General features: G+C 46.7%; 4 protein-coding genes across 7 annotated transcripts; 3 read left to right on the forward strand and 1 right to left on the reverse strand.

Annotated features, from left to right (window-relative positions):
• The first annotated feature begins 7,976 nt into the window (after positions 1-7,976).
• Positions 7,977-27,450, forward strand: PHC1 (polyhomeotic homolog 1). Of its 4 annotated transcripts, none has more exons than XM_042795249.1 (15): positions 7,977-7,994; positions 12,368-12,524; positions 13,145-13,255; positions 14,545-14,622; positions 15,365-15,514; positions 16,490-16,645; positions 17,769-18,264; positions 18,569-19,329; positions 21,391-21,538; positions 21,648-21,856; positions 22,447-22,561; positions 23,132-23,240; positions 23,907-24,057; positions 24,661-24,892; positions 25,210-27,450. In XM_042795249.1, the coding sequence occupies exons 2-15, from the start codon at positions 12,411-12,413 to the stop codon at positions 25,362-25,364; spliced, it is 2,985 nt and encodes a 994-aa protein (XP_042651183.1). In that variant the 5' UTR covers positions 7,977-7,994; positions 12,368-12,410; the 3' UTR covers positions 25,365-27,450. The 4 variants fall into 4 exon arrangements, with proteins under 4 accessions (XP_042651183.1, XP_042651184.1, XP_042651182.1 ...); XM_042795250.1 differs by lacking the exon at positions 7,977-7,994 and adding an exon at positions 8,160-8,175; XM_042795248.1 differs by lacking the exon at positions 7,977-7,994 and adding an exon at positions 8,296-8,401.
• A 361-nt stretch (positions 27,451-27,811) lies between these two features.
• Positions 27,812-33,449, reverse strand: M6PR (mannose-6-phosphate receptor, cation dependent). The gene is made up of 7 exons (XM_042795253.1): positions 33,227-33,449; positions 31,782-31,955; positions 31,404-31,576; positions 31,208-31,317; positions 30,877-31,007; positions 30,218-30,344; positions 27,812-29,607 (listed from the first exon to the last, which is right to left on the reverse strand). The coding sequence occupies exons 2-7, from the start codon at positions 31,952-31,954 to the stop codon at positions 29,485-29,487; spliced, it is 837 nt and encodes a 278-aa protein (XP_042651187.1). The 5' UTR covers position 31,955; positions 33,227-33,449; the 3' UTR covers positions 27,812-29,484.
• A 418-nt stretch (positions 33,450-33,867) lies between these two features.
• KLRG1 (killer cell lectin like receptor G1) lies at positions 33,868-65,182 on the forward strand. The gene is made up of 6 exons (XM_032984127.2): positions 33,868-34,309; positions 36,939-37,118; positions 60,146-60,242; positions 62,054-62,201; positions 64,152-64,255; positions 65,071-65,182. Exons 2-6 carry the CDS (start codon positions 37,004-37,006, stop codon positions 65,180-65,182), a joined length of 576 nt encoding a protein of 191 aa, XP_032840018.2. The 5' UTR covers positions 33,868-34,309; positions 36,939-37,003.
• Positions 65,183-72,287: 7,105 nt separating this feature from the next.
• On the forward strand, positions 72,288-102,932 carry LOC104367175 (alpha-2-macroglobulin). The gene is made up of 36 exons (XM_042795390.1): positions 72,288-72,536; positions 74,235-74,418; positions 75,473-75,632; positions 76,506-76,558; positions 77,081-77,101; positions 77,457-77,625; positions 78,878-78,962; positions 79,812-79,935; positions 80,299-80,413; positions 80,664-80,773; positions 81,293-81,451; positions 82,888-83,115; positions 83,435-83,498; positions 83,991-84,133; positions 85,989-86,138; positions 86,803-86,973; positions 87,596-87,737; positions 89,500-89,608; positions 89,956-90,184; positions 90,448-90,574; positions 91,235-91,356; positions 92,679-92,730; positions 93,257-93,340; positions 93,725-93,901; positions 94,409-94,493; positions 95,655-95,811; positions 96,110-96,184; positions 96,472-96,637; positions 97,636-97,859; positions 98,424-98,642; positions 98,953-99,080; positions 99,449-99,539; positions 100,268-100,336; positions 100,720-100,822; positions 101,076-101,117; positions 102,754-102,932. Exons 1-36 carry the CDS (start codon positions 72,295-72,297, stop codon positions 102,777-102,779), a joined length of 4,605 nt encoding a protein of 1,534 aa, XP_042651324.1. The 5' UTR covers positions 72,288-72,294; the 3' UTR covers positions 102,780-102,932.
• The last annotated feature ends 862 nt before the right edge of the window (positions 102,933-103,794 follow it).

Consider the following 103,794-nt stretch of genomic DNA (forward strand, 5'->3'; position numbering starts at 1 on the left):
CTCTTCACTTCAATGGTAGGCAAATATGTCTTTCTCTAGTTACCTGTTGTGGTTTGAGCCCAGAGGGAAACTGAGAGCCACACAGCCGTTCACTCACCCCTTCCCCCTCAGGAATGGGAAGGAGAAGATAGAGTAAAAGTCTTGGGAGTCAAGACAAGGGTAGGGAGGGGTGTTTCACCCATTAGTGTCAAGGGCAAAAGACAGACCCCTTAGGGGGATAAAAGAAAACATCACTTTAATTCAAATGCTAACAAAGACAACACTTAACAGACAAGGTGGAACAGTGAGAAGCACCACCACATAGAAAAACACCTTCCCCCCATCCCTCCCTTCTCCCTGGGCTCAGCTCTGCTCCCCACCTTTCCCCCTCCTCCCCCGGCAGCGCAGGGGCAGGGGCTGGGGGTCACAGTCAGCTCCTGCTCCTTCCTCCTCGGGAGGGGGGGTGACCGCCGCACACCCCTCCCCTGCTCCCCGGGGCTCCCCTCTCCCCGCAGACAGGCCTCCGGGAGCCTTCTCCGGCGGGAGTCCTCCCCACGGGATGGAGCCGTTCCCATGCTGATCCGGTGTGGGTCACCCCTGCCTGTTGCGGTCCTCTCAGCGCAGAACCACAACAGCGGGAGCCACTTCTCCCCTCAGAGTCCTGGCTTACTTTAAGCGTGGATGCCTGTCCTGGAGTGGCTTTCTCCTCAGGCTTCAGGTCATCATCTACTCCACTGTGGACCTCCATGTGTGGCAGAGGAAGCTGCCCTGTTGTTCCACCATGGGATACAGGGGTTTCCACTCCAGTGCATCTCCCCCATGTCCTTCTCATTCATTCTACTGACTTCGGTGTTTGTCCTTCTCCCAAGTCTCAGGTTCCCCTTCTTAAATACATTATTGCAGGAGTGCAACCACCATCGCTGATTGGCTTGGCCCTGCCCAGAGGGGGGTCCAACTCGGAGCTGGGGGAGCTTTGAGAAGCTTCTCATGGGGGCCACCTCTGTAGCCCCCTCCCCCACTACCAAAAAACTGCATCACAGAAACCCAACACACTCTACTAAAAAAAATACAACAACCTGAGGAATTTCAGGTTGCAACGCATGCAACAGGAGAGTGGAGAGTATGCAGACGGCTCATCAGGATTTGCAGTGCCATGGGTACTAGTTTTACAGAGTTGGTTACCAAGGGAGAAGTTACCAGGGCAGTCATGTCATAAATATGAAGTAAGGCTATGAAGTCAACAAGCCCAAGACCAATGGAGAAAAAGTGAACAAGGTGGGCTATGTATGTGGGAGGTGATGATGCTTCTAAAGAGTAAGTACCTAGGAGATAGAAAAGGGAGAAAAAGGAATATAAAGTGAAGAGAATCATGTGACCAGGGTTGTTGAGGGGGATCCCTATGTAGCAGCCCTTTACCTGATCAACACAGCTTGCAAGAGGGCAGTAAATCTAATTTTTTTCTGACCATTCAGACTGATCTGTCCATAAAGTAGGCAGAACCAGTCTTTCCTCCCCTTCTCATCATTGTTCTTGGGGCTGTCCAGTAGGGACAGGAAAAAAGGAAAAATAGAACTCTCACAGTAGTGCCTAACAAGCATTTAGGGGAGGTAGAAAACCTGAGGAACCAAATGATTCCGTGGACAACTGATACTAGAAAAGGACAGGACTGAGTTCAAGCAAGCAAAAATATGAAGGAACTGGAGGGGCCCTCCAAGGAGCATTCCCCTAGCATTGCCCCTTCCCAAGACATCATGGGCATCAATAGGTACTGTTCGGTGGTGCTCTGCCAAGGGAGCAAAGCGGGCTCTACAATCCCCAAGCTGCCTTCCTGGCAAGTTTCTTCCTCTAGGTATTTGGGCTGGACTGAAGGAGCTTCAAGAGGAAGGTCCTCTAACCTGGTTGAACTTCAGATAGAGAGGTTATAAATAAAAACTGAAGGCTGTAACCCAGTGCACTCAGAGTACCCATGAGCCAGGCTCTCCTGCCTCTAAATGGACAAGTATCAAGGGTCTATTTTACAGCTTATATCATCAGATGGCCATGAAATTAGATGTAAACAGGAACAGGCCCACCAAGATTCCTCTCTTGATGATAAGAAGACTTGCCATCTTGTATGCAACAGGTAAGTAAGGAAATTAAGTGTATGAAATGTGAATGCAAACAAATGTTTCTGGGCTGTGGTTTCAAATCAGATCAATGTTGTTTGGCTGGATATGAGAGAGGCTGAGGAAGATGGAAAAGCAGAGGGTTGAAAAAGAGCTGCTGTGTGGCAACCTTCCTTAAGATAGGAGTGTACAGTAGAAGCCAGTGAAGTCTTTGCCTCTTGGAGCAAGCATTAGGGAATGAAGTAAGTGGCTAGTCTGTGCTGGGTGGGCAATCCGATGCTTGCTCAGTTCTGCTAACTGCAGAAAAGTGCTCCCTGTCCTTGGTGACATCCATAGGAAACATCTTCCAGTGCAAGATAGGCACCTTTGCTATGTGTTTTTTTGCAAAAAAAAAAAAAGCTACTTGCTGGCAGGTGGCCAGGAGACTTCCTCCCACCACCTCACCACAGCTGCTGTGTGAGTCTTGGTTGTCCAGATGGCCTGGGGGCAACAGGGAAATTTTCTGCAAAGTTTTGCAGCTTCAGCCTGCAAAAAAAGAAGGTCCTGAAGAGCACAGTACAGGAGGAAGCTAGTGCTGGAGGCAGCAGGCAATCTAGTAACTAGCATCTCAGGTAGCAAGGGATTTTTCTGCAAAGAAAAGCTCTTAAAAGGAGTGGGAAGTAGGCCCCTTAAAAGGAGGCCTGTAAACACATGGGATGGCCCCAAATAGATTACAACCTTGTTAGGGTACTATTATAAAAAATAAATAGCATATTTAAAATCTTTACATGAAGAAGATAGTTTGTACAATGACAGGTAGGGATCCGCTGAAGCATTTATAAACATAAAGGTTTGATGTGTATGGCTTATTTGGGCTTTTGTGGTTATTTGCCAGTACTGTGCAAATAGGACTGAAAGACTATACTGCTTCTAGTGGGTACAGAAGAGATCAGTTTCCCTGGTTTCACAGACCCTCTGTAATGGTCATACGGAAAACTGAAAGGAGCCCTCATCCAGAGAGAAGTTAGGACACAGGACAAATGAGTTGTCTGTTATCACTCAGTTGCAAACTCCTGGAAGCTTGGACACATGCCTTCTTTCCTGAGTCATGTATATTAGCGTATGCTCAACTAACACGCTCCAGTTTGGACACAGAGTCCTTATTTCTCTGATCTTCTGCCCTCAAAACAGGAGAGAAATACAAAGCTGCAGATCTGTAGTTTGGAACTGTAAGGCCTGTTACTGGGGACTGTTAACAATATACAGAGTCCAAGGTTTATTCCAAGGTTTTCTTCTCCTTTTTGAGTTAAACAGTTACCTAGATTTTTCTCTTGTAGCTGCAGGACAGTAACAGACTTTTAAAATAGCTACTACTGAGAACCACGTGAGACTCCATGGATCCATCTCATGATCTGTACTGTCTCTGTGCAAGGTAAGCATACCTGTAGACTCACATGTGATGGTTTGCTAATTTTTAATCTTATCCTATAGGTTAGTTTTCTAGCAAGCTCAAATATCCGCATCAAGGTGTTTGTATCAACCCACAAATAAATCCAAGACATGCAATAGATGAATAAGTGTTGTTTCAGTTTAAAGGTGGAGGCTCTGGAATGTGGCTTACCTTTCACATTCAAATAGGCTTCTTTCGTGAGAAAAGTCTAAAACTTGTGGCTTCTTGTGTTGTACAGTTTGCTGCACAGTGGGCTTATTCCCACGATCCCTCTTATGTTGATAAGCAAGGTAGTTGGTACTGTCTTGATGGCCAGGCCCAGTAACATTTGAAAGTAGACTGATATGTATCAACTTTTGTTTGTTGACCTGGTTTTCCTTTCATATAACAGTTTGCATGTTAAAGGTGGCGGTGAGGAGAAGGATGCCTTCAGGGTCCTGCAGGTAACTGACCCCTGGTGCTGGCTCCTCACACACAAAGATTTCTGATCTTCCCTTTATGTGTTCCAACTTCCCACTCCCTGCAGGGAGCAGAAAGGTGGCTTGGCATGCCTTGGTCTGTTTTTTTGAGAGATGGGAAACAAAGCTGAGGAGACATGTGGTTGCAGCCTCTCTACTTTATCAGCTTGCAAACTTGGAGAAGCCTTGTAATGGTAGGAAGCACAGACTCGCACTAGGATCAGTCACGCAGGAAATAACATGTAGGGCAGGGATATGGGAGATGCGGTGGTATATAAAGACTTGTCTGAAATGCAGGGCTGGAGGAGGACTTAGGAACTAGCACAGCCAGATGAGCTTTTGCTCAGAGACAGGACAGAATGGCAATTAGACCCTGCTGTGATCATCTCCTGTCCAGCTTCTTCCTTCTGGAGATGGTGATCAGCCAGACTGGCCAGGGCTGGCAGGAGGTTGTTGAAAAGATCCAGTGATGTGGTGAGGCTGTGGATGGGCTGGTGTCTGTGTGTGGGAAGGTGTGGATACAAAAAGCAAAGATCTGGGCAGCATTTAAGAAGTACATTGCAGTAACTGCAATCTAGATTTATCCCACTTCTATGTCCCAGTAAACTGGGAATAATGTCATCCTCTTCTCTGAGCGGAAAAACATCCCAGGCTTGGAGGCAGGTCTGAATCAGATTTCTGGCTCACTTTGCACTCCTGTGGCATAGATCTAAGGATTAGCTCTTGGTGGCTGGGGCTCCATGCATTACAAGCTGCCATGTTTCCAGACAGCGTGTATGAAAATTCCGGTCTTCCCCACCGCAAAAGAAAGGGTATCTTTCTGAGGTACCTGGAGGTGATGGTCTCACTTTCAGACTGAAGCGAGTAAATGAGTGTGAGCAAGGGACAGAAGGCAAGTGCAGATATGTAGGCCTATGCCTGTACTACACGAATCTGTCCCGCACAGTATGCAGAGTCATCCTGATGCTGTTTACTCACCTATGTATGGAGTTCATTTGCTACGACTGTCTTCCTGATAAATTGGAAAAAAAAAATGTGAACTCAGAAAGTGCACTTTTCCTGCAGGGCCACTGAGCGTCACCATCACTCCGTGCCTTGCTCTGAAAGATGCCGTTTGTCCTATGCTAAAATGGGTTGGAATGGGGAAAAAAAAAAAAAAAAAAAAAAAAAAGTAATTGGAATGAAAATGGGCTGCTTCTTGCTGAGAAGCCAGAAAGCCAGAGCTGGGAAGATCTGCATCTAAAACATGAGCAAGTGATGCTACCTAAGAAATAAATCCTGGCTTATATTTAGGCATAGCGCTTGACAGGTTTCCAGCCAGAGCGTATAAGCTAGTCTCACAAATTGTAGTGGGAGCCTTAGTGACAGTATTATGGGATGGAATAAATGCTTCATCAGGGCACATTAAAAAGGCTGGGACTCCACCATTTGGTGACTAGAATAAGCAGAGTTTAGTGAGCAGATGAGAGACTGAGATTTACAAAAATAATGAAGGTGGTGGATAAAATTAATAGAAAACTGTTCTCCAGGAAACCTTTCCATGGCAGACTGGGGGCATGTGATAAAACTGGTTGGTAATAAATTTAAAACAGACAAAAAAGGTACTTTACACTATTAGAATCGACTGCTACAGCAGTTGTAGGAACCAATATCAGCAGATTCAGAAAGATCCTAGACAAACAGAAAACCAGTTTATAGCAAAGGGAATAGGTTGTGATGTATCCTCCATCACCCCTACTACCATGCTTGGATGTGGGAGTAGAACAAGGGGAATGGACTGTAAATATTGGCCAGGTGCACCTGCTCTCCCTGAAAAGTATTAAGGGCAGCTGAATGTGGTGGACTGAAAGATCCAGAGGCTTCTTTCCTTCCTGGCCCACTAGAGATGAGTGGGAGCTTCTTACTTCTGTGTCAGATCCCACCAGCACCAGGGAGGAGTGCGAGTTGACAACAGACATGCACACACAGGTTAACACTGATGAGAGACATACAGCACTTCAAAGCCACGCATATAAACGCAGAGAGTGTCGGCAACCTGACCCTATTCCTAAGGACCAAAGCTCAGAGAAACGTGCCTTCAGGGGCCTCTTGGGATTCTGACCCCCCAAAAACCTTTCATCCTACTTGCTGGCTAGACAGAGTTAAGTTTGTTATTGGATCACATGCGCGTGCACACAACAGAGAACACACTCACAGAGAAAATAATTCGAATAATTTATTATGAATGAAGTACAGACTGTGGTGATAAGTGCAAAACTTGTCCCGACAAATATACTGATTGGATTCGACCGGCTTAGTTCAATCCCCCTCCCCTCTCCATTTCTCACATTTGTTCATTTCTGATCCACCTTGATCTCTCCACTTCCCTGCCTGTGACTCTCACGCCAAACATACCCGTGTAGCTTTGTAAATCTTCAAATTCTCTTTATCGATTCCAACATTCCTACCCACCCTCCCCCCCCGTCTCCCCCCCCCCCCGTCTCCCCCCTCCCCCCGCCCCGAAGCACTCCCCAGTAAATCCTAAAGCCTCTTTATCGCAGTAGTTCCCCTTCGTTTGCATAGAACCCAGAGAGTTTCCTCCCTTCAATCGACTTCAGCGGGTTTTGCAACAGGGACAAATGGCTTAGTCGTTCAACCAGTCGTTGAGGGTTTTAGGAGTGGTTGATTCACAGGGATTATGTTGGCTGGGTTCCCCGCCTTGTCATTGTTCCTCTGATCATTATCTGACCTTTTATTCTGAATAGCCATAAATATTTCCTATAGTTTTGGGTGTTTTTTTTTTTTTTTTTTTTTCTTTTTTAAAAGGGAATCAGCCAGACAGTTTTCCATCTGAATTAAAAAAGAACGCCCAGCATTTACATGTGTTTACATGTGTCTGGTAACAGCCCAAACGCCCTCCTGCACGGTGCATTTTGCTGCTTTTTTCAGGTAACAGCAAAAGTTATTTTGTGAATCTAAGTCAACTGGACTGGATCTCCTGTGAATTGGTAGTCCAGCACTGAAAATTACTGAGCCAGATGCAATGTTCTTGCAACACAAAGCTCGAACATGTCATCTGCAGAAGCATTTCTGATGCTCATAGGCTCAGCAGTGCATGAACTTCTGCACCTTATATATGTAGATGCAGCATGATTTGTTTCTGCCTGTCTTTCTCTTCTTCCCACCCATCCTTGGTGCGTCCTTAGAGAAAACTCTCTAGCTCTCATCAAGATGAGCCACTGGTCTGACTAGATAGGGCATTTCTCATTTTCTTAGAAACACTCATGCTGACTACACTATTGCCAAAACCGACTAAGTTTACCCTAACTGACCTCTCTTACGCCAGGCCAGGCAACTGGTAGAAGTGATGCTTCTCCGAGACTGAGGGAAGCAGGGCCCAAGTGCTTGCACAGCGCAGGCTTCTCTTCTAAGAGTTGCCAGCAAACTCCAGCACTGTAGTTTCTTTACTCCGTTTCTGCTGTGCACCTCAATGCATGCTCTACCTGACCTGGACAGAAAACCTCCCAGGCACCGTTATTACTGCTGTGTCCTGTTTGTTCATCACAGCTTGCTCCAGGTACCAAGACGAACATTTTACAACCTACACAAAACTACTAACGTTTAATGACGTTAACCAGTCTCCAGATAGACCGATCGCCAAGTGTGTCCCGGCCCAGAGGAAGGACACTGGCTCTGAATGGAAAAGCGCACTCTGCGCCTATAGTGCAGCCAGGCCGTGACGCTTACCAACACCTCGATGCCTTGGTCCCCTTCCCCTGCAGGCCCCGCAGGAGCCCGCCACCGAGTTACCAAGCCCCCCCCTCGCCACCAAAGCCGGGAGGGTGAACGGGGCGGGCCCCGGCAGCCCCCGCCCCAGGCGAGACCCCCGCCCCGGCGTTCCCGCCGGGCCTGAACCCGCGTCCCGCCAGGCCTCGGCTGCCGTCACCAGGGCAACGGCAAGCGGCGCCCGGGGAAGGGGGTCACGTGCCCGGAAGCGCCTCGAGGGAGGAAGTGACGGAGCGGCGGGGAGCCCCACAGGCCAAGGTTTAAAAAAAAAAAAAAAAAAAAAAGGAAGAAGAGAAAAGGAAAAAAAAAAAAAAAAAAAGACTAAAAAGGCGGGGGGGTGGAGCCAACGGGGCGCGGCTCGCGCGTGTGAGCCCCGCCCCCCCTCGGGGCTGCCCCGCCAGGCCTCGGCCGGGCCGGCCCCGCCGGGAGCCGCCGCGAGGTAACACCCCCGGCCCCGCCCTCCCCAACAACGGGGCCCCCGGGCACCGCCCCGCCCCGCCCCGCCGGGGCCCGGCCTGGCTGCCCGCGCGCGGGGGGCGTGTCAGGCGGCGGCGGCGGCGGCCCGGGGGCTCCGGTAACGCCGGCAGCGCGGGTCCCTCGGGCGGGCGCGGGGAGCGGCGCCGCCGCGGCGGGAGCGGAGCGGGGCAGTGCCGCGGCGGCTGCAGGTGAGGCCGGGCCCGGAGCGCGGGCGGCTGCGGCGGGGAGAGTTCCCCGGGGCTGGGGCGGGCTGGAAGTTGACAGTGGCGGTGGAGCAGCCATTGTCTGCCCGGCCCGGCCCCGGGAGCAGCGGCCGGGAACGACCGGCTCTCGCAGCCCCCGCCTCTGCCTCCCGGGGCAGCCGCCGCTCTCCCCGCCGGCGGCCGGGCGTTAAACGCGCGCCTTTCTCTGGCTGCCTGCGGCGGGCATCCTGCGGCGGGTCCCCGCCTCCCGCCGCGGCGGGGCTGCGTGCAGGGTACATACGTGTTGCGAGCGGGCGGGCGAGCTGGGCGCTCGCACGCTCTGTCGGCTTAACTTTGCTGCCGGAGTTGCCGGCGGCCCGGGGAGGGGGGGGACGGGGGGGGGGGGGGGTTGGTGCTGCCGCCGCGCTGTGCCCGGTCCCCGCTCCCGGGCGCCTGCGGCCGCGCCGGCCGGGCCTCGAGGCGCCGGCCGGGGGGCAGGTGGTGCCGGGGTCCCGCCGTGCTCGGGGGTCGCACCTGCGGCTGCTTGCTGAGCATCCCAGCGCGGAATGAGCGGGTCCCGGCAGTTCCACACCTCGGCTTACGTAGCGTGGAGACCGTGTTGGAGAAGGCGACGGTGACAGAGCGAGGGCAGTGCTGTAGTCCTGGCTGCTAATTTTTCTCCCCCCCAAACCTGCGAGCAAATCTTACTTGTTTGCGAACTTAGTTTCTCAAGGATGAAGTAACAAAACCAGTCATAAAGTGAAAAAATGTTCCGCAGGCAGCAGTCACGTGCCAGGGGGAATGGATGGGGTGAGTGAGTAAAACTTTTCTGTCTCCTACCAGTCGTTCAGTGTGTACAGGAGGTGTTTGGCCTGGCTCTTCGGCTCTTGCGCTTGAGAAAGGTCTGGAATTTGTAGATGGGCCACCTGTGGTGGCCTTGGTGTGTGTTGAGATCAGCAGTGCAAGTTAGCTGTCCCGTGTTCTTGTGCTCACACTGCCTCGTGATCCAGTTTTCTCCCTTCTTTCCTTTCTGCTGTGCTCTTTCCTGCCATGGTGTTAGCAAGTCTTTGTATCCTTCCATCTCTCCCTTTTAGAGGTGCAGTTCTAGCTGTGGTTAATTTAGTCATGGCACATTGTTACTCTGGGGGGGGTTTTGTTTGTTTTTTTGTTTGTTTGGTGTTGTTTTGGTTTTTTTTTTTTTTTTTTATTTGCTTGGTAAGTAGTGCAAGGTGAGTTGGTTAACTCAATCTTTCAGAAAACCCATGGTTTAATAATTTTTAATGGGCTATTCATCCCATAGGCATCTAGCTGAGTCAAGTGATCTGATAGCCGGGTGATCGCTGGATTTTTGTAAGAGGAGGGTGCTGGAAGGTGCATGTGGAGAGGGGAGAGGGTGTAATCCATGCTATTTTGTGTGGAAATAGCCTGTGTTTGGATCAGATTACACTAACCTGGAGCTGCATCCTTAGACGAACTTGTCTGGGGAAAGACTGTGCCTTTTCACTTTTGTCTTTGGAAAGGATTTTGCTGGATAACCCTGCTTGCTGTGAGTGACTTAAAATTCTTACTGTCCTTCTGCAAAGGGGAGGTATCCCTTCCCCCAACAGGACTTCTACCTACATAGGGATCAAAATTTTTTGATTCCTCTCATCCCAGAGGTGGGATTTCAGTAGGGTTCTGTTTGTGCTAGGACCTGACTTTAAGAAGATCTAGATCAATGCGAAACTCTCAAAAATGCTGGAAAATGTAAGAATCAATAGTGCTGTTTACTGAGGAAACGCAAATTCGTGGAGCTGAGCACCAAGTCAGAAGCCAGGTTTCTCCTTCTGATGCAGCTGTCGCGGGTAGGGGTATGTGCTACAGCTAAATTGAACCTTAATTACCCTCTTTTCTCTCTCACTGGCACTTGAGGCATCACAAGTGAGCTAATTCAACTCATCCGGCAGAAAATGATGTTTAGGGTAGCTTTTCTGCAAAGGTAACGGGTTCATGTAGTGAGCACCACAAGCGAGGCAGATGCTGGGAGGAACCTGCATGGGGAGGTTGAGTGTGGGCAAGGGAACAGAAATTGTCTCCTAATGGTAGCCAAGCTACTAGATAACTTGGTGTAATGTGTGTAGTTTCACTCTGACTTGCATTTTAACCCCAGTCGAAGTACTTAATTTATCTACCACAGTTTTTCTTCCAAAATTATTCTTTCCCTTCTCTATTTATTTTCAGGCTTCACTTCTTGTGGTGCTGCCCCTGGGGAATATCTTTAAAGCAATTGACTTCTCCAGAGCTTTTATATTCTAGATAGGCACACTGACCAACTGTTTCTAGCTGTAGTAGAGTTGTGCCTGAAGACAGTAGGGGCCAGTTAAGAGGGAGTGTGTCTCAGTTGAGAAGATGACTGCAGGGCAGAATTACAACTGACGGCCACTGCTGAACAGTGAAGGAAGCCAGTGTTGGAATAGCAGGGAGATGCCTGGGCAGGACTTGAGGGTAGAGGTAAAGATATGTGGGGAAGACAGGACTGGAGCAGCAGTTACCTGCTTGTGAATTATAGAATTTTCCAGATTTTGAGGAGCAGGTTTGGAGCAGCAGCTCTCTGATTTAGCCAGGCATTCTCTGCAAAGTTCATGCTGTTGCCCTACTTTAAAGTCATCTGCTGCCCTTAACGCCATTCCCAAACTTAAAAAGTTGTCTGGTTGAGAGTACTGTTGCAGCTCCTTTTCTGTTGTGCTGGTCTGTTTGTTTATGCACCTGGAAAAAGTTGTGTTTGGTACAGGCTGTGAAGTTCAAAATCTCCGGATTTGAAAAGATCTAGATACGGGGGCTGTGCTGGTGCTGTGGGATCCTTGGAGTCCTAGGGATCTCATTTAGAGGCCTCTCAGCTATGTTGCAAGGGAGCCAGCTGGTGTTTTGGAAACAAACAGGCTGTCAGTGATATCGAGACTATCAGAATATTTTATTTTTTTTAATCTTGCATGGAATTATATCCTTGTAAGAAGTTGGTTTGTTTTTTTTTTTTTTAGTGGAATTCTGTTGAATAATAATTTTTGCGCTTTTCCTTTTCTGACTCTAACCTCTCCTGCTGTTACTGTCTCTGTAGCCCTTGTTCCTTGCTGCACAAAACTTCCAGATTATCCCAGTGTGTTACTCTTCTGCTAAGTACTCTCTCTGGTCTCGCTTCTCTTCCTCTTGGCTGATGAAAGCCTTCTCCCGTCCTTTCTCAGTCCAGATTACTGCAACTCATCTTTCTGCTGCTGGAAGATCTCTCTGGCTCTGCATGACCCCTTTAGCAGCTTTCCTCTTACAAGTGTTGCCACTGAACCCTTCATCCACTCTGCTTCTGACTCCTGAACTCCTGAAAGCAACTTGCCACCACAGATACCAGCTTCCAGCCTAATACTCAAGTTAGGATCAAGCAACAAGTAGCTGGATAGAAACAGCCAAGGGCTGGGGGCTAAACTGTGAGAAGGAGGAACCAAGTTGGTATATCCACAGTAGGGCAGCAGAGTTGTGGGATAATTATACCTCTTGTAGGACTGGAGGAAGAGAGGATCAGAAGTTTGCCCAAATGCAGTGGGAGACTGAAGCACAATGCAATTTACTTCAGTGCACTAGCCTCTCTTCAAGGAGAAGTGATCAGGTCTCTAACCAAATGATTGTCTGAATGAGCTGCAGCTGCTCCTTCACTCTTGCTGCCTTTTTAAGAGTTCAGGATGATGTAGCTTCCAACTGTAGCATGGCAATAAAAATATGAGAACATGTGTGTTACATTTCTGACTGGGGTAATAAAAGATTTAAACCATGAGTATAATTTCTGGGTGATTTCAGAACCCCAGCATCCCTGGTACCCTGTGATACAGCAAAGCTGTGCAAGGAGCCTGGTACTGGGATATGCCACTAAAAAAAGATGTGTAACGTAGTGAAATATGGTTTTGTTCTTTCTCTAGTCTGACTTAGTTTCCAATTCTTTCAATGTAGATCTGGAGTCTCTCTCAGACTGAGCTCCTGGGATCCTGTCACCATGGAGACTGAAAGTGAGCAGAACTCCAGCTCCACCAGCGGGAGCTCCAGTTCTGGAGGAAGCACCCGTCCTCAGATATCACAGATGTCTCTCTATGAGCGCCAGGCAGTACAGGTGAGATCCAGTTATGTTCTGGGGTGCCATGTACATCAGTGGAAAGTGGTGCTGAGCCCCTTCATGTTCCTCTGAGTTGTCATGTGTCAAGGTGGGAGCGTGCTCGAAGGACTGTCATGTTTTCAGATTTAGAAATTCTTGTTCTAGGCCTGCTGTTTAGTTCTGGTAGCCTGATACTGTGCTTCATGTTTTATAGGCTACTCTGCCAGTGTCCAGCCTCTTACATTTAATCTGTACTGTGATCCAATAGATTGATTTTAGCCTGCTGTTCTAGAGCAAGTTGTTCGGTTTATCATCCTAGTTCCTCTATATGGTGTATATTCTCCATATACAGACTATACTGGAACGCTTGTCTGTCTGCTTCAACATGCACATCCCAAATTCCTGGAAGTTTATTAAAGTCTTGCAAATGTGCTTCCTGCTGTCCTGGAATACATCTGTGATTCAGTCTGTTACTACATTTGTAGCTGTACTATGTATTTTGATGTGCTAATCTAGTGACTTTAAATTTTTTCTTGGGTTCTGGGGATGGTCTCAGGGCTGTGCTGGTTCCTCATTGTTCTTTCTAATCATTTAAAGGGCACGCTATTTTTGACAGTTGGGTTTTCCTCTTTCTCTAGGCCCTGCAGGCCCTCCAGAGACAGCCCAATGCAGCCCAGTACTTTCACCAGTTCATGCTCCAGCAGCAGCTTAACAGTGCCCAGCTTCACAGCCTGGCTGCAGTTCAGCAGGTGAGTTGCCAAGGGGCAGAAGGGGAGGAATTGGAGCATTCTCTGGAAAAGATCCAGAGATTTTCTCTTTATACAGTGACTTGTGCACTGAGGTCATCCGTATCCATGATGAGACCATGAGTCCCTAAACACGTTGTTTAAAGCTAATAAAAACAGCTAGTAAACTGGAAGCCTCATGCAAAGATTTGTTTGGTTTTCAGGTACAGAGCAGGGGAAGATAAAATTTGCCATCCCCATGGCAACCCCCTATTGCACTTCAGAGGCCTATGACTAGCCCCTGCACCTTTTTTAAATAAAAGATAGGTGGTTAAATCAGCAGTGGATGGAGTAGTGTTTAAAATCTGTATTAAAGTGAACAGTGGATTGTTACTTCTCTGAGAATAAACATGGTCTTAAATGCATGAAATTTCAGGCGGTATCCTCTGAATTTTCTGCCTTAAAAGTTTGTTTCTGAAAGCCCCTATTTTCTTTACCAGTTACTAGCAAGAGGGATCTGGGGTAGATCTTGTCCAGCCAGGAGGTTGTTTATTTAATTGAGATACGTTTATACAAATCAAGGTTGGTTTGGTTTTTAATGCATAATTGAGTGTTTGTTTTTTCTTTTCTTTAGCAAATTTGCTCACCTACCAGACTTTATCATCAGTTGAAGAAGGATTATGTGTGATGTGAATACTGTTCTGTCTGTGTAACAATATCTCCATCAGTAGCTGTGTTTCTTGGCTGTTAGTCCAGGGTTTAGTTGTTCTCAAAATCCCTACGTGCAGTTTTGTAGCATAGAGGGAATAGAATCCTCTCACCAGTTTTGCACAAATCTTAATTATAAAACTAACTAAACTTGTACAGTGGAATTCCTATGGGATCGTAGAAGGGGGGGGAAAAAGTATCTAACAATATTTACATTCCTCCACAAAACATATGTGCTGTAATTTGGAATTGGTTACTTGGAGTGCTATCATTGCATTGTTACTAAACTGCCTGACTACTCAAGAAAATTGTTAATATTGCAGAGAATGTCTGGGTGTCAGCGGTGGATTTGCAGCATCAGGATGAGGGTTGCAATGTGCAGCATGACAGGATGGGGCAACAGTAGGATATATATATATATATATATATATATATGCTGCACCTGATTTGTAGGGCATAGCAGAGATTTGTAGTGGTTAGATGGTGTTCTTCTCTGCAATGGAAGATGATGACGATGGGACTAGGTGTTCTGACAAAGCCAAATATTCGTGCTCGATTGAAAAGTTTGTTCCAGATACTCATTTCTCTGTCAATCTCTCTTGCAGGCTACAATTGCAGCCAGTAGACAGGCCAGCTCCCCCAACACCAGCACCTCGCAACAAACCACCACCACCCAGGCATCTGTAAGTAACCGTTCCCTCACACACATCAAAGCCACGCTCCCACCCCCACCTTGTTCTTTCCCCTCTTTGTCTTTTAGGAAGGTGGTCAGCCAGGGAAACGCAGCTTCTAAGAATGCTGGGAATCCACAAGATGCAGACAACTTTGAGGATTTGGGGTGCTATCATTGGTGGGGGTTCAGGAGACCAGAGAAAGTTTCTGAGTGGGAGAGGCCTCTTAGCTAGAAAGGTAGACAGTGATCTATTTGCTGAGGCTTTGGGGATACGTTGCATGGATTAGAAAATGATCAGGACTTCTTATAAGGAGGAGTCATGAGCAGCTTGAAAGGGAATGCTCTTCTTGGGCAGAGTAGTTGTGGAATGAGAAGTCTGATTTTGTAGTGAGTATTGAGGAACTGGGATTTGTTGAGAGAGTAGATGAGTTGGTAGGGTAGAGGTTACTTTGTGGGTTTTTTTCCTTTACTTGAGAAGCTGGAGAAAATTATGCATTGGTTTTGGATCTCTTAATGTAATTGCATGCTAAAAGTAATACTCAGGCTCAGCGTGCAGATGAGGTTAGCATCCAGGGCTTTGGCTAGTTTAGACTGCATAGCCTCTAAAACAAGAACTTTTTTCTTTTGGTTCCCTGTGGGATACAGGAAAAAACTGTAAAATGTCTGTTCTGACTGTACTCCAGTAAGTGAATTTGTACTTATTTCTTTGCCTCCATCTCTTCATATATGATTTGGGGCTTTTCTCTTTTAAGATCAACCTAGCCACAACATCAGCTGCTCAGCTGATCAGTCGGTCGCAGAGCGTGAGCTCCCCCAGTGCCACAACCCTGACACAGTCTGTGCTCCTTGGAAATACCACCTCACCGCCTCTCAACCAGTCACAGGCCCAGATGTATCTCCGGGTAAGCGATGTGTATGCAAAATGTGTCCTGACCATGAATCCTGCTTCCTAGCCACCTCAGTGTTTCACTGCTTGAGATTACCAGCACCTTTGGACTAACTCTAGCTTTAAGGATGATGCACTCTATTTTAAATTCAGATGGGGAAGCTCTTGTCCCTGAAACCAGAAGCTTGACGCTGGACTCAGCTTCTGAAGGTAGATGAGCTTTGTATTGTGTGGCTCAAGTGAGATTGTTAGAGAACTATGTTTGTCTCTGCTCTGCATAGATGTTAAAGATCCCATGGCACTTCTTACTAGAGCGTAAATGTGAAATATATGTCCTAGACTTGAATATAGTTTACAGAAATAAAGCTACCCTTCTGATTCAGTGTTAGAACAGATATATGGTAAATTACGCTCTTCTACCACTGCTAAGCTCAGGGACATAAGTCAGAATTCAAGTAAGTCTAGAAACATAAATCAACATGAACAAATGTGTCATCCTTTTAATAGCTTTCAAGTGCTGCTAAATAGAAAATGTCAGGCTTGACTATATCGTCAGTCTGGGGTTTGGTTACCTACTTGAAAAATATTTTCTGTGTTTCAGATGACTTTAGATACAGATTGTAATCCCCTTCTTTTCATGCAACCCTGGTCTTGGATGTATGTCTTTTATCACTGTTTCTCAACCAGTCTCAGATACACATCTGAAAAGCCAAGCATAACCCAGTCTTTGAGCCAGCATTGGCCAGTCTGGGAGTTGATCCAGGCCCATGTTTGATCGAAGAGTGTTTGTTTCCATAAGGAAACTTCTCAGTTTTCTGCTCCTGAGGGTTACATTCAGTATTACAATGCAGGGAGGGTTGGGGGTTTTGCGGTGTGTTATATTGGCAGCCCAGTGTTGCTTTTGTAATCTGTTTGCTTGTGGTTCGCTGTCTTTCTTTCTTTCTTCCCCTCCGTTCCTTTCATTCTACGTCACCTGACCCTCCCTCAACAGCCACAGCTGGGGAACTTGTTGCAGGTAAACCGGACCTTGGGCCGCAATGTGCCTCTTGCCTCCCAACTCATCTTGATGCCTAACGGGGCTGTGGCTGCTGTCCAGCAGGAGGTACCACCCACTCAGTCTCCTGGGGTCCATGCAGACACAGACCAGGTCAGTGACACCTCCCTCCCAGAGTCCTGCTCTCTGTCACCCCACACTCTGGTCTTGGTCTCCAGCTATCCTTGTATAGCAGATTAGCTCTATTTTACCCCCAACCTGTGTGTCCCTGTGCAGGCAGGAGATTCTGTTCTCTCTCGCCACTGTTTTTTTTTTTTTTTTTTTTTCATGTTTGCTTTTTGCCTCCAGAGATGGAATTAATTTCTGCTTAAAATTTCTGGGATGAGCCACAGGCTGGATCAATCCCATCTTTACAGTTTCTCAGTTGTCCTTGTGTGAAAACAATCGTTCAACTCTGTGTCCAGTTTTCAGTCACTCTGCAATGAAGAGTCTTTGCCAGCAGTAGTATTCCTTCACCCAGTTGGTTTGTTGTTCTAAAGATGCCAAAGACAGAACAGGCCATAAGGTCTTAGCTCCTGCATTCATCTCTAAGTAACTCCAGGGAGCTGCCATGGCTTCCCATTTCCCTTGTCCTACACCAGTCATTCTTGGGATTTCCAGTTACTTCCTATTTTTGTTGTCTGGAGCACTTTCTTTGAAGGCAAGTCAGCCATGATCAAACTTGGAAGATAACACTGCATTTGGAGGAGGAGTAAATATACAGAGGATGGCAGCATCAGAATGCAGAGGAACTGGTGAAATGATAAGGGCTGCAGGCTGGCAGATCTGTGGACCTGCTGAGTGAAAAACCATGCACAGGGGGAGGAGGCAGGTGGCACAAAAATTGGAAAGGAATGATTGGTCTTTAAAGGGGTATCTCAGCTCTTCTAGAGCCGTGCTAAACTGAGTGCTAACAATGCAAAGGCATGGCAGGCAGGTGTGAAGGCTGTCCCGTGCCTCAGAGAATGGCTGTGTCCTCATGTGCTGTTCAGAAAGTGCCATGAGGTCTTTAACTTCCATCAGAGATGGGGCAGGAGGGAGTTCAGGATCATGTGTTCCCTGGGGAGGGCTGTGCCTGAGCTTTGCCCTGCAGCGTTAGCCAGCTTCCCACATGAGACTTGAAGCATCAACTTCGACTGCATGCCAGTGGAGTGTGTTGCTTATGTGTTCTCTGCGAAACTTTCAGCAAGTAACGTATGTGAAGCAAACTGATTCTGTCCTGTATGTGTGTTTCTAGGTGCAGAACTTGGCTGTGAGGAGCCAGCAGACCTCTGCCGCTAACGCCCAGGTCCAAGGCTCTGCTCAGAAGGCAGCTCTGCCAGGAAGCTCCCAGGCTTCGGGTTTACCGCAGGCCACCGGCACGGGCCAGACCTTGGCAGTGGCTCAGGCTTCCTCTGGCAGTGCGGGCCAGTCCCTTAACTTGAGCCAGGGGGCAGCAGGCAATAACGGTGTCGCTGGGGGTGTGGTGGCGAGTGGTGGGGGCCAGACCTCAACAGGATTGAGCCAGACCTCGGCAGGTGCCGCTGGCAGTTGCCAGAGGAAAGGCACAGGGGTGGTTCAGCCGCTACCGGTGGCAGCTGCCCAGGCCGTGACTGTCAGCCAGGGAAGCCAGACGGAGACAGAGAACGCAGCCACAAAGAAAGGCGAAACGGACGGCGGCGGACAGCAGACGGTGGGCATGAACCTGACCAGGACTGCTACACCAGCACCCAGCCAGACGTTGATCAGCTCAGGTAAGTGCAGACACGCTCTGCGAGCCCACTAGGCCTTCACAAGAGTGCCATTTGAATGCCTGGTGGTGAGAGGTTTTCCTACATGCCTCTAGGCTCCTGGAGGCTTGTCTCTAGGGGTTATCTCTCTCTCTTAGCAAGAGAAAGTTGATTTAGTCCTTCATGTGTCCTCTACCAGTAAGCTGTCAGTCATTTTGGAGCTTAATAGCTCAAACCAGTTCAGTGTCTGCCTGCCTTTTTTGTTGTTCCGAGCTGCACTGTTGCTAACTTTTGTGCTCTCCTCTCTTCCCGCTCTGTGTTTGCATAGCCACATATACACAGATCCAGCCACACTCGCTGATCCAGCAGCAGCAGCAGATCCACCTGCAGAAGCAGGTGGTGATCCAGCAGCAGATTGCCATTCATCACCAGCAGCAGTTTCAGCATCGTCAGTCTCAGCTCCTCCACACGGCCACCCATCTTCAGCTGGCCCAACAGCAGCAACAGCAGCAAGCACCGTCTCTGGCCCAACAGCAGCAGCAAGCTCAACCTCCGCAGCAACAGGCTCCACCTCAAAACCAGCAGCAGGCTCAGACCCTTGTGGTGCAACCTATGTTGCAGTCCCAACCACAGCCTGTGCAGCTCCAGCAGGACAGTCCTTGTCAGCCAGCCACCAAGTCACCTGTTCCAATTCAGTCAAAATCTCTGGTCACCCCTGTCAAGCCACCTCAGCTTGGGCCTGCCAAAATGTCAGCAACGCAGCAGCCTCCACCACACATCCCAGTGCAGGTGGTGGGCACTCGGCAGCAGGGCTCAGGCCAAGCTCAAGCACTGGGTTTGGCTCAGATTGCTGCAGCAGTGCCGACATCCCGGGGAATGCCAGCCGTGGTCCAGCCTGTTTCCCAAGCCCACACTGCTTCCCCATCATCATCTTCAGCTCCAGCATCCTCACAGGAAGCTCCTCCTCTCACCACAGGGGTGAATTTGGCACAGGTTCAAGGCACAGCCCACATGGTGAAGAGCCCAGCCTCCTCTCCAGTTGTGGCTCAGATGCCAGCAGCATTCTACATGCAGTCTGTCCAGTTGCCAGTAAGTGATACCATTGAGAAGGAGAATAGCATATGGATTCTCTTTGTTCATTCCTAGGACACCAATCGCAGTCCAGGCCCAGGTCAGTGGGATGGGATGGGTAAAGGTTTGGGTAAAGGGATGTGGAGGCTTTTTCCTCTTGAAAACACTAATTCCAATCCAACCCTTGGGGTTACTGACTACAAGCATCTCTCTTCAACATTATCATTCAAAGGCTTGCGTGAGGTAAATAGGTGAGACTCAGACCCTGCCCCAAATGGAGTAGGTGTCCACATGGCATAGTAGATATCATCTTGAACAATGTGGCTGGTTGACCTTGCCTGGCTGCCACCAAGCTGCTTTATCACTCCCCCTTCACAACAGGACAGCAGGATTAAAATACAACAAAAAGCTTGGAGGTCAAGATAATGATAGGGAGATCATTTACCAATTACTGCCATGGACAAAATTAGGGAAATTAATTTATTGCCAATTAATCAGAGTAAGATAATGACAAATAAGAACAAATCTAAAAAAACACTACCCCCCCTTCTTCACAGGCTCAACTTAATTCCTGACTCTTCTACATCCTCCCCCTGAGCAGTGCAGGAGGATAGGGAATGGGGGTTGTGGTCAGTTCATAATGTTTTGTCTTTGTGACTCCTTCCTCCTCACACTTGTCCCTTTTGCTCCAGTGTGGGATCCCTCCCGTAGGAGACAGTCCTTCATGACCTGCTCCAGTGGGGTTCCCTTCCATGGGGTGCAGTCCTTCAGGAACTGAGTGCTCCAGCATGGGTCCCCCACAGGGTCTCAGGTCTTGCCAAGACCCTGCTCCAGCATGAGCTGGCTTTCCACGGGGTCACAGCTTCTTTCAGGGTACATCTATCTGCAGGAGGACAGCCTGCCTCACCCCCTGGTCTTCACCACAAGCTGCAGAAGAAGCTCTGCTCTGGTCCCTGGAGCACCTCCTCCCCTTCCTTCACTGACCTTGGTGTCTGCAGAGTTGTTTCTCTCATGTGTTCACATTCCTCTCTCCCAGCTGCTGTTGTGCTGTATTTTTTCCCCTTTCTTAAACGTTATCACAGAGGTGCTACCAACACTGCTGATGGGCTTGGCCTTGGCCAGCAGTGGGTCTGTCCTGGAGCCAGCTGGAACTGGCTTTATCAGACGTGGGGGAAGCTTCTGGCATCTTCTCACAGAAGCCACCCTTGTAGCCTCTCAGCTATTCAAATCTTGCCATGTAAACCCAATACAAAGAATAACTGGCCTCTTTGTTGTCTCTCTCAGAAGAGAGATGAGAGCTGAGTGGGCCGTGAAGACTGAACCTCCCCTCTCCTCACTAAGTGTGGATACCTCTGGGTCAGAGACCCTTTGGTGTGTGGTACCAGCCACTGACTTGAGGCCTCAGAGCATCCCCTAGCAACGGGGTATGCAGAGGGAAACAAAGATGGCTCGTGTCCCGCAGGCCTCATCCATATACTGCTGTGAATTGTCCAGCTAGGGCCTGCCTAACGAACGCCCTGTGACAACAGCGCTTAGCCAGCTCAGATATCCTGAGCCAGTTGCTGAGACCATTTATAAACTCTGGCTGCCTCTTCAGGAAGGTGTCACAGGATTTGTCTGATTTTTTTTTTTTTTTTTTTTTTTTTTTTTAGAATAGCGGGACAATTCTGTTCTTATCCAACATGTGGCCCCTACTCATTTGACTTTCCTTCATTGAAACTGATCTGATTTAGCCAAAAGCCTGTTTGAAGACTGCTGGGTGACTGCCATTCCATTTCTTCCTGGAAGCCTCTAAGGTTCACACAGTGTCTTGATATCAGTATATCAGTGTGAATTAGGATAACGGATCCTAGTCATAGTGGTGTGGTAGTGAGTCTTCTGAAGTTTTGCTTGCTGCTAGGCAAATTTTCAAAGTGGAAATATGTACTGTGAAGGAGCTTGAGGCATTCCCAGGAGAAGGAACCAGTCTGGAAATGAAATATGATGGAGAGGGATGCATCTTCCTTTTGCCTTTGATATGTGGTGTTCTTTGCTTTGGAGCTCCTCTTTCTACTTACGTATTCCTCTTTACTCACACAGGGCAAGTCTCAGACCTTATCGGTAAAACGCAAGGCAGAGTCAGAGGAGGAGAAGGAGGAGTCACCCAGTGTCACTACACTTCTGCCTGCCAGGTCCTCTCCTGTGACAGAGAGCCCCAAAAACACGGAGGAGAAGGGTGGCCTTGGAGGTGAGGTACAAAGGAGAGCTCTGCTTGTGTGTGCTACTTACCTGCTCTCATATTCCAGTTGAAGTAGATGGAGCAAAGGTAACCGACTCTTATGCTGTTAACTTTCCAGATAAACCTGATCCCGCTGCCATTGCAACCCCAAATACTGCCTCAAGTGAAGGAGCATCAGTGACTCCCACCTCTGCTCCCACCCCAAACCTGGCAATGATGTCACGTCAGATGGGAGACTCCAAACCCCCACAAGCCATCGTCAAGCCCCAGATCCTCACGCACATTATTGAAGGCTTTGTCATCCAGGAAGGAGCAGAGCCCTTTCCGGTAGGGATTCTATGCTGTGGGAGGAAGGACATGTAGTACTCTCTTGGGAAGGTGGTGAGCTTCCATCTCTGGACAGGAGTTTCTTGCCCCATATTCCAACTCGGCATTTTCAGCCTGAGACACAGACAGTGAAGAGGAAGGGAAAGGAGGAAGGTGTCATGCATGAAGCAAGGCATTAAAGAGAATGGGTTGGAAAGAATAAAACATGCGTGATGGGAACTGTTTTCTCCAGTAGTCACCAAAGGAATAATTTATGCAGGAATGGTAAGAAGGTTCTTCTCTCTGATTTCTAGCGAGGAAAAGATGTACTGCATTTTGAACAAATGGCAAGTGAAGTTAAAGCAAATAAGGGTAAATGCAGTTACATGGGACTGCGGGATATTTAAGGCAGATAGTACTTGGTGATCTTTGAATGAACTGCCAAGCCTGTGGGTCAGGAAGGAGTAGTAATTTTGTTTAGCAGCTCTCCATCCCTAGTAGGCAGAGGGATTCTTCTGAGCTGTATTAAGATATGAGCGGCATACACCTCGCAGAGGGCAGCAGACACAGAGAATCCTTTACTGATGGCCCACCTCTCTCTTCCTGTCCAGGTTGGTTGTTCGCAGCTGCTGAAAGAATCTGAGAAACCACTGCAGGGGGAGGCTCCTTCTTGCCAGAGTGAAAACCTGTCCAGCAATTCTCCAGGCGGGGACAGTGCTTCTACGGGTGAGTTTCAGCACCAGGAGTCCCAGCTAGTGTCACTGAACGTTTCCGTTCTCTGATAACTGTATTACTAACTTTGTACATTACAGACCTGTATCTCCTCTTGCCTTCTTCCTAACTCCTTAGAGACCCAAGCTATGAACCTAGGATCTCTTGGGTGCCAGAAGACAATATTTTTTTGTTGTTAATATGACCTAACACACCATGTGTCAGTAGTAAGCAGGAGAATCCGATTCTGAAGGCTGTGAAGGATATGTGGACACAGCAGAGTACAGTGATGGAGATTTCCTGCACAGCCTTGCAGGATATGAGTGATATGCTATTTCTTGATTGTCAGTACTGTTTTGCTGAGCAGGGAGAAACAAACTGCTGTGTTCAGTATCCTGGGATCTTAATTAGTGGAGCTTCTACCTCTCTTCCCCCAGCTTCTTCCCCAAGCTAACTGCTTAGTAGATTCAGTAGAGAACAGTGCTTGGAATCTGTCTGCTCAGAAGAGCAGTGGAATGGGGAATCATTGTGTGAACTTCTGCTTCAGTTCAGATGATCAACTGGTGTGTATCTGTATCTCACTAGAGCTTGATAAGAAGGCAAACTTGCTGAAGTGTGAATACTGTGGGAAGTATGCCCCAGCAACCCAGTTCCGTGGCTCCAAGAGGTTTTGTTCCATGACCTGTGCTAAAAGGTAATAGCAAGACATAATCTTCGTTTCTCTGACTATACATTCAATGGAAATGGGCATGTGCCCTTCCTCCAGGTAGCGTATGACTCTTCAGTACATCTTATCCTCCCTCCATGGGATGCACTGGCCACGGAGATCCTTTAGAACTCCAAGTGATTTGTGAATGATTCTAGGTCTGGAGGGGTGGATGAGGTGGTTGAGTGTAAACAGGATTTCTGACTTGCTCAGAAAATGAAGTGGGAAGGGGGAAGTTCTAGGGCCCCAAAGAACCTCTCCAATCAAATGTACATTTGGCTGACTAAACAAATGAGTACTGGTAGCTGCCTGCTGCATCGGTACTAGACAAAGACACAAGGGAGCATTGGAGAAAAACCTGGGGAGAAGTTAGACTAGTCATTGCTGTTTCTTATTGATAGCAGAGTGTATGTTATGGGTCTTTTTTCCCTTAGGGGAATGACTTAATAGACCCTTCAGATGTTAGATCAAGACTTCAGTGTCCAAATATTGCTTGTATCAGAAGTCTGGACTGGTTTCTTCCAAGGGGAAGTCTTAGAAGGAGGAGAAACAGAACTGGATGCTAGAGGAGTTTTAGCCCCATCTAGAGAAAGGAGAAGCAGGTTTTAGGTAGTTGCTGTTTCCTAACTGTTGCTGTGCTTCTACTTATTTAAGGTACAATGTCAGCTGCAGCCATCAGTTTCGGCTGCAGAGAAAGAAGATGAAGGAATTTCAGGAAGCTAACTACGCTCGTGTGCGCCGACGGGGACCACGGCGCAGCAGCTCTGAAATTGCTCGAACGAAGATCCAGGGCAAGCGCCACAGGGTAAGGACACAGTCCTGTCTGCCTCTGTCAAGGCAGGCCTCAGGGTAAAAGTTGTCACTGTTGGATGTGCCACTTTCTCACAGTGGATGTAGTCGTTGTACAGAATATGTCAAGTGCACACTGACACAGTTGTTACACAAGACACGGTGAGCTGTTCTGATCAACTGGAGAAAGTGGATTCACATTTGTATTTGTTCTGTTTACTCTGTGTTCACCCCTGCGTGTGTCTCAGAGGTCTCAGCAAGTGAGATCAGCTGACAGACTTGGTAGAAAACAATCCACTTTTCCCATTTGATTGGCATTGTTCCACATGAATGATTTGAACCAGATTACAGAAGAAGCAAATGAGCTTCAGTGCTGACATGAGGAAGAGAAATGGAGTGGGCGAGGATGGGGAGAAAGAAGAGGGAAGGACATGAGAGTAAAGCCTCTCCTTTCTGGCATCAGGGAGTTCTTGTGTCAGATATGCCTGGACCAACAGCCTGAGACAGCTGTCCCAAACTGTTGGGACAACTGCTGTTCCCAGTGTCTTGTTTTGCACCTAGTAATTGTGAATTTCTTTCAAAACACCTTTTGTTTTCTTTCTTTCCTATGGGCTTGTAGGGCCAGGAAGACTCAAGTCGAGGCTCTGATAACTCCAGCTATGATGAAGCCTTGTCCCCTACATCTCCAGGACCCCTGTCAGTAAGGGCCAGTCATGGAGAGAGGGACCTGGCAAACTCCAGTATGGCCCCACCTACCCCAGATCTACATGGCATCAACCCAGTCTTCCTGTCCAGCAATCCCAGTCGTTGGAGTGTGGAGGAAGTGTACGAGTTCATTGCATCACTGCAAGGTGAAGTTAAGATCCTTTCCTGCACTCATGTGATCCAGGAGCATGGGAAAATTTGTTGTCTCTCTTTCTGGAAAGAAAGTGGTGTCAGTGGTTGCCTAGTGCTTTTATTGTACTTTTGTACGTGGTTCTGAATTGGAGTAGGTCAGAGAGATGACTTGTAAGCCTGTGTCCTCAGACAGACTGTGGACTAGAGCGGGGAGGGGGGTTGGTTAAATTCCTAGCTTGCTTTCTGTACTTGCCAGAGGCCCAAGGGGTTGGGAACAAGGGGAATGGCCAGGGCACATCTGTTTCTCAGTGCTGTTTTTTTGGTTTCACAGGGTGCCAGGAGATTGCTGAGGAGTTTCGATCACAGGAAATTGACGGCCAGGCCCTGTTGCTTCTGAAGGAGGAACACCTCATGAGTGCCATGAACATCAAGCTGGGACCAGCTCTCAAAATCTGTGCCAAGATCAATGTCCTCAAGGAGACCTAACAGCTCTGAAGCTGGAGGTCTCACCTTAGCTCTGACCCCAGGGCAGCTGCCAGCTTTGGAGCATCCTGCTGGAGCAGGGAAGAATAGGACAGTCCCCTGTGGTTTTGCATTCAAGAATGAGATAACTGATTGAAACTGCCATGCACAAACCCATGTCTTGGTCTCTTAATGGTGCTACAAGGGGGAGGAAAACTCCCACCCGGGGCCTTGAAACAACCTTCCTTCTTCCTGATTTGAATAAGCCTCTCCTGTATACCGCACGAAGGGGACCTCTTTCTGTCTTAGCAGACTTCCGAAAGGGAATTCCTCTCGCCCTTTTTTGCTACAGCAGATCTGCTAGATCTGTTTTCAATCTCACTGTGCCAGAACTTGAGGCATAGGAAGAGCCAGCCTCACATGGACATTGGGAATAGGTGTTCTTTGGGTGTTCCAGAAGGGGAACTCGTAAATTCCAAGTGACAGCAGTGGACAAACAAGAGTTTGGGCAAAAGGGGCTGCTACTGTTCCACTCTTAAAAAAAAAATACCTGGGCTGCTTATGAACTGGGTTTAATAGCCATTCCAGCATGCATACCAAACTTGAAGGCCTGTGGCAATAGGAGCTGCCTTAGCTTTACGGTCTCCTGTAGAGATGCAGTCTGAAGACAAAGTGTTGTGGCAGCTATCCACTCCAGATGTTCCTCTCTGAACCAGTTAGAGGAGGATTTATCCTGAGTACTTATGACAAGATGATGGGAAAATTGATGGGGAGGGGGGAATTATCTTACATTAGGGAACCCTGCAGCACTAGGTTTGTCTCCCCATTGTACTAGGGCATAACTTACAGATCCAAAGCAGTCTCCAGAAGCGCCAGGGCTCTTCCTAAAATGGGCTGGGTTGGTTTTCTTTGGTGTGTTTTTGTTTGTTGGTTTGTGGTTGTTTTTTTTTTAGTTGTTGTTGGGTTTTTTGTTTGTTTTTTTTTTTTTTTAGTTCTCTTATCAGTTTGTATTATTTTTGTGTCTGTCTTCATTATCCTCAGGACAGCTGATGGCACAAAGTTTAAGCTGGCAGGGTTGTATTGTCTGCCTCAGGCGCCTTTTTTTTTTGTTGGTATTGTAAAACAAATATTTTTCTTCCTCAGTTAAAAACAAAAAAACAAAACCACACCCTCCAACAACTGAATACTGATCCTTTAATCCTACTTCTTTGAAAGGGGTAGAATTGTGTTATAGGTTGAGTTCCCTCCTTTTCAGCCCCTTCAGGTTTGGTTTTTTTAAGGACCAAATGTGGTATTCTGAAGTTCTGTAACCAAATTGCCAAAGGTGAAAACCTGGACAGAGTTATTCTCTTCCAGAAGCACCTCTGCTTCAAACAAACAAGCAAAAAAACGGAAGAAATTACACAAAGCATGAAGAGGTAAGTGCCCCCTAGAGTCAAATATCTGAAAGCAAGATGATTTTATACACCGTGTGTCTCAGCTTTTCTGTTTTCAGAAGTTTCATGTGTACATTTGAATGAAACCTAAGACAGTTCTGTGTGGAAAGCACCTACTGTTGTAGGAAAGCTAGAGTGGCATGGGAGGAGGCCTAAGAAAACAGAGGCAGGTAAGAAAACATTAGACATCTTTGGAATGGGCTCTTTATTGACCCATGTTAGAAAAAGAAAGGAGGGAAAGTGCTTAGAAGATGGATAACATGTAGCGGCAGCTTCCTAGTCTTACGTGTCTGTTGAATCTCACTTTCATGACATCCTTTGTCCTGTGAGAGACTTCTGAGGCTTCTTGAATTAAAATAGGCCCAAAGGAAGCTGCCCATGCTTGCACCCCGATACCACTCTTTGGTCTGATGTAATCTGGGAGCAGGAAAGGATGGTTTAGAATCTCTAACAGCAATCAGCGGAGGAAGGCTGCCCTTAAGCCATTTTATCCATAGCAGGCTGGGTGTGATAAAACTCCCATTGAGTTTGACCCTTGGCAGGGTAGGCAGGCAGCTAGCCTGCCTATGGTACTAGCTACTTCTGAGGACCAGGTTTTATTTCAGTCAAATCAGAAGGCTTCACTTCTTCATTTCATGTTCAGTGTTCTTAATAAAAAAAATGCTTGTTCAGGCTTTGCAGCTCTGGCTACTTTTTAACCCTTCTCCACAACATTAACGTAGTGTTTGCGAACTACAACCATCAGTTACTGTTGATTTTTATTGTTGCAGAAATACAGAGTGTAAGAAACTTTTCCCATCCATAACTACCTGAGCTTTTAAAGTTTCAGTTTTGAAAGATGTATATACCCTTCCCTCTTAAGCCCTAAGAGAACTGGAGTTATTCAAAGTGGCAGCAAAAATCACGTACTAACAAGAAGAGATCCATTCCTGGCAAGAGTCTTTCAGGCACAAGGCACTACACACACCGAGGATCCTTCACCCTTGGGTATATAAGATGCTGGCACCAAAGAAAGCCCTTGCTACAACAGCACAATGTTTTACCACATTTTTGGGTCACTTTATTTCTGAAAGTTGTGTTTTGTACAAAAAAAAATTACCTTAAACACCACCATGAAAAACTGTAACAACAGACTTGGCGACTTCCTCTTTTTCCCCATGTGATGAGAAAGATCGAGACCATAACAAGTCAAAGCAGGAAATGTTTGCCCACTCTATACCCAGCAAGAAAGCAGGGTCAACTCTTTTCCCTCAGTGTCACTGTTTGGACTGCTTTGGCAGTACTAAAAACACACGAACCTTGTCTGTACTCTGCTGTTAACAGTAGTGGCTTGCTTATTCACAGTTCTGCCCTCAAGACTGAGGACAGTTCTCTGCCAGTCTACACTAGGGCAGAATGGGGTTGCTTAGAGTCTAGACCCTCAAATAAAAAGGAACTAGGAATCAGTGTGCCAAGTTCTGGAAGGTTCCCATTAATTCGTACAACTTGGCTATACCTGCTTTTCAGCAGGGCCTCAGGAGAAAGTCTCTCACTCCCAGCCAGTAGCAGTAAGTACCATCTGCACAGGGCAAGTGTCTTAAGACTGGTCTGCACCATGCTTAAGGGGCAAGTGATTTATGAAAGCTGACCCTGTCAGAGAAGCCTCTTATGCAGTTTTTAGTGTGTTAGCATTCTTATCCCGGGCTTCTATGGTTCCTTTTTTATAAAAATAAATTCTGGTAGCTTTATGGGAAATCCCTCTGCCAAACAAGGAAGTTTTGGAGAGCATGAAATCACAATGCTGACAGTGACTGAGCTGTGTGGGCAGTCACCTCAAGAAGCTTGTAACAACTCAAGTGGCAACTAACTGTCCCATTTTGCCTCAATGTCAGTTCCAGCAGATGTTCCCCTTACTTAGACACACATTATTTCCTTTTGCTTCTCAATGGCTGAGAAGTCTGAGACAATATTTTGACTGAACTGGAAAGCCACAAGACTGTATTTAACTCCTACAGTTTTTAGCATTGCCCTTCTCCAGTCTGAGAGGGTAGCATGCATCCCTTTACATCTGTTGAAGAAAATGGGTGTGCACTCTTCAACATATAGCCATTAGGAAAAGAAAAGACTGCAGAGGTGCTAATGCCTCTTCCACCCTCATGGTATCTGGCACTAGAGCACCCTGTGCAAGTTATGCTAGCAGAAACAGTGCATAACAGTGCAGAAGCTAGAAAAGCTGAAAACGCATTCAAAAAAGAAATCCAGTGTCTTACAGATCCTGTAAACCCTAGGGGAAAAAAAGAAAGAAAAAAAGAGACACAGAAGAGATCCCTCCTACAGTCTCAGCTGTTTTAACCCATGGCCTCCTTTTGCTTCCCTGTTCTGCACCTTTTCGTGGCCCTTTTTTCCTCTCAGTGACTCATCTCCCATTCCTGCTCAGTGCTGAACGCTCATGTTGCTTGCTTTTTTATTTCTACTCAGCTCTCAGCACTTTCCCCTCTTCCAGCTCTGGTGCATTTTTAAAGACCTAGAACAGCATTATATTCACAAGACATACCATCAGGGACCAGTGCTGTTCACACCCAGAGGCATCCATGGGACTTGACACACCAGAGACAGCAAAAAGCAGTGTAAAGAAAATCAGAAGTGAGAGAAGGAGAACTGGCTGGGAGGCACCCGGCTAAACAAGCACTGGGGAGATGGGGAGAAGAAAACTCAGTGCTGAAAGCCTATCACATTGGTAGCAAGTGGTCATCCCGTTCTTCTGACTCCTCACCCAGCTGGTCATCACCCACACCACGGTATGCAGCTGGTGCATTTCGAGGCTTAGATCGGCAGACAAAGTCACAGCCATCCTACAAGCACAGGATATTGCACCGGAATCAGACTATATGCAATTGACTCGGCATCCAAAGCAAAGCAGCTTCTGTGATTTTTGCTATGGGAGTATGCCTGCCCCTGTGCTATCTGGGACAGGTCCCCAAACTTGTCTTGAGGATAGAAACACACACACAAACACCCTACTTAGTCTTGAAAGTTCTGGGCATACTGATATTCAGCAAGATCAGACCGAGATGAGCATGGAGGATAAGCGGCACTGCCTATGGTGACCAAGGAAGGATTTCAGGGAGTCGCACAGGAACATTTCACAGTCCCCAGCTTAACATTCCTACCTGAAAAGTGTTAGCCACTAATGAGCATGTGTTCTAGTTTGTTATGTGGTCCTTGCAGGATAATGGCAGGCAATCAGACCCAGAAAGGATTCCAAAATAGAGTATTCAAGGGAAAAAAAAAAAAAGCAACAACAAAAAAACAAACAGATGGTCACCTTTTCTGCCTCAAGGTACATTACCCCTGTGGTAGGTCTATCCAAGACAGATAGTCCACAAAGACAAGCATATACCATTTTCTCCTGTCCTAATACATATGGGCCAAGCTGGGAATATACAGGGATTTTTCACTCACCGCCACCAAATTGCCCAGATCTTGCCAGAAGGCAAAGTGAGGAAACTGCTCCATGCCTTTTGCTCCCACTACAAGGCGCTGGTAGAGGAACCCACCAATGATGTAGACTGCAATCACTGAAGCAAACCTGGAGGGAAGAATTAAAAATCAAAGCTGAGTAAATCCTATAGACAATCTCTTCTGAGCCAGCTACCTGCCTCAGACTGGTATTGGAGCAACAAGTTGAGCACCACTCATGAACAGAGCTATAAATAGAGACCAGACCAGAAAAGGTCCCCAAAATATTGATCTGCTAGTAGAAATCTTTCAGCAGCATTACATGAAGTAGTGCCTCTAAGCACAAACACCGAAAATGAGTCAAGACTCCTCCTCTGAATTCCAAACTCTGGCAAAGAGCTGTTGTACAATTTTAGGAAATCATGTCTTCCATGTTTCAGTGCACTTGTCTGTACACCACGAAGGAGGACTACAGGTCTACAGGGAACAGAGTTGCTCTGCAGCTTTGAGCTAGAGCTTTTGTCCGAAAAGCTCAGAAGTGTAGTAATATCTAATGGTGTCTGTGAACACTACAATTATCTAATCTAGTACAGCATTTGCTATGTTTCTAAATGGCACTGGAGATTATAGCACAGACATGAACAGCTCTTCCAATGACTCACGTGATCAATAGAATGGAACCAACGCTGAGATGCGAATCCTCAGCTGGACAAGCCACACTGCTGTCCATCTCAAAGAGGTAGAAACAATCCTGCTCCTTTTCCCGCTCTTCTGAAATAATGCTGAATGAACTCTGCAATGTGGGAGAAGTTAAGTCATGTGAAAATAGGCCCAAGCACGCTGAACTTCACCAGAAGACAGTTTTATCACTGTTGATGCAACAGACACTGGAGGACAGAAGAAAATCTTGCTGCCTCCTCAGAGCCCTTCTGCTTATAAACAACTGTTTGTCTGGCAGCCTCCTGCTCCTCTCCCACCTCACGTGTCACTCACCGCTGTAACTCCCCGCTTGCAAGAAATCATTATCACAGCTCTTCTCTTCTCACCACTGCAGTGCCTGCCATATGAATCACCTCCTTTATAAATCAGCATGATCCAGTCACCTGCCAAGAAACAATACAGGCTGCAAATCCAGATCAGGAGCTGAAAGGCAGCCACTGAGTAAGAAAAGTTTTGAGTGGACTCTTACTTCCATTGAAGACCTGGGTTTCATTGATCCTTCCTATCACTGTGGTCTTGCCACTCTGTCTATCTGTTTGCACCAGGCCACCAAAATCATGCAAGGTGCTGTTGATCTCCCTGCATACCCTGAAATGGTAGATGTAGTTTTCTGTTTTGCCTTTCTCCACAGTCACGTTAAACCTGCAGCAGAGTGAGGACAGAACAGATAGACCACAGGATTACAAAGAACAAGACTCGGAGCAGCAGACACTCAAGACCTGGAAGCCAGTCACAGCCCATATTAATGGGGGAACCCATTCTGCAGTCTGGCCCCAAATCTTCCCCTCTCCTTGGCCTAAGAGTAGGCACTGCACAACCCCAAGGCCTGCAGGGTGTTGTACTGTACCTCAATTGACTCAGGGGCTCCAGTTTCTTCAGCAGGGCTCTTTCCATTTGTGACTCGCTGCTTTCATCACCAACCACATCACAGCTCCTCTCTTTCCACTGTTCAGCTCCCAAACCGACAGCAAGGGCCATAAAGACTACCAGCACAGCAGTGGTGTGGCAAGGTGATGACATCCTAGACACACACCAGAGAGAACACAGAGGATTAACCGTTTCAGCCCCCTGCAAACTAACTTCAGGGTCACTGAGTCAACAACTGGCTACTTCCTCATCCTGACTGCAAAAAGGAGAAGTCAAAAATCTAGAAACTTCTCACAGTTCCCAAGATACACTCAATCTAAATCTCTTGCATAGTCAAAGACAATTCATTGGGCTGATTTGGGATTCTTTTCCAAATTCTGCCTCAGCACCACAAAAAGTTTTGCCGCTGAGCACATTAATTAGCACTGGTTCAGCCACAGCAGAGCCCAGCAGGCTGAACGCTGGAGTAAGTTGCAGACATAAGCCATCGTTCATTATTGCATCACTCTGAGAAGCCATTCAGCAGAAAATAATTTACCAGGCCTCTAATCAATCCTCTTTACAGCTCTCTTGTTAAGAGCTTGCAGGGAAGAGCCACTGTGATTAGTCAGGCTCTGTTTGTTCAAGTGCCTTAATCTTAATAATTATAATTATGTTATCTTTCTAATACTGCTTTAGCTGAAAATCTGCAAGTACTTAACAATGCTAAGCTGCAACGTCACAGAACAGTTTTCTTCTGTTTACATGGGGGAAGAAGGGAAGGAGGAAACAGATATCCTATGTAAGATCCAACCGAAGAGGCAGTAATTAAAATAATAACGAAATCTAGAAGATGTGGCTTTCAGGTTCATACAAAAATCACATCTAAAACATTCAGTGATTGCCCCAGCCAGCCACAGTGGCGCAACAGATTCCCCTCTGCTTCTCCCGTTGCAGAAGCCCTGGGGCGTCCATCGTGACAGCCCGTATCTGCCAAGCCAGCTCTTCGATCGCCACGGAGCTCAGATACGCTGAAAGGAGGAAGCCTGTGACACAAGGACTCGTGATTCGTCTCTCACAAGGCTGAAAGCAGAGCCCTGCCCTTCGCGCCGGTCACGGTTTCTCCAGGCAATTTACTGCCAAGCGCTCTGCTCACGCCCAGGCTTAAGCAAAAAGCGCTGCGGCGACGCCGGTGGCTTCCCCGGGGCCGGTGACCGCTCCGGCTGGCAGCCCGGGAGGCGGGCTGCCGCTGCCTCAGCCGCTCGCCCGGGGACAGGCGCAGTTTCACCCCCGCGGCGCCTCCCGGGGCCTACGGTGCCACCCCGCTCCCCCCACCCCGGCCCCCACTCTCCACCTCCCACCCACCGCCCGGGCGCCGCGGCCCCCGCCCCGACAGGCCGAGGCCGAGGCCGAGGCCGGAGCCGAATCCGCCGCCGCCGCACCCACCTGCTCCTACACCGGCCCCGCCCACCGCGCCGCCCGGCCTCCCCCCGCCGGGCACGGGCACCCCTACGGAAGAACGATCCCGCTGCTCACGGGTACCCCATGCTGCGCGCTCGGCGGTGACAGGGCGTCCCGGGAACCGCGGGCGCGGGCGGCGCCGGCCTCCACCCCCGCCCCAGCCGGCTCCCCTCGCCCGCCCCGGGAACCGGAAGTAGGAAGGGCGTGGCGGAACCGTCGCTTTCCGCCAATGGGAACCCAGCAGTCGCGTGGGAGGGAGGGAGAGGGAGATCTCCCCGCCCACTAGCCCTTCCTCAGCGAATAAGAAGCAACGGTGGAAAGGGGCGGCTTCTAGAGCCCGCCGCAGCCTATAACGGCAGCGGTTCCAGAGCCCGCCTCCTTCTTCTCCCTCCAATGGGCAGTGAAAAAAGGCGTGAAAACCCCGCCTCCCCTCTCTTCTCTTCCAATGAACGATGAGAGCCGGCAGACCGGGGTCCCGTAGCGCCCGCCGTCTAACCTCTCCTGCCCGACAGCCACTGCGGCGCGCGGCTCGCGGCGGGAGCCGCTCGCCCAATGGCGGAGAAGCACAGCCCGGCGGGCCGCTCGCCCCGCCCCTCGCCCCGCCCCTCGCCCCGCTGAGGCGGGCAGGGCCAGGCCCGCGGGCTGGGGCTCTCCCGGTGCCGGTGCGGGAGGCAGCGAGCCCGGGCACTCGGTTCTTTCTCCTCCTGGAAGCCGAACTCCCACCTCTGGCCCTCGCCTGCAGGCAGGTGGCCGCCTCAGTGAAGGTGAAAGGCTTCCCCGCGTCGCCGGGCCGCTGCCTGCCTTTCCCCTTGCTCCGTCTGTTGAAGGCAGTGGCGGATCATCGCTGCGCTTGGGCTTTGCCACCCCCCGCCATGTCCCTCCGGGGTGACCCCTTGTTAAACAAGGGAGACGGTTGTTCATAAAACTGCTTTGTGTGGCCTCGATCCTTCGGATTTCGTCCCCGCCTGACTACTGTTCTGTTCCACTTTGGAATAAAGGTTTCTCCTCCAGCTTCTGCAAGCTTTGACCACTGCAGGGGAATTCCAGGTTCAGCTGATCGTGCACAAGGTTTGTGGACTTGCACATCCTGGGTATGATTAATAAACCTATAAATTATTTGTGACTGGCCTATTTTAAGGACATTTCTTAAGTCATGCCCGCACCAGGATGGTAAGAGAGTCCACTTTCCAGGGCTCTGTTATTGGGAGTGACTGATGTTCATTGCCAGAGCTCTGAGGCTTCTGCATCTTTTAGCTAAGAAAGAAATGCTGGATTTAGTGAACTTGTGAACATATTAGAGAAGCCACTTGTTTGAGGGGAGCTTGGGAGGCTTCCCTACAGTATGCCGCTTCAGTAGCGAAGAACTGGGAAGGAGCATTGTTGGCTCCTGGAAAACTCATTTAGTCCTGCTGCGACTTGCGTCCTACTGCTGATTCCACCGGGAGTATGGCACAGATATCGCAGTGCAGAAGTTGGATTTATTTATATTCAGACTTAGTTATTAACTGAGTATTGCCTGCATACCTCCTACGGTGCAATCGCTTCCTCTCGTATTTCCTGTCCAAACTAAGAACTCCATTTATTACTGATAATTTGATAGAAAATGGTAAAACACATCAAAACAGAGCTCTTAATTCTTCCCCGCCAGCCTTTATTTCTCCACTTACTCACAAATAACATCATCTGTGATCATACTGGCTCTGCAGAGAGCCTGCAGTGCCTTTGGCCACAGCCTTTTTCCCTTAGTTTGGGCACTTAAGATGTGTCTGAATCTTGTTGGTTTCTTTCCAGCCACACAGATTTTATTCCCAGCTAAACTCTGATCATGACTATAGCAAATTCTCTGGACTTGATAGGTCTCTCTAGACTACCCTAATATCCATTCAGAGCATTCAGGAGAGGCTTCCCTCCTCTTGTGTTGCTCTGCTGTCTTCTGTCTTCCCCTTCCTTTCAAGTATAGACTCCCTGTCTTGCTGCCTACAGGCCCTACCCAGGATTGGAAGGAATCTTGTGGGTGCAGTATGCCACCTTTAGAGGCAAGTGTATGATGGAGGAATTTGTGGAAATATCCAAACCACGCCTTCCCAGACATGCACGTTGTAACAAGTCAGTCACAACACTCAAACTAAGCATCCTCCCAGGCAATCACTTCTCAGATTTACAGCATGTCACCAGGATGGGGAGCAATCATCCCCCTCCTAGAACTGAAAACCATGACAAGCTCCTTTGTTGAGAATGCCCAAATAATTCTTGTAAATGAACTGTACCAATGATGACACCCCGAGCCTGGCAAACATCTCTAATTTGAGCATGAAATGGAAGGGATCAGAATCTGGATCAAAACAAAAATAAACCAACCATGTAGCTGAGAGGTTTCTCAGGGTGCTAGAACATCAGTACTCCCCACCACAGAATCAGAATCATTTAGGTTGGAAAAGACCTTTAAGATCGTCAAGTCCAACTGTTAACCTCACGCTGCCAAGCCTACCACTAAACCCTAAGTGCCACATCTACACGTCTTTTAAATACCTCCAAGGATGGTCACTCAGCCACTTCCCTGGGGAACCTGTTCCAATGCTTGATAACCCTTTTGGTGAATATATTTTTCCTAATATCCAGTGTACACCTCCCCTGGTGCAACTTGAACCATTCTCACCAATGGTCAATCTTCTCTACTTCAGAAGAAAACTATCCTTTCCTGTTATCGTTGACCACAGAGTCACAGAATGATTGAGTTTGGAAGCGATCTCTCAGGGTCACCTGGTCCAACCCCCTGCTCAAGCCAGTTGCCCAGGACTGTGTCCAGATGACTCTCAGTGGAGGGAGACACCACAATCTCCCTGGCCAACCTCTGCCAGTGTTCAATCACCCTCACAGTAAAAAAGTGTTTCCTAATGTTCAGAGGGAACCTCCTGTGTTTCCGTTTGTGCCCACTGCCTCTTGTCCTGTCACTGGGCATCACTGAAAAGAGCCTGGCTCTTGTACCCTCCAGGTATTTATATACACTAATAAGATCCTCCCCAAGACATCTCTTCTCTAGGCTAAACACTCCCAGTTTTCTCAACCTTTCCTCATAGGAGAGATGCTCCAGTCCTGTTACCATCTTTGTGGTGCTTTGCTAAACTCTCTCCAGTATGTCCGTGCCTCTCCTGTACTGATGCTGTTGAGATCTTGACTCAGAGGGTGTTGAGGGATGCCAGCTCCCAATGCCTGCCTGTGTCTCAGGCACATTGACACTGGGTGTTGGGTGTAGACAGGGTTCCTTGTCGAACTGTGCAAGGCTCACAAGGAATCCTTGTCTGTTTTGACAGCACTTGGGCTGCCAGTTTGCCATAGCCATTGTTTATCCCACTTTTCACCTTGTACTCTCACTATTTAGTTTTTCCACCTTGTGCTCTTGCTATCCACCTGCTTCTGTCCCGAGAGGGAGCTCTTCAGAGCTGCACACATTCTCACAATTACTGCATCGCCGTAATCACAGCAACGGTTAGAGTACCCACGAACATTGTGATTAATTACCTCTTCCACAAACAGCTGTTCTTAAGACATCCCTCATCAGATTAGGAAATGGAAGTTGTTGCACTTCCATTGGTCTCTGTTCTGTTATAAATTTGGTTATTTTGAGCATCTGGAAATGGAGGTTGCAATTTCACATTTATTGTCTTCTGAATGTAGCCTCAGGTTTCTTTTTTCACAGGTGTTGATCCCTGTCACTCAACAGCCTGATTGGAACATCTTGTCATATGTACTCCTTGCTCTGACATGGAGGGAAGCAGATCAGAAACTTCTGCAGCTGAAGTGAGTGAGGAAAGAATTTATACTTCTGTCAAATTCTCCGACTCCTCCGCTGAGGGACAAAGCTGCATGGGGAAAAGAGAGGTAAGGAAGCTGGATGACATAGGTCAACTAAAGATTTGATTTTGACCAAAAGCAAGATCTAACAAAAACTCTCTGAGCTGGCCACTGATTTTGAGTGTCAGCTCACTGTGCTGTTGCTTTGGTTCTAAAATTACCATGAATATTTTAATGTGATAAAAGCTCATGGGTTAGAGACCCAGCATTGTTTCCCTCCCTCTCTCCATCAGAGTCCATTTCGTCTCTACTCCTGGGCATTAAACCCAGGCATCCTTTTTGCTGAAAGAGATTTATGGTTTTAAAGTTGTCTGCTTGTCAGCAATAAGTGATTGTCAGCAATAGTTCTTTGAAGGGAGGGTGAGATGCGAGCACACATAAATTAGAGGCGTATGCTAATAAGAGATGAGAAACAGACGAGGCATATGAGATCATCCAGCCTCTCTCCCCTGGGTCTCTTCAGGATTTTTTTGTGATGCATTTTTTTCCTGTGTTTTCTCTGTTCAAGTTTTAAGTACCTCCCATTGAGCAAATTTTCAGCTTTTGCCTTGAGACATTTCTGCAGGACATTTTACTGTCAGGAAGATTTTCTTAGTGCTTTCCTTAAATTTTCTCTTTCCTTATTTCTGCTCCATCCCCTCTGTTCAGGATTTGCAAATGTCACCCTGAGCAAATTCTTTGGCTGCTTAGTTGAGAAATACCACCTTAGAAGAGTGAGATTTTTCACTGGTGATCATTCTTTGCAAGTGTCTTCTTCCCATGAGCTGATTAATTTTCCTCTAAATGCCTGTGTGCTTTAGACAAGTTGTGCTGCATCAGCTGCAACACTTAATGGTTGACCTTTTTTCAGAGCTGTTACAGCAAAGGGGGCTTTCACTGTGGGATGCGGGGTTTCTGTGCCTGGTCACCACTTGCTGCACTATGGAAACAAAGCCAGCACAAAGACCCCCAAGTTCCTATCTGGTAATCACACTCTACCTGCTTGGAAGCCAGTCTTGGTTTTGCATGTATTTTCATCAGAAATTATGTTTTCCATTGCATCAGAAAACACAGGGACATCCCTTCATTCCCTGCCATTTGTGTTTACTCCCACCCTGTTGCAGGTGGAGATTACCTGATTGAGATGTTTGCAGTTTTGTTTTTTAATATTCCTCCTTTTGAAATGCCTTTATGTACCCTCATCTTTTTTGAGCTAGTCAGAGGGCCGAAAATAAGGAAGCTGATCTTTGAACAAACTTTCTGCGCATATTATTTGATTATTTCCCAGCTCTCTTCTGCGTGCAAGGGGTCTCTAAGGAGCACAGTTTAAGTATTTTTCTTTAGGAGATCATTATTTTCAACTCTGTCCCTGCCTCCATCACTTCTGAGAGATGTACTCTCAGGTATTTCATCTCCCTGTTTCCAAATGCACACCCTTGCTACCAAGTCATCCCCGTGATGCAGTATCACAGGTATATCACAGGTGTATAGATCAGTCCCCTGGTCAAACCAACTGGTTTTGGCTCTCATGGACTACTTGAAAATGAAGAGTTGTCCTGGCTGTCTTCTGGCTTCCAGAGAGCCTTAGATAAGCCACAAAACATCAGTCCAGCAGTCACTTAAGACAGTGCTAGCCTGTGTGGCACACTTGTAGTAACAGCAACAACCAAGTCAGTGCCATAGTCAAGGACAGGATCTTTGTTTCTCAAATCCTCCTCCCTGGCCCCAGGTAGTCATGCTGCTCCCATACTGACGCAGGCAGGAGCTGAGGGGACCTATTTGGGACAGTACAATGACATTCTTTAGATTGCCCTAGAAGACCTGAATTATAAAATGTGAACAGCTTTCAGTTTTTGAACTGAATCTGGACTCCCAAACCTAAAAATATTGAGTCACGTTGCTTGCACATGAATGCAGTGCATCACAGTCATTTCTCCAGAGCACTGAGAGACCTAACAGGGTGTTTTGTATACTAGAAAGTTATAACATTGGATATTTACATTAAATGTCCACCAGTCCTGTTATAGGTAGATTAAGGCCAATCTCATCCAAATATGGATTCATGAATCTTTATTAAGGTAAGAGAGCAAATGCAGCGCTGGGGTGGCCGAGGAGTCGAAGCTCTGTCCAGGCTCACCAAATTGTTTAAGTTTCAAACCCCCTTTTACCCACACACCTGCCGGTTTCAACACCTTTGGCATGTCTCCTGGCTTCTTCTACAATCTTATCTTCTTCTTTATTCAGTCCTGTGGTCACTTACACCTTGTCCTTCAAGTCTGGGCCAAATTGCAGCTCCTCTGTCTTTTATGGCTCAGTAGTTTCAGTTCCTCTCTTACCTCAAGGACAAGAGATACCAGGGATGGCCCATTCTGTTCTTTCTCATTCCATTGCAAAGGAGTTACTGCCCTGTGATATGGACCATTTGGTGAGCATCCCAAGAGGGGGGGCTGTTGGGTTGGTGTTTCCTCAGATCAATTCCCCCCTTTTCCCAGTAGTAAAGTCTTTTACTTTTCTTAAAATTTGGATCATTGTACTAATAATAGCTTTAGCCTAAGAAGTAATTGTTTAATTACTTTTAGCGAAAGCAAAATTATTCTATTATTTATCACAAGTCCCCTTCTCCCTTCCCTGGGGGAGACTCTTCCACAGTTCCTCAGACAACTGCATGGAAATATTTCTGGATGCTCCATTCACATTTACCTCCTCTGTTTCAAACTCATTTCAGGTACTTCTCCCCTCCTTTTCTACAAGAGTTTGACATGTAGTCCAGGGGCTGAGGAACAAACACAAACCCTTGAATTTGTTTTAAAAAGGGGGATCTGCAGGGATTCCCTTTTGCAAGGGGTAAAATCCTGATTTCTGAAATCTTTTATTCCACTTTCCTGGACTGATATTCCAGTTCAAATGAGGCTTAAATTCACCTCAAACACTTCAAAATTACTTTCCCACTTTACTTTCTTTTTCTTCTGCTAAAGTTATCTAATGGCACAATTTTTCATTTTTAAAAACTGAAGTGAACTCTCCCACTGCTCTGGTTTCGACATGCCCAGGGGTTTTGTTTCAATGCTGAGTGGAGTCAATTCCTTTTTTCTGCAATTGATTTGAAACAATAGAGGGTGAACTGCTCTATTCATTGCCAGGAGGCACCAGCTCGGGTTTACAGCATTAACCGTTTCACTGACTGTCATCCCAGTCACCTTGTCCTGGAAGTAGTTATCCCTAAAATCAGGAACAGTGATCTGGAGGATGCAAGAGATAGCTTCTTTGCGAGGCAAGAGAGGAAGGAAAACAGAAGTGCAAATCCTCAGAAACGTGGTCTCAGAACAAAGAATTATGTTTCAACAGCTATTTATCCCTTCTACTTAGTTTTCAGTTGTAATCTGCAGAGAAGCAGCTCCACTTTACCTTTGAACCTCGGGCTGGCTCTATTCTCTTGAGGCTTAATCTGATGGCAAAATCCACATCACCAGAGATACAGAGGTGACTTTACAAGAGGAACTGAGATCAGGCAGAGAGAACAGCTACCCAGGGCAAGTCCTTCAGTTCTCCCATTGTCCTCTTGCATGAAGCTGATGAGTAGGTTGTCACTGAAAAGTCTTTCTCTATTTTGTAACTGAAAAGAGACGTGGTTTTGTTCTTTAATAATAATTAAAAAAAGAAATAAATGTTGCTATTTTTTAACTACAAGTGGGACAGCTATGTTATAAATTGAGACCACAATGGATCATAATCCAATTATAATTTTATTAATTATAGCAAGTAGAATATGAGCAAAGACAGCGCTGGACGACAGGGGAGTCTGCGCTCCGCCAACTGCCGTACTGATCAGTTCAAACAGTTCCTTTTTATACATTTTTACATTCGTGGTTGTCTTTGATCAGTACCCCTTCTGCTTGCACAAGTATCTGGTTTGTGTAAGCAATTGCGGTTATCTTGTCTCACGCGGTCATCTTGTCTCACAGGTTATCTTGTCTCACACAAGCGGTGTCTGGCAGCTATTTGCATAAGCAGTTTTTCTGTCTTTTGCCGCCTAACCTTTACATTGAGCTTAACATAAATTTCAATAAACAATACCCTTAGTTCATAGTTTCTTACAATCCCCCCTTTTTCTTTTATCCTATTATTGTTTATTAGATGCTACTTTCATTTTCGTCACTGCAAACAAACCTTTTTCCACAATTCCAACATTTATCATAACACTCTCAAGATAATACCTTACAATTACAATCATAGTTTTCACGTGGCATAACGCATTCACAACAATCTTTTCCACCAGGAAGCTCCTAATAGATCATCCCACCATTCTGAGTCTAACATTGAGGGTGTTTTCAGAGCACCATAGGTAAAACAGCTCTTATTCTATCTGCTATGTGCAGTTGTCGCCTTAATGTTTTTGCCGTGTGTTATTTATTCCTTGCTTTGTTCAGTTAATCCAACAAGTTGTGACCAACATGCAATTTGCTACTACTGTTTCACCTGTTGGTGTTAAGCAAGTTCGAGCTGTGTGCCGAACTGCACAGTCAACCGTACTATCAGACACTCTGTAAACAATAATCAACAATTTATTAGCAAACAAGAACCTGAAATAATTAACTGTATAACAATCCAGCAAAGTCCCACGCGACACAATCAGAAAGAGAAAAAGTAAGAACCAAAGATATCAGCACTGTCCTTTGGATGTTGTCCTTCGATGTCTTGTTACCCTTACTCACGGGGCGGTAGCGATAGAAAGACAGAGTCCAAGAACAACAGTCACGCGCCGCGCGGTAACTCCTCTGATCAATAACATTTTCTTCTTTGAACTATAAGTCTGTTTCCATCACCTCATCACGGTTTCGAGGGCGTCTTAGTTGTCTTCGTGATCTTGGAGGATTGGGGGGAGGAGGTGATCTCCGACACCAGCCACGAGACATTCCCTCGCATACCGCGATGGCAACGACAGTCACCACCAATATAATGAAAAATCCTAACAGCAGGGCGGCGCACACGGGATCGTCCCCTACTCCCATCTTCCCAAGATTGCAATCCAGCGGGATCAGTAAGATTAGTGGGATAGTCCAGCCCCAGGCTAGCGGCTTGACCGAGGAAGGTCCAAGTGCGCAATGAGCAGAAGTTTCTCTTCCACCCAGAATGCCTGTGCTGCCTAGATCTGGGCGGGCCTGGCAGTTGTTTTTGCCATCCGGGTATAGCCGAACTTTCGAGACCTTCCAACAACACATGCGCTTTGGACTGGGGGCGTGGAAATCCATTTTCCTGCTGCGTACGTGGACCCTGACTCCTGATCCCTACAGACCAGGCAGGTTCACCACTTGCGCTCTCACTCTTGTACCTCCGATACCGCGAAAACAATGGAGCGTGCTTATGCATGGGCAGCAATTTATTGTGCAGCCTTGATGTTGGTAGCCCTCACTTTGTTTGCCTTTTTACTACATATCTTTTGCCCTTGTAAATGTTCCTCTTTCAAGTGCCCATGTAGTTGTATCTGCTTATGTAAACCACCATCTCCTTTGGTTAACCATGTCGAAAATTCTGTTATAGGTCTTTTCGGCGGTTTTGGTACTGGCTGTTTTACTTCTGTCACATCTTTTACTTGGATTCTCTTCTTCCCACTAAAAATATCTCCATCCACCCTTCTGTCTTTGGGAAAGCAAAGCCACTCTGATGTTGGACATAACAGTAAAGCACTTGCTGCACAAATTTGCCACTATTAAAGCAAACCATACCAGGATGATTAGCAGAGGTCCGGTATAACATATACTCCCACCTCTCATGCCTATGGGGTTGCAGCCCACAGCTGAGAAAAAGGTCTTCTTGGTGGCGAGCACAGAGGTTAACCCGGTCTTGCCCTCTACTGTTTAACAAATCCGTGTGTTAAGAGTTAGTCAATTCAAGTGCAGCTCCTTTGTAGCCACTTCCTTTGTTTCTAAGCAAAGCAAAATTTTGGCACTTTCCGATAGTGTCCTCCCATCAACTCTCAGGGACATCACAAATTCTGGGGACTAACCTCTTTTTCCCCGTAAATCAAGGTTACAGTTCATGCCCCTTCCCTATACAGTTATAAGACAATTTTCTCCATCTGCAAGAAATACCACATCCGGTGACACATTTCACATTCACACAAAACCCACGCTTCATGACATCCATGCATACACTCGAGACAAGGTATTACTCAATTAGGTTGATTTTCTAGCAATGCCTAATTGACTCCAAAATGCTCATAATCTCACATGTCTGTCAGTTAATGCTCGGTAAACGCCAGCTTTTCCCTGACAGTTTTTTTGTTTGGTTTTGTCTGTTTTTTTGTTTTTGTTTCCTTATACAGCAAGTAAGTAAATGAATAAGTAAATTTTCACAGTGTTACCTCTGAACCCAGTCAAAAACCCAGTCAAACCACTGGTTAAGAGTCATTCAATCCCCTCCTGATGAATTTACTTAGTCCTTTGAGGGTGACTTGTAGTTGGTCAGTTGATGGTACCACAGTCCACTCCTGAGGCTTTTCCACCGGTCCTTTTCCTCAGGAGGCAAGAGTCCACCCCTTTTCTTTTGTTCAGATCGCTGTCTCGGTGGTCAGCAGCACCTGAAATGGACCTTCCCACTCGGGAGTTAATGATTAATCTTTCCACACTTTTATCAATACCCAATCACCTGGTTTTACATTGTGGATATTAAAAGCCAATGGTGATATTTGAGGCAGAAGTCCTTTCTTTCTCAGTTTCATTAAAGTGTTACCAATGTTTCATTAAAGTGTTACCAATTCTTATTACATACTTTCTTACATACTGATCTCCTACTTCAGGGATGACAATATCCCTGTCATTACTCATACATAGTAATCCAAACATCATTTCATAGGGAGAAATACCCAGGTCTGTTCGTGGCTGAGTATTGATCCTTAATAAGGCCAATGGCAGGCATTTAATCCAAGACATCTGAGTCTCAATCATTAACTTAGTCAAGGTTTGTTTTGAAGTTTGATTCATTCTTTCTCCTCTTCCAGAACTCCGAGGATGCCATGGGGTGTGCCATGCCCATTCGATCCCTAAGGCTTCAGATAGCTGTTGTATATAATTTTTAAAATGAAATGTGTTCCTCCGCCCAAGTCTATTCTTTCTATTAATCCATATCTGGGGATAATGTTTTCCAGTAACACCTTGGATACCATGCTTGCCATTGCCCTTGGTGTGGGGGATTGCTTCCACCCAATGAGTTAAGTGAGCCACTAATACCAACAAATACTTCCACCTTTGTATTTAAGGTAGCTCTGTTAAGTCTACCTGGAGGCTTTGTATGGCTAGCTCCTATTCCCCAGCCACCCTTTTTTTTTTTTTTTTTTTTTTTTTTTTTATCTCATTACCTTTTTGTTCACTTTTTAACAAATCAAACATCGATCAACTAGTTGTTTAGCCACCATATATATATTCCTATACACCCATATTGTCTAAGGAAATGATCACAAAGTGATTGTGTTCCCCAATGTATTTTCTAATGTATTAATGACAGAATTTCTCATGATCTGAATTTCTCATGATCTTGTTTTGTTTAACATCTGCCTTCCATCTGCTAAAGTCCATTTTCCTTCTGAATCTTTTCCCCCCTTATTTTTAAGTATATCCTTTTCTTGTTCTGTGAAATTTGGGGCTAAATTCTCATAATCCCCTGGTATTATTACCAATAAAACTACCAATGATGATTCTGTAGCTGCTTCTCTGGCTACTTAATCTGCTAAATTATTCCCCCTTATTTCCATTGATGCTCCCCTCTGATGTCCTTTCACATGCACAATTGCAATTTCTGTGGGGAGCTTCAGGGCTTCTAAAACTTCTCTGATCAGCCGCTCGTGTACTAGCTCCTTCCCTTTTGTATTTATAAGCCCTCTTTCTTCCCATATTTTTCCAAATGTGTGGACCACTCCAAATGCATATTTTGAGTCTGTGTACACTGTCCCTTCCTTATCTCTCAAATATACCAATGTCTGTTTTAGGGCATAGAGTTCACAGACTTGTGCTGACCACCCAGCAGGTAATTTCCCCTTTTCAAACACTTCCATCTTCTGCCTCTCGATAATTACATAACCCAATATTTTTCCTTCTAGGCATCGAGAGGACCCATCAATAAATAGTTTTTCTCTATAGGGCAAAGGTTTATTTAACAGATCTTCTCTTATTTTCGTTTGATAATTTATAAAATCCAAACAGTTATGCTCTGGTTCCTAAATATCCTCCCCGATTCTCCTCCCATAATTCTAGTAATTTAACCACTAGTTTTCCTTCACCCAGCACCACACCTATTCCTAATTGCACTTGTAAATCTCTACCTAGCAAATTACATCCTACCCCTGGCATTAACAACAAATCATTAACAGCATATTGATCTTCCCCTTGTATTAACACATTCTTTATAACTGGGACCAAAAACCCCTTCACCTTTAGCCCCTACAGCCCAAGTTGTATCTTTTTACATAATCTTCCTCCTGGGGTCTTAATTTCAAATTTATCAAGGGCTCTTCTGTTGGTATATCCCCCAGGAGGTAGAGTCCCTGACACCCCTAGTGATTACCACCCTCATCCTGTTGGGTTACTTCAAACACCAACAGGTCCCGTATTCTCTGGGGGCATTCTTGTTTATAATGCCCCCCCTCCCCACAATAAAAACATTCCCTTGTGATTTCCCTAGCCAGTGGTGCCTCTTGGTTCCACCTTCCCTTTCATTCCCTTGCCTGTTTCAAATTGTGATTTCCCGTCTGAGATTTCTTGTGTTTATTTCTAACAGCTTCTTGTGCAGTTATCATAATTTTAGCTTTAGTTTTAGCCTTTTCTTCATCCTTCCTAATATCTACTTTCTGTGCTTCTCTCAGGAGTTCCTCCAGACACTTATTATAATGACCTAGAGTCACTCATATCTCTCCTCCGCTCTTGTTCATTCTGATTCCACTGCAGAGGGGTTACAGGGAGTTTCCTTTCCCCGGGTATCCCCTGCTGATTTTCTCTCTCCCATATCCACATTCCAACCGTTCTGATCATCTGTCTTTCCTCAGGAAAGAAAAAAAAAAAAAATTCCTGTAATCGACTGCATCTCCTCCCATGTATATATATACTGGGTCCCAAAAATTGATCAATCTTCTCTGACAGCCCCACAGGGTCCTCTAAAAACCTCCTAAATTCATTCTTATACGCCCTCACTTCTACATTAGTGAGCGGCACATCCACAAATCCCATCCCCCCTTGAATTCCTGCCGCTGGGACTTCCCCGCAAGGGATTAACCCTAGCCGCCCCGTGCTCCCTTAAACGATTTCCCTTAAATCATGTATGAGCCGATATTTCCCATTTGGTTTCTTTACAGGCAGAATGGGGGTGTTAAAGGGTGACATACAAGGCTCTAAGATTCCTTGTGCTAATAATCGATCAATTTCTGGTTTTAATCCTCTCCGTCCGTCTAGGGAAATGGGATATTGCTTTACCCTCACAGGTATGTGGGGTTCAGAAACTTGGATTTTAATCGGTGGGATTTCCAGTCTACTAATTGTGTCCGGAGAGTTCCAGACATCGGGGTTAATTTGTTTTTGCTCATCCACGGTCAAAGGATAAGTAGACACTGTTAGCTCTTGATTTTTCACTTTAATTTCTAATTGTAATTCAACAATTAATCTCGTCCTAGCAGATTAAATTCTGCTTCAGGGACGAGCAAGAGTTCACCCATTCCAAATTTATTTTCAGTTTCGAATACCACATTTTTGATTTTGTTTACTTTAAATGGTTCTCCTTTTGCCCCAATTACTTGTACTTTTTCCGGGGAAATTTTACATCCCTCAGGTATTTGTTTAATAGTCGATTTTTCAGCCCCAGTGTCTACTAAAAAGGTGAACTCTTGTTTATGGGGACCTATTTTTAATTTTATCAAGGGCTCATGATGACTCCGGTCCCCTAAGATATAGAGCCCCTGGCTCTCCTATTCCGTTTTCAATATTTCCTCATCCCTGATCCTTTCTCTGCAATTCTTCTTTATATGTCCCTTCTTTCCACAGTAAAAACAACATCTCTGTTCCTTCTTTACTACTACGTTCCCTTGTTTCGTTCCAGCAGATCTGTGTTTACCAGTTCGTCCTTTACGATCCTCTCTGACCGCTGCTACCATCATTTTTACTTGTCGCTTGCTGCTCTCTTTCTCTCACCTTACATAGACTTTCTGAGCTTCTCTCAATAATTCATCCAACCCTCTATTCTGCCAGTCTTCTAACTTTTCAATCTTCTTTCTGATATCTTCCCATGATTTTGCCACAAACTGAGTTTTGAGGAGTGCTTGCCCTAAAGGGTCGTCTGGATTTACCCCAGAATACAGCTGAAGGGCTTTCCTCAGTCGTTCCAGCCACTCAGTAGGGCTCTCATCTTTCTTTTGCATTTCATTAAATGCTTTATTAATATTCTGGCCACAGGGTACTGCTTCTCTAATTCCCTGAATTACTATAGTTCTCAGGTCCTGCATATGAGTTCTATGCACCGGATCCTGATTATCTCTATTAGGTCTTTGGAGTGGCCATTTAATATCCGCTTGAGGTCCCTGGGCATGTTGAGCATCCCACAGTCTCATTCCTGCTCGTCTAATCATATCTCTTTCCTCGGTAGTAAATAATTGACCAAGGATAGATTGCATCTCATCCCAAGTATAAAGGTTTGGTCCAAAAAATTGATTTAATCTTTCTGCCACTCTGAGTGGGTCCTCAATTAAGTTTCCCATCTCGGTTCTTTTAAAATCTCATAGGTCAGCCGAGTTTAGGGGTACGGAAATATATCCGATCACGGGTTGAGGTCCCCCCATGGGTATTTCCCTTAGGGGGTACATCTGAGCTGCCCCTTTTTGGCTTCTAGTTACACGTCTAGGAGGAGGGGGAGACTCTTGTTCCGACTCCGGTGGGGGAGTGGGCGCTCTGGGGACCTCTGGAGGGGCTGTGGGAGCAGGAGGGGAAATGTAAGGAGGGGGGGTTAGAAGGGTTTCGTCTAACCCTTCCTTCTTTTTCTTTTGTTTAGTTTATTTCATTCAGCGGGTAAAGTCTAGCTCCCAGTCTTTTTAGCCACACTCCCGCATACTGACTTTCTTCCGGGTTAAGGGGTTTTTTATTATTAACCCAGAGATTTAATTGTTGCCTTATCCAATCTTCTTCTGACCCGCAGACTGGCCAAAAGACATTTTTAGAAATCTTCTTCCCTCCCCATATCTTAGTACAATATTCTATCATTTTCTGCTTATCTTTCCCTAGTGTTCCAGGGAAATATCTCCAATTGTCTAAGATATATGCCAGAGGGGTATTCTTAGGTACAGTGGGTACCCTTCCCATGGGAGTCGAAGGCTTGCTGCCCTTCGCCCCCATCTTCTGGATTATCCACAAACACACACTCACTTGCTCCCCTTGTTCCTGGCCCAGTCCCTCGCGGGTAATGGGAAACGCAGTACTTAAGGGTCCGCACTCGCTTGGTTCAGTATATCGAACCTCTCATTCGTTATAATCCAGGAAACCCAATCCCGCCCGAACGGTAAACCCGCGAACAAATTCGCAATATACTTACGCATCCTGCGTCTTCGTCCGGACTCCCGTGCACAGAATTTTTATGGGATTTTACCGGTTTCTCCTTTGCTCATTATTCTAGAATTTAGGTTCGTCGGTAAGGATGGGGTGGGCTATCAGTCGCGGGGCCGCGGATTGCCGCGGGGCGCCTCCCCGGAGGACAGAAGCCCACCGTTCCTTATCCGAGTCACGGCACCATGAAATTGTTATAAATTGAGACCACAATGGATCATAATCCAATTATAATTTTATTAATTATAGCAAGTAGAATATGAGCAAAGACAGCGCTGGACGACAGGGGAGTCTGCGCTCCGCCAACTGCCGTACTGATCAGTTCAAACAGTTCCTTTTTATACATTTTTACATTCGTGGTTGTCTTTGATCAGTACCCCTTCTGCTTGCACAAGTATCTGGTTTGTGTAAGCAATTGCGGTTATCTTGTCTCACGCGGTCATCTTGTCTCACAGGTTATCTTGTCTCACACAAGCGGTGTCTGGCAGCTATTTGCATAAGCAGTTTTTCTGTCTTTTGCCGCCTAACCTTTACATTGAGCTTAACATAAATTTCAATAAACAATACCCTTAGTTCATAGTCTTACAGCTAGAAGATCCTGCAAGCTTCAGGAAACACAACAAAACCTTTACCTTAGGAAAGATCTTTCTACCAGAAGAATGATGCTTACAGCAAAGACAGCGCTGGACGACAGGGGAGTCTGCGCTCCGCCAACTGCCGTACTGATCAGTTCAAACAGTTCCTTTTTATACATTTTTACATTCGTGGTTGTCTTTGATCAGTACCCCTTCTGCTTGCACAAGTATCTGGTTTGTGTAAGCAATTGCGGTTATCTTGTCTCACGCGGTCATCTTGTCTCACAGGTTATCTTGTCTCACACAAGCGGTGTCTGGCAGCTATTTGCATAAGCAGTTTTTCTGTCTTTTGCCGCCTAACCTTTACATTGAGCTTAACATAAATTTCAATAAACAATACCCTTAGTTCATAGTTTCTTACAATCCCCCCTTTTTCTTTTATCCTATTATTGTTTATTAGATGCTACTTTCATTTTCGTCACTGCAAACAAACCTTTTTCCACAATTCCAACATTTATCATAACACTCTCAAGATAATACCTTACAATTACAATCATAGTTTTCACGTGGCATAACGCATTCACAACAATCTTTTCCACCAGGAAGCTCCTAATAGATCATCCCACCATTCTGAGTCTAACATTGAGGGTGTTTTCAGAGCACCATAGGTAAAACAGCTCTTATTCTATCTGCTATGTGCAGTTGTCGCCTTAATGTTTTTGCCGTGTGTTATTTATTCCTTGCTTTGTTCAGTTAATCCAACAAGTTGTGACCAACATGCAATTTGCTACTACTGTTTCACCTGTTGGTGTTAAGCAAGTTCGAGCTGTGTGCCGAACTGCACAGTCAACCGTACTATCAGACACTCTGTAAACAATAATCAACAATTTATTAGCAAACAAGAACCTGAAATAATTAACTGTATAACAATCCAGCAAAGTCCCACGCGACACAATCAGAAAGAGAAAAAGTAAGAACCAAAGATATCAGCACTGTCCTTTGGATGTTGTCCTTCGATGTCTTGTTACCCTTACTCACGGGGCGGTAGCGATAGAAAGACAGAGTCCAAGAACAACAGTCACGCGCCGCGCGGTAACTCCTCTGATCAATAACATTTTCTTCTTTGAACTATAAGTCTGTTTCCATCACCTCATCACGGTTTCGAGGGCGTCTTAGTTGTCTTCGTGATCTTGGAGGATTGGGGGGAGGAGGTGATCTCCGACACCAGCCACGAGACATTCCCTCGCATACCGCGATGGCAACGACAGTCACCACCAATATAATGAAAAATCCTAACAGCAGGGCGGCGCACACGGGATCGTCCCCTACTCCCATCTTCCCAAGATTGCAATCCAGCGGGATCAGTAAGATTAGTGGGATAGTCCAGCCCCAGGCTAGCGGCTTGACCGAGGAAGGTCCAAGTGCGCAATGAGCAGAAGTTTCTCTTCCACCCAGAATGCCTGTGCTGCCTAGATCTGGGCGGGCCTGGCAGTTGTTTTTGCCATCCGGGTATAGCCGAACTTTCGAGACCTTCCAACAACACATGCGCTTTGGACTGGGGGCGTGGAAATCCATTTTCCTGCTGCGTACGTGGACCCTGACTCCTGATCCCTACAGACCAGGCAGGTTCACCACTTGCGCTCTCACTCTTGTACCTCCGATACCGCGAAAACAATGGAGCGTGCTTATGCATGGGCAGCAATTTATTGTGCAGCCTTGATGTTGGTAGCCCTCACTTTGTTTGCCTTTTTACTACATATCTTTTGCCCTTGTAAATGTTCCTCTTTCAAGTGCCCATGTAGTTGTATCTGCTTATGTAAACCACCATCTCCTTTGGTTAACCATGTCGAAAATTCTGTTATAGGTCTTTTCGGCGGTTTTGGTACTGGCTGTTTTACTTCTGTCACATCTTTTACTTGGATTCTCTTCTTCCCACTAAAAATATCTCCATCCACCCTTCTGTCTTTGGGAAAGCAAAGCCACTCTGATGTTGGACATAACAGTAAAGCACTTGCTGCACAAATTTGCCACTATTAAAGCAAACCATACCAGGATGATTAGCAGAGGTCCGGTATAACATATACTCCCACCTCTCATGCCTATGGGGTTGCAGCCCACAGCTGAGAAAAAGGTCTTCTTGGTGGCGAGCACAGAGGTTAACCCGGTCTTGCCCTCTACTGTTTAACAAATCCGTGTGTTAAGAGTTAGTCAATTCAAGTGCAGCTCCTTTGTAGCCACTTCCTTTGTTTCTAAGCAAAGCAAAATTTTGGCACTTTCCGATAGTGTCCTCCCATCAACTCTCAGGGACATCACAAATTCTGGGGACTAACCTCTTTTTCCCCGTAAATCAAGGTTACAGTTCATGCCCCTTCCCTATACAGTTATAAGACAATTTTCTCCATCTGCAAGAAATACCACATCCGGTGACACATTTCACATTCACACAAAACCCACGCTTCATGACATCCATGCATACACTCGAGACAAGGTATTACTCAATTAGGTTGATTTTCTAGCAATGCCTAATTGACTCCAAAATGCTCATAATCTCACATGTCTGTCAGTTAATGCTCGGTAAACGCCAGCTTTTCCCTGACAGTTTTTTTGTTTGGTTTTGTCTGTTTTTTTGTTTTTGTTTCCTTATACAGCAAGTAAGTAAATGAATAAGTAAATTTTCACAGTGTTACCTCTGAACCCAGTCAAAAACCCAGTCAAACCACTGGTTAAGAGTCATTCAATCCCCTCCTGATGAATTTACTTAGTCCTTTGAGGGTGACTTGTAGTTGGTCAGTTGATGGTACCACAGTCCACTCCTGAGGCTTTTCCACCGGTCCTTTTCCTCAGGAGGCAAGAGTCCACCCCTTTTCTTTTGTTCAGATCGCTGTCTCGGTGGTCAGCAGCACCTGAAATGGACCTTCCCACTCGGGAGTTAATGATTAATCTTTCCACACTTTTATCAATACCCAATCACCTGGTTTTACATTGTGGATATTAAAAGCCAATGGTGATATTTGAGGCAGAAGTCCTTTCTTTCTCAGTTTCATTAAAGTGTTACCAATGTTTCATTAAAGTGTTACCAATTCTTATTACATACTTTCTTACATACTGATCTCCTACTTCAGGGATGACAATATCCCTGTCATTACTCATACATAGTAATCCAAACATCATTTCATAGGGAGAAATACCCAGGTCTGTTCGTGGCTGAGTATTGATCCTTAATAAGGCCAATGGCAGGCATTTAATCCAAGACATCTGAGTCTCAATCATTAACTTAGTCAAGGTTTGTTTTGAAGTTTGATTCATTCTTTCTCCTCTTCCAGAACTCCGAGGATGCCATGGGGTGTGCCATGCCCATTCGATCCCTAAGGCTTCAGATAGCTGTTGTATATAATTTTTAAAATGAAATGTGTTCCTCCGCCCAAGTCTATTCTTTCTATTAATCCATATCTGGGGATAATGTTTTCCAGTAACACCTTGGATACCATGCTTGCCATTGCCCTTGGTGTGGGGGATTGCTTCCACCCAATGAGTTAAGTGAGCCACTAATACCAACAAATACTTCCACCTTTGTATTTAAGGTAGCTCTGTTAAGTCTACCTGGAGGCTTTGTATGGCTAGCTCCTATTCCCCAGCCACCCTTTTTTTTTTTTTTTTTTTTTTTTTTTTTATCTCATTACCTTTTTGTTCACTTTTTAACAAATCAAACATCGATCAACTAGTTGTTTAGCCACCATATATATATTCCTATACACCCATATTGTCTAAGGAAATGATCACAAAGTGATTGTGTTCCCCAATGTATTTTCTAATGTATTAATGACAGAATTTCTCATGATCTGAATTTCTCATGATCTTGTTTTGTTTAACATCTGCCTTCCATCTGCTAAAGTCCATTTTCCTTCTGAATCTTTTCCCCCCTTATTTTTAAGTATATCCTTTTCTTGTTCTGTGAAATTTGGGGCTAAATTCTCATAATCCCCTGGTATTATTACCAATAAAACTACCAATGATGATTCTGTAGCTGCTTCTCTGGCTACTTAATCTGCTAAATTATTCCCCCTTATTTCCATTGATGCTCCCCTCTGATGTCCTTTCACATGCACAATTGCAATTTCTGTGGGGAGCTTCAGGGCTTCTAAAACTTCTCTGATCAGCCGCTCGTGTACTAGCTCCTTCCCTTTTGTATTTATAAGCCCTCTTTCTTCCCATATTTTTCCAAATGTGTGGACCACTCCAAATGCATATTTTGAGTCTGTGTACACTGTCCCTTCCTTATCTCTCAAATATACCAATGTCTGTTTTAGGGCATAGAGTTCACAGACTTGTGCTGACCACCCAGCAGGTAATTTCCCCTTTTCAAACACTTCCATCTTCTGCCTCTCGATAATTACATAACCCAATATTTTTCCTTCTAGGCATCGAGAGGACCCATCAATAAATAGTTTTTCTCTATAGGGCAAAGGTTTATTTAACAGATCTTCTCTTATTTTCGTTTGATAATTTATAAAATCCAAACAGTTATGCTCTGGTTCCTAAATATCCTCCCCGATTCTCCTCCCATAATTCTAGTAATTTAACCACTAGTTTTCCTTCACCCAGCACCACACCTATTCCTAATTGCACTTGTAAATCTCTACCTAGCAAATTACATCCTACCCCTGGCATTAACAACAAATCATTAACAGCATATTGATCTTCCCCTTGTATTAACACATTCTTTATAACTGGGACCAAAAACCCCTTCACCTTTAGCCCCTACAGCCCAAGTTGTATCTTTTTACATAATCTTCCTCCTGGGGTCTTAATTTCAAATTTATCAAGGGCTCTTCTGTTGGTATATCCCCCAGGAGGTAGAGTCCCTGACACCCCTAGTGATTACCACCCTCATCCTGTTGGGTTACTTCAAACACCAACAGGTCCCGTATTCTCTGGGGGCATTCTTGTTTATAATGCCCCCCCTCCCCACAATAAAAACATTCCCTTGTGATTTCCCTAGCCAGTGGTGCCTCTTGGTTCCACCTTCCCTTTCATTCCCTTGCCTGTTTCAAATTGTGATTTCCCGTCTGAGATTTCTTGTGTTTATTTCTAACAGCTTCTTGTGCAGTTATCATAATTTTAGCTTTAGTTTTAGCCTTTTCTTCATCCTTCCTAATATCTACTTTCTGTGCTTCTCTCAGGAGTTCCTCCAGACACTTATTATAATGACCTAGAGTCACTCATATCTCTCCTCCGCTCTTGTTCATTCTGATTCCACTGCAGAGGGGTTACAGGGAGTTTCCTTTCCCCGGGTATCCCCTGCTGATTTTCTCTCTCCCATATCCACATTCCAACCGTTCTGATCATCTGTCTTTCCTCAGGAAAGAAAAAAAAAAAAAATTCCTGTAATCGACTGCATCTCCTCCCATGTATATATATACTGGGTCCCAAAAATTGATCAATCTTCTCTGACAGCCCCACAGGGTCCTCTAAAAACCTCCTAAATTCATTCTTATACGCCCTCACTTCTACATTAGTGAGCGGCACATCCACAAATCCCATCCCCCCTTGAATTCCTGCCGCTGGGACTTCCCCGCAAGGGATTAACCCTAGCCGCCCCGTGCTCCCTTAAACGATTTCCCTTAAATCATGTATGAGCCGATATTTCCCATTTGGTTTCTTTACAGGCAGAATGGGGGTGTTAAAGGGTGACATACAAGGCTCTAAGATTCCTTGTGCTAATAATCGATCAATTTCTGGTTTTAATCCTCTCCGTCCGTCTAGGGAAATGGGATATTGCTTTACCCTCACAGGTATGTGGGGTTCAGAAACTTGGATTTTAATCGGTGGGATTTCCAGTCTACTAATTGTGTCCGGAGAGTTCCAGACATCGGGGTTAATTTGTTTTTGCTCATCCACGGTCAAAGGATAAGTAGACACTGTTAGCTCTTGATTTTTCACTTTAATTTCTAATTGTAATTCAACAATTAATCTCGTCCTAGCAGATTAAATTCTGCTTCAGGGACGAGCAAGAGTTCACCCATTCCAAATTTATTTTCAGTTTCGAATACCACATTTTTGATTTTGTTTACTTTAAATGGTTCTCCTTTTGCCCCAATTACTTGTACTTTTTCCGGGGAAATTTTACATCCCTCAGGTATTTGTTTAATAGTCGATTTTTCAGCCCCAGTGTCTACTAAAAAGGTGAACTCTTGTTTATGGGGACCTATTTTTAATTTTATCAAGGGCTCATGATGACTCCGGTCCCCTAAGATATAGAGCCCCTGGCTCTCCTATTCCGTTTTCAATATTTCCTCATCCCTGATCCTTTCTCTGCAATTCTTCTTTATATGTCCCTTCTTTCCACAGTAAAAACAACATCTCTGTTCCTTCTTTACTACTACGTTCCCTTGTTTCGTTCCAGCAGATCTGTGTTTACCAGTTCGTCCTTTACGATCCTCTCTGACCGCTGCTACCATCATTTTTACTTGTCGCTTGCTGCTCTCTTTCTCTCACCTTACATAGACTTTCTGAGCTTCTCTCAATAATTCATCCAACCCTCTATTCTGCCAGTCTTCTAACTTTTCAATCTTCTTTCTGATATCTTCCCATGATTTTGCCACAAACTGAGTTTTGAGGAGTGCTTGCCCTAAAGGGTCGTCTGGATTTACCCCAGAATACAGCTGAAGGGCTTTCCTCAGTCGTTCCAGCCACTCAGTAGGGCTCTCATCTTTCTTTTGCATTTCATTAAATGCTTTATTAATATTCTGGCCACAGGGTACTGCTTCTCTAATTCCCTGAATTACTATAGTTCTCAGGTCCTGCATATGAGTTCTATGCACCGGATCCTGATTATCTCTATTAGGTCTTTGGAGTGGCCATTTAATATCCGCTTGAGGTCCCTGGGCATGTTGAGCATCCCACAGTCTCATTCCTGCTCGTCTAATCATATCTCTTTCCTCGGTAGTAAATAATTGACCAAGGATAGATTGCATCTCATCCCAAGTATAAAGGTTTGGTCCAAAAAATTGATTTAATCTTTCTGCCACTCTGAGTGGGTCCTCAATTAAGTTTCCCATCTCGGTTCTTTTAAAATCTCATAGGTCAGCCGAGTTTAGGGGTACGGAAATATATCCGATCACGGGTTGAGGTCCCCCCATGGGTATTTCCCTTAGGGGGTACATCTGAGCTGCCCCTTTTTGGCTTCTAGTTACACGTCTAGGAGGAGGGGGAGACTCTTGTTCCGACTCCGGTGGGGGAGTGGGCGCTCTGGGGACCTCTGGAGGGGCTGTGGGAGCAGGAGGGGAAATGTAAGGAGGGGGGGTTAGAAGGGTTTCGTCTAACCCTTCCTTCTTTTTCTTTTGTTTAGTTTATTTCATTCAGCGGGTAAAGTCTAGCTCCCAGTCTTTTTAGCCACACTCCCGCATACTGACTTTCTTCCGGGTTAAGGGGTTTTTTATTATTAACCCAGAGATTTAATTGTTGCCTTATCCAATCTTCTTCTGACCCGCAGACTGGCCAAAAGACATTTTTAGAAATCTTCTTCCCTCCCCATATCTTAGTACAATATTCTATCATTTTCTGCTTATCTTTCCCTAGTGTTCCAGGGAAATATCTCCAATTGTCTAAGATATATGCCAGAGGGGTATTCTTAGGTACAGTGGGTACCCTTCCCATGGGAGTCGAAGGCTTGCTGCCCTTCGCCCCCATCTTCTGGATTATCCACAAACACACACTCACTTGCTCCCCTTGTTCCTGGCCCAGTCCCTCGCGGGTAATGGGAAACGCAGTACTTAAGGGTCCGCACTCGCTTGGTTCAGTATATCGAACCTCTCATTCGTTATAATCCAGGAAACCCAATCCCGCCCGAACGGTAAACCCGCGAACAAATTCGCAATATACTTACGCATCCTGCGTCTTCGTCCGGACTCCCGTGCACAGAATTTTTATGGGATTTTACCGGTTTCTCCTTTGCTCATTATTCTAGAATTTAGGTTCGTCGGTAAGGATGGGGTGGGCTATCAGTCGCGGGGCCGCGGATTGCCGCGGGGCGCCTCCCCGGAGGACAGAAGCCCACCGTTCCTTATCCGAGTCACGGCACCATGAAATTGTTATAAATTGAGACCACAATGGATCATAATCCAATTATAATTTTATTAATTATAGCAAGTAGAATATGAGCAAAGACAGCGCTGGACGACAGGGGAGTCTGCGCTCCGCCAACTGCCGTACTGATCAGTTCAAACAGTTCCTTTTTATACATTTTTACATTCGTGGTTGTCTTTGATCAGTACCCCTTCTGCTTGCACAAGTATCTGGTTTGTGTAAGCAATTGCGGTTATCTTGTCTCACGCGGTCATCTTGTCTCACAGGTTATCTTGTCTCACACAAGCGGTGTCTGGCAGCTATTTGCATAAGCAGTTTTTCTGTCTTTTGCCGCCTAACCTTTACATTGAGCTTAACATAAATTTCAATAAACAATACCCTTAGTTCATAGTTTCTTACAGCTAGAAGATCCTGCAAGCTTCAGGAAACACAACAAAACCTTTACCTTAGGAAAGATCTTTCTACCAGAAGAATGATGCTTACAGCAAAGCTCCCTCACTCTTTCGGTCGTTACCTTAGAAACATCTTTTAGGCAAAACCACATGTCTAAACATATTGGCTATCAACCAGAAACTGATCTTAAAACTGGTGAGCCTGCAAACTGCTCTAAGATAAACATAAATTAATTTTTATTAATTTATTGATTTGGTCTACTTTCTGTATTTGGACAAAGCTTCCAGTGCTTAAAGGATGCATTCTTGGTTTTGAGTGAAGTCCCTTCCCCTTCTGTTTTAGCGCTGGCTTTCTTTGTCCTTTCCACAATATTCTTGATACATGATGTGCATTTGTTTTTAGCCTCCACTGAGAGATCCTAAAAAAAGCCTCCCCTACTGCTTACAAAAATTTAATCTCTTAGCCATCCCTTTTAATTTCTCTCTGAAAAACTTCCTCATTTTCATGTAGTTTCCCATTTTGAAATTATTATACCACAGTGCCTTTTGTTGGTGGTAGTTTTTGGCTCCGTTGAATTTCAGTGTGTCTGTATTCACTGCAGCAGAGCAGCTGCTGGATGGAGCGAGCGGTGAGCTGGGTGGCCTGAGCACAGCTCAGGGCAGTCACGAGCTGCTTCAATTTCTGTCTTTCCTGGCTCTCCGATCTGTGAAATTCCTGTTGGTGGTGTATTCAGTCTCAGCATCATGCCCTGACATGTCATTTGCATAATTTAGTATGAGTAATTGACACTTATCATCATACTTCCCTCATAGTTGCTCTGTTTTTTGTTTTTTTGTTTTTTTTTTTTTTTGTTTTTTTGCTGGTTCATGAGTGCTGTCACCATCCTTGACTGGCAGTCCCTAATATAATTCCAACCTTATGCATTTAGTAGTATTTGTCTGGTCTGTGGGGATGCTGTTACTGTTACTTTTTGATGCAGTTAGTTATTTAACCTAATTTAACTGTAATTTTATTTGAGGAGAGAACAGCCTCATCTGTCTCCCCTGTGTATTTTGCATCCTCTTGCTATGACGTCCTGCTCACAGCTCTTCTTCCACCAAGTTTTCAAATGCTTGCTGTAATGATGTCTTTGGTGAAAGCTAGCCTTCCCCTTCCTCCATCTTATTCCGTAGACTCCTAGCCTTTTGGGGGAGTACAACTATATTTCTTTGGGTCTTGTGACATCACCAAGAGAGAAGCACCTCATATTTCATGAACTCCACTGGGGACTTTGCTGCTGGATTTGCATAAAAGACTCTGGAGCAGCACAAGAGCAGGATGTGGTACATAACCTTAAGGGAGAAGCACAGGGAAATCCTGAGTTCCTCAATGTCAGTAACCATTAGCTACACATTTAGTGCTTCTTAGAAAGTCATGTTGTCTGTGCAGCTGTCATACTGAGATTCATCAAATGAGCAAACCAACCCTCCCTGGAGCTCATCTGGAATTTACTGCTGCAAGTGTCATCCTTTCCTCAACCTGAGAGAGAGGAGATTTTAATGCTGAGATTTCAAACAGCTTATGGAAAGTGAATGCCTCTTGGCTCAAACACAGCTCCAGGAGATGACACCAGGAAAGCAAGGTGTAGCCTGGAGGTTAACACGCTGTACATGAACAGATCTCTACTGCCTTGCCCTTTAAAGGAAGCTGTGCTGGGCTATGGTGGAGGCTGCCCCGAGGACCCTCCCTCTGCTACTGGGAGCCAGTGAACAACGGATGATGGTGGTGAAAATGTGGAGGGGCATCCCAAGGTCTTCAAGGCTGGCCCTCGCATCCTGCCATGGGAGAGGCAGATGAGAGCACAGGACTGACTTGGGAGCATCCCGGGAAAATGTAACGTGACCATATGTCTAAGCCTGTGAACAGGATGCTGAGGTTAAACCTGTTGCTGAGAGAGCTGGAGGAAAGGCCTTGGGTTTCTTTTTGCATTTAAGATGAAACATGGTGGCTGTGGCAATGCAGCTCTGTTTCTACCCTGAGTTTTGATGCTGAGGCAGGAGTGGGTTTGCTGGGAGGCTCCTGCCAGCACAAGGTGCCACATGGTGCCTGGGGGGCTCCGTCTGACTTGGGGTGCGTGCTTCTCTCCTGGGGTCAGGAACTGCAGAGGCTGGATCAGCCAGATCTGTGGCCAGGCAGGGGCAGAGCTGTGGCTGACATGGTGACACATACATCTCCTGAGAAGCTCTGGCAGGGACTGATGGTGCCGAGCCCAGCTGAACTGGGGCTGGTGGGCAGGGGCATGGGGAGGCCCCAGGGACAGTGATGGCAGCGATGTGCAGAGTGTAGACAGACAGGGATGCTTAAATAGTTCAGTTCCTGATGGACATGCCCAGAATAGAAGCAAACTATGTAAAACCACCATCAGTTTTCATGTGGCTCCTGTTCACTATGGTTTCTTTTCTCTTTTACAACTCCCTGTCTGTGGCCAGGAGTTGTGCCGGGCTTGGCTACAGGCTTTGGGATACTGAGCATCTCCCTAGCAGTGGCTTTGATTTGGAAGATGAGTAAGTGCACAAAGGGGTGCTGGGGATGAGCAATCAACAGCAAAGGGCTGGAGACTCATCTAAGCCCAGGACCTCAGATCCTGAACTCCATTATATGGGGTTAAACCAGAAGTTATTCTAGGTTTCTACCAGCCGTAAGTACCCACTGCCTGTCCAGAATATTTTTAAGAATACATTCCTTGTGCAGACCCCGGGCATCCCATTTCAGATCCTGTGGCAAAGAACAGTGAAACATATTATTGAAAGGTTTTTGTAAGACTGGTCTGTTGTCATTATAGTGGTAAGGTGTAGAACAAATATGCAAGGTCTATAACACTTTTGCATGCATGCAGAGGGTGCTAGACCATGTGGGAGAGCCTATTGTTTGCTACTTAAAATCTGTTCATCTGATGTGTGGCACGATCACAGCGTACCCACAGAATGATGTAGTTTTGTCCTGGGTTGAGTGAGTGGTGGAGTTTTTTGGTGGCAGGGGAGGGGGCTATCGGGGCGGCCCCCTGTGAGAAGCTTCTCGAAGCTCCCCCAGCTCCACGTTAGCTCCACTTCTGTTTGGGAAATTGAGCCAATCAGCTGCGCCCCTGTGATAACGTATTTAAGAAGGGATGTGGTGACGTGCAGGGGGACTTGTGAGGAGGAGTCCCTGCAGCTGCATGAACACCAAGGTCAGTGGGGGAACGGAGGAAGAAAGGAGGGGGGAGGTGTGCCGGAGCAGAGACCCCCCTGTACCCTGTGGGGAGACGGCAGGGCGGCCCCCCCCCTGCCAGCCATGGAGATCTACGGTGGAGCAGACATTGATTTATGGCCTGTGGCTCCTGCTCGGCTAATCAAAGTTCTGTGCCCGAAGAAGGCCGGGGTCTCATGGGAAAAGGCAGCCCCGCTGCTGTAATTCAGTGCTGGGAGGATTGCAGCATGGGGGGAGTCCCACGCCGGAGCAGCTCGGGAAGGGCTGCAGCTGTGGGAGGGAATCCAGTCAGAGGAAGTTAGTGACCCATGACGGAACAGTGTGGGGAACGCTGCGGCCCGTGGGAGGAATTCAAGTCGGAGAAAGTTTGTGGAGGACTGTCTCCTGTGAGAGGGGGACCACGATGGAGCAGGAGGAACAAGTTTCTGACACTCCCCTCACCGAAGATGAAGGAAGTGGCAGAGCTGACTGCACCCCCCATTCCCTGCCCCTGCGCCGCTGGGGGAGGAGGTAGAGATATCAGGAGCAGAGCTGAGCCCGGGAAGAAGGGAGGGGTGGGGGGAAGGTGTTCTCAAGGTGTGGCAATGCTTCTCACTGTTCTACTCTGTTATGTTAGTGTCTGTAATAAATGTATGTTCTTTTTTTCTTCCCCTAACGAGTCTGCCTTTTGCTCATGATCATAAAAGGGGGATTTTTCCCCATCCCAGTCCTATCTTTAACCCCAAGCCTGGCTCTCTGTCCCTTCTCATTGCCGGAGGGGAAGGGAGAGAGAGCTGCTGCATTGTGGTTGGCTGCCAATCAGGCAATCCCCTTTTCCACACCCAGAGTGTCATTTTCTTTCTCATAGCCAGTTTTGGTTCTCAGGTATCTGAGTAGTTCAGAGGAAACCCAGGGGTTGTGGTGGGGTGTTGCATCAGCATCAGAGTGCGTGTGACTCTTGTACGAAGATTGGAAATTACACAGAGGATATGAAGTGCAGTGTTCATGCATTGCTATTTTTAGATGCTTATCCTGACTTGTGTTTTCTGCATTGCAACTATCCAGGAGAGTTGCTTTTCAGCAGGTCCTTGCTGACAAGTGTCTTTCTGTTGCTTAATGGTAGAGAAAAGCTGTTCTGATTCCTTTACAGGCAGCTCCCACCTACACTGCCCTGAGCAGTGGGTGGCCTACAGAGGGAGCTGCTACTCCTTCTCCAAGGAGAAGAAAGACTGGCATTCCAGCCGGGAATCCTGTCGGGCACGGGAAGCTCATCTCTTGGTGATCAGCGATACCTGGGAAATGGTAATGGTTTTGTTACTCTTTGAGGATCTTCCATTTCCTTGCAGGTACCTCAGTGATTGACATCCAATCAGTGCTGTCACTTTGGCAATATTTGGACTTGAAAGGAGAGGAAGGATTTATGACTGATGTTATAGTGCGCTTCCAGTTTCAGTAAACACATTAGAAGTTCCCAGCAGGCAAAGAAGCAAAGGGGAGAAGGGACAGATGAGGGTCACTGTCAGCTGCTCAGAATCATCCTATGGAGGATGTTAGGAGACAGCCTTCTCCACTGCCCCTCTCCACCTCCCCTCCTATCCCCAGTGAGGCTGATAGGAATGATTACAGGAAAAGACTGTGGCACTGTGCAGTCCCTGTACTCACTGTCATTATGTCCCCACTCTCCAGAAATGCGTCTTTTGCAAAAGCAGTGCCTCTCCTTCCTGTAACTGCTTCAGCTTCTTCAGCTCAGTGACCCTTGCCACTCCCTGTGTTCATGCACAGGTATTTATTTCTTTCTCAGTCTGTTTTCAGTGATTACTTCCTCTCTCTGCTAAAAAACCTCAGTTGTGCTGGTGAGATCGGAAACTATCTGTTCCACTGCGTGTTTTCCATCAGGTGCTTACCAGGGGCAGGGGCATGTATGACCACTAAAGGAATGGGTAGAGCTGAATCGCTAGGGAGTTGAGGCATGTCTGCCTAAGTAGGGCGAAAGTACTTGATCTGGTTTTGCACAAGACAGGGCTTATTAGCTCAGGTCCAATGAACGTGGACAGCTTCCAGTCCCCTGGACAGAAGTTGCATTGTATGATGTTCTCTGAGGGCTTACAAAGCCAAGTCTCTGCTTGACTGGGAGTATGCACCAGGCTCTCTCACTTGGTTATGCAAATCCTGATTCCTTGGGAAATACCCATCTTTCCCAGATTACCCATTTCTGTGCTTGAAGAAAGCCTCTCTGGTCTGTCTGCTTTCTTACTGCTGTCTCTGCTACTAGAGTGTTACTCATTAGGCCTGTTCAGACTTCCCCATGTAAGGAAGACTTTACCAGCTATCCATGCCCTATACTGTAAAGGCTGTGACTGTTCATTCTCCCTTTGCTGGGGAAGCATGGTCACCTCCAAACACACCAGCAACACGCAAGCATTCCTCAAGCTACTCTCACTCCCATCACTTTACCAAGCCATCTTTGTTAATGCTTTTGTGTGAAGATGTCCACTCTGAAGCTTTATTTATGGCAGCAGGAGATAAGGATGGAGCCCAGCCATACCAGTGAAAGGTTGCTGTTGTTTGCTTTCATTGCAAATGTGGAGAAGACAAGCTTCTCTGTCTTGTCTTTGTCTCTTTTTTTTATTTTTTGGGGGGGGGCGTGGGCAGGGAGAAATTTACTTCAGAGCTGAGTTTCTGTTGCAGGCTTCACCTTTTAACAGTAAACAGGAGTTAAAGGTTATGCAAAAGGAAATAGACATTGAAAACACATAGGAGAAAAGTTTGTATAAAATGTAATGAGCTTTGGCCGTGGGCTCTTTACACAGATCTGTCAGTGCCTTTGCATCCTGCCCTGAACTGATTTTCCCTTTAACTGTTAATACTTTGTATTAGCTTCCTAGCTAGCTGTATGGTAGAGTGCTAATACACTAATAGCATATGTTTGTACATAAAACTCTGTGTAGGAAACTCCAGGAGACTGGGATGCAGTTGATTCACATATATTGCCCTAAGAAATGTCCTTTGAAGAATCTGCCCAGGACCCTTGAAAGGCTGTTTACTTCCTTGTGAGTGTACACAGTTGTTATTCCAAGCATGATCTGCAGGGTTGATCTTCCTGATTAGAAGGTGCTGACATGCAGTATTGTCAGTCACATAAGGAACAGTCAGGCCAGGGGATTATCTTGCTCTCTGTTCTCTTTATTTATCCTTACCTCTATTTTCAGGCTGGCTTTTCTTAGTCACTTTGTAATTCATCAGCAGTTCTAGGACCTGTTCAAGAGTATTCAAACAGGATGTTTCTGGACTGGACTGAGGAACAAAACAGGCTCTGGATGGAATTGGGAAGATGGCTCTATATTCAGTGGCAAGAAATGAGTTTCATTCTGTTTTAAAAACAACAGTGCTCATTCAGATTGCTGGTGTTCTGCAACACCCAGAGTTCCTGCACTAGGTCTCAGGAGCTCTCTTCCTGGGCAGATTTTCTTCTTACTGTGACCTGCATGGCACTGAACTCAGAAGGGTCTACTTTTTACTTCTCTGCATCTTGTAAAGGCACGTACCTGTGAAAAGCAGGTCTAAGTATCTAAGTATCTCACTCTCTACTTCCCTCCATCTGCTCAGACCAAGGCTTATATACCTGCACAGTCCACACCATTTCTTAATCAGAAAAGCATAAGTTCCACCTTTCATTCATTCTGCCAAGTGCTGGCGTCACAGGGTGTGACAATTCAGCCCTTTGCTGCTTCACTAGTGCCAACCCAAGTCAGAACCTTAATTTTGGCTCAGTCTTTACTTGGACAAAACTCAGCATTCTGCACAAGGGAAAACATTATGATTCGGTCCAGTGACTTTGGCTGGCCCTTTCTTTTTTATGGCAGTTAAGACAAGGATTTAGTCTGTAACACTTCTCCAGCAAGGAAACTCACCCAAGATCCTGCTGTCAGTAGGTCAGTACTCTAAGCACTTGACTTAGTTTCCTTCTTAAATCCAGCCTTCTGTTCTTACAGACTCCTTGGAGGGAATCATCTTTCCACAAAACTCTCAGCACTGCCATTCTCATGAAGAGGTTGAGTTCTTTCGCTTCCTCTGGGCTCCACCCTTCAAAATCAGATGCTTTTTCTTTCTTGTCTCCAGGAGACAATCTCAGCATTTTATTTCTCTCACTTTTGTTCCATGTTTCTTGGAGGGTCCTCTCTAACAGCCCTGTGCAACATTGTGTTGTCCCAATGAAAGATCACTTTCAGGCTTCCAGCTGTGCATTTCATGCTCCATGGATCTGTGAGAAATCTTGTAGATAAATCCCATGTGCATTTTCATCTCATAACCATCTCATCAGTGGTACAAGTAGTCACTGTCCTGCAAACCAAAGCTCTACACAAGACCAAGGATCTGCCCTTTCCACACCCCCCTCAGGAAAGTGTTTTGCAGGAGTAGACTTGTTGCCCGTAAGGGTGTTATCCTCTGTAGTTGACCCATTCTTAATCCACATGTGTTGGATTATGTCTGTTTGTGACCAGATGAGACCTGGGATACATTCCCTGGCCTAGTCTTTGCCTCATTTGTTCCATAGGGGCAAAAAAAAGGTTTGTCACAACAGATGCTGGGACTTCAGATCTCTGAGGGTGAGCTGGCCATTTTCCTTCATTCCTGAGCATCAGATATCATTTTCATTCCCTGCATCTCCATTGTCTGGTGCCAGCAGGATCAGGAAAATGAAGCCTGCTGAACAGACTTCTCTCAGTGGCAGTCTCTTCTTTTGCATCCCAGTGCTATGAGTGGGAGAGAAGAGGGTGAAATGAGACTACAACTTGTATAAATCCAGCAGTGAAAACAAACCTCCAGTACTGCACTGGACCAAAAGTGTGTACCCATGTCATTACTTCTCTCTGGTGGAAGGAACCAGTTGCATGCCATGTTTTATAGGCCAACTTCAACCAAACTAGTCAAGAGGGTGGACATCTGGAGTCAAAGGAACACAGTTAACTGTGTCTTATTGAATCAACCAAGACCGTGTTTCCCTCTCCACCTCTGCAGTTTCACACTGCAGAGAGAGGAAGCAGTGGACAAATCCTTACTACAAGAAGATTTCAGTTCAAATCGGAGACAGGCTAAGAGTGTGACCAGCATAAAAACACAGTGAATATTAAGGGTGGGAGAGTAGGTTGCATTTCCACAGACCTGGAAAACTGTCTCTGTCTCTGAAGCACACAGCAGCTGTGGCCTACTCTGAACATCCACCTCACTATACCTACATGACATGGAGCACACGAGTGTTTCCGTGGGGATTTCCCAAACAGCAAGTCACAAGCCTTGGCAAGCAGTAGGGTAGTGACAGACACCCTGAGATGTGTGTTTGTTCTGGGAGAGAGACAGGTTGGAGAAATGGGCTGACAGGAACCTCATGAAGTTCAACAAGGAGAAGGTCAAAGTGCTGCAGCTGAGGAGGAACAGCCTCATGCATCAGTACACCCCAGCTTTGCAGAAAAGGACCTGGGTGTCCTGGTGAGCACCAATTTGAACATGAGCCAGCGATGTGCCCTTGCTGCAACGGAGGGGAGTGGTATCCTGGGCTGCATTAGACAGAGTAGTGCCAGCAGGACGAGCGAGGTGATCTTTCCCCTCTACTCAGCACTGGGGAGGCCACACTTGGAACACTATGTCCGGTTCTGGGTTCCTCAGAACAAAAGAGACCTGGGCATACTGGAGAGTCCAGTGAAGGGCCACAAAGGCGATGAAAGGACTGGAGCATCTCTCCTCTGAGGAGAGGCTGAGACAGCCAGGACAGTTTATTCTAGAGAAGAGAAGGCTGAGGGGAGATCTTCTTAATGTATATTTAATAGATATTAATATACATAATGCACCTGAATAGAAGGTATGAAGAGGACAGAGCCAGGCTCTGTTCAGTGCTGCTCAGTGGCAAGATCAGAAGCAATTGGCACAAATTGAAACACAGGTGGTTCTCTCTGAACATCAGGAAACACTTTTTTACTAGAATATTCCTTTGGCCGGTCCTGGTCAGCTGTCCTGGCTGTGTCCCCTCCCAAACTGTGCCCCTCCAGCCTTCTTGCTGACGGGGCATGAGAAGCTGAAAAATCCTTGACTTACTATAAGGACTACTTAGCAACAGCTGAAAACATCTGTGTGTTATCAATATTATTCTCACACTAAATCCAAACCACAACACTATACCAGCTACTAGGAAGAAAATTAACTCTATCCCAGCCAAAACCATGACAGAGGGTGACTGAGCACTAGCTCAGGTTTCCCAGAGAGATTGCGGGGGTCTCCATCCTTGGAGCTATTCAAAAGCCACCTGGACATGGTCCTGAGCAACCAGTTGTAGGTGGCCCTGCTTGAGCAGGGGGGTTGGATCAGATGATTCCCAGAGGTCCCTGCCAAACTCAACCATTCTGTGATTCTGTGAGAGATCTGCTAAAGGTAAGGACAGGGAAAGCACTTTGGGTAGGAGGTGGGTGGGTAAGAAGGACAGGTCTGGGGACAGGAGGCAAGTGCAGAGGAGAGACAGAAATTAAGAGATAATGAAAGTAAAGATCCAGGCAGCATGGTGCATGGCAGGGAAGGGCTGGAGAGAAACTAATTGACCCAAGCACTGAAGGTTTCATCTGAAGATGCTAGATCAGGAGTTCACAAAGAGGATTAGAAATGATTGTTATTGGGATTGATGCTGCTGTGCCACATGTAAATAAGCACTACAAACAACCATGAAATCACAGAGAAAACAGAAACAAGATCTTGTTTACAAAAATGAAGTTGCTGTGTTCCCCCAGCAATTTTCTTTCCAAATAACTGAAATTCTCCTTGTATCACCTGATTGGAAGAAGCAGCTTAATGCAGTTTTGAGGAATCCAGTTGCAGATTTCTCACAGTGCCATTTACAGAATGCCTTCAACTGCATATCCCTGGTATGTGGGGTTTGACATTCATAGAGGATGTAATACCATGAATGTATCAGGGCAGATAAAGACAAAAATACAGACTTTAGCATACTCAGCTAAGTGGATGTCTGCTGAGCCTCATGTAGAGTTCACTGAGCTGAGAGGCTTAAGGTGGGAATGTTCCCAGCAAGGGTAGGTCTCCTTTTCAATAACCATGCCTGCAACAGTCAGACCTGTGGAAACTGCGAGGAAACCACATTATTTTAAGCAGTGCCACATTATTTTAAGCAGTGTACTAGGAGCTAAAAGCTTTGAGTTTTCATCTCAGATTGTCTGGTTTACTTTGGATGAGTCATTTTGACTGTGCCAGAGTCCATTCAACTATCAAAAGAAGATGTTGTCCCTGACTCCTAAAAAGTTACCAGGCCCTATGAAATAATTCTGGACACTTTGCCTGCTCTGTCAAAATGGTGGTAACGTCTATAGAAGGAAACCTAGCACTTACTTTACCAGAGAACCCCAGTGAATAGACAGCTTCTCATGTTATCATGATGTGTGTAGGTGAGGTGAACATGTCTCTGTGCTTGCTAGTTTACCTTGTGAGCAGTGCAACAGCTTTACGTCCCCTAGGATTTTACAGTGCAATGTATACTAGGCTATTTTAATTTTTACCTCTTCAAACATGGCCTCTCAAGTTTTTACAACACTGAAGGGATTTGAAGCAAATATATTAATTTCCATGAAAATCAGTTGAACAAATATCTTTGGCAGAGATTTTAATCTTCTGTCTAGAGCATGCTGATATAGCTGATTGATACATACTAATTTTCTTGGGAGTAGGTTCTCTTTGGATGAACTTTGCAAGCAGCTATGAATGAATACTGGAGGAGTATGGCTAGCAGATCAAGGTAAGTTACAGTCCTCATTCTCCATGGTGTTTCTGAGGTTGCACTTGGAATGTGTCTTGTCTGTTGACCGCCAGTTCAAGACGAACGTGGAGAAACTGGAGAGCGTCCAATGGAGGACTACCAAACTGGTCACAGTACGGAGCACATGATCCACAGGGAGTGACAGAGGGAGCTGGGCTTGTTTGGTCTGACCAAGAGGAGGTCAGGTTGATTAAATAGCTGCCTACAAATACTTGAAAGGCACTTAGAAGGACATTGGAACATGAGCTTTCTTGGTAGCGTGTGCTGGGTTTCTGTGGCACGGTTTTTGGTAGTGAGGGAGGGGGCTACAGCGGTGGTTCCCTGTGAGAAGTGTCTCAAAAGCTCCCCCAGCTCCAAGTCGGACCCACCTCTGCCAGGGCTGAGCCCATCAGTGATGGTGGTTGCACCTCTCTGAGAACATATTTAAGAAGGGGAACCTGAGTGGGGGCTGGGACTTGTGAGGAGGGGTTATGAGACGGACGAACACCTCAGTCAGTGGAAGGAAGGAGGAGGAAGAGGGGAAGGTGTGCTGGAGCAGAGACCCCTGTAACCTGTGGTGAGATGGCAGGGCCACCCTCCCTGCCACCTGTGGAGGTCCACAGTGGAGGAGAGGCTGACCCGAAGCCTGTGGAGAAGCCCACACCAGGAAAAGAGTCTGCACATAAAGGAAGCTGGGACTCTGAGGGGAGAAGCAGCACCCACTGTTGTAGTTTGGCACTTGGAGGACTGTAACAGGCAGGGGTGACCCATGCCAGATCATCATGGGAACAGCTGCATCCTGTGGGAAGAACTCACACCGGAGAAGGTTCATGGAGGGCTGTCTGCAGTGAGAGGGAACCATGTGGAACAAGGGAAAAATGTGCAGTGTTCCCCTCACCTCCTGAGAAGGAAGGAGCAGTGAGCCGACTGTAACCCCCATTCCCTGCCCCCTGCACCACTGGGGGAGGAATTAGAGACATCGGGAGCAGAGTTGAGCCCGGGAAGAAGGAAGAGGTGTGGGGAGGTGTTTTTGGATGCGTTGGCACTTCTCACTGTCCCAACTTGTCAAGTGTTGTCTTTGTCAGCATTTGAATTAAAGTGTTCTTTCTTTCTCCCCCTAACAAGTCTGTCTTTTGCCCGTGACTGTAATGGGTGAGCCACCCCTCCCTGCCCATACCTGGATTCCTGAGCCATTTACTTAATTTTATCCTTCCCGTTCCTGAGAGGGAAAGGGGTGAATGAACACCTGCGTGGTGCTCGGTTGCTCTCTGGGTTCAACCACGACGTAGGGGTGGAACACGGGGCAATGGCTGCAACTGCAGCTGGGGGAGGTCGGATTGGACATGAGGAAAGACATCTTCACCAGAGACTAGTGCAACACTGGAACAGATCACTGGAGAAATGGTAGGTTCTCCGTCCTTGGAGGTTTTACAGATTTGACTTGACAAAGTCATGGCTGACAGCACTGGCAACAGTCCTGCTTTAAGTGAAAGGATGGGCTAGATAACTTCTAGAGCTCCCTTCCAACCAGCACTTCTGTGATGCCATCAATAAATGCAGCAGGATTCTTGGTTCAGATACAGGATGCTTAATTCTCTTTTTGCACAGTTGGGGCACCTGTCCTTTTGAGCTATGCCAGATGACAGGCTTCAGATTCACTGAGAGAAATCTGGGAAAGATAATGCTAAAACACACTCTCCTCATGGATAGGCCAACACCTTGCAGGAGTTTTCCTGAGGAGCTTAGAGTTAACTGCTTAAAATCTAGCCAAAGAAAGCTCTAGAAAGCCCATTGGCTTTCTCAGTTGTACTCACAGCAGGTGGAAATGGCAGGAGAGAGGGAAAACTCATTGCCACTTCCTTGTCTGTGCTACCACCTACAAGCTGAATCACACAGGCCATGTAGAGACCCTTGAAATTAGGCTGCTGTGGCCCAAGTTGTTACTGGAAATGGGATGGAGGCCAAGCAGCTTGAGGGCAGATTTTAAAAGTCAGTTCAGTATCTGTGCGTGTTCACTGGTACCTACTGGGATTCTCAAGCCTTTAAAATCTTGCCCTGCTCAATTGACTGAAAGTATTTCTGTTTGGTTTTTGGCTACACAGCACATTTTTTACCATGGTCCTAATGATTGGGAGCTGTCTTGTGATCCATGTGATCTGTTTGGCTACTTCCCCAAAAGGCTAGCCCTAGCTTCCTCTGTTGTGTGCAGTTCTGCACCTCTTTCCTGTAAGGTTTGTGTTCAATCAGTCTGGCTCCCAACCTGTTCAAACCAATGTAAAGTGTCATCTTCAAAGAGGCTTTGCTCAGCCCATGTACAAATACTCTTCTCTGCGGGTGAGGCAGATCCTCCTGAGTTACATTTCTTTTGGGCAGTCAGAGCAACCTTTAGGAATCAGATGGAGAAGGCAGAACACAAGCCTGGGCTGTCTTTTGTGCAGTCCTCGAGGAAATTTGACATGCGCTACTCTGCTCTCCTTTCCCATGCGGGTCACTGCAGGGCAGAATGAGGTCTGTAATGAAGGCTTGTTATCTCATTGCACTTGGATTTCTTAACTCCAAAGTTCCTGAGCTTACCAAACTTATGATGATGATAGCAGGAGAGGGGAAGGACAGACAGATAATAATTTCATCCTGAACCCTTTTTAACCCCAAAATTATTCTTTACATCCTCTAACATAGATCTCCATTCTCTGGAGTTTGCGTTAGGACTATAAGACAGATATTCTACTGCCACTTGCAAGGGTAATAATTACCAGAGCTATTGATCCTCCTGCTGCAGACCAAGGTAAAGACAATGGCCAAAAAGAAATTTCCCTCTATGATACAACATTGTCCATCGCAGTGCATTTGCGTGGATTTTCACATAATGAAACCAGGCAGGACTCCATCAAACAGCAATAATTTGATCCAGATGTGCCAGTAACGACCTGGAACAAGAACCAGTACAGGGAAAGGAAGACCCAGGCCACATCTGTTCTGCTGCATGAGGACAGCTGCTGTTCTGGGGAACTGGTTAATGTGTTACATGCTGTTAATGGGTTGAACTTTTGGCAGCTTCCCATCATGTCACTGTCCCTGTTTCTGTCAGAGTCAAGGCCGGATTATCATAGACAACTTGATTGTCCAGGCACTCTCTGGCCCCTTTTCCTGGCATTAGCCCTGGTGGGGCCAGGAACGGAAAGATCAAAGGAGCAGGCTGGGTAGAGGGTGAACGGTTTCAGAGTTTGCATTCCCTGGTTTTAGATCCTGCCCAGAAGTGGAGGTTAGGCACACCCACTCACGTTTCCCAAACTCTAGCTCAATCTCTGGATCCCAGTTTGAAGGAAATCAAACTAATTGCTCCCGCTCTTCCATGACCAGCGCTGTGGTCAGCTCCATACAGGAAGTCCTGCCAGAAATGGAGGCCTTCCCCTTATCCTCTGCTGTTAGCCCTTCTTTTCTTTAACTACCACCTTCCTTTCTCTGTCGCCAGCTGCCCTGCCCCAAAAGAGAGACAGCTCCAGCCTGCTGGGCATCCTCCCCTCCCTCTCCCCCCCAGCACCTGGCCTTCTGCCCGGACTCAGAGCTGCTGGTTCCAGCTCCTCCGTACGGCCTCTCCATTTCCGGATGGGCCCTGGCCCCCAGCCCTTATCTCCTCCAGCCCCCGGGCTGTTTGCAGAGAGGAGTATAAAGGGGTGGACTCAGAGAGCAGAGGGGGAGTACAAGTGGCACCGGACCAGGCTGGGTGTTTGCTTGACTCCTCACGTCCTGCTCTGCACCATGGGGAAGGATGGGCTGCTCATCAAACCGAACATCTTCCTGCTTCTCCTCTTCTTCCTTCCTGGAGACACCTCGCCCACCACAGAGCCGTAAGCTGCGCGGGGAGGGGGGGTCTCTGGGCAGGCAGGAGACCTGGGTTGTAATTCCTGTGTCTGCTGCTTGGTCTCTTGTCTTCTGCCTACTTTCTCTTACCCACGAATACAGAGACTAGGGCTGGGTAAAGTGTCTTCTACAAGCAGAAACTCTAGTGCATCAGGGAGACCCAAAACGGTCTGTGAAACTGATATATCAGTAAAACTTCAGGAAGAAAAAAAAAAAGAGGAGAGATCTAGGAGAATACTTTTTGCTGCTTCAGCGAATTGACAAAATTTCAACAAAATTTTCAGCGCAAAAATGGTTCTTTTGAAAGGCAACTTTTTATAACTGTTTACACATTCAGTTTTTCTTACGAGACAGGCTTTCTTGAAAAGACAATGAAAGGCTTCATTTTGGGTTGACTACCCTACCCCCAGGTTGAAACGTCCAGGAGATGAGAGTGTTTTTTTGATTGATAATGAGAAAAAAAAAAGGAACAAATAACAGATCTGGCATAACAAGAAATGGCTTTAGTTTTTAATTAATATTTTTTCAGCTCAGCCAATGGAATGAAAATTCCCTTCACACCCAGGGTTATGTGGCACTGTAAAACTGCGACTTTTAAGGTCTCTGTGAGGGTATATTGTGCTGCACCCTTTCTTCACTGCATTTTGCCCTGTTTGTATGTGAAGGGAGAGTGATATGTGTGCCTGTGTGTACATGTATGGCAGGAGCAGCACATAAGGGGTCCTGACATCCCAGACACTTCCTCCTTTGGCTTTTCAGCAATGTCTTTTCCTCCCCATCAAAGCAAGGCTGTGCCGCAGTGCTTTCATCAGATGCAGGGTAAGCAGACAGAAGGGATGGGATCTGAGGCACCAGGGCTTTCTCCCTGCAGACCAGCTGATGGACATAATGGTATCAGAGCCTCCCCTGCTGCTAAAGGGAACACCGTACCCTACTGCTGAGCTGTTGAGGGCTCTTTCCCAGCTGCTTGCTGCTCTGGGGGTGCCTGGTGGAGGCCAGTCCTCGCCCACTCAAAAGGGAGCACTGTTGCCATTAGGTGGGTCAGGTTTGATTTCCAGATGCGGTGCTGGGTACCGGGATACCACCGGCAAGTTGCTCCTCTGGGAGGGTGGCTGCCAGGGCTCAGCAGGGACCCACACCTCGGGCTGAGACAGGGGGGGTTTGCTTCCCTGAAAACCTGACATTTACTCCAGTGTTGTTGCTTGAGATCTGGCACCACTCTGTGGCAGTTTGGGGGCTCTGCAAGAAATGAGGGTAGTGCTACGGATGGTTTGCAGTGTGTAGTCAGTGAAGTGACGTTTATTCACTGGGTACCAGCACTTGTGTGGGTCCTGAACCTGACTAACAGCGTCTTGCAAAGGTGACAAGTGACTTTCCCCCCACAGGTGTTATTCAGGGTCCCAGGAGGAAGTGCTGCTGTTATGTCAGAACCTGGAAAAACATAGCCCTTCCAGATGTTTGCACTGAGGATTTCCTGTGGTATTTTACTTTTGAGACTGGCCTCTCTGCTTTCTCCTGCTGAAGAAAATATTACAGACATGCTGGAAGTTTTGTTACACTCCAGAAAATGCACCTGTCCCCCTGTACAGTGAAGGCTGTAGTCATCAGATGATTATTTGTTCTTCCTATACAGTTCCTGTTACCTGTTCCTGCTTTTCTGACCTGTCCTTCTCCCCTCTTCCTAGGCAGTATATGGTGCTACTGCCCTTTCTGATACACACGGATTCTCCTGAGAAAGTCTGTGTTCAGCTGACCCACCTGAATGAGTCTGTGACGCTGAGTGCCACACTCGAGTATCTAGGGGAAAACAGGAGCTTGATTGATGACGTGGTGTCGGAGAAGGATGTGTTCACCTGCATCCCTTTCTCTGTGAGTACCTCATCCGTTGGGCCGATCCCTTGTGCCAGGGATAAACTGTAAGGGCACTGAGTAGTAATGGCCAGAGTAACACTGGGTAGGTATTCACTTTCCTCTTGGCCAGAGGTATGCTTACGTCTGTCCTCAACACCCTCTCACTGCTGAGATCTCCTTAGCATGCTACCTGAATGGGAAATGCTGAATCCTGGCAAGCCAGCCCCTCTCTAGGACAGGAGGAGGAGAGGCCGGGAGAAAGAAGTAGTTTTAGTATTGACACTCCTGATGGCTGTCTGGTGAACAGCTTCTTCAAATGGCTCTTCACAGCATCCTTCAACAGCTACAGATTGGCACCTGAGTGCCTTCAAATTGGGGTAGAGATTTTGGACATCAGATACTTTTTGCCTTGTGGATGTAGTATATTGAATTTATGTAAGAACATAGACCTGTAGTAGCCTGTGTCTGAAAAAGATAGTGAAGATGGAAATTCATAGCTTAAAGATAGCCCCAAGGACTATAACAAGTCGTAGGCAACTAGGAAAATTTGTCATCTGGCTCTGAGCATAGATTATGTCTTTGGCCTGAAGGCTGAAGACCTGCCCTTCAGGACACTGAACAGGTTGACATCCTTGTCTGGGTTTGTCAGACACCGGCCGAAGATTTAATTTCGTCACTTGGAGAGATGTATAGAGATCTGGCATGTCCGGTTTGGAAAAGGAAATGTTCTGTAAGGACTAGGGACATTATCTGAAAGAGAAGGGGGATTATTCCATTGCCCCGGCAAATGTCAAAAGGAAAAATACAGAAAGATTTTGGTCAGGGCAATAAGAATTTCGTAAAATTGTGTGGCAGAGCTGGGAGTTCCTTGCTGCACAATCACTGCACAGCAGTAGGAATGACTAGGGATATGGGACAAGTAAAGATCAGTCTCCTGTTCCTGATTAAAGTTCTCCTCACCTTTGTGTTGGGTCCATCAGGGTTATATTAGATGTCTTATTTCACAAAGGCCAGTTCAGTTTAGGAAGCCTTTAAAGGTGGTCAGTAACATAGTTGCCTTCTTGCTCTCCAGATTCCAAAATCAAATAGCCAGTCACCAGTCACATTTATCACCGTGACGGTGAAGGGGGCAACACTGCAGTTCAGGAGCCGCAAGTCAGTGCTGGTCAAGAATTCTGAGAGCTTGGTCTTCGTCCAGACAGACAAACCCATCTACAAGCCTGGACAGACAGGTACTGGGGAAAGGGTGGAGATCTGCATTTGAAGCAAAAATTCATACTAAAACTGTTGGACTGTGCTGGCCAGATGTCAGCTGATTCCAACAGGGGTCATAACTACAGCCTCATGGCTTATGTTTTTAATGCTTTATGTAGGAACAGTTTGGGGAACATTAAGATATATGTATGTATCTGGAGCACCTGTAAACACTCCTTCTGTCCCTGGGGAATCTGTTGTGGTCCATGCAGTTAGGGTCCGCATTAAAATCAGAGAAAGACTGGATATTTGTCCTATAGAAAACAGGGCCAACATTCAGACTAAGTAATGAAATAACTTTCAAAGTGGCAGCTGATTTTGTTCAATGAAGACAGAGAGAATTATATAAGCCATTTATTTCTTCTGGGCCACTGATTTACTAAATTTGGCCTGGACAGGAATAAATGACCTAAAAGAGGCACTGAATTCTCTACCCATCCAGAGCCAACACAAACTTGCAGCCAAGTGCTGAAATAATTTGCTTGCATTCATCCTTCCTAAGAAGTCAGTCTAGTTACAACAAAATTAGAAGACCCATGTGAATTCCAATGTAAAATGTGTACTTGCAAAGTAGACAAAGGCAACTTAAACTTTACTTTGTTCCCATTTAATGAGATTCTGATGTCGGTGATCAGTAAGATGTTCATACTGCCATGGATTTTCTGTTAACATCCTCTTATTCATGTAATTCCTTGGTAAACATGGGTAACCTTCTAGCATGACTTAACTTCCCAGCAAATGGAATTTCTTTAGAAGAGCTCTGTTCTCTGTTGTACCATTTGTTTTTGCAACTGATGTTTTCTGGTTGGTGACTGCACTGTGGAACCTCACTGTCTGCCTTTCTCCATCAGTCCTGTTTAGAATCGTCTCTCTGGATAAAGACTTCCGTCCCTTGAATGAGGTGGTAAGTATGATACCTTCTTTCCACTAGTTATTTGGCCTTAAGTCATCTATGCAGGGAAAGGAAGGAAAGAATTGTCTTTTAGGGAGAGCTCACAGTACACTGAGATAGTTGTGCAATTCCTAGGTTACCTCAGATCTTGTTAACAGGGTCTGTTCTTCAAATTTCTGTATAAGGCTCCCTTCTGCATTCTTGGAAAGGCTTGGCAAGCTGCAAATGAACGGTGCTGGTATAAGCACCTCAGCAGTGAGGAAATCTGCCATTATTGCAGTGTACACCTGCTCTTACTAGTATGGCAGATCATCCAGAGTTAGTAATTTCAGCTGACTTTTCTGCCTGAGACAAAGGGTTGCCCCTCCCCTTGATGCACCTCAAAATTCTCTGTTGCTCCATACCAGGAACTTTTTTTTCCTTATCCCACTGTGTGATCGGCTTGTTCCCTGAAACGCAGTCATAGCCCTGGTCATTTGACTGTGTTGCTTGCACTCTGTCTAAATATGCTGTTTCCTTTCTTCTTTTTTCTAGTTTCCGTTGGTGTATATCGAGGTATGTACAATTCATGTTCACATCTATTGCGCTTCAACCTGGACGGAATAACTGCCAGTTGCCTCAAGATGATTCTTGTCTGTTTTATGTATTAAGAGGTCCATTACATTAATTCAAATATACAGAGCTTTAACTCATATGGTGGCAACCATATACCATGTGCCCAGGTTGCAGCTCCTTCTATTGTCCAGCCCTGCACTCCCCACACAACTCTCCTAGTGCCCTGCACTTCTGCCCTGCAGCCTCCTGAAACACTGGGGCTGGGCCTCCCCTCACTGCTTTTGCTGGTGCTTTTTAGTCCTCGTTGCACACTCCCACTGTTCTCACAGTCTCCCTGTGATCACATTATCTGCAGGACCCAAAGAAAAACCGTCTGTACCAGTGGGCAAAGGCGGAGTTGAAGAGGGGATTAATCCAGCTGTTCTTCAACCTTACATCTGAACCTATGCAAGGGACCTACACAGTGGTGGCAGAGAAAGCCTCTGGGAAGACAGTTCGGCACCCTTTCTCTGTGGAGGAGTATGGTAAATGTCGCTGCAGTTTCAAGTTCCTTACAGCTAGTCCTGTGGGGCACAAAAGATTAATTGAACTGGGTGGTATGTCCAGCATGGCTGGAAAAATGTCTCAGTGTCCTTTCCCTCCCAAGCATCATCCCTTTCTGAGGAGTGAAAACTGAAGGTCTCGGACCACCTGTCCCCACTCCTCCTTGAGCCCCAGGCCAGGCAGGGCAGCTCTGCTGGCTGCCCACTTCATCAAGGCTTTCACCAGGAGGAGCAATGCGCTCGGGTCAGTCTGTGTTGGCAGTCACAAGCCTCACCTCCTCTCAGAGGTGATTTAAGGCCACAGCCTCGTCTCCAGTTGGCTACGCACCTGTCAAATGTCATGCTATGAGTCTGTGTCTCCCCTGCTTAAGGCCCAAAGTCCTGACTTTTTGATGTAGGCTGGGGCTTTGTCTAAATTCAGATCTTACCCTTCTTCCCCCACAAGCTAAGCCTGTAACTCGCATGATGCCTTAGTGCCTTAACCTCTCTCTGGTGCTCTCACCCCTATGCCAGTTCCATCTGCTTGGCTAGAAAATGGTATCCCAATACACACCTGCACACAGCCACAGCCAGCATAGCTTCCCACCCCAGCAAGCCAGCTGCAGGCCTTGTTACATGGTCTGATGCGGTCTGGCTCATGCAGCAGAGGTGAGTCCTGGAAAGGAGTCTGGAAGTCCTTGGACCTCTTTCAGTTGCAAGACTATTCCTGTGCCCTCTGCCCTGAACCCCTCCTTGTTCTCCCAAGACAGTCAACATCCACTTCCCTTCTTGCAGCTGGGTTTGGATGTGATGTCACCCTGTGCTAAGTCATCAGGGAAGCGATGGGGTCTTCCTATTTTGCAAATTGGTAAGATCTACATGCTTTTTGGAAATGCAGAGACCAGACTGCAGTCCCAGCTCTGTATTTTTGTGGGAGACCTCTCTTGACTTAACTCTCTATTTTACTGTATGCTACCGCTGTGGGACTGATAACCCATGTGTTATTTAAGAAGCTTCTGTGTTTTAATAGCTGGTGTAATAATCCTGTCTTCATACCTGGCACAGTGGTCAGCTGAGTGCCTGTGGTTTTCACTGACTTCAATGGGATGTGCAGGTGACAGAAGCCTCTAAAATCTGATCATTTAGAAGCAAAAGGGTTTCAGGTCATTTGTATGAATAGCCTTTGAGCAGCCTTCATGTCTCATTCTTATGCTTTTCCCACCACATAGACTGTTTTCCTTTGGTTCTGCTGCAGTGCTGCCAAAATTTGAAGTAACAGTGAAGATGCCCAAGGTGATCACCATTCTTGATGAGAAGCTGACGGTGACAGTTTGTGGTCTGTGAGTGTCACTCTTTCAAGTCCTTTTTGGTTTCAGGTTTTTCTTCAGCTGCTGCTGAAAGTCCAGCTGGGAGATTGAGATATGATACTTCACTACATTTCTCAATCACTTTGGGGTCCCAGGGCCAAACAGACTATATCTACCATTAGACAAAAGGCAACATTTTTTGCTTGGGGCAATTTGTATGTAACATGTAGAAATATATTCTTCTGGTTTTTGGGAGGATTTTTTTTTTGCATATTTTTTGAGTCATAGAGGATTTCAGACCAGCTACAGTGCTAGGGAAAAGGTCTTCAGTTTAGTTTGCCTAGGAGTTATGTTCTAACTGTGGCTTCTGCTTGTCATTGCCAAGAGGAAACTGTAAATGTTGCAGCTTCCCTGTTTCCTTTGGGCCACCTCATTCGATTCTGCATAGCAATGTTCCAAGCACCCTGAAGGGAAAGCCACAGCTTGGGCTGAAGAAGGAGCCAGAAGACCCAGCGCACATACATACACAAACCGGTTCCATCAGAATTGGGTGGTGGGGCAGACACTTGCAACATGGTCTCCAAGATGAGGGGGTAGTCTTAAATAAATCAGCATTAATAATGAATTCTGAAGACCTGTGTGTTATTCCCAGGGATGCAATCAGAACTATAAAATTCAGTGCTCCTGCCCCCATTGCCAAGCTTGATCCTGAAATGTTACCAAATTCCTTTCTGTTTTTTATTTCCTGTGATGACCCTGCTGTATCCTGGAGGCAGCTCTAGGGAAGAGTCCTCGCTCCACTGTGGGTGAGCTAATAATTTTTCTCCATCCCTCTTACATTCCCAATGGTTCTGTTTTTCTTTCAATCCTCCTTGCTGGTAGATACACCTTTGGGAAGCCTGTTCCTGGCCTCGTGAGCTTTCGTGTCTGCCGCAAGTTTGAACATGCAGCCACTGCCTGCTATGGCGAAGAGGCTAGAGCAGTGTGTGATGAGTTCTCTGGACAGGTGAGTCATGATTACTCTTGTGGGTAGAGTGACAGGAGAAAGTGTGGTTTATTGAGCATGCCTTGTAAACACAGGCTTGCTTTGAGTATGTACAAGCATAGTGTGAAGAGGGGAGAGACTCCATGTATTCTAGGGAAGCCTGAGAAGGAGAGAAGATTGGGTGCAAGAGGAAATGTGAAAGGTTAAAATAGGGGGAATGTCTGTGCAGTAAGAAAAATGCGTGTAAAGGCAAGAGTCTGTAAAGGCACTACAGTTATGGGCTTCTCTTCCAGTTCAGAGCAATGCACAGTGATGGATTCATTATGTTGGATAAACATTATATAAATGAGAGTATGATGGTCTTGTTTGTTTTTCCACCAACAGACAGACAACTATGGCTGCATTTCTGAAGTGGTAAAGACCAAGTTATTCCAGCTCAAGAGAAGTGGATATGAGAATAAGCTCCACGTGGAGGCTAAGATTAAAGAGGAGGAGACAGGTATGAATTATCTGGACCAAAGAGCTGTGTAATAAGCCCAGGAGAGACCGACCAGCAGAGGGGCCTGCCAAGTAGGAATGAGAGAGAAAAGCAGACTCTTGCTTTTCTGGAATCCTAAAGTTTTCCTACCTGGAGGCCAGGAGCATCAACAATCAACAAAATTGCTTGTCCCGCAAAGGAGGATTGGCCTGGAGTAAAAGCAATTCTGATCAGACAGGGGCAAACTAACTCTTCATGCTTCTTCCTGCAGGAGTGGAGTTGACTGGAACAAGCTTCTCTGAGATCACAACCACCATTAGCAGAATCACCTTTGAGCACTCAGACTCCCACTACAAACCTGGAATCCCCTTCTTTGGGCAGGTAGGGAAACCATGAGAATGGAATGCTGTGGGTGCCAAACAATCATATTACTGAACCTCCTGGACAGATACATGCCCCCTCCTCTGCAAGGATGCTGGACCTCAGTGCTGCTAACCCCCGTGGGCCTCTTCTCCTCTTCAGGCTCTCAAACTAGGGAGCAGCAGCTGAGAGCACATTCCTCATTCTGCTTATCCCTCTGTTCTTGCACTTCGTCCTCTCCAGTCAAGTAAAATTCTGCCTTTCCAGTTACCTGTTTAATAGGAGGCCTAAGGGTTGTGAACGCATGCCAATCTTCACATCCACTCCTCTGTCCCAGAGGTGGAGATAAGAAAGGGCCAGAGAAATCAGATTCAGAGAGTTTGCAGCACTGTCTGAAAGAGATAGGTGATGCACATGTAAAGTGTAGTGGAGGCTTCCTTGTCTGACATGAGCCCAACATCCTTAGCTTGGTGGTCTATCAGTCTGCTCACACGACAAGCATTCCTCCCCTTCAATACTGTACTGTTTTTGCTCTTCCAGGTAAAACTAGTGGATGGGTCTGGTGCTCCAATTGCCAATGAAACTGTGAAAATTTCTTTCCAAGGAGGCCAGGAAACCAACTACACAACAAATGAAGAGGGCAGGGCATGGTTTGCCCTGAACACTTCCATGTTGCACTTCGATTCTGTTGGAATTAGGGTGAGTGCTGCAAGCAGAGGAGGTGATGAAGTGATCCACAGGGCTGGAAGGGGAGTAGCTGATGTTTCTACTATATGTGCAAAAGCACTTAGTTTCTTGTTCTTGGTTGGTTGTGCCAACCTTGACACCAGTGTGATGGAAACAGTCGTATAGCAAACGAGGGTGCCATGTCGCAACTGCCCTTAGCTTGTAAGTATTTGATTTCTGCTTGGCCATAGCAATATAGGGTTAGAAGGAACATCAGGAGATCATAATAGTCCATTCTGCTCCAAGGGATCACCAGCTCTACCCAGATAAATCTGTTTCAAGGGTGGGTCTAAGTCCCATAGTGGAGTGCTGCTAGTGCTTTGCTGCCTTTTCAATTCAATGATTTCCCAAATATCTCATCTCAGTATCCTTTGTGGTCAGTTAAGGCAATCTGCATATCTCAGGATTTAATTTAGCATTCTGAGTTTCTAAGTGGTTCTTTTTTTTTTTTTTTTTTTTTTAAATTTTTATTTTTCCTGTTTCCTGCCATAAAGAGAAAAAGAGTATGAAACACTCACAGAAATTCTCTCCCTGCTGTGGAATTTGTTTATCTGGGAAAAATAAGTGCTGCTGAGCATCCTTTTGCTACTGGAAAACGTAGTATGTCTGTAATATGCACATTTTGTAATATCTCATCCTGGAATAGGGCAGATTGTCTAGAATTATATTTACTCTTCTCCTTACAATTCTCCTCTCACAGATTAAAACCATTAAAAATTATCCAGAAGTTACCACTAGGTGCTTGAAGTTTTCAGAATTTTGCAGGGTAAAGAAAAGTCAAGAATTCCCGAGTATAGTGAGAAAGATAAGGAAATAAGGGCACGTGAGGCACATGAAATGCTGAAGTCACAACCTTCTAAATGTGAGATATCTTCTCCTTGCTCTCATTTTATTGAAGACCTGGCGTCTCTCAGCTCATAAACTTCTATTCAATTTAGGTTTTTAATACTTAGGTGGAGACTTTTCCTCCTTTTCTATAGCATCCTTAGCTTGATCTTGGCACTGGTAATCTCCAAACTGAACAGCACTATCCCTTCTCCAGTGCCAATTAATAAGAAAAAAAATGAAAATCATCTTCTTTTCTCTTTAAACTAACAGGATATTAGAGAGGGCAAGGTGTTGGGGTAAAGAGCCCTTGAGGTGATACTCATAGTAAATAAACAACTGATACGATTCACCTTGTTTGAGACAACTGCCAGCTTCTCCAGGAGTGAGATCATTCCTGATGATTTGTTAAGGATACCACTGCCCTGTCTTGCATCTTCCAAACTCACGAGGTTTTTTTTTTGTACATTACCTTGTTGCTTAAATACAAAAAATACCAAACCTTTAATACTAGGTCATGAATTTCAGCTCCAGTTCAGCCACCTGTGTTTCAGGATCTATGTGTGTATTTTCTCCTTTTCCAGGCAACACATAAAGCACACCCCTACTGCTATGACCGTTCCTGGGTTGTTCCATATTACGAAGAAGGCTATCTCCATCTAAAGCGCTTTTACTCTCCTAGTAAGAGCTTCCTCAAAATTGAGCCCAAGTCTGAGACACTAAGCTGCGGCTCCTCCGCGGAGGTCCGGGTACACTATATCTTTACCCCAGAGGCCATAGGAGAGCAGAAAAAAATCGTTTTCTACTACCTGGTAAGATTGTATCTGCCATACAGTGAGGTTGTATTTGTAGGGGGGCTGGAGACGGAAATTGTGGTTTGTGGCAGCAGGCTTTAAACACTTTCCCGTCATCCTTCATCTGTTCTTTTCCCACGAAAAGGAGGGTCTGGGTTAAGAACAGAAGAGTAAGGGTGTCCCAGTGCCCCCTTCTACAGGGAGGCAGAGAGCAGCTGAGCAGGGTGTGAGCAGCTCAGCAGACACACAACTCGGTTTCTCTCCTCTCAGGTTCCCCCTCTTTAAGGTTTGGCTCATGCATAATCTCAATCACAGCAGGCTTTCTCCTTCCACTCAGGTAATGGCCAAGGGAATCATTAAGCAGGCTGGCACCCACATTCTGGATTTGGACCATGAAAGTGGTGAGTTCTTCTCCTCTGTCAAGTTGTCACTGTCCTGGGAGGCTAGGCCACTGTGGCAGACATATAGGCTGCTTCCATATAAATGCAGGGATCCACATCTCCATATCCCGCAAGATGTGGGAAGAGTTTGAGATTTCTTTTCTCTGTCTTTATTTAAGCTTTGCTCTAATCCCCTGTGCCAGCTGTCTGTCTTCTGACACTGCATTTCTGGGGATCTAGTGCTCCTAGGAGACACAGACAGATGATCTGTTTTTAGAAGCTGAACCAAAATTCATCATGCTTACGCACTGGAAAGCAGGACTTGAAACAGGCCTTTTCAGTCAGACAGTGAGACTTAAGCACCTTTGTGAGCATCAGTTCATCCCACTTGGATGCCTGGAGTTTCATCATGGCTAGGATGAAGTTCAGCATGCAGTCAAACCTAGAATTTTGACTGCTGCAAGAGCAGGTTTACTGTACCTTAACTTTTTGCCTTTTTTTTTTGTTTGCTAGCCAATGGATCCTTCTTGCTACAGCTGCCTGTACAAGCTGATACTGCTCCAGTGGCCCAAGTGCTTGTCTACACCACTGCCCCCAGCAGGGAGGTGATTGCTGATTCAACCAAGTTCAATGTAGAAAAGTGTTTCAGCAATAAGGTAAGTGTCCACTTCTCAAGGGAGGAGCCATCAGACTGCAGCATGGTCAAGCTCATTTATTTAGATTTAGTCTGGCTATGCTCATTTTCTTAGATTTACTAACACTGGACAAGCCACCTATCAATTGTTCTAGGTAACTTCATGGCTTATTGGTTTGTGCTAGGTTGGAGGAGATCAACTGTTGGAAAAAAGGTGCTAGCAGGGACTACACTGATAAAACACCTCTTAACAAACAGTCGCAGCCACTGACCTCACAGGTGGTCCTGGGTAAGAAAAATGGGACCAGATGTCTTATGTCATACTGCAACACATGTATTTCACTCCTTTTCACACAAACTCATTCCAGCAATGAGGTGGATGCTTCTGGGGTCACAGAGAAAAAATAAAACACACACAGCCCCAGTCCAGTGGGCAAAGCTAATACTTGTCAGATCTTTCAACTGCCGTACATTTCATCCTGTCATTTTGATTTCTGTTGTCTGTAAATGGAGTTAACCTTGCCAGAACCTGCTAAGGAATGCACAGTGGTGCTTCAGTAGCAATGGTGAGACTGAAAGAGTGCAGAAAAATAGTGTCTTCTTTCTGTGAGCATGTGGACCATTGTTCTCTTACCGCTCCACATATTGCCTATGCAGAAGAGCAGATTGATGTATGAGCTGCCCTAAGAAGAGAACAACCTTAAAAATTCAGAATAGTAGACAGGACACTGCTAAAGACAGTCCCTTGTCCTGCTAAGACCCAAGCTAAATGAGTTCTTGAGACTTGTGTCACGGTAGGAGCTCAGTCACCTAAATTTCATTAATATATTGAAGGTCATAGTTTGCACTGCATTAAGGTCTGGGTGCAAGCCAAGTGCCAAGTGATTTATATGCTTAGATATGTGCTTTAATTCCTCTCTGAAAGCATCCTGAATTCAAAGCTGTTTTCAGATGGGATAGGACAGACTTTGGGCTATCTTTACACCAGTAGCAACTTTGCCACAGCCCTTTTTCTGCCATTTCCTCAAGAATATTGTTTTTGCAGTCTCAAGATTATGAGTCCACCCTGGGAGAGTTGGGGAGTGTCAGCAGAAGGCATGCTGTGGTCTGGCTGGGACATGAGGGAGACTGGCAGCTGATTCTGCTTTGTCAGGCAACATGTTTACTCTGAGGATGCTTTTGTCATTGCATGTTAGGGGAGGTTTTGTACTGCTGAGGAGAGGGAAGATTTATGCAGGTCAGCCAATTTACTACAAAATCACTTGAGATGGTGATGACAGCTTCTGCTAGCAAGACCTTCCAGGGCAGAGGTTGGTAGGGGGGTTGTTTGAGTTCTGAGCTAGGTTTCAGAAAAGGCACAAAAATCTGGCAGGCCTCCACCAACAGGCCAGTTCTTCAGAATCATTACAAGCCAGTAGATACTGCAGTATTGCTCCAGGGCATCACTGCTTCGCATGCTACCAAAGAATCTGCCAAGCAAGGTCTTTTCAAGCTTGTTTTATCTCCACATACAATATCTGGGTGCAGTACAGAGACTGGACCTGGTTCAAGACCATGCCCAGCTGGCTGAACTGATCTAGCCACTATGTGAGATCATCTCATCACATTCAGAGTGGCCATAAACCCCAAAACTGCCTTTAAAGTTTTATGAGCAGTTGTGATGCTTCAAGTTGCCAAGAACTGTTAGTGTTTATTCCTCTTGTGCTGCAGGGAGGAAACCCAGCTCTGCAGTAGCACAGAATGAGTGTGTGTGTGTGTGTGTGTGTGTGTGTGTACGCATATGTGGGCTTTGTAAGGTTGGGACTGATGTACTCAACTGGAGGGAAAAGTCCTTCAAGGGTAGGGCGTCTGTGATGCAGCTTCTCCTGTGGCTACAGGTGGACTTGAGCTTCTCTGCTTCTGAAGGCCTGCCCTCCTCTGATACTCACTTGCTGTTCAGAGCCTCTCCGAACTCCCTCTGCGCTGTCCGTGCTGTGGACAAGAGCGTTCTCCTCATGAAGCCAGAAGCTGACCTGTCGCCCAGCTCTGTAAGTGCTTAGTCTGTGGAGCAAGTCGGAGTCTGGTCAGAGCGAGTGCAGCCCAGTGCTGGAGCAGAAACACTGAACAGTCCCTCTTGTTAGTGCTGACACAGGGAAGCTTCCCTGTGCTGTTTCTCATCTTCTCCCAGTGTGCAAAAAGATGAGAACTGAACAGCAGCTGTTTCTTAGGGGGTTAGTGTGACTGTAGGGATGGCAACTAGGAAGCTCTTTCAAGGGGATGGCTTCTCTTGGCCAGAGCCAAAACACTGTTGTGTTTGATGACCATTTTTTGGTTATTCTCTCCAGCCATGGATTAATTTTCTTGGAGTAACGTCTGGAAGTGTCAGTTTATTCCCCTCATGCCAAGCAGCAAACAACAGTCCCTGAGTAGAGCCAAAGTACTTCAGATGGGCTGACCAGTGGAATTTGTTATATATTTGAGCCATCATAACCAGAGTAACATGCTGTCCATAACAAAAGAGGCAGTATCTCCAAATTTGAATGTCTTTTTTGACTCCCAAATTTCCATTGCTCCCACCACAGGGAGGAGCTTGGCAATGTGGATGTATGTGCAGGTGACGGGACTGTTATGGTGCTTGCATCCAATTCCCTCAGTTGTGTTTTGTGACAGTGGACACTGAAAATGCCAAATACCCTGGCTCTTTCTGCCTAGGTGTATAGCTTGCTGCCAGTGAAGGAACTGCATGACTACCACTATGGTCCAGACATGCTCTTAGAGGAGCCCCTGGAGAATTGCGTCCCCTTGAGGAAGATAGTTCTGAATGGGATCACCTATTCTCCAGTAGTGGAGATGAACGAAGAGGACACTTACAGCATCCTAAAGGTATGGCCCTCTTGCATGGTTAGAGAGTGGGAGAAGGACTGAGAATGCTTAAGCCTTCTGTGGCATGATGCAATGTAACAAGGGAAGGGTTTGTGAATCTGAATGACCCGACACTAATTTTAATCCAGAGGCAAGTTCAGTGAGAGTCATAAGGTTCACCTGTCTTGCCAGCTTTGCTTCCCACTTGGTGAAAAAGGGATCAGTCTCAATGTTTTCTTACAGGAAAAGCTCTGAGGTTGACTTCAAATTATGTTCTAATGAGAGGTAAATAATCCTGTACCATTAAAATTGCCCCAAATAAATCAATAGGTCCTTGAGCTGAATCATAGCCACATACATTTCCTTCCAGAAAGAAAACTCTGTATCTACTCCCTGGCTCATCCTGACCCCTAGGCTGGAATTGGACAGGAACTGGTGCCCTGGAAAGAGAAGGGATCTATCCTTTGGTCTCTCTGAGCCACCCAGGCACCCAGCCCCAATGTTGGGGGGATCATCTAAAGGTTCAACCCACAGACAGTAACAGCTCCTCCTTTTGAGGTGGTAAAATACCAGTGTTAGGTCTGCTGTGTAAACCTCAACAGGAATCAGTAACAAAAAAACATGTTGGGTTTCTCTTCCATAGGAAATGGGTTTAAAGGTTTTCACAAATACCAAGGTGAGGAAACCTTGGTATTGCAGCACTGAGAATTACATGCCTGCAGCAGCCCGCCTTGTATCATCTCCAGTCATGTCTGCAACACCTATGCATGCAATGAGGACAAGCGGTAAAGGAAATGGGTTTTGTTATCACCTCTGTTCTGAACAGAGATCCTGTCTGTATTTTGGGGTGAATACTTAAACAAGAGCTGGGGTTGGGAAATGAACCCTTTGAAGTAGTACTGAATTGGTGAGTTCACAGATTTCAGCTTCTGCATGAGTGTGGAGCTTATCTCTTTTGCTGGGTTGTGAAGGTCTACAGACAAGCTTTGATAACTCCACATGAGAAATCAGCAGAACCAGGTAGTTTTCAAAGACTCTGGCAGAGCAGAGGATATTATTCTGCTGATGAATTCTCTGCTCACTAGGCTTTTACAGTAGACTTCTTTTCCTAGATATCACATAAGTGGTCTCCAACACCATTTTCAGTCTGTCCTCATTTACTCATCCAGATTTCTGTATGGTCAAAACCAGATGAAGTGGGTGACAAAATTTTCATTGACAAGTTGGTAGACTTTGGGGGCTTAGAATAGTAAGATGTATGCGGTAGAAGTCCAGTCAGAAATGGACACACCCTATTTCTCAGGGCTATTTCAACTCTTACACTGTAGCTGTTCGGGCAACAGAACTGGACATATCATCCTCCAGAGTCTCATGTTAAGGGAAACATCCTAGAAAATCTAAGTTATTCTAGCTGGATAGCTGGTTCAGAGAGTCCTTCCTTGGCACAAGAACTTGTGCTTTTGTCTATGTCCAGTTTTAAGACAATTTCAACTTCAGACACAAGTTGCTAAGATGCAGGATAGATGCTTTTTAATTATTTTACATTGAAATAGGCAGCAGTAGGAAGACTGAAATACCATGATAGACAAATACAAGCAAGCCACCTGTCACTCTTGCAAGGAGCTGTGTGATACAGCTCTGGTAGCATCTTTCACTCATGCCCTGAGACCTTCTTGGACTCTGGTGGTGCCTGTTGCACAGATAGTGTGCATACTTGCTAGCTACACAGTTGTTACCCAAACATAGAAATTAATTTAGCCAAAGTAAAGATGTCCAAAACTAGAATTTATTTAAGCACTTTTCTTCTTTATCTCTTGGGGTGTCTCTTTCTGTTTGTAAAAAACAAGCAAACTGAGTCCCACCCACCCCATCTTTGTTTTCCAGTTGTTCAAAATCAAAGTAAAACAAAGTCTTATCTTTTACCAAATTTCAACCCAAACTCAGAATATTTTCTTGGGAATAATTTTTGCATATGAAAATCTTGTTTTAGTCAAAAAGTCTATTTTTTTCCCTCCCAAATTTTGGCTGCATGTTTTTAGTTTGAGCATCCTCAGCCTAGTTCTTGAGGAGGCCATAGATTTGGCAGGGAGGTAGTTTTCTGAGTCAAAAGGACCCAACAAAAAACACTGCAACAGAGAGATGTTCCATTGCTAGCTGGCCTGTTAGGATGGAGACGGATGTCACATTAAGACTGTACCTGAAAGGGAAAAGGCTGCTTGCACAGAAGGTCGTAAATAGCTCTTTGCTCTAACATCCTTGCTTTAACCTTCTGAAGTGTTGCCCCACAGACTTTGAGGTTTGCTGGAGACCAGTGGGAAATAATGGAAGGCTAGTTCTTCCTGCTAATAAGCCTTAACCCTGAAACTTCACTGCTGTTGGTACCAGTGCTTGCTACAGCCACAGCAAACATCTGCTGCCAGCACAGCTTCTGATTGCCACATAGCCTGATGCTTTTCCAGACCAAAGCATGATGTTGATGTAGAGCTTGCTTGTTTGGAATTATCAGTAGTTGATTTATTTTCTATCTATCTATCTCATCACATTCAGCCATTCAGCCAGAAAGACAATATGACGCGTTAAGCACTCCTGAAGAGCTGACAGAGACAGTCCGAAAATATTTCCCAGAAACTTGGATTTGGAGTTTAGTATCTATAAGGTGAGCACCTCGGGCTAGTTCCTCCTTTTTTTAATAAACTGGTTTTATAAGATGAAAACATGAATCCCCAGATGTTTGCCAAACCTTTTCAATGCCAAAAAGTCCTTCATTATTTGCAGAGATCACCTGAAAATCCTCTGAGATGGAATTACCTTCAGCCATGGTTAGGTTTATCCAATGAGTAGTTGTGGGTCTGGTAGAAGATGTGGGGTGGCCCTACAGTAACAAACATACTGTGCCCCATCATTCACACAGGCAGTACTGTTCAGTAGGCCAAAAGGGGTAGAGATAGTCACCAAAATGCCATAAAAATCATCTGTCTGTCCTTGTTTTCTGTCCCTCACCAGCTCTGAGGGAAATGCTGATCTAGACGTGACCATCCCTGACACCATCACTGAGTGGAAAGCCAATGCATTCTGCACTTCAGCAGACACGGGCTTTGGCCTGTCCCCAACAGTGTCCCTCAGAGCCTTCCAGCCCTTCTTTGTAGAGCTCACCCTGCCCTACTCTGTGGTGCGTGGTGAGTCTTTTACACTGAAAGCCACCGTTTTCAACTACCTGACCGCCTGCATCAGGGTAAGGAAGGTTTAAATCCTTGTCTGTACTCATGTACCTTCTTGAACACCTCTTGCCTTCACCTAGCCTTCTTATCTCTGAGTATTCCTAGACCCTTCACACCTGAAATTCTTGTATTATTCCTCCTATATGCTCCAAACGCAGAACGCACAACTTCAGCTCCCTGCTCCTTTGCGACTGAAGAAATAGCTATCATTATGGCTTCCTAGCTCCCTGTCTCTCATGTCACCCTTCCTGATTGCCTCTCTCTCTACAACTGGCAGGTTAGTGTGACTCTGACTCAGTCTACTCATTTCCTGGCTACTCCAGTGGAAAAGGAGGAAGAATCTCATTGTCTCTGCGAGAACGGGAGGAAAACCGTGGCTTGGCTGGTGACTCCCAGATCTCTAGGTAAAGGTCTCAGGGTGCTGAAAAATGCAGGGAGGGTTCTTCTGTGCTGTTCTCCCCATCAAGAATGGGGTGTTAGAGCAACATAGTTTCCTGGGAAGCACTGCAGCTGAGTGTCTGTCTCATCTGGGGTTATTTGGGAGACAAAGGCTGGTGGACTCATAGTGTCCAAGGCTGCCTCTGGCACCATGTGCAGTACCATCAAGCCTTACAGCACTTGGACAACATCTTCTGAAGCCAGAGACATTGCTGGACACCAGGGATGATCTGTCAGCTCCATTCCTCCCAGAGATTAGACGACTGCCCCATGGAATCTTTATACTTTGTTTTTACTACTGTTGTTACATGCTATGGTAGTAGCTGTGGTGTTCATGTGGGGTAGCAGCGTGCTGAACAGCAGTGGGGCTGGTGAGTCCCACCACTGTGGTGTCCTAGGTTCTAGAAAAGAATCACCAAAAGAGTCACCTTTCAATGGCAGTGCAGCTCATTTTCTCCAGGATGGCTTCTGATATAGATCGCTATGTTCTTGTGGGAAAGAAGCAGAGCCCAGGTGTGACAGAAAATCACCATCCATGAGTCTGCAAGCTGAAACTCCTGGAAGTGGCAGTGACTCTCACCTCCTGTCTCTGCCTGTCAGGGCTGGCTGACCCCTGTTTCCTCCAGGGCAGGTGGAGTTCTTGGTGAGCACTGAGGCCCTGCAGAACCAGCAGCCCTGCGGGAATGCCATCGTGGAGACCCCTGCGAAAGGGCAGAAGGACACGGTCATCAGACAGCTGCTGGTGGAGGTATGTGGGCTGTGGGAAGGGAGGACTGAGCCTTCCCCCAGGCTAGAGTGTACACCGTGATGCAATTGGACAGAATGGTAGATAATGTCATCTAGGCTCCCTTTCCCATGAGAGGTTGGACCAGATGAGCTTCTGAGGCCTCTCCAACTGGGGTGGTCTATGGTTCTGAGATTACTACACAGCATGTCAATATGATGGTCTTACATCATCTTTCTATCTTGGCAGGGCTGCATAAAGACTACAGCTTAATAATGTTTTGCAATGTGTCTCCCAGTACTCTAAACTTTCCCTACCCCCTACTGTAGCAGAACTCCTACTCCAACCTGTCCTTCTCTTTATCTCCTACCTGTCACCTCCTATTTCAATACACCCTCTTCACAGCCTCTCTCCTCCTTTTGAGACACCCCCAGTAAGTTTGTCAGTCAGCATATGCAGCCTCTCTGCTAGTTGAGACTAAGCAAACTGCCTCTTAAGCTGAGTGTTATGTAGTTCTGCTTTGCTACCACAGCCTGGCACCAGGATGAAGGTGGGGGATTCACAAGCACCTACAGGAATTTGATACCTGTAGAGAAGTCCCCTCAAAACTCCAGATATTATAAAAGTCCACAAAAGCGTATTAAAATTTTACATTTTACCCATTTCCTGTGGCAAGAAGAGTTGTTGATGTGATGTGGTTCAGAAGGAAATATTATGTGGCAGTATTCCATATAATTTGTAGGAAAATACTAGTTTATTATACTGTGGGGTAATCTGGCAGGTAGATTCTGTGTTCTCAGCTTTTCTCTGTAACTCACCTACTATGTTGTATGGCATCAGTAGAGCCACCAGATATTGGTGAATAACATCTTCCCTTTCTATTATTAATAGACACATCTTTTTTTCCTAAAGTATCTGCAGCATTATGATAAATAACACTGCAGACATCTCTTCAGGACAGCCCTCTAGAGGTACTGTCAGCTTTTGCTACCAAAAGCGCTTGCTGTAATGCTGCAGTCCTTTTGTTACAAGGATGTTAAGGATGTTAAGTGTCTCGCTGCATACAATAGCTGCAGGCCATCCATGTGATAGTCCTGCAGTGTTCCCCTCTCCTTTTCCTGTCCTTCCTCCATGTACAATATTAGTCACTTAAGACCATATTTCTTTTACTTGCTTAAATTATTTCAGAGCTCTGTATTTCAGGAAGTGTTTGTGACTGCTCCTCCTTCTTCAGTTCACTCACTTTTCTTCTTACATATCTCTTTGTTCTTGTTAAGGGTTCCTCTGTCTGTATTTTCTGTCTCACTAACTTCTCACCTCTCTTGTTTTCCTTTGTCCCACCCAAGCCTGAAGGAGTTGGGAAGGAAACAGCTCAGAACTCTGTGCTCTGTGTAAAAGGTAAAGACCACTCTCCCTACTCTCTCCACTTATTCCTGTGTGGCTTGACGCGTGCGATACTCCTGGAGGAGGAAGATAGTGCTGCCTCTGTTATATTCCAGATAGGCTGATATTTTTAGGTAATCAAAACATGTCTATCAGTTGGGAGCCTGAGACATAAGACAGAAGAAAGACCTAGACAATGGACCATCCTGATTAAGCATCAGAAGGGTATGAGCTAGGGCAGATTTAGCATGACTGTTTGCATCCCTGTTCTCCCGTGTACTGCCATTGGAGTTACGAGCACTGCCTCCTGTTTTCTAGTACACCCAGGAAAAAGCTGTAGAGATGGGATCTACAGATGCCTAGCAGTGGCTGGGGGTGGTTTCATGCAAAGATTGCCTTATAGCCATGGAAAAACAAAGCAACTGAAGTCAGGGCATTTCTAATAGGAAGTATTCCTGTTGTTTCACTGAGGACCCCTCCCCTTCCATTAGCCATTTCTTGGGACTGTACTGAAGCTGTTTGAGTCTTGTTTCTCTCTCAGGAGTGCCTGTGAAAGAGAAGTTTTCCCTGTTGCTACCCTCAAATGTGGTACAAGACTCAGGCAGAGCGTATTTCTCAGTGCTGGGTGAGTGAGCAGCCTGGCAGAACCATGTGTTATTTCTCACCCTCTGTGCTGGCCTCCTACCTCACAGCTTTTTCTCCTGATTTCCAGCACATCTCACTCCTGTCTTTCATCCCTTCTGTCTTGAGCACTTTCCCTTCCATTTGTGCTCTTCCTTTTCCCCTTTCTCTGTGTCCTTTTGCTCAGGGTTCTTTGCCAGTGTCCTAAACTTTCTCTCATTTCCCTCTTTTCCTTTTCTCTGCTGTTCTGTGTTTCATTCCAGGATCTTTATCAATACAGATTTTCTTTTCTTCTTCTCTGTCATCTCGTTTCTCCTGTTCAGTAGCTCCCTCTGATTCTGATAGCCTGAGTATTGTTAATATCCCTCTGGTATCTCCTGTTCCCCAGGTGACATCATGGGCACTGCCATGCAGAACCTGCACCAGCTCCTCCAGATGCCGTTTGGCTGTGGGGAGCAGAACATGGTCCTGTTTGCACCCAACATCTACGTCCTGGACTATCTGAACAAGACAGGGCAGCTGAGTGAGGAGGTCAAATCCAAGGCCATCGGATACTTAGTGAGCGGTGAGCTGGGACACAGCTTTTGCTTCTGCTTTGGCTTTTTTTTCAGATCGTGCATGGGTTGATTCTGTCAAATATTGGTCAGATGTGGAAAGAGAGCGTCTTTCATGCACAGATGGTCTTTCCTGTATGCCTGAAAAGGCTCTTTGCTGCTTTTCCCTTTATTGTTTTATGTTGCTTAAGCGTTAGGGTATCTGATCATTTCACCCACTTTTCTCTGCTCCCTAATTGCATTGCAATGCAGTGCAGAGTTGTCAGTTGACCTGCTACAGTGACTTGCCCACTCTCATTAATATGTTCTGCCTTCCTTCTGAAGAAAGGCAGGTGTTGCTTCCCCTCTTGCAGTACAAACAATGCATGGAGGTGGGGATGTACCAGTACTTCTTATTGGGCTAGGGTAGGACTGACCTATTCCTCTGTCCTTTGCCTCTGCTGATACAGTTGTTTTCCTGTTCCCTTGTACCTCAGCAGACTTTGGCATCTGAATCTTACTTTAACTCTCCATTGCAGGTTATCAGAGGCAGCTGAACTACAAGCACCCAGATGGATCTTACAGTACCTTTGGACCACGTTATGGCCAACCAGGGAACACCTGGTGAGATTTCAATATCACCTATGCCTCCCCTATATGTTTCTCTTTCTCGCCTACACATTTATAATGAATGCAGCATGACAGTAAGTAGGAAATGTGGTTGTAGACCAACAGGCTTTCCAGAGCAGGTGTGGTCCCTGCGCTGCCTTCTACGTGATAAAATAGGCTGCATCAGCCAGTTAGGTAACTGAAGCACATCCTCCCACCAGCAGCTCTGAGGACCATGGCAGGTAAGAAGGAAATAGAGCTAAATTGGCAAAGAATGAAGCAGGGATTTCGTATCCTGACTGAGGAAGACTGAAGAGTAGAAGTGATGGCTCTTCTAGACTAGCATCTGCTGAGAAGGCTGCTGGGAAAAGTGTTTCCATATAAGTGGAAAGGATGATAATCCAAGAGCAGTGCTGTATGATTTTTTTTCAAGAGTGTTTGTGTGTTACTAAACAAAGACAGCCTGGAGGAGCATGTGTGTTGCCAGTGTGACTTACTGCAAAGTTTTGAGTTGCTCCAGCATATCATTGCCATGCATTTTCAACTTTGGGTAAGAATGGATGATTTCATCACCTTCAATTTGCTTTTCGTTTCTGAAACAGATCTTGGGTCTTGACAGCATGATAGCTTCTCACCACATGCCTGCTTCTTCTCCACAACTGCTTGTAGCAACTCTAGCAAAAACTCTTTTAACATGTTCTTCTTTACTTTAAAACTCTGGGGAGTTATAGGAAACACATAAGGCATGGATTTATAGTGCAAGAGTCCTGCCAGCAAACCATGAGCTAGCAGGGATTTAATTATTCTTCCCTGTCATTTTGAGTATTACTGTTATGCAGAGGTTGAGCTAACTGGCATGCAATTCTTTACTTTTTCCAAATAGATTTTTTTTTTAGATACAGATCAGCAATCACTGTTCTTCAAAACTGTAGCCTCAACATAAAGGGATCACAGGGTTTTATGAGCCAAGAGAGGGACAAGAAACCAAGGTGGGAAGCATTTTTTTGACAGGTTTTTTGAGGTGAAGATATAAAATATATTTGGTCTGACTAATTGGCCCACAATTCCCCAGGTCTTCTTGCCTTTCTCCAGACAGATGATGTGTACATGGCCCCTGTCATCTGAGATGGACAACAGGCCTGCTCAGGCCCTTCCATTGTTCTTTTTCCTTTCCAGGCTCACAGCCTTTGTCCTCAAGTCCTTTGCCCAGGCTCGGCCTCACATCTTCATAGATGAGAAGCACATCCATGATGCTTTGGTCTGGTTGTCCTACAAACAGAAGGAGAATGGCTGTTTCCGCAGTCTGGGGACACTCCTGAACAATGCTATGAAGGTAAAGTGTCTGCCTGGTTAGAACATGAACATAGGTCCAGCTGAGCTTCTTAAGCATAGAGGCAGATGGGAAATTCCAAGGCAAATGGCAAGCACTAGGGAGCTAGATACCATTCAGTATGATCACCACAACAGGAAGGACAATGAAGGTTAACCTTCAGTTTATAAGTGGTATTGACATGAGCTGCAAGGGGGAGGAGGCAAGCTAAGGGTCTACAATGCAGAATAAAATATTCCCACTATACTGGGAGAAAAGACTGAAGAAGCTGAGTGTTTCCTACCTTTGTGTTTCCCCACAGGGTGGTGTGGACAACGAGGTCTCACTGACGGCCTATATCACTATCGCATTGCTGGAGATTCCGCTGCCTGTAACAGTATGTGACTGCACCCTTACTTGAGCCAGTTGTGTTGTGTCAGTCTATGATCACACAGCACTGCACAGAACTAGCTCCAGATTGGAAAAATGACTCGGTTGTTGAGCCCTGTGATATAAAAATTATGTGCTGTCAGTTTTAGCATTTCTGGAACACATTGCACCCTACCTATTCCTAGACATCATTCAGGCAGACCACTCCTCAAAATTCAGTGGAATGATATGCCAATAATAAGGCAAACCCCTCATTTTTCCCCAGCCTTCTAATCACTAGTTATCTCTCCCCAGCACGCAGTGGTGCGTAACGCTCTGTTCTGCCTGGAAACAGCAGCGGATGAGAAAGAAAACCACGTGTACACCAAGGCACTGATGGCGTATGCCTTCGCCCTGGCAGGGAAGGAGGAGAAGCGGAAGGCATTACTTGGCTCACTTGAAAAGGAAGCCGTGAAAAAGGGTGAGTGTTCCAGGTGGAACATCTCTTTCTGCCAATCCACTGGCCTTACCTCTTGATAAAATGGCTTTTGCTGGTGGGGCAGTGGCTGCAGGAAATGGCTTCTGTGGGTGAGGAGAGGTGGAGGGAGAGGAAAGACTTGTGCAAAGGGGTTGAGGTTTTGAGATCTCCCTCTCAGTGCCCAGCCCTCCTACTCTGCCCCAAAGGAGTTCATCACGAAGCACCAGGCACCATCCCCATCGGTGCTGAACTAAAGGCTAGCTCTGCCAGTGTCTCTCCTCAGTCTGCTCCTCTTGCCACACCAGGCAAAGCTTACCAAAGGCTTAGCAGTGTTTATTGCACTGGAAGGAAGCACTCCTTCCTTCCAGAGCACGTGCCCAACATAGAACAAATCTGACTTTGCGCAGCGCCGGGGACAGTAAATCAGAGAAGAGCTGGATGTGCCGAGAGAGAAAACAAACATACAGGTCATTGCAGAGGCCGTAGCATAAGCTCTGAGTCTTTCGGGAGATCGTGTAATGACTCGGAAGCGTTCTGGTAAAGTCAGGCCAGACAGTGGGTTTGCCCAAGCGTTGGGTCGCAGGGTGGTGAAGGAAGTATGCCCAGCACCTCTCCCTCCTCCACCTGCGGGCGAATGTCAAGCCTTGGTCACATTCTTCGGGTTGTTTTGCCTCTGTGAGGTTGTCGCTGCCTGATGTCGGCACCTCTACTCAACAAGGCAAGGAATGCCAGCCTGGCGCTCAGGCCCATAAATGTCTGTGTGAAGCTGGAGACCAGGACAAAGTGGTGTCCCGGCCTGAGGACTGAGCCTCAGCAGTCTCAGGCTAGCTGTAAGCCTGCAGCAAGCGTAAACCTAACCCTTGCCACCTCCTCCTGCATGACAGATGCATCCTGGAGGCTCTGTCCTCCCAACTAGTCCAGCAGCAGATCAAGAACTGCCCCGCAATAACCACTACTAATTGCTTGTTGTCTTGCCCCCATGCACCCTGCCTCCCGTGAAGATGGGTCTGTTCACTGGCAGCGGCCTGGGAAACAGCCAGAGGTTGATCTCCCGTACTATCGCTACCGAGCTCCCTCCGCTGAAGTGGAGATGACAGCCTACGTGCTCCTTGCTCACCTCACCACACAGCCGGCACCTTCCCAGGAGGAGCTGTCATTTGCATCTCTTATTGCAAAGTGGATCAGTGGTCAGCAGAATCCCAGTGGAGGCTTCTCCTCCACCCAGGTGAGCTGCTTCCCTCCCGCGACCTCACACATCAGTGTCAGAAGACAGGCAGTGTCAGAAGACAGTACAGGGAGCACAGGAAGGTTTGTTTGCCAGGGCAGGGACTGTAGCCCTGCAGCACATCCCTGGTTGCCAAGTTCCCAAGGGGCTAGAGACAAGTGCGTCAGGCAGTGCCTCTGGGAATATCTGATACTTTGATTACTGACCTGCTTTTCTTGACACAGTGGGGCAGAACAGAAGGAACACAAGGGACGCAGGTCTGTGCCATTGGAGAGGGCTCCCACTGCAATTGGTTTGCGCATATGAAGTTGCTGCTTCACCCTGTGGCTGCACAGAGCTCCACGCCAAGGAGCTCAGGGAACAGGCGACTGCTGTGCAGAGGACACAGGGAGGGAATGGAAGCGTGCCAAAGCTGCTCTTTCCCTCGGTCCTTTCTACTTAAAACCAGAGAAAGTGAAGAACGGAGGGGAGGGAGCCTGCCAACAGCAAAGGGCAGGCTGTGGGAGGACAGGCTGTGGAGAGGCTAACTGCATCCCCCCGGGTGCTGTGGCCCATCTCTTCCAGGACACGGTGGTGGCTCTCCAAGCCCTGTCCCTGTACGGAGCTGTCACCTATGCCAAGAGCGGAGCAGCTTCCAAAGTGACCCTGCGATCTGGAGGGGACTTCCAGCAAGACTTCCAAGTAGATCCCACAAACCGGCTGTTGCTCCAGCGCGTGCCCCTGCCCCAGGTGCCAGGGGAATACAGCACGGAGGTGTCTGGTGAAGGATGCGTCTACCTGCAGGTGAGGGGCTTGGGAGCAGAGGGCAATCTGAGAGGGGAGCCCCCTGCCAGGCAGAAGCCAGGAAGACGGCAGATAGGACAGGAGAGAGCAGAGGACTGGGAGGCAAGGCTCTGGGAGAGGGAGGAGCAGAAGAAGAGTAGAGATGGGGGGGGGGGGGGGAAGAGTGGCTGGGAAGGAGGGAAGGATCCACAGTGTGGAGGAGCTGTGGGAATGGGAAAAGTGGGGAGGCTGGGCGGGGAGAGGATCGTCTCTCTCACGTGTTGAGCACGCACACACAGATGCTCACACAGAGCTGCTGGCTCTCCCCTAGACAAGCCTGAGGTACAACGTGCAGCCCACACAGGAGGACGCACCCTTCAAGCTTCATGTGTACACAATCCCAGAGACGTGTGCGGACCTCAAGGCTCACAAGGTCTTTGACATAGGCATAAATGTTAGGTGAGTCTGCGTTTGGGTCTGAGCCTTCCTGACGAGCCGTGGGAGCTGCCCGAGGGCTGGCTGTCCGGGGCGAGTCAGTCTGGAAGCCCTGGAGGAGCAGTGCAGCCCCTGGAAAAGCGGGCAGGAAGCAGCGGGGCTGGGTGGAGAGGCTGTGGAGGAAAGACATGCCCTGCGGCGGTGAAGCCCTGTGGATGGCCCTGGGCTGGGCTAGTGAGAGGCCGCATGGCTGACTAGGAGACCCTGGCATAGCTGGAGAAGAAGGTGCTGGTCTGACAGGACTTGGTGGGGTGCCAAGCGCTCCAGAAAAGATGGAAGAGCCCCCAGCTTCGGCTTGAGGTGCACTGAATCTTTGTTGCTTGGTTCCTTAGTTACACTGGGGAGCGCAATGGCTCCAACATGGTGATTGTTGATGTGAAGATGCTGTCAGGATTCATCCCCGTGAAGTCCTCCGTGAGGAAGGTAGGAGCCTGTTTGTCAAACAAGCAACATCCAGCTTCTTATCTTCACGGCAGCTTCCAAGTGTCTGTAGCAAACTAGAGGGCTTCAGGGGTCCAATCAGCTTGATCTTGCCGTTGTCGCCTGCACATCTACCATGTACAGCGTTCTCTTTTCACACCTGCATGAGGGGCAGCACAGGGGCAAATAATGTGGCGCATCTAGGAAAACTAGACTAAGTCATTTTTAGTTTGGGCTGGCAACGGGCACCATTCACTGTGTCCTGACAGTCCCGGAAAAGCATTGTCTGTGCACAGGACATTCAAAAGTAGCGCTGCTGTTTCCCTTTTCTCTCGGCTGATCTGACAGCACTTTACAGCAACGTCACTGGTCTTGGGTCACTCTTTGAGATGCTGAGCAGGTGCCTGGCCTGGAAAACAAGGGCGATCATAAGATACCGCAGAATTAACGAGCCAGAAGGAACGTATGTTCATTGAATCGTTCCATCGCTGTGCTTGAACCAGTGCTCAGTTCCTGCCGGCGCCAGGCCGTACTTCACCAGCCACGCGGCAGAAGGGGAGGCCTGGGCACCATCACACCTAGCCGCACACCGAGGAGTCAGTTCCGTGCTGCTAACTTGCTGCCCTCGGTACTCCAGAGTTTCAGCCACAGTACATCCCATCCGCGGGGCTGCGCAAGGGGCACAGGGAGACCACCCCCAACACAGTAACATCTTGGTCTTCTTTCTTCAGCTGGAAGGCCACCCTGTCATTGAGCGCACAGAGTTGAGTACCAACCATGTCCTAGTGTACCTGGAAAAGGTGAGTACCCGTCTGGGGGAAGGACAGGTCAGAAGCGGGGGCAGCTGGCCACAGAGGGCAAAAGATCTGTGACTCAAAATTACCGTGGCCCTGACGAGAACGGCACTGACTCTCAAACTGACTTTTGACGGCCTTTCAAATGTACTTCTCTCCCGGCCCTCAGCAGGCTTTCCCTCTGCCCCACGCACAGCTCAGGCCCCGACCTCCCTGCCAGCCAGAGCCTCCCCCCGTGTGGGGAAAGGTCCCGGGGCTCCCCCTCGCCTCCCAGCCGGGCCTGCAGCCCCCACACCCCCCAGGGCCCCGGCCCGGCTGGCAGGGGAGAGAGATGGAGCCCGGGGGGAGCGCGGAGACGCCCCTCAGCCTCCGCTGCTTCCCTTCCCCAGCTCCGCAGCGAGACCCTCAGCTTCTCCTTCGCGGTGGAGCGGGACATCCCCGTGCGGGGCCTGAAGCCTGCCCAGGTGAAGGTCTACGACTACTACGAGACAGGTGAGCGCGGGGCCGGGGCTGCCCGCGGCAGCGAGGGCGGGCAGCGGGGCCTGGGCAGGGGCACGGCAGCGGCCAGGCCCCGCGGCCGCCCCCGGCCCCGCGCCCCCCGCCGCCCCCGCGGGGATCTCGGGGGGGAACCGCGCGTGGCGGCGGCGGCGGCGGCATGCTGCGTGGCCTGGGAGGAGCGCCGCTCCTCTGCCGTGGGTGCGGAGACGCTCACAGCCTGCTCTCTCCCTTCCCTTCTGTTTCGCAGATGAATTCGCCACGCAGGAGTACAGTGCTCCCTGCACCACAGGTAGGATGCTGAGAGCCCTTCCCTTCTCCGCAGTCGTCTACGCCTTCTTTACTGTATTTCTGCCTTCCGGCCAGCGCTTGTCTCTGTCTGCTTGATGGGTGATTTGGGTGAGGTTGGCCCAGCTCACGAGCACAGATTTTGTATACAACACTGAGAGCATGGAAGGCACCGTGGTTTTGTCTCGTTCAAAATCCACCGTCCCTGAATTCTCAAAGTGATTTCCATAGTCAGGTTCTCCTGGCTTGAACGGAGGTTGTGTCCCTCTTGTTTTGTTGCTGCTTCTTGGGCTTTTTCTTTGAGCTCAGTTTTCTTAAATCATTCTCGTTGTCTCGGGTTTGAGGTGTGCTTCCTGCGAGCTCCAGATGGTGTAGTTGTGGGATCGTGTTGAGGGGATGTGGCTCTTTCAAAGCACCCGACAACACTCCTCCCCAAAAGTGCTCTGTCGGGAGCAGTAGAGTAAATGAAGACCACCAGGATATAACCTGTAAAGCAGCATGTCATGGTCCGACCTGCCATGGTTTCATGTCATGCTCCAGCACCTCCTGCCCAAGCCTGGCATACCTCTGCACTAAAGCTGTCACGCAGCGCTGCTCTTTGCCCCTTGCTTCCTGCTCGGCACCCGGAGCCACGCCTGCAGCAGGGAGGCCTCATTGCAGAGGAATCGCTCCCAGCCCTTACTATTGAAGAGGTGTTTGGCTCTTACGGGAATTTGGGCTTGCCTCTCTTGTAGGGTGGTAGAAAACTGCCCTGTTAGTAGACCCCCACCTGTACACACAGCGGCATCACTAGTCTGGGGAAGAGGGATCGTAGGTGTCCAGCACGGCGCTGTAGCCTGCTTAGCAGCTCCATGCGGCAGAGCCCACAGTGGTGCTGGCACATTGCAGCATGCCCTTAAGCAGTAGCATTCTCCTGGGATCTCAAGAGACGGCCAGTTTGCCTTTAGTTGCTACTGCCTGGAGCAACTGCTGCTTCCTGCTCAGCTACCTTGCTGCCCAGGCCGCAGGGGGATCTCTCAGGAGGCAGGTATTCCTCACGACCCTAGGCAGCCAGCCCTTAGTCTTGGTTTGAAGTGAGAGCTGGCAGGACAGAGAAGCTATGATCTCTGTGGGGTTCTCAGCAGGGCAAGGCCACATGGGTTTGGCTTTGGAGCACAGGTAATGTAGGAGCTTCTGTGGACGGCCTTGACCAGGTAAACTTCTCCTGTCCTATATGGAATCTTCCAATATGAAGACTGGCAGGTCCATGCTGCAGACACAGAAGGGTACTGAGGAATTGTCTCCCAAACATCTTGGTGAATTTTGGATAGTACTCACATGTCTTTGGTGGGGACCTTTCAAACTCTGCGCTGGGTTATTTTTTGCCTTCTTTTTGAAAATCCAGATGGTGAAAGAGAATGTGTATTAGGATAGCTCATGTATCTCCAAGATATATCTGCCTCCCCTCTCCATAGCATGGATATCTTGAATGTATCCAGCCTTTCCCATTCTGTTATCTGCAACTGGGCATTTTTAGGTGGTTTTCCAGATTTTAACGGACCTTGAACTCACATAGCCACCAGAATACAGAGAAAATGTCCAGAGCTCTGGACACCGCTTCACCAGGTACTTATTTCACTCTGTCCTCTTCACATCTCTAGCTAAGGCTGAACAGGGAAACGCCTGAAGAGCACATCTTGTCTGAGCCTTGGTGGATCAGCTTGCATATCTCTGCCCCTAGAAGATGTTCTTGTTGAGGGGGGCTATTGAAATGATAGAGGAGGACACGTCAACACCAAAAAGAAAGTAACACTATAAATAAATTAAGTTTTGATTCTCATCAGATGCCTCTGCTCTTATTTTTTGTTACTGTGTCTTGTCTCTTCTCCCATCCATAGCTTGGACTGTGTAATGGCCTGAGATTTAAATCCAAAGCCATCCACAGCAAGGTGGTGTTTGGCAACTCCTCAGGAATACCAGAAGACAGACAGCTTTTGGCAGTGGGGACATTCATTTCCATATTTGCCACTTCCCTACGAGGAGAGGAAATCCTGCCTGACCCACTGTGAAATCATGGCTGTGAGGTGGAAGGACAGTGTGAACCTGTCCAATCTGATCTTTCACAGCAGGCCAGATAGAAGAGAAGGGAAGACCTGTGGACTTTCCCATTCTAGCAGTGAAGACATTGTCTGCTTGTTTCTAAACAGTAGAATTGAAATCAGAGAGGGACCGGGAACTTAACTATGTCTTTAGAATTTCAACCAAGAATGACCTTACGAGCCAAATCCCTCGTGTTTTTCATGAGAAATTTATCCTCTTCCCCTCAGTGGACACAGGTAGATCTCTTTTGGGTTTTTTGAGTAATTTTAATGCAAGTTTTTTTCTCGCTCACAACTAGGCTTACAGCGCTTCAGCAGAATTCAGAGGGGAGGCCCTTGGTTACCATCTGGTAGTTTGGGTTAAACTTGTTGCATGTCACTTTTCCAAATGATCATGTTCTCTCTAGTCTTGATCTCTCCCAGGGATGCAGAGGCAATCAGCCTTAGTTCAGTAGGTTGTATGGCACCCTGTGTATTTTACTTACATGGTTCTGTGTGCAGAGGTGCCTTTGATCCTGCCAGTGTAAGCTTAAGCTAACACCTATAGGTGTCCCTCACAGAACTTCCACATACATGGACCCAGGTCGTCAAAAATGTAAGTCA

This window comes from Tyto alba, unplaced genomic scaffold (assembly GCF_018691265.1).
Source record: "Tyto alba isolate M040663 unplaced genomic scaffold, T.alba_DEE_v4.0 Super-Scaffold_21, whole genome shotgun sequence".
Taxonomy (NCBI): Eukaryota; Metazoa; Chordata; class Aves; order Strigiformes; family Tytonidae; genus Tyto; species Tyto alba.

Bases quoted from the DNA above. Each gene is read 5' to 3' on its own strand.
- PHC1 (XM_042795249.1), top strand. From the start codon at position 12,411: ATGGAGACTGAAAGTGAGCAGAACTCCAGCTCCACCAGCGGGAGCTCC. The intron at 21,539-21,647 runs GTGAGGTACAAA...TTAACTTTCCAG, and splicing joins GGAGAAGGGTGGCCTTGGAG to ATAAACCTGATCCCGCTGCC. The intron at 24,058-24,660 runs GTAAGGACACAG...ATGGGCTTGTAG, and splicing joins TCCAGGGCAAGCGCCACAGG to GGCCAGGAAGACTCAAGTCG.
- KLRG1 (XM_032984127.2), top strand. From the start codon at position 37,004: ATGGAGGGAAGCAGATCAGAAACTTCTGCAGCTGAAGTGAGTGAGGAA. The intron at 60,243-62,053 runs GTGCACAAAGGG...CTTTACAGGCAG, and splicing joins TTGATTTGGAAGATGAGTAA to CTCCCACCTACACTGCCCTG. The intron at 64,256-65,070 runs ATGAGTTTCATT...TGTTTCTTGGAG, and splicing joins TCTATATTCAGTGGCAAGAA to GGTCCTCTCTAACAGCCCTG.
- M6PR (XM_042795253.1), bottom strand. From the start codon at position 31,954: ATGTCATCACCTTGCCACACCACTGCTGTGCTGGTAGTCTTTATGGCC. The intron at 31,577-31,781 runs GTACAGTACAAC...ACTCTGCTGCAG, and splicing joins GAGCCCCTGAGTCAATTGAG to GTTTAACGTGACTGTGGAGA. The intron at 31,008-31,207 runs GTGAGTGACACG...CCCACATTGCAG, and splicing joins GCAAGCGGGGAGTTACAGCG to AGTTCATTCAGCATTATTTC.
- LOC104367175 (XM_042795390.1), top strand. From the start codon at position 72,295: ATGGGCCCTGGCCCCCAGCCCTTATCTCCTCCAGCCCCCGGGCTGTTT. The intron at 80,414-80,663 runs GTATGAATTATC...TTCTTCCTGCAG, and splicing joins GATTAAAGAGGAGGAGACAG to GAGTGGAGTTGACTGGAACA. The intron at 93,902-94,408 runs GTGAGCTGGGAC...TCTCCATTGCAG, and splicing joins CATCGGATACTTAGTGAGCG to GTTATCAGAGGCAGCTGAAC.